This window comes from Eleutherodactylus coqui, chromosome 6, assembly GCF_035609145.1.
Source record: "Eleutherodactylus coqui strain aEleCoq1 chromosome 6, aEleCoq1.hap1, whole genome shotgun sequence".
NCBI classification, from domain to species: Eukaryota; Metazoa; Chordata; class Amphibia; order Anura; family Eleutherodactylidae; genus Eleutherodactylus; species Eleutherodactylus coqui.
In genome coordinates, this window is record NC_089842.1 from 76,292,480 (window position 1) to 76,436,310 (window position 143,831).

General features: G+C 44.6%; 6 protein-coding genes across 6 annotated transcripts in view; all 6 read right to left on the reverse strand.

Annotated features, from left to right (window-relative positions):
* ZPR1 (ZPR1 zinc finger) overlaps positions 1-2,739 on the reverse strand; it is a 21,268-nt gene extending 18,529 nt beyond the window's left edge. The window contains exons 1-3 of the mRNA XM_066606994.1: positions 2,680-2,739; positions 2,310-2,551; positions 1,730-1,891 (exon numbers count right to left, since the gene is read on the reverse strand). Coding sequence (XP_066463091.1) covers positions 1,730-1,891; positions 2,310-2,432 — 285 coding nt within the window. The 5' untranslated portion in view covers positions 2,433-2,551; positions 2,680-2,739. The remainder of the gene's footprint in view (positions 1-1,729; positions 1,892-2,309; positions 2,552-2,679) is intronic.
* A 6,816-nt stretch (positions 2,740-9,555) lies between these two features.
* APOA5 (apolipoprotein A5) lies at positions 9,556-19,363 on the reverse strand. Its single transcript, XM_066605607.1, has 4 exons — positions 19,281-19,363; positions 16,515-16,609; positions 12,505-12,610; positions 9,556-11,308 (listed from the first exon to the last, which is right to left on the reverse strand). Exons 2-4 carry the CDS (start codon positions 16,555-16,557, stop codon positions 10,441-10,443), a joined length of 1,017 nt encoding a protein of 338 aa, XP_066461704.1. The 5' UTR covers positions 16,558-16,609; positions 19,281-19,363; the 3' UTR covers positions 9,556-10,440.
* A 16,188-nt stretch (positions 19,364-35,551) lies between these two features.
* LOC136633603 (apolipoprotein A-IV-like) lies at positions 35,552-69,616 on the reverse strand. Its single transcript, XM_066609361.1, has 3 exons — positions 69,520-69,616; positions 49,565-49,694; positions 35,552-36,461 (listed from the first exon to the last, which is right to left on the reverse strand). The coding sequence occupies exons 1-3, from the start codon at positions 69,614-69,616 to the stop codon at positions 35,552-35,554; spliced, it is 1,137 nt and encodes a 378-aa protein (XP_066465458.1).
* Positions 69,617-83,581: 13,965 nt separating this feature from the next.
* On the reverse strand, positions 83,582-87,499 carry LOC136633604 (apolipoprotein A-IV-like). The gene is made up of 3 exons (XM_066609362.1): positions 87,449-87,499; positions 86,683-86,840; positions 83,582-84,503 (listed from the first exon to the last, which is right to left on the reverse strand). Exons 1-3 carry the CDS (start codon positions 87,497-87,499, stop codon positions 83,582-83,584), a joined length of 1,131 nt encoding a protein of 376 aa, XP_066465459.1.
* A 5,756-nt stretch (positions 87,500-93,255) lies between these two features.
* LOC136632250 (apolipoprotein A-IV-like) lies at positions 93,256-99,680 on the reverse strand. Its single transcript, XM_066606995.1, has 4 exons — positions 99,617-99,680; positions 99,267-99,358; positions 98,514-98,640; positions 93,256-94,831 (listed from the first exon to the last, which is right to left on the reverse strand). Exons 2-4 carry the CDS (start codon positions 99,313-99,315, stop codon positions 93,904-93,906), a joined length of 1,104 nt encoding a protein of 367 aa, XP_066463092.1. The 5' UTR covers positions 99,316-99,358; positions 99,617-99,680; the 3' UTR covers positions 93,256-93,903.
* Positions 99,681-127,516: 27,836 nt separating this feature from the next.
* On the reverse strand, positions 127,517-138,407 carry LOC136632251 (apolipoprotein A-IV-like). Its single transcript, XM_066606996.1, has 6 exons — positions 138,324-138,407; positions 135,464-135,606; positions 131,297-131,507; positions 131,087-131,174; positions 129,717-129,843; positions 127,517-128,815 (listed from the first exon to the last, which is right to left on the reverse strand). The coding sequence occupies exons 4-6, from the start codon at positions 131,133-131,135 to the stop codon at positions 127,888-127,890; spliced, it is 1,104 nt and encodes a 367-aa protein (XP_066463093.1). The 5' UTR covers positions 131,136-131,174; positions 131,297-131,507; positions 135,464-135,606; positions 138,324-138,407; the 3' UTR covers positions 127,517-127,887.
* Positions 138,408-143,831: the final 5,424 nt, after the last annotated feature.

Below are 143,831 nucleotides of genomic sequence, written 5' to 3' on the forward strand. Positions count from 1 at the left end.
CTTTTATTTTACTGTCAATTAAACGGTAGAAGGGCCTTTTTTTCTTTTTTTTTATTAATTTTTTTCAAGATGAGTTGATTGGTGCCACTTTGGCATACACAGGGTAAAGCGATTCTGGCCTAGCTGTCAGAAACCCCCAGGGACGCCAAGGCTTTAAATACAAGAGGATGGAGCAGCCACCTAGGTGTGCATGCTGTGGGTGGGGTGGGGGGATGTCGGTCGCAGCGATGCCATTCTGCAGGTCTGTTTATAGCGGGCGTCAGGTGACGGCTGTCTGCCAATCAGAGGTGCAGCCTGTTCTGGCATCGGTGCTCACATCCTGGCTACCGTGATGTCAAGAGTTTGGAATGGTGAGACTGCGCTCTCTGATTGGCAGACAGCGGCTACCTGAGTCCCTCTGTCTACAGACACGGGGAGGATCACAGGCACACCTCGCGTTGATTTCAACGAGAGCCGTGTCTGCAGTTACAAGCGCCGGCCACTACACGGAGGTCGGCCCACGACTTCCGCTCCACCCTCTGTGTATTTGCTGCGCTGACAGGATGCGCAGTCGGGGTCCCGAGCGTCCTGAGGAGAGGTCAGCAATAGTATTCTCTCTGGAAACCCCTTTCCTTTTCCCTCCAAGGCCGGCTTCACACATGCGTATTTGGTGTACATTAGTGCCACGTATTTGCGACATGAACCATGCTTTCTTCTTTTTTTACGCGCACATTGGCGTATATTTCGCTGTTTTTTCCGCATGCAGGGAGAGTTCATTTGCGAGCGCCAAAACCAAAAGCACTGATGCTCCCCGCCATTGAAATAGCTAATTTGTCTAATGAGGTGAAGGTGTTCTCCTTGTGCAATAACGCAGTATTTAACGCATCTCCAAGCGGATTGTGCGCACATTTGAGCATCCCCGTTGATTTCCATGGGGACTATTGGTGCAACCAAAATGCGCAGAAAAATACGCACACATGAAAAAGCCACTGAAGTCAATGGGTTCCATTTACTCCGTATGAAACGCGCAAGTAAGCTAGTTTGAAGCCGGCCTAAGGCTTTTTACTGCAATTTCGCGCTGCGTTTTCGAACGCATGTTACCGAAATTTTTTAAAGCACCCAATCAATGTGAAGGGTGACGAGGGGCATTAAAGATAGTGAACACAGGAGCAGATGGCGCTCAAAGATGGAGGCGTTAGAAATACCACGTTTGAGTGACGGTCTGCGAAGGCCCATTGAAATCAATGGAGGCGTTGTACCACGGTTACCATGGCACTTGAAACGCAGCGCTAATCGCAGTAAAAAGCGGGCCGTGTGTGAGCAGCCTAAGGGTCACTCCCGGTGAGCCGGATATGGCGGCGGAGGGCAGTATCTCACGCACGCCGTTGTCGTCTGCAGTGCGACTAGTATTTTGCTTTGGTCTTTTCTTCAATTCCCCGCTCTCTCCTAGCGGCGTTACGCATGCAATGTATTTCGTACGGACAGCGGTGAATACGCAACCCATGGAGAACAATAGGGCTTACGGGGAAATCGAGCAGGCTGCGTTTCCTTTTACACGCAATGTGTATGCGCTAATGCGAATAGATCAATAAAAAGCAATGTTCGTTCATCGACTCCGTTCGCCGTGCAATACGCGGTACAAACACTTTGTGGGAATGAGCCCTGGCACCATGATTACAGGGTGGGGCCGTGGCAAGATCTCATCTCCCCAGTCGGGGGACAATCTTGTAGCAGACATTCCTCTCCTCACCCGCTTGCTCCGGACGCTCAGCGAGTAGCGCACCCCCTGGTCCTGGATGCGGCCGGCGGACTGGATCTCCGTGTTGCTGCAACCGCAGGAGTCACACGTGAAGGAGCTGACGATGATCTCCTTGAAGAAAGGCACTTTGGTGAGCAGCAGCCTCGTCACGCCCTGCGGAGACACAAGTCAGCGCAAGTGAATATATACAGGGATGGAAAACACAGAGGAAGATCTTATACAAGACAGCCACGGAAAAGTATCCCGGCTCCACACTCTTATGAAAGCGGACTAAAAGAAAAGGCCTGTGTTGCCCATAGCAACCAATCACAGTGCAGCTTTCATTGTACCCAGCAGTAGAAGAAATGAAAGATGTGCTGTGATTGGTTGCTATTTGGTCCACTGCTGAGGTTAAAATGTAAGATGCGCTGTGATTGGTTGCTATGGGCAACAGACAGATGTTCCTTCTGCCAGCCTCCATAGTGTGCCGGATACTTCTCCGCGGCCTCCTTGTACTTCTCCTTGCTCAGAAGAAGCATGCACCCAGCAGCCCGTGGAGCAGCCTTCCCCTGCCGTCCCTCCGGACACTCACATCCTGGTAGCAGCTCATACACAGGGACTGGATCTCCGCCGGCTGCTGCTCCTCATCGTCGGCGCTGATCTCCCGGAACACCGGGGCGGAGGAGGGGGCCTCCGTGGCGTGGAGCAGCGACATGATCCTGTACACGCTTCACCAACTCGATCTCCGCTGGTCACGCGACCCGGAAGTAGCTGTCATCCGCACGTGTGTAGCGCACACCCGGTATTAAAGCAGCGTGGTGCTCAGCAGCGCCTCTGGTGGTAAAAGGGGGAAATGTTCATAGTAAACAGCCCAAGTTATAGGTGTTTCTCCTCCGAGTAACAGCGCCCCTCTTGTGAATAGGGTGTGTGCGGTAATTCTGGTAAAAAATAATTTCTTTTACCCTCACAATGATGCGCGTGCTCGTACTCGGCAGCAGCAGGACACAGTCAGACAGTAGCTGCGGCCGCCGAGAACATCGATCCACTCTCTAGCCCAGAGCGGCTGCTCCGCCCACAGTACAGCGTGTGCAGAGAGCTGGGGGGAGCGATGTTCTCGGCGGCCGCAGCTACTGTCTGACTGTCCTGCTGCTGCCGGGCGGTCTACAGGGGAGAACTGTGGGGGTCACTATTTCCGCTGGGTCTCCTAATGGCATCAATACTGCTACTGGGGCCGCTGTGGTGTTCACTATTACTACTGGGGAAACTATAGTGGGCATTAATACTGGGGTCACTATTACTCCTGGGGTTACTATTACTATCAGGGCCAGTAGGGGGACACTTACTCTTGGGGCCACTTCCGGGACCCTGTTACTCTTGGGAGCACTGTTCCTACTGAGGCCACTATGGTGGTCATTATTACTATTGGGGCCACAAGGAGGGTCATTAATATTGGGGCCACAGTTACTACAGGGGCCACTATTGAGGTCACTATTACTGTCTGGGCCAGAAAGGGGGACACTTACTATTGGGGCCACTGCTAGGACCCTGTTACACTTCGGGCCACTATTGGGGTCACTGGGGCTACTGTGGTGGTCACTATTACTATTGGGACCGCTATGAGGGTCAGTAATATTGGTGTCACGGATGGGAGACGGGGAGATCCCACCTCTATCACCGATTTGTCGCAGCTCAACTGTTCTGAGCCGCTAAGACCACGGCAGAGCCTCGATCGATCACTCTACAGGTGGATTTGTAACCAGCTTCCACTTCGTCCTGCCACATGCAGATCGAAAGTACAAATCATCCCCTGAGCCGGCTTAACGCACTCCAGCACGTTGCATTGCCGCATACACACACACTCTGCCACCACCGGAAGCTGGGACCCAGACTATGAATTATGAACACAATCACCCCATTACTTGTAGTATGTAAGCTCTGTGGAGCAGGACCCTCACCCCTACTGTTTACATCAGCTGATTACTATGTAACCGTGGTTCTGTAATTTTTGTATTTTTTGTCTTTCTGTATTCCCCCTGTCTATGTAAGCGCTGCAGAATATGTTGGCACTATACAAATAAAGATTATTATTATCTTCCAATTTTATGATTTGTGTTAAAACAGACAAGGTTCAACTAATAAATTGTAGATTTATTCTAGGAAGAGACTAGCAGTGCAAATATATACATACACAAAGGCTATACCAAAAGGTTGTTACACAGGAGTATAAGGGTGTAAAGGCATACACAACATGACGGTATTTTAACCCTTTCCAATCCACTGTCTGACGTCTAAAGACATTCTGATTGAAGGCTGTACAGCTCTGATGTTGGATGACGTCCGGCAGGATATTCTTACTGTATACTACTGGCTGCTCAGTTGTCCGGGGCCTCTCCAGCATGTCACCTACTGCAGTACTTTCTTTAGCCAGCAGACGGCACCATTGTATAATGGCAGAAAGAGAGAGACCCCTAGGAAACCTTGAATCCAAAATTGGATTGCAAAGGCTTAAAATAAGGAGCAAAATTAAAGATACCAGATTTGAGATGTCCGGGCCAAAATTTTGATCCGTGCAGAGCCACTGAAGGAATGGGAGCAGCCTTACGCCAAGGCGTATCTCTGAAGTCTGACAATAGGGGTCTGTGGAGTGCCGAATTATAAAACATTCCTCAGAACACACCTTCCCCCACACCGGAATATACAGGAGAAGAAGCTGGCATCACGTGAAACAATACTTTGCCTTTATTATATTGTGCCACAGTGCATCAGACTAGACAGAATGCATTTCACCTCACACGTTTCAACTCACACAGGAGTCTTGATCACCTGAAGACTCCTTTGTGAGTTGAAACGTGACATTGCGAGACTACAAAATCGCGGCATGCCCTATACAGCTGCGATTTGCAATATTTTGTAGCCCATGTTTCCCTATGGAGCCTTCCTTTGTGTCGCATCGCACGAAAAACGCGGTTTTCGCGTGGTGCAATGTAACTTTAACAGTAGGAAATCCTACTGTCAAAGCCCTAAAATAAGCCCCTAGCCGCATAAAAAACCCCACATAGATTACCTAAGAAGCGCTGCCAGCTCCGCCGCGTCTTCTCCCCGATCCCCGGCAGTTGTCTTCAAGCATGTCTTCTGGTCAAGGATTGGAAAATCCCCGCCTCCAGGAAGCGCTACCTCTGATTGGCTCTCAAGTGCCGCGGTTCAGCCAGTCAGAGCCAGTGCTCGATAAACCAATCACAGCCATTCAATGAATGGTCCCCAGCACTGTTCTTCTTCATCTCTTCTGTCCAGGAATTGAAAAATTCCCATTCTCCTGGAAGCTCTGCCTCTGATTGACTGACGCTTAGCCAGTCAGAACCAGCATTCGATGAATGGTTGTGATTGGTTCATCGAGTGCTGTCTCTGATTGTCTAAGCATAAGCCAATCAGAGGCAGCGCTTCCAGGAGGCAGGGATTTTTTAATCCTTGGCCAGAAGAGATACTGAAGACCAGGAGGAAGCTACAGCAGCGCCGGACAGCGTTTCTAGGTGATGTATCCTTTTTTTCCCCCCTGCAGCTAGAGCTTATTTTCAGGGTAGGGCTTATATTTCAAGCCCTCTTCCAAAAATCCTCGTAAGTGGTGCTACAAAACGCGCGACTTTGTAACGCTACAAAATCGTGGCTTCACCGCGAGAAACCGCAGAAATATCGCATGGACCAGTGATGCAATATCACTGCAATTTTTCTCGCAGCGATGCCGTGTCGCCCGTGTAAAGGAGACCTTAAGCTGGCCAAAGTTGTTGCAAAGGCCGATTGTGGACAGGAGGGCGTAAATCTCTCTCAGGGTTGATTCTTCAGGTGAAGCAGTCTGTACGGTGGACAATGCGTACTGATGTAACGCTGCTGCAGTGTTCGCGATGGTCGACATTACGTTACCGTGAATTAACATCTGTGTCTGCCAATCTTTTTTTTTTTATTTGAAATCTGAAGCAATCTGATTATTTTGCTCTCAAATGGGTTTCCACTCTGTTTGCTTTCTTTTCATGAAAGGGGGAAAAAAGAGCGAAGCTTGTGCACTTTTTTTACCCTATCCAAAAAATGGAAACCAAACAGAAAGCACCGTTACGGCTTTTTGGGGTTTCTTTTGCATTGAAGTACATGGCAAGTGGACATCTATCTGTTTGGTTCTGTCTGTATTTCTGTTGTGAATGGATCCCTTTATAAGCGGATATGCGCAGAGAGTAAACACGCATCAGGTGACCAGAGGGGGGGAGGGAGAAGCTCGGTCACGTCCCCCCAACAACTTTAAAAAAGGATCCATTTAAGGGCGCCCACCCACTGGCGATTTTTTTTCCTTTGCGTTTTGCGTTTTTTCTCAAGAGCAATTAGTTTTGAATGTACTCCTGTCCACTGGCGTTTTTTGTTTCAGTCCGTTGCAATTTTTAACATAGGAACTGTCAGTTGCATATGCGTCCTTATTTTTCTCTTAATGCACCCATGAATGTCAATGTAAATTAACGCAAAAGGCCGCGAAAATGCCGCGAAAACGCGCCGAAAACGCTGCGTTTTTCACGCACGAAAATCGCAAACGCCAGTGGGTGGGCGCCCTAAAACTGACAAAAAGCAGATTGCAAACTAAAGTCAAACTGATACATCTGCTCTGTTTTTTTTTAATGCATCTGTTTAGATAGAAATAAAAAGGTTATTCCTCCTCCCCTCCCCCATCTACAGGATAGGGGATGACTTCATGGTTGGTGGGGATCCAGCCACTAGGACCTCCACCAATCCCGACAACAGATGTCCAGTCGGTCCTCAAGTGAATGGAGCGAAGGTGGCACAGGTTCACCAACTCTCCATTCACTTGACCCTCTCCAATCCAGTGTCGGAACTTATACAACATTGAGATTTCCCTGCATAGTTCCCATGTTGGGCGAAGTTTGACTCCTGTTTCTAACACTGTGCAGAAGAGAGGTCCGACATCTGAGTCCTTTTCTGTATATGTATATTGCTGCTGATTGGCTGCCGCAGACGTGCCCTCCGTAGCTCCTCAGCTCCCGCTCCTGCCGGCTCCTCTCATTCACTTAGGCACCTTGTCCACGGCCGTTGTGGTATCCCACGGTATTTCCGCCGCGGGAGCAGGGAGTAGGAGCTGCAGACGGATCTCCGTTGTCAGCCTATCTGACAGATAGGCTCATCGCGGAGAATCGCAGCATGCTGCGAGCCGACAATCGCAATGATTCTCCGCTCGTGGACAGGGGGCCGGCGCTTTCCATAGCAACGCTATGGAAAGCTTCAGATGGCATGATTCGCTGACCATTTACCGCCGGCAAAATCACGCCGGTGGACAGGGGGCTTAGGGACTGACCAGACCCCCATTCTCCTGTGGATAACTTTATAACTCGGCACCACCCCTGTAATGTCTATCCTGTTGGCTCTAAGTACAACTGCTATGTGCGATGTAGCACAGTGTTTACACCCATTTGGAGGTAGCTACACAGGCGTCAAAATCACACAATATTTGCGTGTTGCGAGATGCACAAATATGAACCTCATTCTTTTGAATGGGGTCATGCAGATGAGCAATGTTTCCCTGCATGGCACCGCGATGCGATACTATGCAGGTAACAAATTGGGCATGTTCTATCTCGTGCGTGCTGTCGCATCGCAGCCCGATTGAAAGCAATGGGAGAAACTCCATGATTCTCTGCCGCGGCTGTGACAGCCGCACTAGAGGACCGCACATCCCTGAAGTGAAGTGAGGTTGTCTTCCCATGAAAACACCTTGTGTCCTTGGGGATTTCACATAGTGGGGAGCGCGATAAGGGGGCAGGATTCACAGCCCCGTATCGCGCTCGCCCATGTGAAATAGCCTTAGTGCTCTTTCACATAGGCATATACGCAATTGCGCACACCTCAGAGCAACTTATTTCCGCTATAAACAATGTTTTTTTGCATGCGTCTGCGGTTTTTCTGTGTGCAAGGCCTGTTTTTTGCACACAGGACACCCTGACCACACCCTGATTTAAATGGCTATTACTTGCCTAATGAGTTTTTGTAAAATTGCGCATCCCATTGTGGACCTTTGACTTCGAGGGGAAACATTGCATCGCATGACATGTGAGTGCCATATGATGTCTTTCAAGGTCTCATTGAAAACAATATGCGAGGCATTCTGAGGAAACGCCAAACGATAGAACGTGCTGTGAATTAATCTATGTCGTGGATTCATTTCATATTCGCGCGAGATTTGTGTGCTGCGAGACGCGCAAATCTTGCATGACTATAAACCCCATACATGAGCGATGTTTTCCCCGCATGGCACCACAATACGATGAGAGGAACAAATTGCGTCATGTTCTATCTTTCTGCGTCCTCTTGCATCGCAGTGCCCACTGTTTTCAATGGGTCCGACGGCAGCATTGTTCCATGTGCTAGGCGCACACAATGCGAGGTCTCCCATTGAAAGCAGCCGTGGCAGTGGATCGCTACTTCACCAAAATGATGCAAGGCGGTTTTGTTACATCGTCTGCAAAATCGCATGTTCACGGCCTGGTATCGCACTCTCCCGTATGAAGTTAGCCTTAGGCCTCATGTCCACTGGGAAATGTTTATTTTAAATCCGCAGCGTTTTTCCCGCCCGCGGATCCGCGCCCCATAGGGATGCATTGGACACCCGCAGGTAGTTAAATACCTGCGGATGTCATTCTTCCCGTCAGGCTCGGATTTGCGTGCGGGAAAAAAAATGGACATGCTCCATTTTCGTGCGGGTCTCCCGCGTGGACGGCTCCCGCAGGCTTCCATTGAAGCCTATGGAAGCCGTCCGGTTCCGCGGGAGACCTAAAATCAGAATAAACTCACCTGCTCCAGGCGATGCGGAACCTCCTTCCTTCCCGACCGGATCTTCTTTCTTCGGCCCGGCGGGGCCGAGCACATCTGCCGGGCCAAAGAAAGAAGATCCGGCCGCGAAGGAAGGAAGATACGCATCGTCCGGAGAAGCTAAGTTTATTCTGATTTTAGGCCTTATGTCCCCGGGAAAGGGGGGCCTGCTGCGGGATTCTGCATGGAGAATCCGCGCGGGCCCGAATGTCCTAGTGGACATGACTTCTTATGCTACAGTCACACAGGCGAGCCCCATTTCAGGCCAAATAACTCGGCTTGCCAATGTGCGTTTTTCACAGCGGCGCAAGGCAACTTCTGTAAAATAGTCATCCTCAGTTGTGTGTTTCACGCTCGTCAGAAGATTGCAAGTGTTTCCTATTGATTTCAGCAGCAAAACATCACACTCGCATACACATCACACAGCATGCGAGTGCCATGCAATGTCTTTAAAGATCCCATTGAAAACCATGGGTAAGGCGTTCCGAGGAAACGCCAAAAGATAGAACATGCTGCCGTTTGTATCCTTGCAGCATCGCGGCAAAAAAAACAAATTGCTCATATGAATAAGCCCATTCAAAAGAATGGAGTTCAGATTCATTTGAGTTTTGTGAGATTCCCCTTCGCATGAATTTAGCCGTAGATTGTATTGGGGTGTCTGAAACCCAGGCAAATGCTTCTTTTTAAAATTTTGTCAGAAAATTCATGTTAATGTTTTTCTTATTTGTTAATTAGGCAGTGGGGGGCTCAGAACACTGCTTTGTCTCAGGCCTATGTATAGACACTATGGAGGCATTTATCGAGCGAGCTGCACTAGTTTTAGAGAGTTTTTCAACTTTTCACTATTGTTGCCAATTTTTGGAAAATGACAAGAAAATGCAAGGTTTTATGTAAGGGCACTGGGCCACCATTGTATCAGCAGATTTATTAAGTTTTACACCAGGAAATAGCGAAACGAGCAGCAGAAATTTACACCTGCCAGTTTTAGATTTTGATCATTTATACAGCGGGGACTCAATTTTCTTCCGAAAGTCACAAAATAAAATGTCAGGTTGGATACCGTGAGAACAAACCAGAAAAAAATCCTTTATTAACAAGGATATTACAATTTAAAGGGCTGTCTGCTTTAAAGATGACCTGTGATTGGATAGCATCAGCAGGGTTGTCTGCGTGGCTCGGCAGCCGTGGCCATTGGCTTTATCCTCATTTATTTTGCCCATTCTCACCTCCGTTGGCCCAGATGGACTCTTCGTAGGTCCAGCTCCTGATACTCTCAATGGCAGTCCACTCTTCTCACTCTCAGTGGGTAAAGTCATACTTCAGTCACAGTCTGATGTAACCCATTGTGATTGAGCGGTAGGGGCTGTCTACTCAACGCATTCAGAGCATTGGGAGCCGAACCTAAGAGGAGCCCTTATGGGTCAATGGAAGTCAGTATGAAAAAAAGCAAGGATAGAGTTGGCAAAGCCGCGGCTGCAGAGCTATGCAGCTAGCCCCGTCAAGCCTCTTACTGACAAGTCCTCTTTAAATAACTCTGATCACTTTGCAGGTTCCGCCGCCCATGGAGGCTCACAATACAATCCAGTTCTAATGTCCCGATTACCTTCTAGGACATTTCTGAACTTTTTGGAAAAACCTCTCTGATATAATAAAGAACAAAATTGACCAAAGTTGGGCTTTTCCGAGCTGAAGATGTCCCACATATCGTATAATTATATATTTATATATAAATGGCACTATATATACAGTATATAAAAGTCCAAGTGAACATTTAAAATAAGTGCTTTCAGATATTTAGTACCATTTAAAGGCACAGTGCGCCGTTTAATTTGCAGCTTGTCATTAGTAAACCCTAAATTCATGCAGGATTATTTTAAGTTTTGGGATATCTCTGTCCACAACGACTCCAGTTTCTCTTGCATTTCCTCTATGGAAGTAACAGTGTCATGTAAGTCTGATGTAGCAGGAGACAACTTGTATTTCATCTCCTCCATTTCCATGTTAATCGTACGAGTAAAGTGTTCAATCTGCTGCTGGGTATTCCTGTGAAACTCTTCTACTTCTCTCTGCACCTGGGCGGCCATCTCTTCGACATAAGGCGCTACAGGTTTGCTGGGCTGACTGTCTGGAAACCTTTCCTTAAAATTTTGGGGATAAGTCATAAGTTGTTCTTTCAGTGCATTCAAGTTTTTATGGATCTTCTCATGCAAATTGTTTGCATTCTGAGTCAATTTACGAGAAAGTTCTTGCACCTGAGCGGTTAATTTTTCCTGGGAGGTAAGAGAGTGACCAGATAGGTTTTCATGAAGTTCTTCAACGGCATGATGGATCTCTGCCAACAGTCTCTCACCCATCGGAAGAAGTACTTTTCGTACCTTGTCTGTTTGCAGAATGATTTGGCCTTGAATGTTTTCGGCTAGCTTGTGTGGTACCACATTACTTATATGATCCTTGCTCAGGCTAAACTGTTCGACAAGCTCCTTTGCTCCTTTACTCATTCGATCCTTCAGTTCATCGGTGTAAGGCTGCAGGCGGTTTTGTACTTGTTCAAGATTTTTGCCTATCTTCTGGTGCACTTCATCTATATAAGGGTAAATATTTCTCTGGATCTCCTGCAGTTCCCTGCGTATTAGCTTGCGCAGTCCATCTGAGTCTTCATACAAGCGCTTTTGGAGTCCACTCTTCAACGGACTAAAGATATTACCTACATAGCTTAATCCATTTTGAAACCGGTCTCTAAAACCCACGTTGAGGAAAAAAAAAAAATTAATACAAATGTGATATTTTGTATATTTACATCACCATAAATTACAGATGTACAAAACATTAACTTGACACGTAATGCATTACATGTATAGTAAAAAAATTTAAATTAACACTTAAAGAATGCACTTTACAACAAACAATAGAAAATGCTTTCGATATCTCTTTACTGTTAACCCTTTCCAATCCACTGTCTGACATCTTCCTACATTCTGATTGAAGCCTGTGCAGCTCCGATGTTGGAAGATGTCCAGCAGGGTATTCTTACTATATGTTGCTGGCTGCTTTGTTGTTGGAGCCTCTCCGGCATGTCACATACTGCAGTACTGGCTCAGGCCAGCAGATGGCGCCATTGTATAATGGCAAAAAGAGAAAGCCCCCTAGAAAACTGTGAATCCGAAATTGAATTGCAAAGGGTTAAGGGAGTTTTCCCATCACAAGGAACAGTTAAAAAATATGCCCCTACACTGCATGATCCAACCACTACATCCCGAGATACCTTAAATGTCTTGTCTTTGCTCACACTGAATTCACTGCTGTGCAACAGCATTGTTTGCATTCATGACTTCTGGCCACAGCAATTTCCGGTTCTTGCCAATGTTACCTTAATTGGCCTGTCTGCCATGGCAAAAAACGCCTGCCTCCTCTCCTTCCTACTTAGATTGCCCATCCAATGCATTGCAGATCTTGTCTGTGGAATTCGGTCCTTTCCCTGTTCCCATGTAATTTACATCCTGGCTGATGTCACCACCACCATATGGATGGAACCAGGAGAGAGCTCAGGAAGCCAATGGATGGGAGGTCAGTCGAAGAAGCCAATATACAAGACAGAAGTACCATGTAACCAACTCTGAAAGTTGACAATTCATACTAATATGGTAAATACTGTACATTGCAAAATTTCTACAGGAGTCAAGTTACAAGCAATGGAAATTAATTTATACCTTTAGCTTACAATGCAGTCTTTAGTTTCTCAAGGCTCATTCTGGTGATTTCCTTAAGCCCTTCCCCCATTGGCTCCACCCTCATCCCATCCTGTCTGTTCGTTTGTTCATAAAATGACTGACTTTTCAGCGGCATGTGACCACGAACATCACTCAGCTTCATTGTATATATGCATGGGTCAATTTCTTGCCATATTCTTTACAGATTTGCTTAGATAAACCCACCTGACGTCTGTTGCTGGATTCTTATGAAGACTCCATTCAGTCTTTTCAGTAGCCAATTGGCTGAAATAATCCCAGAACCCACTTCTAGTATAAGTCGCCTGACAGCCTGCCAAGATAGAAGACATATTAAGAAGTCAACTTTTGAAATATAAGTTTAAACATTTTAAATATGTAAACCATAAGGATACCCCCCTCTTCCCCCAATAAATAGCCTACTTCAATGAAACCTGTCAGATTGTTTTATCCCTTAGACATAATGATTATCGCTCATAAGATGTCTTTTGGGTGATAATCGTTGTGTCATTTAAACGCAAGGTGATCGCTCGAACGTTGAGCGATCACCTTGCGCTCCCAGCGGAGGATGCAGAGGACAAGCGGAGGGCTGGCTGTCATACAGCCGAGTGCTCCCAGCGGAGGATGCGGAGGACAAGCGTGGGGCTGCTTGATCTCTGTATCCAGCTGTTCCCCGCTGGAAGTGCCCGGCTGTCATACAGCCGAGCGCTCCCAGCAGAGGGTGCAGAGGACAAGTGTGGGGCTGGCTGTCATATGGCCGAGCGCTCCCAGCGGAGGATGCGGAGGACAAGCGTGGGGCCGCTTGTTCTCTGCATCCAGCTGTTCCCCGCTGGGAGTGCCCGACTGTCATACAGCCGAGCGCTCCCAGCAGAGGGTGCAGAGGACAAGTGTGGGGCCGCTTATTCTCTGCATCCAGCTGGCCTCGCTTGTCTTCTGCATCCAGGTGTTTTCTGCACAGAGTGTCCGGCTGTTATACATGGAGGACACAGCTGGACAGTTCTGTTCTTCATACCCAGCCTGTCATCAGGGAGCAGGATACAGCTGAAACAATAGTAAGCTGTGCGGTATGCTAAATCCGATTAAACCAAAATAAATTTTTAATATATTGTGCACTTTATGTAATTTACTATTAAAGAGCTATATGGGCGGAGTCCAGATCAGGAAAAGTCATGTAGTCCAGACTCCAACCCCACCTCTTCTTGCTTGATTGACATCCTTCTGGCCACTAAACATTAGCATCCTCTATAAAATCTAATGCATGTGATGATGACTGTGTAATAGCTGGGCACACTCAGTGTAGCGGGGTGTAGTATGTCTGGTTTCACCACCGTACTCTTTCCTTCAGAGAGCACAGAGGGAGAATGATGCTCTGAGAATCCTCTCAGTCCCGTGTAATCCGGTGCATGTGCAGTACAGGGCTGAGGCCAGAGTAAAATACACTTTGCTGCACTGGCATACCCAGCTGATACAAGTCAATGGCACATGCATGATATTCAGTGGAGAATGCTGGTGATATACGGTAAAATGTCCTCTTGTGGCTAAACCATCTACTATGTCCAGAAAAAGAGTGATGGAGCAGTATGCCAGGAATTCTTTAAAAGGCATACAGCACCATGTGGTGCCTTCCTTACTGAATCTCCATAAAAGCACAGATGGCGACGTTTTGGCCCTGCGTGAGCCTTTATCAAGCACTTTCTAATGGGCAACATGGAGAAAACTGAACTCTTCATCTCTACCCAATCTCACTCAATACGCCACCAAACCTGTAAATCACAATCAGTAGCTCCATACTTTCACCAGTTCCGCAAATCTGCTGTCTTAGTGTAACATTTGACTCTGATTTCGCCTTTAAACAGTATGCAAGCCTTAGCCACCTCCTGCTGCTTCCAACTCCAAAACATTTCTTGGATATGATCTTTTCTCAACCTTGTATCAACAAAAATACTAATACATGCCCTCGTCATCTTGTGCCTAAACTACTGCAACATCCTTCTCTGTGGCCTCTAGTCCCAAAACTCGTGCGCCCCTCCAATCTACCCAAAAATCTGCTGCCCAACTAATTTACCTCTCCCCTGTTATTCCACTGCCTCTCCACTCTGTCATTCCCTTAAATGGCTGCCCATTGTCCAGAGCAGTGGTCCCCAACCTTTTTTGCACCAGGGACCGGCTTCAAGCAAGACCATTTTTCCATGGCCCCGCAGGGTGGGGGTGGGGCAGGCGCGGGGCTTTGGTCAGGAATGTGGCAGGATTACCTTGGAGCTCCTAATAGGGATTAGAGATGGTGCAGGTCTTCTGGTAACCGGTGCGGCTGCTGCTAGCACAGAGGCAGCCCTCCCTCCTACTTGCCCGCTGGTCGCTCTGCTTTCAGTTTAGGCCGTAGTCCTCAGCACTAGCTTGTTCAAAAGGAGGATGCCTTGTGAATGGTTGCGGCACACTGCTTCCACACCAGCAGAGAGGCGACGGCCCAAGCCTAGCAGGTTAGTGTGAGAGTGCAGAGCACTACTGAAGCGGCCACGGGATTGGTCAAGATCAAAAGTGCCTGTATGTTAGAGGGGGAAGGGCGGCGCTGTGGACCGGCAAAAAAAAAACAACGGCCCAGTCCTGGGCCGCAGACCGGTGGTTGGGGACCCATGGTAAAGAGAATCCAGTCAATGATATTATCAATGACGTACAAAGCTATCCACAGCGTATCCCCTCCATGTATCTCTGTGCTAATATTCTGATACCTCCCCACACATAATCTGTGGTGAACATCCTGTTTCCTTCATACAATTTCGGGCTAACTTCCTGATTATATCTGAGTAATTATCTCCAATTCACAACCTGTCCCGTCCATACATCTATGAACTAATTTGCCGATAGCTCCCTACACATAATCTACGATCCTCTGCTCTCCCCTAGTTTGCTCCTCACATAATCGTCTCCAAGATTTCCCTTATGCTTCACCTATACTCTGGAACTCGCTACCACAGGATTCAAAAAGAACCCGGAAACCTATCTCTTCAAAAAATCCTACAGCCTGCAGTAGTCCTACTGCCACCACCACATCAGCAACTTCTACCCTAGGCTAGTGTCTCCTTTCCTTGTAGACTGAAAGCCCTCATGAGCAGGCAGGGTCTTCTCTCCCTCTGTGCTAGTTTGTAATTAATTTAGGCTCCTTTTGCGGAGTGATTAATCATGCACACGAGCGAACCATGACAGAGTTCGCTCATGTGAAGAATTTATACAAGCAGGTAGATTGCTGAAATTTCGTTCACTGATCATTCCGTTGTTCACATGCACTGTAGCTTCCTATAGACCTCTATGAGGGCTGTTCCCCGCTTGCGATAAGATGTTCCAGCTATAAGAGAGCGAGTGAAAACGCATGATTTTAAAACCAATGATTTTCAATGGTTTCATTCTCATTTGCGATGTTTTTACTCACTGCAAGTTGCTTTAAAAAAATCTGAGATATCACCCATTGTTTGCAATGGGGCTGGCAGAAGCAGCGCCGACCCCATTGAAATCAATGGGAGAAGATCGCGAAGGAGCTGTGAAATTCCTCATTGCAGTGAGAGAGCGGGGTGGGGGGTGGAGTTACAGGGGATCTCTGTTAGATAGGGAGCAGGGCTAGAGGACTTTCCCAGGGCTTCCACTGATCAATACTTTTGACATGTCTCTACGTCTACGACTTGTTAAATGTTTTCTGAAAGTGCAGGTACTCTTTAAACCCCCATTTTCATATGTATAGCACCTTGGCAAGCACCACTCTCATGTCATTTTTACAACAAAGTCTGTTCCTTTTCTTCATTTTTATGTCCACCGTTCTTGAAAAGGATTGCTGCAAAGATACATTGTAACAAACGGTCTGAGTATCTCAAGGGCTTTCTTAGCAATAAGAGGGTACACTACCATTTGGGGAAACCAAACCACTCAGAGCGCCGTTGTTCTGAAGAGTTGCTGTTGAACCTGACTCTGCTGAACTTCAATGGTTTCGGTGAGGTATTCATCATTGACATCTCTTGTCGCAACAATGAACTTGAGCGTCTCATCCATGCTGGATATGACTCTCTGTGTGTGTCTTGATCTCTGCCGAACCCCTGAGATTGACTCACCGAACCCCTGGGGTTTGATCGAACCCAGGTTTAGAACCACTGCTCTAGTACACTTATATAGCTACATTTCGGTAAAATGGATAAGCCATATTCTTAAAATTTGCTGGTGATTTGACTACTTACCAGCTAAGATCAGGAACAGACACAAGACCTCCCCACTCCCCATTTGAGTGCTGCAGGCTGAAATCTCAGTTTTTAAGTATTCAAAATGTAGAAACCTTGAATAAAGATGATGCTTATTAGAATATATTATATGAGTATATATGTGCCAATCAATGCAAAATAATGTAACCCAAGCAATCTCAAGGTCATAAAGTCATATCTATCTGTCATATAAAAGGTAACATATATAATGTTTGGACTAGAGGGGCCCTTATATTCCATCTAAAAAGTAAAGGTTTCTGCATATTTTTCTATATGGGCATCTTTACTATAGATTTGATATTACCGTGTTTCCCCCAAAAATAAGACAGTGTCTTATATTAGTTTTTGTCCAAAATGGTTTAACTTTTTTACATGTATAGCTGCTAGAGATGAGCGAGCGTTCTCGGAAAAGCACTACTCGCTCGAGTAATGTGCTTTATCCAAATATCGCTGTGCTCGTCCCTGAAGATTCGGGTGCCGGCACGGAGCGGGGAGCTGCAGGGGAGAGCGGGGAGGAACGGAGGTAAGATCGTTCTCTCCCTCTCTCCCGCCCGCTCTCGCCCGCTCCCCGCTGCGACTCACCTGTCAGCCGCAGCGGCACCCGAATCTTCAGGGACGAGCACAGCGATACTCGGATGAAGCAAATTACTCGAGCGAGTAGTGCTTTTCCGAGTATGCTCGCTCATCTCTAATAGCTGCCTAGACACTATTTAAATTGACTTTTTAAATTAACTGTTAGCGGGGCTTAATTTTGGAGTAGGGCTTATATTTCAAGCATCCTCAAAAAGCCTGAAAAATCATTTTGCATCCTCAAAAATTCTGGAAAATCATGCTATGTCTTATTTTCAGGGTATGTCTTATTTTCAGGTAAACGGTGTAGTATGCAAGTCATATGAGTGTGTACTGTGAATGTTACTGATACTATAAAGGTACAAATGACTGTTAAACATATTATTATTCGTAAAAGAGGGATAGCCCTTAACCACCTTTTAAAAGGAATCGGTCGTCACTTTTTAGGCAAGTAAACCAAGCACAGCTCTACAATTAGGACCAGCACCTCTTCTCAAACTTAGTTTGCCATAATCACTGGTTAAAAGTTTCCCACACCGCATGTAAATTATGTCTCTGGTAGCTGCAGGTTTTGACCAGAAGTCCACCCCCCTCTTCCCCTACGACATGGATGAAGGATCAAGCGTCATCCCCTCTGCTCTGCAAAGTTTCACGTTTGCAACAGGATTTAGCTGACTAGTGTATGCGCAGATGTACACAGCAAATCTGCCCACGAATGGGACAGATGATCAGTGCATGCGCCAGTCAGCTAAATTATGGTACAAAGTATGAGATTTTGCAGCTCTCTATACGTCATGCACATCGCCTGTAGGTGAAGCAAGGGGAGGGCTCTTGGGTAAAACCTGCAGCTAGCAGAGAGGGTCCGGCCCGCCCACCAGACCGATGCGTAGTTTACTTAGGACGTTTTGTTAGCTCAATCATCTGGTTGTGTTAAACTGCACCATGATCGGCAAATGAGTTTGGGGGCGTCTTAACACCGATGTTGAGGGAGAAAAAGATTGGATTTGAAGCTTTCCCAGGTGGGGGAGAGTCTGATGTGTTAGCATAGGGAGTTCCAAAATATAGGTGACGCACAGGAAAAATCTTGGAGATGATTGAGTAAGAAATAAACGAGGGAGAGTAGAGGAGGAAGTCTTAGTAAAATTGGAAATTATATGTGGGTAGGTATTGGTAGATTAGGTCAAAGATATATGAAGGGTAGAGGTTGTGGATTGGGGATTACGTGTGGGGAGGAAGCATCAGATTAGGTAAGAGATGTATGAAGGGTAGAGTTTGTGAATTGGAGGTTACGTGTGGGGAGGAAGCATCAGATTAGGTAAGAGATGTATGAAGGGTAGAGTTTGTGAATTGGGGATTACGTGTGGGGAGGAAGCATCAGATTAGGTAAGAGATGTATGAAGGGTAGAGTTTGTGAATTGGAGATTACGTGTGGGGAGGAAGCATCAGATTAGGTAAGAGATGTATGAAGGGTAGAGGTTGTGAATTGGAGATTACGTGTGGGGAGGAAGCATCAGATTAGGTAAGAGATGTATGAAGAGAACAGGTTGTAAATTGGAGATTACGTGCAGTGAGGTATCAGGATATTAGGTCAGAGATGTATGGAGGGGATAAATTGTAGATTGGAGATTACATGTGGGGAGGTAGCATCAGATTAGGTCAGATTAGGTAAAAGATGTATGAAGAGAACAGGTTGTAGATTGGAGATTACGTGTGGGTAGGAAGCATCAGATTAGGTCAGAGATGTATGAAGAGGACAGGTTGTGGACTGGAGATTACGTGTAGAGCGCTAGCATCAGATTAGGTCAGAGATGTATGAAGAGGACAGGATGTGGACTGGAGATTATGTGTGGGGAGATTTTGGGAGATTAGGTCAGTGATGTATGACGGTTCAGCATCTCTCTAAGACTCTTCCCAATAAAGAAAATCACAGACGGATGCTGAAAGTATAAAGCAAGTCTTCGATATATGCGTTTTGGGCAGAAGAATGTTTTTAAAATTTATCCATATAATATATCCATTTAATATAAATCTATATACTCGTCTCTTCAGTAAAAAATAAGCACAAATGCCCCTAGTGGATCGTCCAAGTCATTGAATTCATGCAGCACTCTATATTAACCCTGTGTAACTACCTTCTACTGGATGATAATGTTATTAAATATTATCTTTCCTTACCTGTCGTACAGTAAAATTCTTGCCCAGTCAGTGGTTGATCTTGCAGTGGATCAGAGATCTCATTGGCGTCATGCTTTCCCACTCACTTTTTAAAGCACTTGTAAAGAGTGAGCAAATTGGTGCCGCCTCTTCAGCAGTGGTGCGAACAGAACAAGGGTTCCTTCGAAGAGGTGTCGTCAGCATGCCTGAACTTACTGGAAATACACAAACGACTGTCCTTATTGTGATAGAAGTTACAAATTGACCACAAGGAGGCAGTAGCTCCTATGCATCATAATATTCACATTACATCGCACTGTATTTTAGCTTCATCTATTGAGAAGAAATAGAAATTTCCCACCACATGTGCACCTTATGTGGTGTAAAGAATAAAAATGTGCCATAAAGAACAGGTGTTCCAAGTCTTGCGTCTCATTTAAAAAGTGTCCTGAAAAGAGGGTGGGGTTTGAGTGGATTTTAGACATTTAAGAATTGCGACATTTTAAAAAGTTACAAAATTTGTTGCACTCTCCCTCCAGCAGCTGGGTGGCGTACAAACTCACTCCACATCTCAAGAGCTATGTAAAGACGTGACAAATATATCAATATCATATGACAATTGATACATTTGTTGCATTTTAAGTTGAAAAAGGGGGGGAAAAGCTGCTGGAAAACTGACCTGAAAATTTTCTCTTCGCCTGGGTTCACACAGGGCGGATTTGCTGCGGTTCTGCCGCGGTTTGCCGTTGCATATCCGCACTGCGGCAAAACCGCTGTTCTCACGGAACGGATTTTTTCTGCACTGCCGCAGTGCGGAAATGCAACTGCGGCGCGGTTTTTCAAGATGCAGCATGTCAATTCTTTTGACTTTTCCGCAGCGCTTTTTTGTCCATTGACCTCTATGGACGCAGCAAAATCCGCCGCAAAAGTAAAAAAGCGCTGCGGAAAAAAACGCTTGCGGATTTTCCAAGCGGAAAATCCACAAGAAAATTTGCGAGACAAAAATAACCGGTTCTTCTGCGGCAAAACCGCAATGGAAAAAACGCAGCAAAACCGCAACAAATCTGCCCTGTGTGAACCCAGCCTTAAGCTGCCTGCACATGGGCGTATTTGCATTGCGGAATCCGGATTGGGCGCCCACCTCTGGATTCCGCAGCAAATTCTCCCCATAACATGCAAAAGAAAATCGCTTTTCCATGTTCACGAGCGGAAATCATTTGCAATTTTTCTGCTCGTGGAGGGAAAATCGCAGCATGTTCTATTTTAGTGCGATTTCCGTGTGGACAACTTCTATTAGAGCCAATGGAAGCCATCCAATCTGCGCCCGTCTCCACCTGTCACTTCGTCAAATACGTCTCTCTGAAGCCACACTTAGGGTAGTTTTACAATTAGTCTTTTTTGTAAAAAATGCCACGTTTTGTGGTGTTTTGATGCATTGTGTTGCATTCTTAGGCCGTCTGCACACGAACAGGTCAGATTTCGCATGTGGGATCCCGCAGCAGAATCCAACCCTGTGCCTGGCCGGCGTCCACACGTACCTATCATTTATCTTCTTTTTCTGTACAGTGGATGGTCACACCGAGCCACCGTCAGACATGTGCAGTACAGATTTGTTTGTTAAATGTTTGTTTTTCCCGTGCCATCGCTTGGTGATGACGTTGGTCCCCGCAACCTATCCACAATGTCAATTGCGGGTGGGCCACGTGTTGGATGGCTTCCACTGACTTCAATGGAAGCCGTCCGTGCAGACACCGCAAAAAATAGAGTGTGCTGCGATTTTTACTCTGCTCACGGATTCCGCAGTGCAAATCCATTCGTGTGCAGGTGGCCTTAGGGTGAATGCACATGGGCGGAAATTCCACAGCGAGCTTTCCCACAGAATTTCCGCCCGTGCACGCTGCCATAGGATTGCATTGGTTTATGTAATTCTATGCAGACAGCCAAGATTTGACTGTGTGAAAATTCACACGGTAAACAAATCGTGGCATGTCCTATTTCTGTGCGAGCCTCACAGAGACCTGCACAGATATGTCACCGCTGACTCGCCGGCTCTGCTTATGTGTGGCTGTGGGCCAGCTGGCATATCGCACAGCAGAGAGAAGACACCAGAGAAGGTGAGCCGCGGGATCTGACCCAGCCATCTGCGTTCACCCTAAGCCTGGGTTCACACGGGGCGTATTCCCGCCGGAAATCCTGCGGTTTGGCCGCAGCCGAAACCGCGAGATTTCCGCCGGGGGAACCCCGCGGAAAAACCCGCGGCGGCTTTGAAGCGGCCCGGTCGCTCGCTCTTCCGCTGCGGCCGGTGCTCCTATAGAGGAGAGCGCGGCCGCGGCGGAAAGAAAAGATAAATAGACATGCTGCATATTCTAAAACCGCGGCCGCGGTTTCAGCCGGACTTACCGCAGCGGATTGGCCGTCCCGTGTGGACGAGATTTCTGAGAAATCTCGTCCACATGGCTGGCTAATCCCGAGATTAGCGGCCGGAAGCGGATTTGCCGCGGCGAAATTCCGTGGCAAATCCACCCTGTGTGAACCCAGCCTTACTGGTGTTTTTCTCACCTTTGTTGTAGTTTTGAATCTATGGTGTTTCTTCAAATTTGCAACATGCTCGGAGTCTGGCATCTTTTCTGGTGTTTTCTAGGGGTGAGCGAGTATACTCGCTAAGGCACTACTTGCTCGAGTAATGTGCCTTAGCCGAGTTTCTCCCTGCTCGTCCCGAAAGATTCGGGGGCCGCCGCAGCTGACAGGTGAGTTGCGGCGGGGAGCGGGGCAGAGCGGGCAGGAGAGAGGGAGAGATCTCCCCTCCGTTCCTCCCTGCTCTCTCCCGCAGCTCCCCGCCCCGCGGCGGCACCCGAATCTTTCGGGACGAGCGGGGAGATACTCGACTAAGGCACATTACTCGAGCGAGTAGTGCCTTAGCGAGTATACTCGCTCATCCCTAGTGTTTTCCCATGAGTTCAACTATAAGGAAAAAAGTGGCAGAAAATAAACGCCACCCAAAAGTAGCCTGTAAAAATGAGTGTGATTTTTCAGGTGTTTTCATTTTAAAAAAGACTGTCTGAAGAAAGTCGTTATTCACAGATTTTGGTGTGGATCTGTGTCAAAATCCGCATCAAAATTTGAATTTGACACAGATTTTAGAGTGGATTTTGAAAATTCATTTCATCTCTGCATTTGAAGAGGTATAATCCATAAATTGGCATGTTGGTTCCTCCTCAGATTCTGCCAGGGATGTTTTCTGCTCTTTATTTAAATCTCATCCACATGGCTCATACTATATATTCTGCGCAGAAAATCCACAGCATTCATTCTATTTGTGAACATAAGGGTGTTTTACACATTGAGGTTCGGTTGTGGATGCACAGCAACATTCTGCAACCAAGTACAGTGTAGTGTTAGTAAATGGGACTTCAGCAAACCCAATTCATTCACAGTGGAAGGAATCTGCAGCAAATTCTAGTGAAGCTACGGATTTTCAAATTCACGGTGTGCTGTAACTGCAGCGGAGACACCGCAGATTTTCACTTCGGAGTTCATTAATCTCAATGCAATTGGTGAAATTCATGACTCAGTTCAAACCAAAATACACAACAGATTCATATATGGATTTTGATGCAGATTTACTTACGTAAAATTTCAACGATGGGTGTACATGACCTAAGGGTGTACTCACAAACTATTTTCTACAGGTTCTGTCCAATTGTGATATAGACTGAACCCACAAGAGAAAACACCCCATGTATTTCAATATTTTTATTCACATGAGTGATTTCTATTTTTTACTTAGACCAATGGTCCAAAATAGGAAGATCGCTGAATGTTCTAATGTTTCGGCAATTCTGTTCAAGAATCGCCCATTTTTCCCTACGGTTGAAAAAAGAATTACATCGCAGTCTCACATTCTTTATCCGAATGACAATGCGATTTTCTTTTTTTCCTATTGGAACAAAATGTGGTTTATACAGGAGTGAAAATCACATTAACCGCAATGTGTTTCTTTCTAGCGCAATCCACTGCACTGGTATAGAAAATCGCTGCTTTACAAGTGCAATGTAGGTCCACGTTTCTCAGACCGATCCCAAACTTGGCTAGGCGAATGCATCTTAAAGGTGTTTCCTCAAAAAGACAGCCTCTTTATAACAATAACTTGGGGTGGTTATCAGCTATTCAGAAAATTAGACACTGATGCACCTCTGGCTTAGATGGCATTCCACCTGAACAGCTAAAATGCGCAATTGAGCCGATAAGCACTGCTTTACATCAACTATTTCTGGGCGTTTGGTCTTGTGGGAAAGTCCCCATCGAATGGAAGGAGGGTATAATCCTTGCCCTGTGCAAGGAGAAGGGCCCCAAAAGAGCATGCACTAGCTACAGACCGATAACGCTCCTTTCGGTTCCTGGCAAGGTCTTTGCGCACGTTCTACTCTCAAGGGTAGAGCCTCTCCTGACCTTCAAGCGGAGACCCCAGCAGTCAGGCTTCACGGCAGGCTGTTCCACCATGGATGCCATACTCGCTCTTAGTCTCCTCTCGGAGATACACAGAGAATTTAACGGACCGCTCCTCGTCGCGTATGTTGATCTCAAGGCAGCGTTCGACTAGGTCAACAGAGAAGCCCTCTGGAAGGCCCTGCGTGGCCTTTGGCGTCCCCACATTTCTTCTAAACCTACTAAACCTAGGTTGCATCTTGACTCCCGCACTCTTCTGCAGGGCTATGGACTGGATTCTAGAGCATATTGTTCAATGTAATGGAGTCACTCTTCTGGAGTACCACTTCACCGACCTGGACTACGCTGACGATGTTGCACTCTTAGACGTCGCATCCAATAATCTGAGACACTCATTGGAATAGTTCTCCTGGCAAAAAACCAAGCTGCAGAATCTAGAAGCGGCGCAATCCCTCCAAGCCTAGACATAAACGGCCAGAGAGGCGATGTTATCAGTGAGTTCGTGTACCTCGGAAGCGTTCAGCACACAGATGGGAGGGCGCTTTCAGACATCCTCCAGAGAATAACGCTGGCAGCCTCAGCGATGAGATCCCTGGAAAAACTGTGGCGGAGGCAGAACATAACACTCAGGACTAAGATCCGATTTTACCAGACCTGTGTAATGCCAATATTATTGCACGGCTCGGAGACTTGGACCTTGCTGTTGCAAACCACTGAGCCTCTGGAGTCCTTTCACATGCCATGCCAACGCCAGATTCTCTGTATCGGTTGGTTCGACTTCATCAGACACAGTGAGATAAAAGCTTGCATGGGGCTTGAGTCAATCACAAAAACAGTAACAAGGAGACGACTCGCACCTCAACATCCACACCAGTGAAGTGGTGAGATCTGCTGTGGATCCGCAGGAGCCCTCAGCTACTTTCTGCACAGTTACTAAAGACCGCTTTAACCTGCCACAGTCCACCACTATTCCAATCTTAGCAGCACCTCCACCACAGCTCGCCCGCCTCCTTAATGGTCATTTCCTTTCAGTGCCATGGCACTGCCGCAGAATCTATACATACAATGTGCAGAGGAAAGCACTTAATTATGGGTTAAATAATAATACTTTTTTTTGAGGATTTTATGCCTGTTTATTTTTTAATGTTTTTTATCACATATAGAAATATTTTTTAAGCCACAATCAAGTGCTGGATGTTTTCCTCTGTATACTCATTCAAGCTGTGGATCAATTTTCCTTATTTAACCCTTTCCAATCCACTGTATAACCTATGAAGACATTATGATTTAAGGCTGTACAGCTCCGATGTTGAAAGACCTCCGTCAGTCTCTCTGCTGTCGAACCTATCCAATGTGTCACCTCATGCAGTACTGGCTTTAGTCAGCATATAGCGCCGTTGTATAACGGCAGAAAAAGAGTAAGCCCCCTAGGAAAACAAGCAGTCAAATTGGATTAAATAGGGTTAAAGCTGCTACATGGACTCTGGCTATTGGTGGACGTGAGCACCCTGTTAAAGTGTTTTTTTCATACAATGTACAGTAATCCTTGGTCTAACCTCCTTAGGCCCCTCTCCCGCAGTTACGGTTCTCCATATCACATAGGTATCCAGCTGCTTCTTTGTCTCAACTAGTCTTTGCTTTGTAACTACATCACAGTTTTCTGACCCAACACTAACAGGAATACTTTTCCATCCACTTGGAATGGCCAATTCGGTTTTGGCACTAAGGGCACATCTTATATCGACTTGGGGTTTGCACCCATGCAACACTTGGGTATATACACTGTACTGGGTTAACAGAGGTTTTAAAGCAACACATATTAAAATAGGCAACTAAATTGCCCAATAAGGTTCCATCATCTTACAATAACATCTAAAAGGTTATGTGAAAACCAACGGATAAGAAGCAAACCCTTGCGATTTACCCCAAAAATCAGTTCCAAATGGGGTTGTTTTTCAATGGACTGGTGGTTCTTATTATTGCATGAGAGCCTGGGTCCACAGTGTGATCTTATGATAGGAGGGCCAATTAAATCTTTTAAGTCTGTTCATGTTCATTCTTGCTAACACCATGCCAATTATAGTGTTTGTGACATATGATTAGTTGCAATAAGCTGCAGGACACTGAGGCCTCCATGAATCGCTGCAGGGCACTTCCACTCTAGTGAAGAATAAACTTTAATAACATTAACAAAGAACTTTTGAAGATTATAGGACAACTACTGTATCTGTCGTGGATATGTCCATCAGGCCATAAATAGGTTAGAAAGGTTATATTAGGAACTGGAGTAGAGTAGGGCACATTCTGTCATTGCTTATTACAAAGAGCCATAGTTAAAGCCAGTGATCCCCCAACCTTTTGGACCATTCAGCTGGTACAATGGGTATTACATGTAAATGGGATATGGAAAATGCCTCCAAGTGCCACCTAAAGACACGGCTTCCACCCCAGTACATGCATAGTCCATAGGGCCTTCAAACTACAGTCCAAGACAGGAGAACCGGCATGGATGCACACCAACAGCGACAGCCGCCACTTCAGCTCTCCTGCCTTGCTGTTTCAGCTTGCAATTACAAGACTGTATAAACTATACATGCACTGGGGTGACAGTCCTAGATGTATACTTATAGATAACATGCTAAAGTAATGATAAAATATGTTGCCTGTGATTTAGTGAAGAGGATATGTGGTGAAGTCAGGATTTACATTGTGCGACACCGCTTCCTGGGTGCTGTTCTTTGAATTTGGAATATTGTTGTTGGATGGACCTTTTGAAGGACACCCATCTACAGATTCTTGCTCATCATCAGTGTAGAGTAGGTTTCTGAAAGGCTGGGCTTTCAATGTGGGTCCGGGAGGTATTGTTACTAAGCTTTTTCTCAGGGAACATTGCATGGCCCATAAGATTTCTTACGCCATCTTGGTGCTCTATATAAGGTAAAGTTGGCTTACATGCTTAGGCATGTTGCAAGGCTTGTTAAAGGGTTGGATATTGACTTATGCAGCATAAACGATGGACGATGAGCTGAACGCTGATCGCTCAGTGTAAACAGCAGCCATTCCAGTGTCAACATCTCCTTTCCAGTGTCTGGCACCATCATAACCCCCCAGACGGCATGCCCGATGCCTTGGGGTCACACTGGACTCTGACCTCTCCTTTGCCCCCCATATCCAATCTCTGGCCCAAACATGCCACATGCACCTCAGAAATATTGCTAAAAAACGTCCGTTCCTAACCACGGACACGCTAAAGACGCAGTGATACCCGCTCCCGTGCAGCAGCTTGAGAGTGAGTATGTGTGGGGACGAGTGTCGGGCATCATTTGCCTGACATTTCTGACATCTAAATGGGCCATTAAAGAGTAGCTACTTTGTAATAGATAGTGCAGCGGACGCATTTTTTTTCATTGCATGGCTTTTAAGATTCCCTACACCATTATGGCGCTCTCCACAAGGAGGAACACCAGACCTAGATCTAAGTGCTGCATATCAAAGTAAATGAAATGATACTGTCCCAATTAAAGGCCTATTTACACAGGCCAAAGATCGCTCAAATGATAGTGACCATTTTAACACTCTGTGGGGTCTAGGATATCTCTTTAATATTGTCACTGTGCAAATACTAGTGTAGCCTATGCATATGATTATAACTACTACCATGTACTTTTTTGTGTACAAACATTCAAAATTGGGGCAAAGTTGACGGCTGGTGAGTTGTTATCTTTGGTGTCTGTTTGTTATCTGCTGTTTTCATCCTGTCTGCAAGAGTTTGTCACTTAAATCAACAGCAAAGTCCAATGTGCAGATGTAGACCTCCAACTGTACAGAGCTGGAAGATCCAGATTAAAGTCCACCTTCATTGAATCATAGTTGGTTGCATAGTGTATGATGTAGTGCTGATGTGCAGAAAGTTGATTCATTTAAAGAGTAAATCTAGTTAAAATGAGCTTCTGATATGTCTTACATATATCTAAAGATCACATATGAGACCACGACTAATTTTCAATGTGAAAGTACTCTGTAAGTGGTTTAAGCAACATTTGCAGGAGTCAGAAATTTATGTTCCTTAGAACCTAATTACTGCTTCTTGTGGATACAACAGCAAGTGATCCGACCTTTACAATAGAGATGGGATAGTTGTAGGGGACAATTTTTGTACTTTTGTTACGTTGGGTTTTACTGCTCCATACAATGGAGACTTTTAATACATTTTTGTCTCATGGTTTTAGTACAATACAGTCTTTAAAGTTTATCTATGTTTTTATATGGTGCTTTAGCATATGCTAGCGTGAATGTACATAAGGGATAATGCTGTTTCTAGCCATTCTATGACTTGTATCTGTATTTTTCCCCATTTCCTTCCTCTGTAATTGTTATCTGTGATTTCCAATTGTCTCAGTAATGATGGGAGTAGTCTGGCTGCTGTGCTGTGTTCTATAGACTGGGGAACAGATAACTGCAGATTCTGGTTTATAGATGTCTGTAACACACACACACACACAGATACATAACATCATCATGTAGGAGCGTACAGCATTAGGCCTCCTGTCCATGGGCGATTTTTCACTGCGATTCCCGCGGTGATAATCCGGCTGTGGGAAACGCAGTGCACACTTTCCATAGACTTTATAGAAAGCGCAGCCTCGCTGTCCACGAGCGGAGAATCATAGCGATTCTCCGCTTGCAGGATTTAAATAGCAGTTTTGCTACTTATTACACTGGTTATCATAAAAGAGAAATGTCTTTTAAAGGTTATTGTCTTTGTCATGAATGACAGAGGGGGGACCCCAACCGATCCCGCCTCTATCACCAATTTGCCACAGATTGACTGTTCAAAGTGCTCTCGCCGCTATGGCTGCTTGTCATGGCAGAGCCTCGATTGATCACTCTAGCAGGATTGCAAGCATGGAGTCATTAGAATAAAGGTGGATCTGTACCCAGCTTTCCCAGGCTTCTGCAAGCATGCAGACCGAAAGCTCAGATCACCCTCTTCTCCGTTCTACCTGCCCAGCACTCTGCAATACCCACACACACGCTGCCACTGCCACCAGCAGCTGGTAAGGGAAGCTGGGATCCAGAGTATGAATTATAAACATGATCTTCGGAGTTTAAGGTTCATTTTAAAATGGACAAGGCTGACTAATAAATTGCAGATTTATTTTAAAAAACTAGCAATGCAGATATATATATACATATAAAGAATATGCATAAAAAGTTTTTACATGGGAGTAAAAAGGTATACAGGTATACACAACAAGACAGTATTTTAAAGTAAAAGAGGGAGAAAAATAAATGAAAGATACCAGATTTGGGATTCTAATCCGTGCAGAGCTACTGAAGCGCTGGGAAAGTCCTTATGCAGGGCATATCTCGGTCGGACAATTTAGATAAGGAACCCACTTAGTTTTAAGCCTCCGCAGAACCACACCCCCGCCAGCCTTTTTCTGATGTCATCAAGGCAGGATGAGTATATGCGGAGAAGATATGAAGGAAACCCTGATTTAATATTTTAGCCATATTTTCCTGGGGGAGCGCTTCAATGGGGAAGATATGATCGTCATATTTAATATCCATAGATACAAAGCATGATAGGGAACAGATGGTCATATACGCCTATAGGCAATTCTGAGGGGTCGCACAGAGATGGGAGTAATTGTGCCAGGTCCACGGTATCCTCTCAGTTCTGAAAATGTACCCGACGTTCAGCTGGAGCCTCCGTGTGACTCATAATCTCCAATATTAAATTCTCCTTTGATACAGAGACTAGCAGTCATGGTGCCAGCACCTCTACGAGAAATATCTACCTGTTACAGCCTTAACTTTATTGCCATCATGATCAAAGACTTCTTGAGGAAGAATGCATATCAGAGATGTGAGGGAGGAAGGGGAGATTAAAACATTGAATTCATCTTTCCTAGTGTCCTGAGCGGCAAGTTGCTATGGATAGTTGGGGGGGCACTTTATCAATATCTCTATATCACAGTCTTATTTAAAGAGGACCTGTCAAACGATAACATGAGTGCGGCTGGTTGCATGGCTCTGCAGCAACGGTCCTGCTGACTATCTGTTTTGCATTTGTCTCCCAGCTCTGTCAGAATGTCAATTGGGCAATCCCTACTGCTCAGTCTTGATAGGTGAGGTTGAACTGTCAATCAGGTTCAACATCAGCCATTGAGAGTGAGCGGTGGGGACCATCCACTTGGTACAGTGACAGCGCTAGAAGCCAAACTTAAGACAAGCCCAAAATGGCGTAGGGAGGTAAGCATGAAAAAAGAGCAATGGGTATAGAAACAGCGGGGCCACAGCTGTAGAGCTATGTATCCAGCTAGCCAGCTCTACTGATTTTATCCTATGACAGGTCCTCTTTAAGGGGGTTATTGACCAAAACATTTGTCACTCAACTATACGATCTGACCACTGAGACCCTCAGAAATCTCAAGAATGGCACACCCCAAGTCCCCACAGTAAATGGAGCAGTGGTGCACATGCATGACCACTGTTACCCTCACTGTCTATGGAGATAACCGTGTTATGCACTCAGCTATCTTCCTCAGTCCTACAGAAGTAAATAAAGTGGAGGTCACCAATTTATTAGTAGACATTTGATGGTGAGTTAAAAATTATCCAAATTTCAGTTATATTAAAGCTTCTGTTTTGGGTTTTTTATAACCGCCTTCACTGTGCAGGATTAATATTGTGATACTTTAATAGTTCAGACATTTACATACATGATGATACCAAATATGTAGGATATTTTAATTGTTTAATTTTTTTTATGGGAAATCAGGAAAAGGGTTATTTTTTAATTGTTAAAAAACTTTATTAAATCTTTTTGGACACTTTTATTTAGTGCTTACAGGGGACTTGAATTTGTGCTAATTTGATCACTTGTACTGTATACCGCAATGCTTCAGTATTGCAGTATATAGCATTTTTTACGTAGCCTATGAAGCTTTGCCTTGGGCAGGACTTCATAGGCATCTATATGTGGCAGCCCTGAGAGACTTCAGTAGGTTCCAGGCTGCCATGCTAGCACTCCGATTTCACCTGACCGAGCTGTGACGAGAGCGGTTGAGGTGCAGGAAGGGATTCCCCCCTCGCTGACTGTTTTAGATGTATGATCAGCTTAGACCATCAAACTACTAATGACTACTTGTCAGTGAGTACGTATGTGAGTGCTTCTCATGCTCCGCCCCTGATGACATCATCAAATGTCCTACAACATATATAAAACACAGAGCCTTGTAGTGGCCCAGTACATCATCCTGGTCCCCTCCATAAATGTTATACATGTACGTATTGATGCGCTGTGCAAAGCTGTTTTGTCATTTCCAGTGGGTGTGCTGCACAGCTGCAGTACTTGCATGTAAATGTATCAGTTATGTCATGTCATGTTTATAAAAGTGAGTGTTTCAGAGCGGGAAAAGGTTCCATGTCTTCAGGAGTATTGCTGGTCAGGAGGTCCAGGTACATGAGGGGACCTTCAGTCCTCATGTGCTGAAGCATGGAAGAGGAGGAGAGATTTCCTGTGTTGCTTGAGAGCTGGATGTAATGGAATGAGCCCCAAGTGAGAGAGAGAGTATTTGTGAGTAACAACTGTTTCTCAAGGCCAGTGCAGAGGTACTAATCAATCCTCTAATTTTCCTATGCGGCCGTCTGGAGTCTGGATCACCGCGTAGAGGTACACCCTTTAATTGTCACACCCACGCATCTACAAGTCAGGGTGGAGGTACTGCAAGATAATAATGTCTCTTCACACATGCGCATCTTTGAGTTTATGAGAGCCGTGTGGCGGTACTATGTTCTGAAGTCAAGTCATGATTCATGCACTGTAAAGTCTACAATTGAACTGCCTTGTATTATCTGTTTGCAAATTTCAAGTAAAGTTTAAGCTGAGCTCTAACCATTCCTAGAGACCCGTGGTACTAAGAACTGTCTGTGGGTAAATTTATTAACTGCTGAGTATCATACTGGTGTGTGTAGGAACGGTGGCGTCACGCATGACAACTACAACCCATGTTCTCCTGTTTGGTGGGCATGCCCTATCCTAGCGATGTCCCAGGTGGCCTGCAGTGATACTCTGGCCTTGGTTGCATGTGTTCCTTCCAGGAAGGAGCATGATAAGTGCCTCCATGACAAGCCAGCACTATACCCTCCCAGCTCCCCACGTATGTCAGATGTGCGGGGTCTCCCTATGGGACACTGCTGGGTACCACAGCCTGACCAACAGAAGAACAACACAATTGGGGCTCTTGAAAAGGGCAGAAAAAAAACAAACTGAGAATACAACTAAGCCGTTATTATGTCAGACACAACTCAGCAGTCCTGACAGAACATACTGACCTACCTCCACCACAGAGATCCAGTGGGCTGAATGACCTGCGGTGACGTTACTGCTGTGGGAGAAGTCAAACTGTGTTTGTCTTGTGTGGGAATCAAGATGGATGTAGTAGAGCTGTGTGTGTGATGTGTGGGGATCATAATGCATGTAGCAGAGCTTTGTGGCGCATTACGCTACCAGAAACACTAGTGCGATAATTTCCTAATAATTACTAGTGGCATCTAAACAGTTAACTGTCACAATTAGAGTTAACTCTGATCGTGACAGTTACCAGTGGCTGTCAGCTGTCATAAACAGCTGATAGTCGCCAGGTATGCAGCGGACCCGGCTACGAAGCCCACTCCACACACATTTCAGGACTGCAGGACGTTTGTATACATTCATCAATCTTGAAGTGGTTATAATAAATTCTACAGCCAGAGCGCAGATACTTTTGATACACTCTCATAAATATTATTTCTATAGTTTTTGCTGCATAAAGCAAGCCTCCGTCCGTCACCACTGCGCCCTTAAATACCAAAATCTAATTCTCATACACAAAAAGGATACAGGCAGATAATTTGGCAAAAAGCTTTATTTAGAGGTTTGAAAGTTATTGCAGATGGCAAATGATTAAATACCATAAAAGAGAATACATAATGCTAGATATAAGATTATATATATTTATTGTCTATCAGTCTCATTCCAGTGACTTCAGCAACACATTGTCAATCAACAATCTACTGCTTTGTTTGACTAATATCTTCAAACATTTTGGATTCAGAGGTTAAATCCTGGTAGAACTGCTTTAACTGCTGGGAAAGAACAATTCTCAAGAAAAAGGTTACTGATTAAATTCTGCAACATGTTTGGTTTTAAATATCGAAGTAATGTCTCTCGTTGTGAAGAATACTACAAGAGAAAGCAACATGAGGGTGTATGGAGTCCTATGGAGTCCATGTAATGCTCCCTGGGAAATAGCTATGTAAGGGTGGTTTCACATCTGGTTCGGATCTGACTGCAAAGCGTATGCAGTACTTCTGTCCCAAAACCGGAGAGTTGGCGGACCCCATTCTAGTCAATGGGGTCTGTCCAGCGCTGTTCTGTTCCATCCAGAGACGGAACCTTTCGGCCACAGGAATTCCCCTTTCTAGCTCCCCTATAGCAGCAAAGCGGAGTCCCCAGTGCAAGTGAGAAACCGCCCTAAATGAGTAATGCAGTAATCCTCAACAGCGCCACCTATTGGACTGGTAATTACCCTATGAGTCAATATTCAAACAGACCTTGCGAAAAAACAACTGTACACTGATAATAGGCAAGAAAACCCCAAACAGCTGTATATGGGTGTTCTGTTATGGCTTAAATCCCTAGCCATGTTGCTTTCCAATAGATGGTGCTTTGGCTGATTACTCTATGACTCATTTGCATATATTGGAATAAATATTGTTGAACAGACAATGACAATTATTTCTTATGTTTGCATACCAGTAAATCTCTCCTTTGACGCCATTTGTTTAGGTCTAACATTCCGTGCTGAATAATTTCTGCAGCAATGGTCTGAGGATATAGTCCTCTCCCTTATGGGCATGCATCTTGATATTTATGAGCTGCGGCTTCTCTGGCCCACCCGCTGATTAATGGCACCTTTAGTCCAATACACAATACAGGGAAAAGCTGTTGGTCATTGAGAGAATGTGTGTTTGGCCCACCACTCATGAATACTGACCCCATGCAGATGGAGATAGCAGCTGATTTCATGAAAACTGCAGGGCCTAACAAACTAAGTGACCAATCGATGCAACCAGGGTGTCCATCACTAGTTTATGCTGGGCAGCAGAAGCCTGGTGACAGATTCCTTTTAAAGGGGTTGTACCAAGATAGGCTTTTATCACCTATCCATAGGGTAGATGATAAAACTCTGATTGGTAGGGGTCTCACCAATGCTAAGAACGGGAGTCTTGTATCCCCCCCATCACTGCGGGCTCGCTGCACTCCCTGTAGTGAGGGGGAGATTGAATGGAGACATGGCCATGCATGCCTGGTGCCGCTCCATTCCTTTTTAGTGGGACTGCTGATATACTGTAGTGGAGTATAAGGGCGCGACTATTTTCATCTGCCCCATTGAAATGCATTGTACGGCATTTGTGCATGAGCAGCCATCGCTGCTTTTAATCTGACATCACTATAGGTGGAAGAAGCATCCTTGCAGTGAAAGAAAAGAGGGACACGGGACCCCCCTCTTTCAGGATTGGTAGGGGTCTCAGCGGTGAGACCTCCACCGATCAGACTTTTATCACCTATCCAAAGTCTATCATGATACAGCCCTTTTAAATTGATAGGGTATATGGACATTGTATGAATCGATAGAGTGATGTGTAAGCAAACTTTGCCCCAGTAGTCATGGTCCCTTAGATCTGCTTATGGAAAAATCATTTCTGCACTTTATACCAGTCACGTGATCCTTTCAATTAATTATATATAATGTATAAAATATATATTTTTAAAACATGCATACATATTTAAAAGCAAAGCTGTATGTTCTGCTAGATACTTATTAAAGAAAGTTGTAGTTTTGTATCTAAATACCCTGGCCAAAGCAGAGTGGCTTGTTAACACTCCGCTGGTACCCAGCAACCCGTGGGCACATGTCCCACCAGCCCTTTCCCTATGCTAAGCTCCTATATAAACAAAGAATATCCCACACCATGAAGATTTTGTTGCATTATGCAATTTTCAGGATATGGTCACACAAGTTACCCAAATTGATGCAGTTTGGGGCCATTCGCATTAGTGGAATAAAAGGAGAAAAACGGTTTGTAAAGCTAATTTTCAAGACATTGTCATGGCCATGGAAGCTACTTTATGCCATTGTTTTAAGTGTCTAGATAAAGATGGAGTGAAGATGCCTCAAAGATACCGTCAAGCCGTTTCATGAAACAGATGAGTTTACTAAAGCTTTCATCGTAGGTCTAAGTACAGTTGGTTGGTCTTTGTGGGTCGAATTTGGAGATGGTAGTCAGCAGAATTAAATGTATATCGTTGTAGTGGGAGCGCAGTGGGATGAACATGGCAATGTTCAACGCATCTGACGCCGTGCAATAGCAGCTCAACAATACACAACTGGTGACATTCTATGGAGTGTATAGACTGATTTGGATGGTCTAATATTGACTATGACAGTTTTGCATAGATTGGCTGAGGCAGGTTTGTGGTCAAGCTGTCCATTGTGAAGACAACTCCTCACACTACACCATCATTGCAGCAATTGGGCTTACGCTCTCATCATTTTGGAGTACCACTCAGCTTGTCAACATGCAGTCATGGCTTGGGGTGTCATCAGCATCAACAGCCAATGACAGGAGGGGTTTAATTGTTTTGCAATTAAAATCAATTGCTCAGAACTTAATTATCTGTCTGGGTATTAAGTATTATCTCATTTTGAGCATTTCTTCATGGTGTGGCATTTTCATTGTGAGGCAGTGTATATTTAGTTGCTATCATTGCTGCACCAGGTACATTTATGCCTTCACTCGGTCACTGTCCCGGTCAGGAAGCTGCCATTTAAAAGATCACTGATCTTGTCAAAAATCTTCTTTTCTAAGAAATCTTTCTGGTCTTGCAGACTTATTGCTGCTGATCCATCAAGCATGTTTCTGATGCTCTCAACTCGCAGCACAACCGACTTGGCGAGAGCGTCTTTATAGGGAGTCACTACATCTTTATACACTTTGATCTTCTGGCTCATATCGTACAGGCACAGTGTTAGCGCCTTTCTTACATTGCTGAAGAACAGACTGTTTTTCTCCTTTAACAGAGTGGTACAGAGAGTAAGTTGCTTCTCCAACGTTGCAGTGGTCTCCACAATCTTACTCTCAATCACGGTGACACTTTTTTTCATCATAAAGTTCAGGTTCTCCATATGTTTCCTCAAAGTGCCTTGCAAATTGTCTGAAAAAGGAGAAAGACTTTGATACAGAGCCAGAACTTGCAGATCTATCGTCTCTTTCACCTTGCTAGTACATGTGGTTACTGCGTTCCTCAGTGCGTTAAGACACTCTGACACTTTAGCTTCTAGTTTTTGTGAGTACAAGGTTAGTGGTAGTTTCATAATACCTGCATTTACTCTCATATCACCGTCTAATCCTAAATTTATACTTTCTAACTCTTTAATAAATGCCAGCGTGATCTTTTCTAGTTGACCCTGAAGCTGCTCAGTATAGGGATTAAGTGTTAGAGCCAAGTCCTCTGTGGTTTTGCTCAGCAGTTTTGTCACCTCTTCTGAATATGGGGAGAGTTGGACCTGTAGTTGTTCCAAATCATATCGCAGTTTTTCAGGGTTGCTTGCCGCTAGTGCGTAGATATTTTTGGTAAAAAATGAGATCTTGTTCAGTAGTTCTGCAGTCACACTTTTGCCATCCTCCAATTGTAGATCACTGCTGAAATTGAAATCATGAGGAAGTTAGTAGCATGTACTAAAAGGGCGTGAACTCTTTTCCTGCACAGTTACAGATGTAGTAAAGTTTAGCTTGAGACTTAATACATTAAGAAAACGTTCTGTGTTGCAGTTTAGTTGCGGTTGCAATAGCTTTTCAATGTCTTTTGCTGTGCCCAGATAAAGCAACAATAGCTCTTCGATTGCATAAAAATAAGATAACTTGTGAGAGCAACTAATCACAGTCAAGTTAAACTTTACTGCGTCTGTACATCTAAAAATCTCAATTATTTAAACAAAAGGGTTTGATCCCCATGTATCACTCTACTGTACTTACTGGCCTAAGTAGGAACCATATATAATGACATGCTTTGTTGGTAACCAGGATTTGTATGCCTTTATTTAATGGGCAAAGCACCTCATGTTTTGCCAATCATCTCTTGAAGAAGTCAATAAAACAGAGGTTCTTTTATTTTTTCTTCCTGCACTATGGTTAATTACTAGAGATGAGCGAACGCGTTCGTCCGAGCTTGATATTCGTGCGAATATTAGGGTGTTCGGGATGTTCGTTATTCGTAACGAACACCATGCGGTGTTCTGGTTACTTTCACTTACTTCCCTGAGACGTTTGCGCGCTTTTCTGGCCAATTGAAAGACAGGGAAGGCATTACAACTTCCCCCTGTGACGTTCAAGCCCTATACCACCCCCCTGCTGTGAGTGGCTGGGAAGATCAGGTGTTCGCCTAATATAAAAGTCGGCCCCTCCCGCGGCTCGCCTCAGATGCGGTGTGAGTTAGATGAGGGACAGTGCTGTTTATACCGGAGCTGCTGTAGGGAAAGAATTGGTAGTTAGTGTAGGCTTCAAGACCCCCCAAAGGTCCTTATTAGGGCCACTGATAGCTGTGTGTTGGCTGCTGTTAGCAGTGGCATTTTTTTTTCTCTCAAAATCGCCTCTGCAGACCGTTGCACCTGGCATTAGGGACAGAAGTGCTGCATAGGCAGGGAGAGTGTTAGGAGTGAGTGTAGCCTTCAAGAACCTCAACGGTCCTTTCTAGGGCCATATTTATCCGTGTGCAGTACTGTCCAGGCTGCTGTTGGCTGTGCTGCATTTTTTTTGGGCTTCTCAAAATCGCCTCTGCAGAGCATTCCACCCTCCATTGATACTGCAGGGAAAGAATTGTATAGGCAGGGCCACAACACAGTTATTATTCATTGAATATACGCAGTGCTGCCTTTTGGTGGGAAAAAACTGAAAACAAATCTATTTGTCCAGCCTCTGTCCGTCCTTACGGGCGGTGGAGACGTGTGAGCTGCGTGAAGAACAGTGCTAAATCATATGCACCCAGCTACGCTTTACTGCTGGCTTCGCCATTTGCTTTCCTTAATTGGGAAAAAAAATACCTGCTCTGCCAGAGTTATAATAACTCTGCTACCCTCACGTTCTGTGACACATAAGCAGGGACACAGCACAGTTATTAAACTTCTCATGTTCATTGAATATACGCAGTGCTGCCTTTTGGTGGGAAAAAACTGAAAACAAATCTATTTGTCCAGCCTCTGTCCGTCCTTACGGGCGGTGGAGACGTGTGAGCTGCGTGAAGAACAGTGCTAAATCATACGCACCCAGCTACGCTTTACTGCTGGCTTCGCCATTTGCTTTCCTTAATTGGGAAAAAAAATACCTGCTCTGCCAGAGTTATAATAACTCTGCTACCCTCACGTTCTGTGACACATAAGCAGGGACACAGCACAGTTATTAAACTTCTCATGTTCATTGAATATACGCAGTGCTGCCTTTTGGTGGGAAAAAACTGAAAACAAATCTATTTGTCCAGCCTCTGTCCGTCCTTACGGGCGGTGGAGACGTGTGAGCTGCGTGAAGAACAGTGCTAAATCATACGCACCCAGCTACGCTTTACTGCTGGCTTCGCCATTTGCTTTCCTTAATTGGGAAAAAAAATACCTGCTCTGCCAGAGTTATAATAACTCTGCTACCCTCACGTTCTGTGACACATAAGCAGGGACACAGCACAGTTATTAAACTTCTCATGTTCATTGAATATACGCAGTGCTGCCTTTTGGTGGGAAAAAACTGAAAACAAATCTATTTGTCCAGCCTCTGTCCGTCCTTACGGGCGGTGGAGACGTGTGAGCTGCGTGAAGAACAGTGCTAAATCATACGCACCCAGCTACGCTTTACTGCTGGCTTCGCCATTTGCTTTCCTTAATTGGGAAAAAAAATACCTGCTCTGCCAGAGTTATAATAACTCTGCTACCCTCACGTTCTGTGACACATAAGCAGGGACACAGCACAGTTATTAAACTTCTCATGTTCATTGAATATACGCAGTGCTGCCTTTTGGTGGGAAAAAACTGAAAACAAATCTATTTGTCCAGCCTCTGTCCGTCCTTACGGGCGGTGGAGACGTGTGAGCTGCGTGAAGAACAGTGCTAAATCATACGCACCCAGCTACGCTTTACTGCTGGCTTCGCCATTTGCTTTCCTTAATTGGGAAAAAAAATACCTGCTCTGCCAGAGTTATAATAACTCTGCTACCCTCACGTTCTGTGACACATAAGCAGGGACACAGCACAGTTATTAAACTTCTCATGTTCATTGAATATACGCAGTGCTGCCTTTTGGTGGGAAAAAACTGAAAACAAATCTATTTGTCCAGCCTCTGTCCGTCCTTACGGGCGGTGGAGACGTGTGAGCTGCGTGAAGAACAGTGCTAAATCATACGCACCCAGCTACGCTTTACTGCTGGCTTCGCCATTTGCTTTCCTTAATTGGGAAAAAAAATACCTGCTCTGCCAGAGTTATAATAACTCTGCTACCCTCACGTTCTGTGACACATAAGCAGGGACACAGCACAGTTATTAAACTTCTCATGTTCATTGAATATACGCAGTGCTGCCTTTTGGTGGGAAAAAACTGAAAACAAATCTATTTGTCCAGCCTCTGTCCGTCCTTACGGGCGGTGGAGACGTGTGAGCTGCGTGAAGAACAGTGCTAAATCATACGCACCCAGCTACGCTTTACTGCTGGCTTCGCCATTTGCTTTCCTTAATTGGGAAAAAAAATACCTGCTCTGCCAGAGTTATAATAACTCTGCTACCCTCACGTTCTGTGACACATAAGCAGGGACACAGCACAGTTATTAAACTTCTCATGTTCATTGAATATACGCAGTGCTGCCTTTTGGTGGGAAAAAACTGAAAACAAATCTATTTGTCCAGCCTCTGTCCGTCCTTACGGGCGGTGGAGACGTGTGAGCTGCGTGAAGAACAGTGCTAAATCATACGCACCCAGCTACGCTTTACTGCTGGCTTCGCCATTTGCTTTCCTTAATTGGGAAAAAAAATACCTGCTCTGCCAGAGTTATAATAACTCTGCTACCCTCACGTTCTGTGACACATAAGCAGGGACACAGCACAGTTATTAAACTTCTCATGTTCATTGAATATACGCAGTGCTGCCTTTTGGTGGGAAAAAACTGAAAACAAATCTATTTGTCCAGCCTCTGTCCGTCCTTACGGGCGGTGGAGACGTGTGAGCTGCGTGAAGAACAGTGCTAAATCATACGCACCCAGCTACGCTTTACTGCTGGCTTCGCCATTTGCTTTCCTTAATTGGGAAAAAAAATACCTGCTCTGCCAGAGTTATAATAACTCTGCTACCCTCACGTTCTGTGACACATAAGCAGGGACACAGCACAGTTATTAAACTTAGATTATTCATTCACTAAAGGCAGTGGGGCCGTTCGTTTTCCAAAAAGTGCAAAAATAATATTTGGCCTGCAGTCTTGCGCCAATTTATTTCCTGCCTGTGAAATCAAATCACTGGTAATACAGCATGCTGAGGGGTAGGGGTAGGCCTAGAGGACGTGGACGCGGCCGAGGACGCGGAGGGCCAAGTCAGGGTGTGGGCACAGGCCGAGCTCCGGATCCCGGTGTGTCGCAGCTGACTGCTGCGCGATTAGGAGAGAGGCACGTTTCTGGCGTCCCCACATTCATCGCCCAATTAATGGGTCCACGCGGGAGACGGTTATTAGAAAATGAGCAGTGTGAGCAGGTCCTGTCCTGGATGGCAGAAAGTGCTTCGAGCAACCTATCGTCAACACGCAGTTCTGCGCCGTCCACTGCTGCAAATCCGAATCCTCTGTCTGCTGCTCCTCCTTCCTCCCAGCCTCCTCACTCCACTACAATGACACCTGCTCAGGAGCGGGAACACTCCCAGGAACTGTTCTCGGGCCCCTGCTCAGATTGGGCAGCAGCGGTTCCTCTCCCACCAGAGGAGTTTATAGTCACTGATGCCCAACCATTCGAAAGTTCCCGGGGTCCGGGGGATGAGGCTGGGGACTTCCGCCAACTGTCTCAACAACTTTCTGTGGGTGAGGAGGACGATGACGATCAGACACAGTTGTCTTGCAGTGAGGTAGTAGTAAGGGCAGTAAGTCCGAGGGAGCAGCGCACAGAGGATTCGGAGGAAGAGCAGCAGGACGATGAGGTGACTGACCCCACCTGGTGTGCAACGCTTACTCAGGAGGACAGGTCTTCAGAGGGGGAGTCAAGGGCATCAGCAGGGCAGGTTGCAAGAGGCAGTGCGGTGGCCAGGGGTAGAGGCAGGGCCAGACCGAATAATCCACCAAGTGTTTCCCAAAGCGCCCCCTCGCGCCATGCCACCCTGCAGAGGCCGAGGTGCTCTAAGGTCTGGCAGTTTTTCACAGAGACGCCTGACGACCGACGAACTGTGGTGTGCAACCTTTGTCGCGCAAAGCTCAGCCGGGGAGCCAACACCAACAGCCTCACCACCACCACCATGCGCAGGCATATGATGGCCAAGCACCCCACAAGGTGGGACGAAGGCCGTTCACCGCCTCCGGTTTGCACCCCTGCCTCTCCCCCTGTGCCCCAACCTGCCACTGAGATGCAACCCCCCTCTCAGGACACAGGCACGACCATCTCATGGCCTGCACCCACACCCTCACCTCCGCTGTCCTCGGCCCCATCCTCCAATGTCTCGCACCGCACAGTCCAGCCGTCGCTAGCGCAACTGTTGGAGCGCAAGCGCAAGTACGCCGCCACGCACCCACACGCTCAAACGTTAACCGTCCGCATCGCAAAATTCATCAGCCTTGAGATGCTGCCGTATAGGGTTGTGGAAACGGAGTCCTTCAAAAGTATCATGGAGGCGGCGGCCCCGCGCTACTCAGTTCCCAGTCGCCACTACTTTTCCCGATGTGCCGTCCCAGCCCTGCACGACCACGTCTCCCGCAACATTGTACGCGCCCTCACCAACGCGGTTACTGCCACGGTCCACTTAACTACGGACACGTGGACAAGCACAGGCGGGCAGGGCCACTACATCTCCCTGACGGCACATTGGGTGAATTTAGTGGAGGCTGGGACAGAGTCAGAGCCTGGGACCGCTCACGTCCTACCCACCCCCAGAATTGCGGGCCCCAGCTCGGTGCTGGTATCTGCGGAGGTGTATGCTTCCTCCACTAAAGCACCCTCCTCCTCCTCCTCCTCCTCCTCTGTCTCGCAATCAAGATGTGTTAGCAGCAGCATGTCGCCAGCAGTCGGTGTCGCGCGGTGTGGCAGCACAGCGGTGGGCAAGCGTCAGCAGGCCGTGCTGAAACTACTCAGCTTAGGCGATAAGAGGCACACGGCCCACGAACTGCTGCAGGGTCTGACACAGCAGACCGACCGCTGGCTTGCGCCGCTGAGCCTCCAACCGGGCATGGTCGTGTGTGACAACGGCCGTAACCTGGTGGCGGCTCTGCAGCTCGGCAGCCTCACGCACGTGCCATGCCTGGCCCACGTCTTTAATTTGGTGGTTCAGCGCTTTCTGAAAAGCTACCCACGCTTGTCAGACCTGCTCGTAAAGGCGCGCCGGCTCTGCGCACATTTCCGCAAGTCCCACACGGACGCTGCCACCCTGCGCACCCTGCAACATCACTTTAAGCTGCCAGTGCACCGACTGCTGTGCGACGTGCCCACACGGTGGAACTCTACGCTCCACATGTTGGCCAGGCTCTATGAACAACGGAGAGCTATAGTGGAATACCAACTCCAACATGGGCGGCGCAGTGGGAGTCAGCCTCCTCAATTCCTTTCAGAAGAGTGGGCCTGGTTGGCAGACATCTGCCATGTCCTTGGTAATTTTGAGGAGTCTACCCAGGTGGTGAGCGGCGATGCTACAATCATTAGCGTCACCATTCCTCTGCTATGCATCTTGAGAAATTCCCTGCAAACAATAAAGGCAGCTGCTTTGCGCTCGGAAACGGGGGCGGGGGAAGACAGTATGCCGCTGGATAGTCAGGGCACCCTCCTGTCTATTTCTCAGCGCGTACAGGAGGAGGAGGAGGAGCATGAGGAGGATGAGGAGGAGGGGGAAGAGACAGCTTGGCCCACTGCTGACCGTACCCATGCTGCTTGCCTGTCATCCTTTCAGCGTGTATGGCCTGAGGAGGAGGAGGAGGAGGAGGAGGATCCTGAAAGTGATCTTCCTAGTGAGGACAGCCATGTGTTGCGTACTGGTACCCTGGCACACATGGCTGACTTCATGTTAGGATGCCTTTCTCGTGACCCTCGCGTTGCACGCATTCTGGCCACGACGGATTACTGGGTGTACACACTGCTCGATCCACGGTATAAGGAGAACCTGCCCACTCTGATTCCCGAAGAGGAAAGGGGTTCGAGAGTGTTGCTATACCACAGGACCCTTGCGGACAAGCTGATGGTAAAATTCCCAGCCGACAGCGCTAGTGGCAGAAGGCGCAGTACCGAGGGCAAGGTAGCAGGGGATGTGCGTAGATCGAGCAGCATGTACATCCCAGGCAGTGCAACAGTCTTTAAGGGCCTGGCCAGCTTTATGGCTCCCCACCAAGACTGTGTCACCGCTCCCCAGTCACGGCTGAGTCGGCGGGAGCACTGTAAAAGGATGGTGAGGGAGTACGTAGCGGATCGCACGACCATCCTTGGTGACGCCTCTGCCCCCTACAACTACTGGGTGTCGAAGCTGGACACGTGGCCTGAACTAGCGCTGTATGCCCTTGAGGTGCTTGCTTGTCCTGCGGCTAGCGTCTTGTCGGAAAGGGTGTTTAGTGCGGCTGGGGGAATCATCACAGATAAGCGTAGCCGCTTGTCAACCGACAGTGCCGACAGGCTAACACTGATCAAGATGAACAAAGGCTGGATTTCCCCAGACTTCTGTTCTCCACCAGCGGACAGCAGCGATACGTAAGCAATACGTAGGCTGCACCCGCGGATGGAAGCTACGTTCTCTCTCACCATCCAAAACGGGGACATTTCTGCTTCATCAATCTGTGTCTAATATTCCTCCTCCTCCTCCTCCTGCTCCTCCTCCTGAAACCTCACGTAATCACGCTGAACGGGCAATTTTTCTTAGGGCCACAAGGCTCAGTCAAATAATTTTTCAGAACAATTTTTAAAAGTTTCAATGCGCTTAAAAGCATTGGAACTTTAACTTGAACCTATTTTTCGTTACACTGGGCTGCCTCCAGGCCTAGTTACCACTTAAGCCACATTAACCAAAGCGATTAATGGGTTTCACCTGCCCTCTTGGCTGGCCATGGCCAATTTTTGGGATGTACATTAGTACTGTTGATACAGCAATTTTTGTGGGCCCTCGCCTACAGTGTAATCAAATTAATTTTTAGCCCACCTGCATTACAGCTGACGTAACCTCAGCTGTGTTGGGCAATGCAATGGGATATTTTTATGTACCGCCGGTGGGTTCCAGGGAGCCACCCATGCTGTAGGTGCACACGGAGTTTTTAATACATCTGTACACTTCTAAAGAACCCCAGTCTGACTGGGGCATGCAGTGTGGGCCGAAGCCCACCTGTATTACGCACAACATTACTACCTCAGCTGTGTTGGGCAATGCAATGGGATATTTCTATGTACCGCCGGTGGCTTCCTGGCACCCACCCAGGCAGTGGGTCCACAGGGAGTTTAACCTACATGTGTCCACTTGTAAAGAACCCCAGTCTGACTGGGGCATGCAGTGTGGGCCGAAGCCCACCTGCATTAAGCACGACATTACTACCTCAGCTGTGTTGGGCAATGCAATGGGATATTTTTGTGTACCGCCGGTGGGTTCCAGGGAGCCACCCATGCTGTAGGTGCACACGGAGTTTTTAATACATCTGTACACTTCTAAAGAACCCCAGTCTGACTGGGGCATGCAGTGTGGGCCGAAGCCCACCTGTATTACGCACAACATTACTACCTCAGCTGTGTTGGGCAATGCAATGGGATATTTCTATGTACCGCCGTTGGCTTCCTGGCACCCACCCAGGCAGTGGGTCCACAGGGAATTATAAATGCATCTGTTTCCACTTATAAAGAACCCCAGTCTGACTGGGGCATGCAGTGTGGGCCGAAGCCCACCTGTATTACGCACAACATTACTACCTCAGCTGTGTTGGGCAATGCAATGGGATATTTCTATGTACCGCCGGTGGCTTCCTGGCACCCACCCAGGCAGTGGGTCCACAGGGAGTTTAACCTACATGTGTCCACTTGTAAAGAACCCCAGTCTGACTGGGGCATGCAGTGTGGGCCGAAGCCCACCTGCATTAAGCACGACATTACTACCTCAGCTGTGTTGGGCAATGCAATGGGATATTTTTGTGTACCGCCGGTGGGTTCCAGGGAGCCACCCATGCTGTAGGTGCACACGGAGTTTTTAATACATCTGTACACTTCTAAAGAACCCCAGTCTGACTGGGGCATGCAGTGTGGGCCGAAGCCCACCTGTATTACGCACAACATTACTACCTCAGCTGTGTTGGGCAATGCAATGGGATATTTCTATGTACCGCCGGTGGCTTCCTGGCACCCACCCAGGCAGTGGGTCCACAGGGAGTTTAACCTACATGTGTCCACTTGTAAAGAACCCCAGTCTGACTGGGGCATGCAGTGTGGGCCGAAGCCCACCTGCATTAAGCACGACATTACTACCTCAGCTGTGTTGGGCAATGCAATGGGATATTTTTGTGTACCGCCGGTGGGTTCCAGGGAGCCACCCATGCTGTGGGTCGACAGGGACTTCACAATAGGGAGTTGTACCTGCCTGTGTCTATGAATTAAAAAGCCCGGTCTGACTGGGGCATGCAGACACCTTGACAGAATGAATAGTGTGTGGCACATAGGTTCCCCATTGCTATGCCCACGTGTGCAGCTCCTGATGGCGGTGGCACAGGATTCTATTTCTCATTGCTTCTGTACAGCATTGTGGGCTATCGCTCCGCCACTTTTAAAGAGGGTCGCTGCCTAGCCGTGCCAACCTCTGCAGTGTGTGCCTGCGGTCCCTCGTCATGGCTGACGCAATTCTAAATAGACATGAGCGTGGTGTGGCATGAGGGCAGCTGAAGGCTGCCCAGGGACACTTTGGTGTGCGCTGTGGGGGGGAGGGGGGGCGGTTGGTCAGCATGTAACCCAGGAGAAGTGTCAGTGGAGTGTCATGCAGGCAGTGATTGTGCTTTGTTGGAGGTAGTGTGGTGCTTAGCAAAGGTATGCCATGCTAATGAGGGCTTTTCAGAAGTAAAAGTTGTTGGGAGGGGGGGGGGCCCACTCTTGCCGGTATTGTGGCTTAATAGTGGGACCTGTGAACTTGAGATGCAGCCCAACATGTAGCCCCTCGCCTGCCCTATCCGTCACTGTGTCATTCCCATCACTTTCCTGAATTGCCCAGATTTTCACACATGAAAACCTTAGCGAGCATCGGCGAAATACAAAAATGTTCTGGTCGCCCATTGACTTCAATGGGGTTCGTTGTTCGAAACGAACCCTCGAGCATCACGGGAAGTTCGTTACGAATAACGAACACCCGAACATTTTGGTGTTCGCTCATCTCTATTAATTACTCATGAATGACACAAATGTGTTATTAGTTAGATTGTGTAGGTCTATGAGGGCTTATTCACATGTGCATGTACGCAGTTCTGGAACCCAATTGATTTGCATTTGAGTACTCAGATCTGCATTTTTTAAACGTATATTGACACCCATGATAAAAATGCAGCATGTCCTATTACAGACCGAAACAACCCACTGAAGTCAATGGGATTGCGTATTCATTGTGTATTTAAGCAGGAATGCAGAGGAAATCTGTTGGACCTTCTCGTGGTTTTTTTTGCACATAAATACGGAGTGATTACATGTGCCGAAAAAAAAAAGAAGGTAAAAATGCTGCGTATTCAGAGACTGAAAAAGTAGTAAAGCTGAATACACCCGTATGAATAAGGCTTGTTCCACACGGGCGATCGCGACTTTGCCACGAGAAAATTGCGGCAAAATCATGTCTTTTTTGTACGTTCTTCAGCACTAGCGCTGCTTTTTCTGGCAAAATCATCGCTGCCCCTAGCGACATTCTCACACGTTTTTATCGCACTGTTTTCCCGACATTTTTAAGTGAAAGTCAATAGGACCTTTTAATGTTAAAGTCGCATTGCGTCACAATGCAAGTTTGTGCATTGCAATGCGATAAAAAGAAGGCTCCATAGGGAAACGTGGAAGATAAAAAATCTCACATCGCATAAAATTTGAGCATGTCGCAATTTTTTGCTCTCATAACATCGCATGAGTGAAAACATCGCTAATGGGAAGGAAACCATTGTAAATCATTGGCTTCATAATCTGCTTCTTTACTGATTCTCGCATCGCACAAAAATTTGCACTATCTTCTCATCCATGTGAAACCACCCTAAGGCCTTGGTCACGTGACCGGGGCCGAAAAATCGCGCGAAAAATCTGCTCCTAACCGCGTTTCATTAGAAACAGGCTGGAGCAGTGCAGCGCTGTCCAGCGCATTGAATTCAATGGAGCCGGCAATACAGCCGGCTCCATTGAAAGCAATGGGCTGCCGGCGAGCGCAGGATGAATTTTCGGGAAGGGCTTAAAAATATAAGCCCTTCCCTGAAATTCATCCAGAAATGTGTAAAAAGTTTTTAAAAAAAATATACTCACCTTGTCCCGGCAGACGGAGTTCAGACGCGGCCGGCCGGCAGTTCTCCTGAACTGCTGTGAGTAGTATTCAGCAGCCAGGGATTTAAAATCCCCGCCTGCTGAAAGAGCTGCCCCTGATTGGTCCCTGCGCTGAGCCAATCAGAGGCAGCACTTACTCACCCATTCATGAATTCATGAATGGGTGAGTGAGAGCTGCCTCTGATTGGTGAGGGCTGTGACCAATCAGAGGCAGCTCATTCAGCAGGCGGGGATTTTAAATCCCCGGCTGCTGAATACTACTCATAGCAGTTCAGGAGAACTGCCGGACGGTCGCGGCTGAACTCCGTCTGCCGGGACAAGGTGAGTATTTTTTTTTTTACTTTTTACACATTTCTGGATGAATTTCAGGGAAGGGCTTATATTTTTAAGCCCTCCCCGAAAATTCATCGTGCGATCGCCGGCAGCCCATTGCTTTCAATAGAGCCGGCTGTATTGCCGTCTCCATTGAATTCAATGGGCAAACATCATTCTTCTCTGCCACAGCTGTTACAGCTGTGGCAGAGGAGAATGATTTGTCTAGTATATGTTCTTAATGGGGTCGGCGCTGCTGCCGCCGGCCCCATTGAGCGCATATAGAGAAGAGAACAGGAATCGCAGATCGCAGATAGGTGCGATCTGCGATTTCTGTTCTATAATTTATCGGACGAGCGCATAAAAAGCACTCATGTGTCCGATACCATTGCAAAGCAATGGTTTTATAAAATCGCACATCGCATGCGCATGCGCAGATCGCACAGAGAATCGCCCGTCTGACCGAGGCCTAATTGTGACTTAGAGAACAATCAGACCACAATTTATTAGTAATCAGTGCAGACAGCCAAGCAATTCCAAGAGCAACAGCTCTTTTTTGACTGACCCCGTATTCTGTGGATAGGTGATAAGTGTCGGATCGATGGGGCTCTAACTGCACAAATCCTCCTGTCAATGGGGCAGCGGCCACAGAGAAGCAGAGTACAGCATCAAGGGATTAATGGAGAAGCAGCATGCTTGCTCACCTGCAGTTTTATTCATATAGGGTGGTATGAGACCCTATTCTCAGGATTAGTGGGGGTCCCAGCATTCAAATCCCCACCAAATGGGCACTTTTCCCTTATTCTGTGGATAGAGGCTAAGTTCATACCTTGGTACAACCAGTAAACGGTGGCTATAAAGTGCATCTCTTTCACTAGAGAACCTGTGTGTTACACAGATAGTCTACTTCAGAACAACCTGTATGATGATAACTTCCCCTGCCATAGGAGGATCTGTGAATACCCAGCATACTGTGACCAGCTTATCATCAAGGAGCGCTTCTAACAAAATGTCTCTATTAATATCTGTGCTCATAGTTTCTGCTTTCCTGCACGAAAATAGAATCCCTGTCTGAAACAAATCCATCCTATGATGGAACTGAATGGTGCCGGATGGATCTCATTGACTATAATGGGGTCTGTTTGGCTTTTTGCATGTCATCCAACATTTTCCTGGACAAAGTGGATAATTACTTTAAATGGCTTTTCCGGGACTTATAAAAAAAAGTTATAAGGGCTTAAAATGAAGAGAAATTGAATACTCCCCTATCCCAGCAGCTCACCAACCACCACTGCAGCCCTGGTGCCCACCACACAAAACCTAGAAGAAGTGGCGGGCAGTCACTAGCCATTCATTGTGCATATGACTACTAAGCCACTCACAGGCTTCAGCAGCCATAGGAGAATCACTGCTGAAGCCTGTCAGTAGCCGAGCGGTCACATGTACAGCGTAGGGCACGTGACCGCCCGTCGCTTCTTCCAGGTTCATTGTGGCAGGCAGCGTTGCAGCACTGGATGAGGAGCTGCCAGGATAGGAGAGTAAACAAATTTTCTTCCATTTCAGTCCTATTAAATTTTTTTATGTTTCATAAAACCCCTTTAATAAGAGCAGGAAACACATCCCCCTGGAAACAAGAGCAAATACTAAAATAAGCCTATAAAGAACCGCAAATGAGAAGACATTAGAAAGATACATTCATCCAGCTATACAACTGTATCAATAATTTCCTACTAATTGTAACTATTTTGCTTTAGTTACTTCCAGTTCACTTACTTTAATAGACTGCTGGTGTCAGGCAGCTGGATTAGTGAGCTGCTGCTGTCCTTGGTGCTGCTTTTCGGCTGCTCGAAGAAATACGAGCTAGCATCAGAAAGTATTTTAGAGTCAACATTGGCCAAAGCACCTAAGAAAAAAATAAGGCAATCATTATATTTATTTATTTATTTAATTGAGAAGGTTCAAGCGGGTACTAAGGAGTGCAAAAGGGGTGTCAGCTGCTTATCGTTTTCTAACATATTAGTAAATATGCATATTCGGCCAAGTGATGTCTTATAGCAGGTAGTGTACAGCTCCAAAGAAAAATGGATCTTCTTTTTGTCACCCTGTCTCCTCAAAAAATGTAATAAAAAGTTATCAAAAAGGCATATGTGCCCCTAAATGGTACCAATAAAAACTACAGCATGCACCAGAAAATACAGGCTCTCACAGAGCCCCATCAACAGGAACATTTAAAAAAAATATATTTTTTAAGGGCTTGGCACACAGGCATTTTTTGGGGGCGCCTATGTGCAAAATGCGCGTGACCGAAGCTCCATGCTTTTTTTTTACATGTGCCATGAAGGTCCCCTCAACACTGAACACTGTGACAGCACTGTCACAATGTTCAATGATGATGGGACTTCCCGCGGGGATGAAAGAATCCCCTGCCACAGCTGTCATTCATTGAATGACAGCTTAGCGCTGTCTGTGATTGGTCACAGCGCTCAGCCAATCAGAGGCAGCGCTTTCTGGAGGCAGGGATTTTTCAATCCCCGGCCACCAGAATACAGCTGAAGACTGCTGGGGACAGGGAGAAGAGCCACACAGCACTTCTAGGTGAGCTAAATTGTTTGTTTTTTTTCCAGCTAGGGATAATTTTTAGGGTAGGGCTTATATTTCAAGCCCCCCCCCTCAAAAAAAATCATTGCTCCAAGGGTTGCCTTCATCCCATTGCTTTCAATGGGGCAGCAGCAATGGGATAGCATTGCGGTCCTCTGCCACAGCTGTGACAGCTATGGCAGGGGATTCTTTCATCCCCGCGGGGAGTCCCATCATCACTGAACACTGATGTCCAGTGATGAGGGGACTCCCTGCGGGGATTAACGGACATCACGTGTCTTTACATGGAGCATAGACCTTACTAGCGCGCATTATAGGCACGCATCACCTATCTTTTGCAGGTGCGAGTATTTTGTGCCTCTAAAGGACGGACACTTGAACACTTCACAGGAAACCAATGCTTCTAATAGATGCTATTTTTTTGTGCACATAGGTGTGCAAAAAAAATTTGCTCGTCTGACCACGGCGTAAAGTAGTAAAACATAATATATATATTTATATATATAAATTTGACAACCCTGTAATCTTACTGACCCGCAATATAAAGAGAATATGTTTTATTTGTTTTTTTAAATCAGTTTTTATTGAAATTTTTAAATATTTTCCATACAAAATACATTGAAATGAAATGACATACCACATTCTCCATCAAGAAAATGGACTATGGAAAAGCAAGACCCAAAAAACAATGGCACAATTCCATTTTTCTTTTCAAACTTACCCCCAATTCTAAGTGTTTTTCAATACATTATTTGGTGCATTGCGGGTACTATTAAAAATACATACTACCCACAAAAAATGAGCCTTAATATGGCTATTAAAATTTTTAAAAGTTCTGGCTCTTGAAAGGCGGTGATGAAATAAGAAAAGTAAAAAAACTGAAAAGTGGCTGGTTTTAAGGGGTTAAAACTCTCATATCTTGCAATTGCGAGTGCCTGGGAAGATTAGGAGGGGAAAAGGTGGTGGAGGTCTTCAGACAGTTTCCCCTTTTGCTTTACTAATTAGTGATGAGTGATTAGTGGAATACTCAGCTTGTGTCGGTATTGCGCCGATTTAGCAAACATCTTTGTGAATTGGGAGGGTCAACTCCAATTTCTATTAAAATCAATGGGAGTAAAAATTGGGTTCACTAATTTGCCCTCCAGAAGATCCCCAATGCAGCCAAAGCCCCCTTCCCCTAATTTGTATGAGAATACAGGCACACATCGAGGAACACTGCGCTCCTCACAAAACTTGGTCAAAATAGGGTACAGTGTTGTAGGGGTCAATTGTAGCAAACAGGTATCATTAAAAACAAAAGAAGGCATGCATAGGGTTTCTTAGATCAAAAATTGCACCAAGGGAGACAGCAGGAGGAGAATCTAACTGACCTCTGTGTGTATATACTGAGGAGAATCTAACACTCATCTGTGTGTATATACTGAGGAGAATCTAACACTCCTCTGTGTGTATATACTGAGGAAAATCTAACACTCCTTTGTGTGTATATACTGTAGAGAATCTACCTCACCTCTATGTGTATATACTGACAATAATATAACACACATCTATGTGTATATACTGAGGAGAATGTAACTGATCTCTATGTGTATATACTGAGGAGAATCTAACACTCATCTGTGTGTATATACTGAGGAGAATCTAACACTCCTCTGTGTGTATATACTGAGGAGAATCTAACACTCCTCTGTATGTACTGTATATACTGAAGAGAATCTACCTCACCTCTATGTGTATATACTGAGAATAATATAACACTCATCTACGTGTATATACTGAGGAGCATCTACCTCACCTCTATGTGTAAATACTGAGGAGAATCTATCTCACCTCTATGTGTATATACTAAGGAGAATCTAACACTCCTGTGTGTATATATATACTGAAGAGAATCTACCTCACCTCTATGTGTATATACTGAGGAGAATGTAACACTCCTCTATGTGTATATACTGAGGATAATCTACCTCACTTATATGTGTATACACTGAGTAGAATATAAATGACCTATGTGTGTGTAGATACTAAAGAGAATCTACCTCACCTCTATGTGTATATACTGAGAAGCATGTAACCGATCTCTATGTGTATATTGAGGATAATCTACCTCACCTCTATTCATATATACTGATTGACCTCTGTGTGTATATACTGAAAGGCTGTAAAGTACATAAGGAAGTGACCAGGGACTGCAGGAATAAAGCATGCCTTTAAGGCTAAAAAGGGGCTGCAACCTCCAGTCTGGGGTTAAATTTGAATAACAAGGGTCTTTACCTTTAAGGGTAAAAGTGAGGAGAATGGGAGGTGTGGCACATTCTGCAGACATCAGTACATGTAGTCTGAGGAGAATCTAACGCTCCCTTATTTGTATATATATTTTATTCCTCGGTTCCTCTGAAGTAACCACGACTTCATAAAATTTTCCATGTGTACAACAGGTAAACATCTGTACCAAATTAACTTAGGCGAAGCCCGATATATCAGCTAGTGTTACATATCGCTAGGTCATGTGATGCAGATGTCCAGTGAAACTGCTGCCCATATGCAAGATGGAGGACACATTTGGTGACATCAGCAAGGTGCCCTGACTTCTGATTGGCTGCACACTGACCTCTGCAGCAGGCATTATGGAAAATTCGATTTTACTGCGATTTTTGCCAAAAAATCGGTTCAGACTAACCCAATTCGATTTTCTAAAAATCAGGGTGATTTTATTACTTGACCAATCAAGATGAGGAACACTATTATAATAATATAATAATCTTTATTTGTATAGCGCCAACTTATTCCGCAGTGCTTTCAGGCATGGATAAATGCAAAACAATACAACAATTGCAACAATTACAATGTGAGATACATTGGGTTAGACGCAAATGGGTTGGGGGTGGTACAGGAGGTGGGGAACACAGGCAATAGGAAATTTCATGTACAGATCATTTATTAGAAGGCAAACAGGGTGGAGCACCATAGGGAGGGGCGAGGGACTAGGTCAGGAGGTTTGGTATGCTTCCCTGAAGAGGTGCGTTTTTAAGGCACATCTGAAATTTCGTGCATCGGGAATTGTCCGGATGCCTTGGGGTAGAGCATTCCAAAGGATGGGTGCTGCTCTGGTGAAGTCCTGTAGGCGAGCATGTGAGGTTCGTATTACAGGGGTGTTTAGTCCGAGTGTGTTAGCAGATCGGAGTGAGCGGGCTGGGTGGTGTACTGACAGTAGGGAGGCGATGTATGGTGGTGCAGCGCCATGCAGAGCTTTGTGAGTGAGGTAGAGGAGTTTAAATTTAGTTCTGCAGTGGATGGGCAGCCAATGCAGCGACTGGCATAATGCAGAGGCGTCTGAATAACGACTGGATAGAAAAATGAGTCTAGCTGCTGCATTTAGTATGGATTGGAGTGGAGCGAGTCTAGTGCGGGGGAGGCCGATGAGTAGCGAGTTGCAGTAGTCAAGCCGGGAGAGATTGGATGTGGGGGGTAAAGGAGAGGTCAGAGTCCAGTGTCACCCCAAGGTATCGGGCATGCCGTCTGGGGGTTATGATGGTGCCAGACACTGGAATGGAGATGTTGAGGTGAGGTCGGTTAGAAGGTGGAAAGACAAGGAGGTCAGTTATAGAGAGGTTTAGTTTAAGAAAAAGGGAGGACATAGTGTTAGAGACAGCGGACAGACAGTCGGTGATATTTTGGAGGAATGGTTCAGAGATCTCACGAGAGGAGGTGTATAGTTGGGTGTCGTCAGCGTAGAGATGGTATTGGAGGCCAAATTTGTGGATGGTTTTTCCAATTGGGGAAGTATAGATAGAGAAGAGAAGGGGACCAAGGACCGAGCCCTGGGGTACACCAACAGCGAGAGGAAGTGGAGCAGAGATAGAACCTGCAAAGGAAACACTGAAAGAGCGGTCAGAGAGGTAGGAAGAGAACCAGGAGAGAGCAGTGTCCATCAGACCAATAGAGCGGAGCATAGTGAGAAGGAGGTTATGGTCGACAGTGTCAAATGCAGCAGACAGGTCAAGGAAGATTAGTAGGGAGTAATCACCTCTCGACTTTGCAGTCATCAGGTCATTTGTTACTTTTGTAAGGGCAGTTTCAGTCGAGTGTAGAGAGCGGAAACCAGACTGGAAGGGATCAAGGAGTGAGTTGTCAGAGAGAAAGCCAGTAAGCCGGGAGTAGACCAGGCGTTCTAGTAATTTGGAGATGAAGGGGAGGTTTGAGACGGGTCGGTAGTTGGCAGCATCAGTTGGGTCCAGGGTTGGTTTTTTAAGCAGAGGGGATATGATGGAGTGTTTAAATGAGGAGGGGAAGGTGCTAGAGGTTAGAGAGAGGTTGCAGATTGTGGTGAGGTGAGTAATGAGAGCTGGGGAAAGGGACCGGAGGAGGTGAGAGGGGAGAGGGTCGCTAGTGCAGGTGGTGGGGCGGGCAGCGGAAAGGAGACTGGAGACTTCTTCCTCTGTCGTTGGTTCTAACGTAGATAGTGAGTAGGTGCTGGATTCAATGCTGATGGAACTGGGATCGGGGCTAACAATGCAGCTTTCAGAGATTTCTTTTCGAATGTTGTCGATTTTTTTTTTTTTTTAAATAGGCAGCTAGTTCTCCCGCATTCAGGTCTGTCACAGGGGCCTGTTCTTTGGGTCTGAGGGGAGAGTGAAAGGTCTCAAAGAGTTGTTTGGGGTTGTGGGATAGTGAGGAGACAAGGGAGGTGAAATAAACTTGTTTGGCATGGTGAAGGGCTAGGTTATAAGTTTTAAGCATGAATTTGAAGTGGAGGAAGTCTGCCGGCAGCTTTGACTTTCTCCATAGTCGTTCGGCGCACCTAGAGCACCGCCGGATGAAGCACGTTTGGGACATGAGCCAAGGTTGCCGTGGTCTGCGTTTGATGGCTCGAGTCACGGGTGGTGCCGCTTCATCCAGGGCACGGCTGAGGGTGGTGTGGTAGTATTGGGCTGCCAGGTTAGGGCAGGGGAGGAGAGAGATAGGGAATAGGGAGGACTGAATAGTTTCGGCAAACTGTTTAGTGCGGACAGACTGGAGGTTCCTAGAGGTGCGATAGATAAGAGGGTCAGGGGAGATGCTAGGGTGCCTGATGGAGAAAGAGAGATGGTTGGGATCTGAGAGTGGAGGGGGGGAGTTAGTAAAGTGAGAAGCAGAGCAGAGATGGAGGAAAACTAAATCAAGAGTGTTACCATCACTATTCCTAATAATGCAGCCATAGACATCAAGTAGTGATGGAATTAAAGTACATAAAAAGCTACAAGAGCTGTATGTCAAGAGAGTATTCTGGTTGGTTTCAAGACTTCCATCAGTATTGGCTGCACAGCATACAACGCAGACATTGCATGTGAGCAACACCTCTGGGAAACACTCATGCGCATGACATCAGCAAGCCCAATGCAGATTGCAGGGCAACTCATTGTGCAGGCACCTTACCTAGAAGAATGGTGCTCGCATAGTGTTTGCAGCACACTGTGTCTCCATCTCAAGGGAGGTGAAGACCTCAATCAATTGACAATGGGCAGGATTAGTGTGGTAGGAGGGGAAGAAAGCTCAGACCAGTGCTGAGGCATAAATGGTCTATTGGACAGTTTAGTCCTAATTTACATATGGCAGAGAGATTAAAGAAAATGAGTTTGGGGACAAGAGCTGTTAATAATAAAAACAAAAGCATGGATAGGTTGGTCTTCATTTCCCCATCTAAGATAGGATTCATTGATGGGGGTAAATAGGAATGACAGACTTTCTTTAGGGAATGCAAAACAGTAGGTGCACCTCAAGTTAAGTATTCAGTTAAGGGGGTGCCCCTATCTTGGCCAAATATGGTTGCAATGGGAACACTGCTTTGTTTGAGGTGGCCAGGAGAACGGAAATGGCTGAGCGTGCCTGGTCTATGCTGTTTCTGTAACCCCCATAGAAGTCAATAGAAGTTATGAAAACGAGTTACTTTGTTTCTGCAACTCCTAAATTACAGAAACAGCATAGCTTATTATGTTACATTATTTGTGTAAACTTTCATTTACTGCTGTGGAAATTATAGAAGGAAGCCTGCTTCACTGATGACATAATTCTGACCACCCCAGGCTACCTCATACAGCCAGGCCAGGGACCATGGAGTCCACAACAAGAGAGGTGCAGGTCCTTGAGTCAGGACCTACATCTATCTGATTTTTGTGTAATATCCTGTGAACATGCCATAAAAGTGTGAGATGGGAATACCCCTTTAATTTAAAAAACATAATTTTTTCATTATGCATATGCAGCTATGTACTGACCTGTAATGGTGCACATAAGAGTGATTGTAACCACTTTAGCCAACATGTTACTTAATATCCTGTGGAATGAAATGCTGGACGTTACAATCTATTACATTCTACATAGTTTTATACTGTCAGTTAACACCTAGGCTTTAGATCTACAGTAAGTCAAAGAAACAAACACTTTCACATCAGATGTTTTTAGATTAAACTGTCTGGTGCTTATGTAGCTACATACATAATACAACTTGCTGAATCCTGATCAGTTCCCAGAATGATATATTCTGCAATAGCTGCTCATCCTCATTCTCCTTGCCACATCTTTACAGAAATAGCTATGTGTTACCACTGGCATACAAATGAGAAGTTGGCTGGCACAAACACCCTTCTAGCCCACCCATAGGAGAAGATCCCGTTGCCTCCACCTAACTTTGATGACTGGACGTAAGCTTGTAGCCAGCTGATAGGTCTGTAGGTCCGGTATCACTTCAGCTCCCTTACCTGATCACTTCTTCTTCAGGTCTGGATTTGATGTTGGTATGGTAAGCTGATATTTATATGAGAGCACTTCTTGTCTGGTTGTGTATTACAGCTTATATTACAGCGTTAAGTTTCTGATGCTTCTCTGATTTCAAGGTAACGCTGGAAGTTTGATGAACCCGAGAGTTCTGGTCATTGAATTTTAGAAATGATCCTTTGTCAGACACAGATAAACAGAATGTACACTACTGGAATATTAAAAGTGTTTCTTATATAACATTTTATCACGTTGTCTAAATATGTTTTTTAAAAGGGTTGTCCAATTGTGAGCTATTAATGGTCTGTCCTCAGGAACCTGAAGTGAAATGAATGGAAACATGACTCATCAAAATGAACAAGAACTGCAATGCCAAGTTTGGCCACTACCGTGGGACTGGAGCTGTCTGCTTCTTGCAGAAAATTAGCTCTATGCCTAAGTGCAGCAGCCTGATTAGCAGCATCTATAGTGGTGGACCACTGTAGATCTGTTATTGAAATTTTCTAATTTTCTGCCTAATGCACACTGTGCACTGATTGGCCTGTGCTGATCATATAAGCCGCCCAATCAGGAGTTAACATATGAAATATGAAGATTTTGTGACCCCTGTTGAAAATCCCAAAATGGGACCTGGAAGCCCCTAGTAGTGCAATTGCCAATAACTAACTGAACAGGATTGTCGGACTGTTGGAAAAAAAATGCTTCCACTTAAAGTTTACCTGACATGATGTTCCATATATGTTTTGGATAGAGATGAGGGAGCATACTCGCTAAGGACAATTGCTTGATCGAGCATTGTCCTTAGTGAGTATCTCCCTGCTCGGAAGAAAAGGTTCGGCTGCCGGCGCAGGGGAGCGGTGAGTTGCGGCAGTGAGCAGGGGGGAGCGGGGGGGAGAGAGGGAGAGAGAGATCTCCCCTCCGTTCCTCCCCGCTCTCCCCCGGTGCTCCCCGCCCGCCGCCGGCAGCCGAATCTTTGCTCCCGAGCGGGCAGGTACTCGCTAAGGGCAATGCTCGATCAAGCAATTGTTTATATCCAGGGAATACATTCCAGTTATTATTATTAATGATGCTGTTATGTTTCAGTTCATTTAGAAGCTTCTCTTTCCAAGCCAGCCTTCTCATATACCAGTACGCAGAGTGGTCAGTTCAGTTACTGACAATGGCCAACTTATGAGGTGATCAGATGGTTGTTACAATGACAGGAAGCCTTCGCTGCAAAGCATAAAGCAATGGTTAAGTATCCAGAACTGTAATTCATTGCAAACATGAGAACATGTGCGGAACGACTCGTTCACACCAGCATTACACTGCTGTTAGGGATTTTAGTCTCCTTGTTCCATTTTTGGAGCAGAGAAAAGCATTTAAATATTTCTGCTTTTATTTTCCATTGATTTAAATTGTTTAAAATGAAACAAATGGGGCTGCAGACTGAGCTATTTGTTCCTTTTAAGGGTGCCTTCACACTTCGCGATCGCAATATCGATTGGAAAGTCCTATTGACATTCACGTTAAAAAAACGCAGCAATATTGCAATCGCAAGTGTGAAGGCATCTTAGAGGAAAACCAAACAGAACGGAAGCAAACAGAAACCTTTAAAATCCATTGAAATCAATGACGAAAAGCGGTAAAGTTTAATTTTATTTCATTTCAATTCCATTTTTTTGCTAAAGAAGAACAGAGCAAACAGACTGAAATCTCTACTGGCAGTGGGACGCTGGTGTCAACAAGCCCTAACAAGTAAGGCCACTGTCACATATACGTTCAGAAAACACCACTTGAAATTGCAACATTTTTACTGCAATTTCGAGCAGCATTTTTGAACGCATGGTACAGTGTTTGTCAGCGCTTTTTAATGCCCTCCATCATTGTGATGGGGATGAGATGCGTCATGAAACACGAAAACACAGAAAAATAAAATAGACAGCGTATGAGAACATGAAAAGTTTATGATTATTTTGATTTCCACATTGAGCCGTATTGTAATACACAAAAATAGTGCGCACAGTAATGTGTGGAGTTATAGTTATAGTGCATGGATAATGTACTCAATCATCTAGAACAATATGGGAAGGGAAGTGAAAGGCCAGGTAAAAATATAAAGCTTAATACATTTTAGAAGCTTGCTATTAGAAGTGGAAAGAAAGAACAAAGACAAAAAATTCTGAAGGAAAGAAGAGGAGCAAGAGACATCGATCACAAACTAAAATGTTCCTACACAAAGGCACAGATAATGGGAAACAAACAAGGAGAATTGGAGCTCCTAACACAGGAAGAGAAGTAGGATGTCATAGGCATCACGGAAACTTGGTGGAGAGATACACATGATTGGAGTGCAAGGCTTGAAGGATACAACTTATTTATAAGAAACAGACCTAAGAAAGGGGGAAGAGGTATTGTGTTGTATGTTAGGAAAACATTAATCTCCCCAGAGATTCAATCTTCAGAGCATGGTAGTTCTGTAGAAACTGTTTGGGTAAGAATACAAGGAGAGAACAGAAAGGACACCATTGTAGGCATTTACTAAAGGCCACCTGGACAAGCAGAAGATATGGATGAACTCTTTCTACATCAGATGGCCAAGCTCTCAAAAAAGCATGACATATTGATTATAGGAGATTTTAACTATCCAGACATTCGTTGGAAATCTTTCTCAGGTAAAAATAATGGATCCAACAAATTCTTGGTATTATTGTATCTTGTCACCACTAGCAGAATGGGTGGAGACCTAGTGGTGGGCAGTATCCGCCCAGTGTACACCCACATGCTGCTGATTGGCTGAGTGCAAGCAGGCCCTCAAAGGTCCTAGCAGCGTGGGGATTTACTTAATGGGGAGATGAACGGTTAGGGTTAGGGGTTGTTTCAGTGTTAGGCAAATAATGTAACCCTAAGACTGAAACGAGCCCTCACCCTAACCCTCCATGGCAGCCATAACCTTTCCATCAATGTCTCGCAGCGCTGTCCCCGCAGTGTCCTCATTGTCATGCAGTGCTGTCCCCGAAGTGTTCTTGCACACCCCCCCTCCCTGACTGTCACCCACCGCTGTACCCCCTCCTGCCTTCCTCTGCAGTGTCCCCCTTCCTCACTGTGACCCAGCGATTGCCGTGTGCAGTGTTACAGCAGTGTCCCTGCTCCCCTCCAGCCTTACCCACTGCCTCCCCCTCCCTCATTCTCACCCAGCGCTCTCCAATGCGAGATATGGCGGCGCCGCTCCATCAGTGTCCGGCACCACTCTTGCAGTGGCCCTGCTCCCCTGCAGCTTTACCCACTGCCTCCCCATTCCCCTCCCTCACTCATTCACTCGCTGTCACCCTGCACTCTGCAGTCCGAGATGCCGTACAGCCGCTGCCTCACTGTCGTACGCTACTCTCTGGTCCGACGTGCTGCCATGGAAACCACTGCCACCGCTGTCTTGATCCCACATGCTGCCATGGAAGCCCTTGTCGCCGCCAGAGGAGGCGGAGAACAAGCCACTGTGCCTCCAGCAAAGCCGCTCTTAGTGAGTAGCAGGACATGAAAGCCTGAGCAGGGGGAGGCAGTGCTGCAGCCAATCAAGTATTGGGGGCATGCCCAGGTTGTTAAGCAGCCTGTATCTTGTTACCACCCACAGTTTTGGTGGTGACAAGATACAATAATACCAAAATTCTTATCTGCTCTTGCTGACAACTTTATCTTCCAAAAGGTAGAAGAGAAAAGAAGACAATTTGCTATCTTGGACCTAATTCTTACCAACAGGGAGTAAGGGTGGCTGGGACCTTAGGAGGCAGTGATCATCCTATCCTTGAATTTTGGATAACAAGAGGAGAAAAACCTGAGAAGACCTCAAGGTTAGATTTCAGAAAGACAGATTTTAATGGCAGATTTTAACTCAGAAAGAGGATAGGAAGGATCCAATGGCTGGATGTGCTTAAGGATGTGCAGAAATGTCCAAGAAGGTTTTGAAATATTGCAAAATGAGATTTTCAAAGCACAATCCCTAAAAGAAGGAAGAATCCAAAGCATTTAAAGAGACCAGGATGGATGAACACAGAACCTAAATACACACTAAAAAAGAAGAAAAGGGGGGGGGGGGAAGCTAAGGAATAATATCATGTGGTCTGCAGAAACTGTAGGGCAAGTGTCAGAATAGCTAAAGTTAATAATAAATTGAGGCTTGCAACAGAGGCCAAAAAGGATTTGGGGGGGGTATGTCAAAAGCAAAATAAAAGTCAAAGATGCTATAGGATGAAAATGGTAAATTGATTAAAAATAATGTTGAGAAGGACAAACTTTTAAATTCCGATTTTGTATCTGTTTTCTCTCAGTAAGTAGATGTAACATCAACTGATCTTCTCTGTGCTAGTGGAGGAATAAGATAATGCAGGCTATCTATAAGCAGAGAGATGGTGAGTAGAGATGAGCGAGCATACTCGTCCGAGCTTGATACTCGCTCGAGTATTAGGGTGTTCGAGATGCTCGTTACTCGTAACAAGTACCACGCGGTGTTCGGGTTACTTTCATTTTCTTCCCTGAGAAATGTGCGCGCTTTTCTGGCCAATAGAAAGACAGGGAAGGCATTACAGCTTCCCCCTGCAACGTTCAAGCCCTATACCACCCCCCTACAGTGAGTGGCTGGCGAGATCAGGTGTCACCCGAGTATTAAAATCTGCCCTTCTCTATATGCGCTCAATGGGGCCGGCGGCAGCAGCACCGACCCCATTGAGAACATATAGAAGACAAATCATTCTTCTCTGCCACAGCTGTAACAGCTGTGGCAGAGAAGAACGATGTTTGCCCATTGAATTCAATGGAGCCAGCAATACAGCAGGTTCCACTGAAAGCAATGGGCTGCCGGCGATCGCGGGATGAATTGTCGGGAAGGGCTTAAATATATAAGCCCTTCCCAGCAATTCATCCAGAAATGTGTTACAATAAAAATATATACCGGCGTATAAGGCGACGGGGCGTATAAGACGACCCCCCAACTGTCACCTTATACGCCGGTAATACAGTGGAGCAAAGAATAAATATCATTAGTCACTTCTCCTGGCGTTCTGCGGTGCTGCTGCAGGCTGTCGCTCCCTCCTGGTCCACGGCAGAGCATTGCTTTCTCTACGAAGGGCTTTAAATCCCCGCCTCCAGAAACACACGTGCCTTCAGCCAATCACAGCCAATGACAATGATGTCATTGAATGGCTGTGATTGGCTGAAGGCACGTGTGTTTCTGGAGGCGGGGATTTCAAGCCCTGCGTCCAGAAAGCAATGCTCTGCCGGGGACCAGGAGGGAGCGACAGCCTGCAGGAGCACCGCAGAACGCCAGGAGAAGTGAGTAATGATTTTTATTCTTTGCTCCACTGTATTGCCGGCGTATAAGGTGACAGTTGGAGGGTCGTCTTATACGCCCCGTCGCCTTATACGCCGGTATATATTTTTATTGTAACACATTTCTGGATGAATTGCAGGGAAGGGGTTATATATTTAACCCCTTCCCGACAATTCATCCTGCGATCGCCGGCAGCCCATTGCATTCAGTGGAACCTGCTGTATTGCTGGCTCCATTGAATTCAATGGGCAAACATCGTTCTTCTCTGCCACAGCTGTTACAGCTGTGACAGAGGAGAACGATCTTTACGCTGACAGTGCGGGGGGGGGGGCCCACTCTTGCTGCTATTGTGGCTTAATAGTGGGACCTGTGAACTTGAGATGCAGCCCAACATGTAGCCCCTCGCCTGCCCTATCTGTTGCTGTGTCGTTCCCATCACTTTCTTAAATTGCCCAGATTTTCACAAACGAAAACCTTAGCGAGCATCGGCGATATACAAAAATGCTCGGGTCGCCCATTGACTTCAATGGGGTTCGTTACTCGAAACGAACCCTCGAGCATTGCGAAAAGTTCATCCCGAGTAACGAGCACCCGAGCATTTTGGTGCTCGCTCATCTCTAATGGTGAGGGAACAGTTAGATAACTTAAATCAATTCAAGTCTCAAGGTCCAGATGAATTACATCCTAGGATACTAAAGGAAGCAGCTAAACCACTCGCCATAATCTTTTAAAAATCCTGGAGAACAGGAGAAGTCTCATAAAAAAAAAGGGAAAAGGTTGTCCCTATCTTCAAAAAAGGTAAGGAGGTGGATCCAGGAAAACTACAGGCCTGCAAGCCTTACTTCTATACCGGAAAAGATCTTTGAACAAATTATTAAACAGCATGTATGTAAGTACTTGGATGAGAATGGAGTAATTACAAGAGCCAGCATGGGTTTGTAACAAACAAGTCATGCCTGACTAATCTAATTTCCTTCTATGACAAAACCACCGACTGGGTTGATCAGGGAAATGCAGTAGATATAGTATATCTTGACTTTAGTAAAGCATTTGACAAAGTATCTCATATTATCCTTATTGAAAAAATGACCAAATGTGGGATTGATAAGGCCACCGTTAGGTGGATTCACAACTGCCTGAGTGATCGTACTCAAAGAGTGATCATAAATGGCTGCACATCCAAGTGGAAGAATGTATCAAGTGGAGTACCTCAAGGCTCTTTCCTAGGCCCAGTGTGGTTCAACATTTTTATAAATGATGTAGAGGAGGGAATTTAAGGCAAGCTGATCAAATTTGCAGACGACACAAAGCTAGGAGAGATAGCCAATACTAGGGAAGAGAGAGAGAGTATTCAAAAAGATCTAGAAAAGCTTTCACAGTGGGCAGCGACTAACAGAATGGTATTTAACAAGGAGAAATACAAAGTCCTACATCTGGGTAAGAAAAATGAAAAAAGCACATACAGAATGGAAGGAATTGGGCTAAGCAGCAGCACACGTGAAAAAGACTTGGGTATACTAATAGATCATAGACTGAACATCAGTCAACAGTGTGATGCAGCATTAAAAACGCAAACTCAATTTTGGGATGTATTAAGAGAGGCATAGAGTTTAGACCACGTGAGGTCATTATCCCCCTCTACTCTTCCTTAGTCAGACCTCATCTGGAATACTGTGTCCAGTTCTGGGCACCCCACTTTAAAAAAAGACATCGACAAACTGGAGCAAGTTCAGAGAAGAGTTACCAAGATGGTGAGTGGTCTGCAAATCATGTCCTATGAGGAACGGTTAAAGGATCTGGGAATGTTTAGCTGACAAAAAAGAAGGCTAAGAGGAGATTTAATAGCTGTCTACAAATATCTGAAGGGCTGTCAGAGTGCAGAGGGATCAGCCCTATTCTCATTTGTACAAGGAAATACTAGAAGCAATGGGATGAAACTGAAAGGGAGGAGACACAAATTAGATATTAGAAAAAACTTTCTGACAAGGAGGGTGATGAATGAGTGGAACAGGTTGCCATGGGCGGTGGTGAGTTCCCCTTCAATGGAAGTGCTCAACAGAGGCTGGACAGACATCTGTCAGGGATGATTTAGTGAATCCTGCACTGAGCCGGGGGTTGGACCCGATGACCCTGGAGGTTCCTGCGAACTCTACCATTCCTTGATTCTATGTCATAGTATAGAGCTATTGCACAGAATAATGTCATATTACAAAGGTAATCTACTGAGCAATGTTATAGTATAGAGATAACGTACATAGTGATGTCATAATGCACAAATAATCGACTCAGTGATGTTATAGAACAGGGATAGTCCCAGTGCCAGATTAATTATTGAGGCCCCTAGTCAGTTGAAATCTCGTAATACTTTTTGGTCAGCGGAACAGGCAACACACTGAGGCTAGATTCACATGCGTGTATTTGCACATAAACTTTTTACAAGTGCAATACGCAGGAAATAAAACCCATTGATTTTAATGGGTTCATTTACAAGTGGGTATGTTGCATACACAATTGCGTTGTGCAAAAAAACATCGTATGCCCTATTTTTTTGTGCATTTGTTCAGGAAAAGAACACATCTCCTACGCCTTAAAGAATTTGGCCATTTCAATGGCTGGGAGCATCGGTGTGCATTTTCTTGCACGTGCGATTGTGCATGACTTGTGCTTGCAAAAAGTACTGTAAAAAACGCAGTTGTGCGCTCTATTATGCGAAAGTGCAATGTAAAAAAATGTGCAAAAATACTTGCGCTTGTGTAAAGCAAGCCTAACTCACAGAATGTTTTGTTACTTAAGGTTTCTTTACACGCGCTCTAGTGGGATAACATTGAACTAAGTAGTGTAGTGTAGATGTCGACCACTAGATGGGGATAACCATCACTACTATATTGTACATTATACGTACATTGGCTGCACCAAAGTTTTTAACAGCTGACAGAAGATGGGCTTTCCAGGGACAAACTGTAATGTGAACCTGATGTCTATGGTTTATGTACTTTAGGGGTTGTTCACATGGGCGTAAGTGCATTTTGGTCGTGTAAATATGCAGTGTGTTTATACAACTGCAAATTGCTTATGCTATGCTTTTTGGCTGCTCTGGCATGTTCTGTGTACACAAATAGGTGCGTGTTTGCACATACAAAAAAAACCACAGAAAATCACATTGAGTGACATTTTGTGTATATACGTTGTGAATACTCTAATTTTCAGCATATGCCGGATGCATTTACACACACCCATTGACTTCAATGGGCTCTTGAAATCATTCTTTCTCCTCCTCATTGCGGGGAACAGTTGTGAAGAACTGACGGGGGGGTGCGGTGAATCCACAGTGAGGAGGATGGGGGAGTATGGGACTTCCTTTCTTGAGATCATGAGACCCCTCCGGTCTGCAAGTTATTCCCTATCCACAGGATAGGGGATAATTTGATACTCTGGTGCAACCCCTTTACCCCTTTAATAAAGAAAGAAGGGAAAAAAAGAAGACACAAAAAGAAAAAGAAGACGAAGAAGAAGAAAAAAGAAGGGAAAAGATTTTTTTTTTCTTTTTCCTTCCTTATTTTCTTTCTTCTTTTTTCTTCTCCTCCTTTTTATTTCTCTCTTTTCTTTCTTCTTTTAGCAGGTTCAGCCAAGACAAAACACCAAAGGTTCAGGTTTGCACCAAACTGAATTTTTAGCAAAGTTTGACCTGAAACAGGGTTCGATATAAGACAGCTAGAGAGATGGATCGATAATATGATACTGTAGAAACAGAAGATTGAAAAAGACCCTTGGTTGATCAGGTCTGGCCTTATATTATTTCTTTTCCATATCCCTCATAGGATAGGTTGAAGCTGATCCCAGGCAGGTTTACTTACTAATGATTTTCCAACCACGTCTGCTAGATGTTTGTTCCAAGCATCTACTACTCTATCTGTATATCTTCTGATATTGCTTCTACTCTTACCCCAACTAAACTTAGGTTGTGCCCCCTTCTTCTTGTGTTTAGTTTCTTATTAAAAAACACTTCTTTCCTGAACCTTATTTATATCTTTAAGGGCTCACATCCACTTGCGTTTTTTTAACACTGCAATATCGCTGAGTTTTTTTTAACGCGATTGTCAATGGGACTTTCTAATGTTAAAAACGCATTGCACAAAAATAGCAAAGGAAACACACTTTAACATTAGAAAGTCCCATTGACAATCGCGTTAAAAAGCAGCGATATCGCTTGAAAAAAACACGCAAGAAAAACCAAGTGGGTATTCACCCTAAGTTATTAGATAGATAGATAGACAGATATGACATAGATAGATAGATAGATAGATAGATAGATAGATAGATAGATAGATAGATAGATAGATAGATAGATAGATAGATAGATAGATAGATATCAGAGATAGATAGGAGATAGATAGATATATAGATAGGAGATAGGAGACAGATAGATGGATAGATATGAGATAGATAGATGTTTAAGATTTAGATCTTGCTCTCGTAACCCTTTCTTACAGATGACAATCGTGGGCAATAGCTGCAATCGGCCGCGTGGCCATCGTGGCTATTAACCCTTTAAATGCCACTTTCAATTCTGCCACGGCATTTAAATCCTATGAATGATGTTCAGGGGTCCTGTATGCCTCCCCCGCGGTGAGATTGGGGGGCATATTATCAATTTCTGCAACACCTCTGCCCTATTCAGCAATTCCAGTAACCTGATTGGTTGCTTGGATTGGCTGATTCAACCTGATTGGTTGTTTGGGATGGCTGATTCAACCTGATTGGTTGTTAGGGCAGAGGTGTTGCAGAAATTGATAATATGCGATCGGGAAAGCTGTACAGGTACCATGGCAGCCGGGGGCCTTCCAAAAGGCCCCAGGGCTGCCTTGGGAGAATCCCTGTAAAGCCGTCCCCGTGGGGTGGCTTGATAGGCTACCTGTCACAATGCAGTATGATGTAATGCTATAGCATTATGTCATACTGCAGGAGCAATCAAAGCATTGCTGGTTGTAGTCTCCCAGGGGGGCTTAAAAGAAAAGTTAAAAAAAAGATCAATAAAGTTTTATTAATTATAAAAAAAAAGTAATAAAAGTTTAAATCAACCCCCTTTTGCCATATCTATAATAAAAATCTAAATCATTAAAGAAAAATACATATTTGGTATCGCCGTGTTGGTAAAAGTCGTGCATTGTTTACCCCACATGGTGAACGTCGTCCAAAAAAAAAAAAAAGAATGCCAGAAATGCACTTTTTCAGTTACCCTCTCTCCGAGAAAAAACACAATAAAAAGCGATCAAAAAGCCATATGTATTCCGAATTGGCACTAACGGAAACTATAGGAAATTCCACAAAAAATGAGCCCTCGCTCAACTACGTCGATGGAAAATTAAAACAGTTATTGCGCACAGAAGATGGCGGCAGAAAATAATTGAAAAAAATCAAATGTCTTTGAAAAAAAAAACTATACAAGTTTCGGATCGTAGTAATCGTACTGACCCATAGAATAAAGTTATCATGTCGTTTTTATTGCAGTTTGTCCGCCGTAGAAACAAGACGCACTGAAGGATGGCGGAATGTCGTTTTTTGTTTTCATTTTACTCCACGTAGAATTTTTTAAAAGTTTTTCAGTACATTATGTGGTACTTTAAATAGCACCATTAAAAAATACAACTTGTCCCACAAAAAACAAGCCCTCATACAGCGACGTTGATGGATAAATAAAGGAGTTACGATTTTTTTAAAGGGGGGAGGAAAAAACAAAAATGGAAAAAAAAAAGGGGGCCGCGTCATTAAGGGGTTAAAAGCACTTTATACTCTTCTAGGACATTGCTTAGAATTGCTGACATATAAATGAATGAGTTACTATAAGAGATAAAGACATTTTCAATATATACAGATGTATAAAACAATGACACACATGATTAATTTCAATTTTACACAGTCAACGGAATATCCAAAAATGCATTGCTTTATCTTTTACAGTAGTTTTACAGTAAACATTTGTGTTTATTAACTTGTCATTAACATGATATGCGTTATTAACTATTGTCATTATTCCGTCACCCTTGTATCGTTTCATTGCATAAATTGAATAAGCTCCATGTTGACTATTTATACTTGTCTGCCACCCAGAGTCCTAAAATAATAGCACAGATCAAAAGAAAGAAAATTCTAAATATGTAACTGCATTGTATTATTAATCTGGGCAATTAACAGAGCAATGAGCATGCTGCAGCCTGGGGCACACTTCATGGAACCGATCATATACTCTCAATATTGAAGGCCTTATGAATGTGTTTATGTAGATAGTAAGTTCTAGTACAATGTCAGTGGATAGAAAGATGACGACTATTGGCAGTACTTCTCGCAGAACCCAAGAGGAAAAGGAATGCCCACAGGATAGTTGTGGGGTAAAAAGCTTCTTTATTACAAAGCTGTAGAATGCATCTCAGCCTTGGGATGTTTCCTTTTACATGGAGCAATGAGCTCCCAATGATGAAAGTCAATCAACAAGATCATTCCTCACTCATCTGCCTGGCTGTCACGGTGTGATTTGGCTGGCAGTCTGGACTTTCCATCTTTTTGGTTTTAGTCCACTAAGCCAATCACCATTCCATCTGAGTTACAGTAGATCTCAAGGATGTAGAAGAGAAGAAGTGTTGCGGCATCACTACACAGGTTCCTTGTGTTGGGGTACCCTTCTTCTCTCCCCTGTTGTATCATTCCTTATAGTGCATGGTCTGATTGGTTGTCAGGAAGGCGGAGCTCCTTGTCGGCCAATCAGCGATAACATCATGATATATAATCCAACCGGGCCCTGTCATTACGGCCGGTCTTTCTGCTTATGTCTATACATGCTTTCCAGAGCTCTATCTGTCTGGTTCTAGTTTTGTCCGTTTGGTTCAGAGCTCTGTCCGTCTGAATCCAGTTTTGTCTCATGTTTCTGCTGCTTGCAAGCTATGCTGTGCTCTGCCAGTTTGTCCGTCTGACAGTCTGTCTGTCTGCTAGTTGTCTATTTGCTTATCCATCCATTTGTTTATCTATATTTGATCCACCCGTCCTTATGGTTGTCAGATGCCCGGTTCATGTCTGTTAGTCCTACCTGTCTGTTGGTGGGCAGACGCCTGAGCTTCTTTCTGTTTATTCCCCTCTGTCCATTGGTAGGTGGATGCCAGGGCTTTGTCCTGTCTGTCTTCCATCCTTAGTGTTCTTGTATGCCTGAATCTCCTCCATCCGTAGGTGTTCGGACTCCTGAATCCCCTTCCGCCCATAGCTGTTCTGATGCCTGTTTAAGTTCTGTTTGGTGTGGCAGTGTTCCCTGTCTGATTATTTCCTGTGTTCTGTTGTTCCTAGTTGACATCTAGAGATAGACTAGGTCCTGTAGATACAAGACGTAGGACCATCCCTATCAGGCAGGGGCGAACCAAGTCCTGGTTCGGTTAGAGAAAAAATTCCTAGTCCTGTGTCTGTTCAGTCCATCGTTGTCCTGTGTGGTGACACCCATACAGGGCACTGTGGTTTTACCCTGCACAGATGTGACACATAGGCCTTCGCATTCAGACTCTATGAGGGGACGAACAATCATTCTTACAAGTGATCTTCCCCATAGAGCATCATTGTAGTGGGTAGCACTATGCTGGCAACAACGATGGGTTTTTTTTTGTGCAGGTAAGAACTCTCATATGATTGTTCATTTGGCCAATTCTCAGGCTAGGTAGAAGGAAAAACTATTAGCTGATGACCAAGCAAATGCTTGCTCATCAGCTAATCATATCTTTTTTGCAAGCATTAAAATGCTGGCTTGTCAGCCATACATCGCCCATGTAAACTGAAAGATGTGCAGCTGACCAATGTTGGCTTCATGGGGGCAAAGGATTGTATTTAGAATCATTCATCCACTAATAAGAGTCTGGATTGGTCCGCGTAAAAGACCAGTAGACGAGTACTGATCTCGTTGATCAGCGCTCGTATACTGGAGTAAATTATGTGTTTATGATCCATTATGACATATGATCATGTCGAAGGCTTTAGACATCAGATTAGTGGGGTTAGCTAAGACAATGTCCAGGCTGCTCTGCTGCACTTAATTTTATTGAGACAGCTATGCCCAAATTCTACAAGTACTAACTCCACCTATTCAGACGGACATGCAAGTTCAGTTCAACAAGAACACCAACCTCAGGGTGCGTTCCCACGAACGTATATCGGCTCGGTTTTCACGCCGAGCCGATATACGTTGTCCTCGTGTGCAGAGGGGGGAGGCTGGAAGAGCCCAGGAGCAGGAACTGAGCTCCCGCCCCCTCTCTGCCTCCTCTCCGCCCCTCTGCACTATTTGCAATGGGGAGAGGCGGAACGGGGCGGGGCTAATTCCCGTAACTTAGCCCCACCCCCGTTCCGCCTCCTCTCATTGCAAATAGTGCAGAGGGGCGGAGAGGAGGCAGAGAGGGGGCGGGAGCTCAGTTCCTGCTCCTGGGCTCTTCCAGCCTCCCCCCTCTGCACACGAGGACAACGTATATCGGCTCGGCGTGAAAACCGAGCCGATATACGTTCGTGGGAACGCACCCTCAGGCTGTTCATCTCAGCCCAATCAGCTGAAAGAAAAAGAACTAAATAGAAGCGAAAAGGTGAAGAACAGAGTTGAGCGAACATACTCTGCCAAGCATACTCTAAGGTGCTCTTTACTCGAACAAGCATCATGCCATTTTCAACCCCGCCCCAGTTTTTGGCTCCTCCCTGCTGTGACGTGCCTGTTTTGGCCCCTCCCCGCACGTCAACGGCAAATTTTTTGGCTGGCAGGCAGGGGAGAGAGAGAGAGAGAGAGACCCCCCCCAAAAAAAGCTCGGGACCCGGCGGCCCACATACAAAAATGCACGAGTCTCTCGTTGTAGTCAATGGGGTTCGTTACTCGAGTAGAGCTCTCAAATTTTGCGAAAAGCTCGACTCGAATAACGAGGACCCAAAAATTTGGGTACTCGCTCATCTCTAAGGAAGGAGGGAAGAGAAGAAAAAGAAGGAAAAAGAATGAGGGAAGAAGGAGGAAAAAGAGAATCTTTTTCCTTCTTTTTCATTTTCATTTTTTTTCTTCCTTTTGCTTTTCGCTTTATGGACAGCTTCACATGAATCTATGTGCTGGATCGCCACATATTTGTGGAATGAACGATGCCACAAAGCACCATTGCTCGCAGCCATTAAAATGGCTAATTAGTCTAATGAGTTCTTTTCCTGGCCCATTAGGCGGTGTTTCAAGCATCTCCTAACATATTGTGAACGCATTTGCGCATCCCCATTGACTACTATGGGAACATTTGGTGAGGAAAATAGATAATGTGAACCCACCCATTGAAATCAATGGGTTCTGTTTTCAGCATATTTCGCACACAAATATGCCTCTGTGAAGCAGTCCTTTTTTTCCCTACTTTTTCTTCCTTAACTTTGCCCTAAAGGGGCAATAAGTTTTCAGACCACCTCCGCTAGCTTGTATTAGTCTTCTCATTTGTGTAATATACTTTCATTAAACATTTGGGGTAAAGGGGAAGGGACTTGTTATTTGTATAGCGCCAACTTATTCAGTGAGAGCTTAGGACTACATTCTGCTGCCTTAACACTCTGAGCGACACCACTGTAAATCATGCTTGAAGTGGCCACTGTGAGTTTCCCTTCCAGATTCTCTGCAATCCACTCTCTGTTGTTAGGTACAAAGCTTCTGTAGTGACAAGGTCACATAGATGTTTCCATAACAACAGAGGGGGAGGGTTATCTTCACAGGCAGCTACTGTGTAATCAGAGGATGCAGGCTGACAGAACTGCAGTTTCTGTGATAATGATCTCCACAATGATTTTTTTTGTCTGTTTATATTTTCCTTTTTTGTGATTTTGATAAAGTGTCATGTAACGCAAAACAGCTCTTGCCTATTTTTTGTGCACCGTGTCCTGGTTTTGCACCTGCTATTTTTTTATATGAAATAAAGTGCTACTTTTAATTCTGAATACCAAGGAGTGCCGCATTTTCATCTTTCCTTTCTGGATATTTGATATTCAGGCTGAAGCAACCTTGAGTTACCATACAGAGTCGTGGTCAGTGGTGGTCGTCCATTAGTGAGTGCCATTTGCCTCTTTTTAAAGTCTAATTCGGACCAAACCAAACTTTTTGCAGAAATTTGGTGAATCAGACAAACCAAAAATTTCAAAAATTCACTCAGCACTAGTGATGTTATATTGTATTTACAGCTTTCAGTTTATGGGGCTTATTTATATAGAATGCACTGAATATAAATCAATAGTGTAATGTACATACAATATGCAGGTGATTATGTATCATTCTGACTGGTTCCAATAGCAGCCAGTAGGATTCCAAATGCAACACTGAGGTGTAACACAAGCTACAAATCAGCAGCAGTGCAGCATATTATGTATCATATTTATATCCATGTAATTGTCAAAATTATGTTTACTGGTGTACATCCCCTTTAACCCCTTAGTGACTGGTCTATTTTATTCGGTAATGACTAGAGATGAGCGAACGTACTCGTCCGAGCTTGATATTCGTGCGAATATTAGGGTGTTCGGGATGCTCGTTACTCGTAACGAGTACCACGCGGTGTTCCGGTTACTTTCAGTTTCCTCTCTGAGACGTTAGCGCGCTTTTCTAGCCAATTGAAAGACAGGGAAGGCATTACAACTTCCCCCTGTGACGTTCAAGCCCTATACCACCCCCCTGCTGTGAGTGGCTGGGGCGATCAGATGTCACCCGAGTATAAAAGTCGGCCCCTCCCGCGGCTCGCCTCAGATGCCGTGTGAGTTAGCTGAGGGAAAGTGCTGTTCTATTGGAGTTGCTGTAGGGAGAGTGTTTGTAGTGAGTGTAGGCTTCAAGAACCCCAGCGGTCCTTCTTAGGGCCACATCTACGTGTGTGCAGGCTGCTGTTAGCAGTGGAGAATTTTTTTTTTTTTCTCAAAATCGGCAGTGCAGAGCATTGCACCCGGTATTAGGGACAGAAGTGGTGCTTAGGCAGGGAGAGTGTTAGGAGTGAGTGTAGCCTTCAAGAACCTCAACGGTCCTTTCTAGGGCCACATTTAACTGTGTGGAGTACTGGCTGCTGTTAGCTGTGTTGCTTTTTTTTTTTTCTTCTCAAAATCGGCGGTGCAGAGCATTGCACCCTGCATTGATACTACAGGCACAGAATTGTGTAGGCAGGGCCACAACACAGTTATTAGTCATTGAATAGACGCAGTGGGCCTTTTCTTTTTTAACAAAAGGGAAAAAAGTATATTTGCCCTGCCTCTGTCAGTCCTAAGGGCTCTGGGTACGTGTGTGCTGCGTGGAGAACGTAAAAAAATCAGACGCAACCAGCTACGGTTGAGTGCAGCCTTGCGCCAATTTCTTTCCTGCCTGGGAAATACCTGCTCTGCCACAGTTAATAACTCTGCAACAGTAAAGTTCTGTGACACTTTTGCAGGGCCGCAACACAGTTATATTAGTCATTGAATAGACGCAGTGGGCCTTTTCTTTTTTAACAAAAGTGAAAAAAGTATATTTGCCCTGCCTCTGTCAGTCCTAAGGGCTCTGGGTACGTGTGTGCTGCGTGGAGAACGTAAAAAAATCAGACGCAACCAGCTACGGTTGAGTGCAGCCTTGCGCCAATTTCTTTCCTGCCTGGGAAATACCTGCTCTGCCACAGTTAATAACTCTGCAACAGTAAAGTTCTGTGACACTTTTGCAGGGCCGCAACACAGTTATATTAGTCATTGAATAGACGCAGTGGGCCTTTTCTTTTTTAACAAAAGGGAAAAAAGTATATTTGCCCTGCCTCTGTCAGTCCTAAGGGCTCTGGGTACGTGTGTGCTGCGTGGAGAACGTAAAAAAATCAGACGCAACCAGCTACGGTTGAGTGCAGCCTTGCGCCAATTTCTTTCCTGCCTGGGAAATACCTGCTCTGCCACAGTTAATAACTCTGCAACAGTAAAGTTCTGTGACACTTTTGCAGGGCCGCAACACAGTTATTAAACTTATTATTCATTCACTAGAGGCAGTGGGGCCTTTCCTTTTTAAAAAAAGTTAAAAAATTATATTTGGCCTGCAGGCTTGCGCCAATTTCTTTCCTGCCTGTGAAATCAAATCACTGCTAATACAGCATGCTGAGGGGTAGGGGTAGGCCTAGAGGACGTGGACGCGGCCGAGGACGCGGAGGGCCAAGTGAGGGTGTGGGCACAGGCCGAGCCAGTGCGGTGGCCAGGGGTAGAGGCAGGGCCAGACCGAATAATCCACCAACTGTTTCCCAAAGCGCCCCCTCGCGCCATGCCACCCTGCACAGGTCAAGGTGCTCTACGGTGTGGCAGTTTTTCACAGAGACGCCTGACGACCGACGAACAGTGGTGTGCAACCTTTGTCGCGCCAAGATCAGCTGGGGAGGCACCACCAACAGCTTGCGCAGGCATATGATGGCCAAGCACCCCACAAGGTGGGACGATGCCCGTTCACCGCCTCCGGTTTGCACCACTGCCTCTCCCCCTGTGCCCCAACCTGCCACTGAGATCCAACCCCCCTCTGAGGACACAGGCACTACCGTCTCCTGGCCTGCACCCACACCCTCACCTCCGCTGTCCTCGGCCCCATCCAGCAATGTCTCTCAGCGTAGCGTCCAGACGTCGCTAGTGCCACAGTTTGAGCGCAAGCGCAAGTACGACGCCACGCACCCGCACGCTCAAGCGTTAAACGTGCACATTGCAAAATTGATCAGCCTAGAGATGCTGCCGTATAGTCTTGTGGAAACGGAGGCTTTCAAAAGCATGATGGCGGCGGCTGCCCCGCGCTACTTGGTTCCCAGTCGCCACTACTGTTCCCGATGTGCCGTCCCAGCCCTGCACGACCACGTCTCCCGCAACATTGTACGCGCCCTCACCAACGCGGTTACTGCCAAGGTCCACTTAACAACGGACACGTGGACAAGCACAGGCGGGCAGGGCCACTATATCTTCCTGACGGCACATTGGGTGAATTTAGTGGAGGCTGGGACAGAGTCAGAGCCTGGGACCGCTCACGTCCTACCCACCCCCAGAATTGCGGGCCACAGCTCGGTGGTGGTATCTGCGGCGGTGTATGCTTCCTCCACTAAAGCACCTTCCTCCTCCTCCTCCAACGCAACCTCTGTCTCGCAATCAAGATGTGTCAGCAGCACGTCGCCAGCAGTCGGTGTCACGCGGCGTGGCAGCACAGCGGTGGGCAAGCGTCAGCAGGCCGTGCTGAAATTACTCAGCTTAGGAGAGAAGAGGCACACGGCCCACGAACTGCTGCAGGGTCTGACAGAGCAGACCGACCACTGGCTTGCGCCGCTGAGCCTCCAACCGGGCATGGTCGTGTGTGACAACGGCCGTAAGCTGGTGGCGGCTCTGCAGCTCGGCAGCCTCACGCACGTGCCATGCCTGGCCCATGTCTTTAATTTGGTGGTTCAGCGCTTTCTGAAAAGCTACCCCCACTTGTCATACCTGCTCGGAAAGGTGCGCCAGCTCTGCGCACATTTCCGCAAATCCCACACGGACGCTGCCATCCTGCGGACACTGCAACATAGGTTTAATCTGCCAGTGCACCGACTGCTGTGCGACGTGCCCACACAGTGGAACTCTACGCTCCACATGTTGGCCAGACTCTATGAGCAGCGTAGAGCTATAGTGGAATACCAACTCCAACTTGCGCGGCGCAGTGGGAGTTAGCCTCCTCAATTATTTACAGAAGAGTGGCCCTGGTTGGCAGCCATCTGCCAGGTCCTTGGAAAATTTGAGGAGTCTACCCAGGTGGTGAGCGGCGATGCTGCAATCATTAGCGTCACCATTCCTCTGCTATGCATCTTGAGAAGTTCCCTGCAAAGCATAAAGGCAGACGCTTTGCGCTCGGAAACAGAGCCGGGGGAAGACAGTATGTCGCTGGATAGTCAGAGCACCCTCCTGTCTATATCTCAGCGCGTTCAGGAGGAGGAGGAGGAGCATGAGGAGGATGAGGAGGAGGGGGAAGAATCAGCTTGGCCCACTGCTGACGGTACCCATGCTGCTTGCCTGTCATCCTTTCAGCGTGTATGGCCTGAGGAGGAGGAAGAGGAGGAGGAGGAGGATCCTGAAAGTGATCTTCCTAGTGAAGACAGCCATGTGTTGCGTACAGGTACCCTGGCACACATGGCTGACTTCATGTTAGGATGCCTTTCTCGTGACCCTCGCGTTACACGCATTCTGGCCACTACGGATTACTAGGTGTACACACTGCTCGACCCACGCTATAAGGAGAGCCTTTGCACTCTCATTCCCGAAGAGGAAAGGGGTTCGAGAATGATGCTATACCACAGGGCGCTGGTGGACAAACTGATGGTAAACTTCCCATCCGACAGCGCTAGTGGCAGAAGGCGCAGTTCCGAGGGCCAGGTAGCAGGGGAGGCGCAGAGATCAGGCAGCATGCACAGCGCAGGCAGGGGAACATTCTCCAAGGCCTTTGCCAGCTTTATGGCTCCCCAGCAAGACTGTGTCACTGCTCCCCAGTCAAGGCTGAGTCGGCGGGAGCACTGTAAAAGGATGGTGAGGGAGTACGTAGCCGATCGCACGACCGTCCTCCGTGACGCCTCTGCCCCCTACAACTACTGGGTGTCGAAGCTGGACACGTGGCCTGAACTCGCGCTGTATGCCCTGGAGGTGCTTGCTTGTCCTGCGGCTAGCGTCTTGTCAGAGAGTGTGTTTAGTGTGGCTGGGGGAATCATCACGGATAAGCGTACCCACCTGTCAACCGACAGTGCCGACAGGCTTACACTCATCAAGATGAACAAAGCCTGGATTTCCCCAGACTTCTCTTCTCCACCAGCGGACAGCAGCGATACCTAAGCAATACGTAGGCTGCACCCGCGGATGGAAGCATCGTTCTCTCTCACCATCCAAAACGGGGACATTTCTGCTTCATCAATCTGTGTATAATATTCCTCCTCCTCCTCCTCCTGCTCCTCCTCCTGAAACCTCACGTAATCACGCCGAACGGGCAATTTTTCTTAGGGCCACAAGGCTCACTCATCTAATTTTTCTAAACAATTTTTATATGTTTCAATGCTCTTAAAAGCGTTGAAACTTTAACTTGAACCAATTTTTCGTTAAACTGGGCTGCCTCCAGGCCTAGTTACCACTTAAGCCACATTAACCAAAGCGATTAATGGGTTTCACCTGCCCTCTTGGTTGGCCATGGCCAATTTTTTCTGAGGTACATTAGTACTGTTGGTACACCAATGTTTTGGGGCCCTCACCTACAGTGTAAACATAGCAATTTCTATGTTCTTCGCCTGCACTCATGGTACAGAAGTGTGTGTGGGGTTGGCCTACACTTTAGCTACATAAATGTAACTTGGGCCTTGGCTATACTGCAGCTACTGAAATGGAACTAAGACTGCGCTCCCACTATACTGCTGCTTCGAAATTGTTACTGGAGCCTGTGTAGGCTGCTACTATTACTGAAATGGAACTAAGACTGTGCTCCCCCTATAATGCTGCTAGTGATATGTTAGTGGGGCCTGTCGCTAATGCTACGGCTGAAATGTTACTAATTCTGGGCTCTGCCTATACCGCTGCTAATGGTATGTCTCTGGGGTGTGGAAACAGAGGCTTCCCAAAGACATGATGGCGGCGAGGCCATTTCCCACCAACGCTGTTACTGTTAAGGTGCATATAACCACGGACACGTGGAGAGGACACGTAGTGCCTCCAAAACATCCCCCGCCACGGCCCACTTAATCCTGGCCACATTCCGAAAACCAACAAAATAAAACCGCGCTACTAGGTCCGCAGTCACCACCACATTACCACCAACGCGGTTACTGTTAAGGTACATATTACCAGTCTGACTGGGGCATGCAGTGTTGGCCGGAGCCCACCTGCATTAAGCACGACATTACTACCTCAGCTGTGTTGGGCAATGCAATGGGATATTTTTGTGTATCGCCGGTGGGTTCCAGGGAGCCACCCATGCTGTAGGTGCACACGGAGTTTAACCTACATGTGTCCACTTGTAAAGAACCCCAGTCTGACTGGGGCATGCAGTGTGGGCCGAAGCCCACCTGCATTAAGCACGACATTACTACCTCATCTGTGTTGGGCAATGCAATGGGATATTTCTATGTACCGCCGGTGGCTTCCTGGCACCCACCCATGCTGTGGGTCCACAGGGAATTATAAATGCATCTGTTTCCACTTGTAAAGAACCCCAGTCTGACTGGGGCATGCAGTGTGGGCCGAAGCCCACCTCTATTACGCACGACATTACTACCTCAGCTGTGTTGGGCACTGCAATGGGATATTTTTGTGTATCGCCGGTGGGTTCCAGGGAGCCACCCATGCTGTCGGTCGACAGGGACTTCACAATAGGGAGTTGTACCTGCCTGTGTCTATGAATTAAAAAGCCCGGTCTGACTGGGGCATGCAGAGACACCTTGACAGAATGAATAGTGTGTGGCACATAGGTTCCCCATTGCTATGCCCACGTGTGCAGCTCCTGATGGCGGTGGCACAGGATTCTATTTCTCATTGCTTCTGTACAGCATTGTGGGCTATCGCCCCGCCCCTTTTAAAGAGGGTCGCTGCCTAGCCGTGCCAACCCTCTGCAGTGTGTGCCTGCGGTTCCTCCTCATGGCAGACGCACTTCTAAATAGACATGAGGGTGGTGTGGCATTAGGGCAGCTGAAGGCTCCGGAGGGACACTTTGGTGTGCGCTGTGGGGGGGAGGGGGGGCGGTTGGGCAGCATGTAAGCCAGGAGAAGTGGCAGTGGAGTGTCATGCAGGCAGTGATTGTGCTTTGTTGGAGGTAGTGTGGTTCTTAGCTAAGGTATGCATTGCTAATGAGGGCTTTTCAGAAGTAAAAGTTTTTGGGAGGGGGGGGGGGGGCCCACTCTTGCCGCTATTGTGGCTTAATAGTGGGACCTGTGAACTTGAGATGCAGCCCAACATGTAGCCCCTCGCCTGCCCTATCCGTTGCTGTGTCGTTCCCATCACTTTCTTGAATTGCCCAGATTTTCACACCACAAGGAAACCTTAGCGAGCATCGGCGAAATACAAAAATGCTCGGGTCGCCCATTGACTTCAATGGGGTTCGTTACTCGAAACGAACCCTCGAGCATCGCGAAAAGTTCGTCCCGAGTAACGAGCACCCGAGCATTTTGGTGCTCGCTCATCTCTAGTAATGACCAAGCAATTTTCTTTCATTCTTTTCATCATCCTGTTCCAGGAACCTTAACATTTTTATTTTTTTGGTCGGCATAGAAGTATGAGGGCTTGCTTTTTGCTGGACAAGCTGTATTTTTTAATGTCATCATTTTGAGGTACATATAATGTATTCCTAAGATTACATTAGTGTGTCAGTGTTTTCTAATCATGAAATCAGTCAACTTTTAAAATACACATTTAATTTTTAGAAATGCACCATTGCTGATATTTTACTCCCCAAAGGACCCCATCCCATAATTGTGTTTACTTGCTGTTGCTACTAGAGCCGATCTCCAGTAGTTCTTCATCGGATGGTTGAGTATACGTGTTTCATCCTTGTCTTCTTTCAGGAGTAATGTGAAGTTTGCCTGCCTACGGCATCAGCAGGCATGTGCAGACAGAACCTCCGACTCTGCTTCTCCTGGCTCATCTGCTTCCACTATGTGCCCTTCGGCTCCCCCGCCTCTACTGAGACCTCCCTACAGTAAAAAGGGTACTGGGGGCACCACTAGCAGAAAGTAACATACGCCCGATGCCTCCAAAAATCATCTCTGCCCTTTAGATAAGAAACTTCTGCGCCTAGATACCTGCGCTATTAGCTCTCCATATATTACATAGTAGTCGCAGCAGAAACTGTCACAGATGACTATATAATTGGGTCTGTGTATACTTGCATTATAATACTATACCAGTTACAATACTCTAAGCCCACTTTCACGCTGCAGAGACGCAAACATCTTGCATGAATATGAATTCCATTTTTTTGGAGGGGGTCATATACATAAGTGATTTTTTTCTTACATCGTAACACGGTGCGGTAAACAATCCCGGCATGTCCTATCTTTGGGTATTCCCATGGAACACTTCCCCCATTGTCTTCAATGGGGCCAGAAAACACATCAGACGGCGTGTAATGTGCATGCAAGTGTGATGCAAGGTTTCCCATTGAAAATAGTTGCTGAAAGCTGCATCAGAGGATTGCAATTGTACTGAAGTGCTGGGACATTGCATGTTGTTGAATGCGATATCGGGTCGAGTTTCACGGCCTGATATCGCACTCAGCCGTGTGAAACTAACCTAATGCAGGCATGCACAACAAGTGGCCCAGCAGAGGATTTCTGGCGGCCCACGGACTGTGACATGACGATGATGTAAAGTGGCCCTTTTTTATGCACAGTGAAATAAAAACCTACATATACTTACCTTTCTCTTATTGCTCCCGGCCATGTCCCATGCTGACTTCTGGGTTGAGCGATTGCTTGAGTGCATCGGCTGGTGTCAGACTCAACATTAGTGTTGCCCATCAACCCAGAGGTGGAATGCTGGCCGCAGGGGTCACTGATCACTCACTATAGACGAGAAGAGAGCAGAGCAGCACAGATCACAGAGGCCAGGGTCTGGGAGGAGTGAAAGAGGTGATTATAGGATTTTTTTTTTTACTGCAATTCTGGTCCGCTCCCCATTTTCTTGTGCCCTGGGCAGTTGTACCCTCCATCTGATGATAGAAACAGGCATCTTAATACAGCTGTAGTCCATCAAAGTGGGTATGATACCATATTACTGTCTCCTGTGCACGGCTCCTGTTGAAATATTACAAGCAGATGGACTTTTCGAAGCATGACCACAATTCAGCAGTGCGCAGGAGAAGCATCAGGAGATGTCTGCTTATATTTAAAGCCCTTCCTCGAAAATCCCAGCAGCCCACAGCTTTCAAAGGGACTGCAGTAGTGCTGGTCCCATCGAAAGCAATGGAGGAACATCGCGATCCTCTGCCACAGCTGTCACAGGGGATTCTTTACTCCCCGCAGGGATGAAGAAATACTTTGCCATAGCTGTGACAGCTGTGGCAGGCAATTCTTTACTCCTCGCGAGGAGTCCTCTTGGCACTGATCACTGTGATAGTGCTGTCACACCACGGACATATGGTGCACGCATGTCCAATGTTTTGCAGGTACGTGCGTTTGCACGCCTGTAAAACACGGACATGTGAACACACCATGGGGAACCAATGTTTCTATTAGGAGCGTGTTTTTGTGCACGCAGCTATACACACATAAACACACTCCTGTGAATCCACCCTCAGTGTGCTGCTGGAAAATATAGTCCCCCAGTGGTCCTATAGTAACAGGAGAGGACCACCCATTTTTATATCTGAAGGAGACTGCACATACTAAGTCCATTTTTGCATGGGGCTACCTATTTATACAAATTGTGAGGGCACTCTACTTTTGGGAAAAATGCCTAAGTGTGGGATAACCCCCTTAACATTTATCATTTTTTAAATTATATAGTTAACTTTATTCTGCTGGTCATAACGATAATGGCGATACCAAATAGGAAATACTGTATGTATTCTTTTTGTGTCACTACTTTTGCACACTGAAGCCGGTAAAAAAAATTGTACTTGCATTACCGTATTCCAATACCCATAATATTTTTATTTTTTTATCAACTGAGCTTTGTGAGATCTAGTTTTTTAGGAGGCAGATGAGTGAGAAGTAGCAATTTAGCATTTTCATTGTTTTTATGTTGTTCACTGTATAGTATAAATAATACTTTTATAGTTAGGGTCATTATGAACATAGTGATACCCATTTTGTGTAATTTTGTATTTTTCCATAAAAAATTTGTGGTGAAAAATGTTTGTTTTTTTAAATTCTAGATTTTGTTCAAACTAAACTTTTATACTATTAATAACTATTTTTTGTCCCTTAAGGGGACTTAAAGATGGGATTGTTCAATCGCTGTTATACAATAGTGAAACTCTTATGTAGCGCAGCATATTATACTTTTGACAGCTCTCTAGAGATGAGTGAGCGTACTCGCTAAGGCAAACTTCTCGAGCTAGTAGTGCCTTATTCTAGTACCTGCCCGCTCGTCTCAAAAGATTCGGGTGCCGGCGAGGGAGAGCGGTAAGTTGCGGGATTGAGCAGGGGGCAGCGGGGGGAGGAGATAGCGAGAGAGAGATCTCCCCCCCCCCATTCCTTCCCGCTCTCCCCCGCCGCTTCCCGCCCCCGTTGGCACCCGAATCTTTTGAAACGAGCGGGTAGGTACTCGAATAAGGCACTACTCGCTCGAGTAGTTTGCCTTAGCGAGTATGCTTGCTCATCTCTACAGCTCTCCCTTCCTCCTAATTTGCTGTCTATTGCATGTTGTCAAATAAAGTCCCTCTCTAGTTACAGAGATATCAAGACAGACAACAGGACATGGAGAAGGGAGATGACTTAGGCTGCCCAAAAAAGTCTGTGGAGCAGGTAGAGCAGAGGAGGAGGGAAAGGGGCAGGGAGGCTCACACAAACATGGTACAGCAGCTAACTGCTAAGTAATTTACTGTACAACAGCTACTGAAATCACATTCATACTGCTCATGACTGCTGTATAATGTCCTCCATGTTTCTTGTGTTAAGAGGGTGGGCTACAGAGAGAGAAGAAGATGTTCTGCCCTTCTCTGTGCACAGTGTATGGGAGACATCATAACAGTTAAACATCACCCACCCACCAGATCAGGGACAACTGAAAATTAGATATACAACCTGCTGAGGGGAAACTGGTGATAAATATAGGGTACAAGTCATATAATGATTGGCAATAGTTTTATTCCTTATGTACAAACACATGGCAGCTTATTCTAAAAAGTCATATGAAACGCCAAGTACGCTTTCAGACATTTGACTCCAGCAGGTGTTCTGGAAAACTTTTGTTCCGAACAGTGTAGACAAGTATATTTCCTGATTAATTTTATCATTCATTTCTAGGTTTATTGTTCCTCCAACCTTTCCTTGCTTGGGCCTACTCAGCCCAGTATGTCGAAATACTAAATGCAGCATGCAGTAGCTTGGATGTCAATGTTTATTTGCTACTATTTGTATATATGTTACATTATATTAAAATACATTTCTAGAAATGATACCGGTTTGTGTTACACTAACTGTTTTTGTTCTTCTACCACAAGTCTAAGCATCAATACCCCGGGTGATGAAGTCTCGGATCTTGTCTCGGATTTCTTTCTCCAAGTACTCCATTTGATCCTGCACACTCACAGTGTATTCGCCCAACTTCTTCTTCATGTCTTTCACTCTCCTTACAAGAGCCTTGTTGAGGGAATCTGCAAAGGGGGTTATTGTCTCTCTAAACTCTTCAATCCTCTGGTCCATCTGCTGGTTCATCTCAGTAAGGTGCAGTTCCGTTGTTTGCTTGACATGTGTCATATCACTATTCAACATGTTTCTCAGCTCAATAGCATAAGGGTAGAGTTGCTCTCGCAGTTTTTCTGTGAATTCCAGTATTTTGCTCTCCATCTGCTCAGTATTCTTTTTCATCTGAAAGTCCATGTTCTGGATTTGTTTGTGCAGCTCATCTTGCATGTCTTCTGCATAGGGTATCAGACTTTTATATAACTCTTCCATTTGCTGATCAATATTACCTTTTATTTCACTGTTGATAGTTTTGAGCTGCTTCTTTAGTTGCTCCATATAGTCGTCTATTGTACCCTTCAGTTCCTGGGAATATGGGGCCATAGATGCCTCCCCAAGGTCAACATTTTCTTTGATCTTGGTCACTAGGTTGTTTCCTATAGATTTCAGCTGCTCGCTGAGAACTTTTGTGCTTCTGTTCAGCTGGGCTTGAAACTCCGTCGCATACGGAGCCAGTTTGTCCTGAAGCTCTTCTGCATTCCTATTCAGCTGCTTTTGCACCTCATCTGTATATGGAGCTAACTTGACCCTCAACTTCTCCAACTCTTGTCTCATTTGTTCTCTTAGTGTTTGAGAGTCTTGGGTCAGTTGGTCATGGATTTGCTTTGTCAAAGGAATGAGCTGGCCCACTAATTCCCCATCAAAATTATTTACGCCTTTCAGGTTTTCTTCAATGAGAGCACTGTTGAGGAAGAGATTAAATTAGGAGAAACACTGGAAGCAATGTAGATTGGTAGAGGCTCAATGCCAAGTAATTGTTAGGCACTGTAAATATTTCAAGGTCTGGAAATGGTAATTCTGTTTCATAAGAAATCAACTAATAGCTAAGCTGTGACATATCTTCTGATATATCATAGATGTATATATTCTAATATACTGCAGCATGAGTACATCTTCTAATATGTCATATAGGCATGTAGGGTTACCACAATGTTGACATTTGTGAAAGCTCTAAGGAGTTTGTAAACTCCTCTAGCACTTCTCAGATCAGGAGTGGATATAATATATGTGCAACTCATGCAGGTAAACAGTGAGTCTGCAGACAAGGAGACCCATTACTACCCACAGTAAGGCTCTGTTCATATCCGCATCAGAGGCTCCACTTGGTACATCCAGCACAGATCCATCCTAAAACCCCTGATGAAATAGCATAGCATGCTGTATTATTTCATTCAGGAAAATGTCAGAATGCATAACAGAAGCCGGACGGACCCCCACTATGGTCAAAGGGATCATCTGGCATTGTTTTGTTTTACCATAGGATGGATCCATTCCCAGTATGGATTCCATTTCCCTGCTGTCATGACATCAGGGGGAAATGAAATCCATGAATGCAGATGTTGCAGATATTGCACATAAGGAACTATGCAAATAATTTCCATCCATTGCTCACAATTTCTGATAGCATTCCAATCTTATGAAATTAATATTTGGAAAGTAAATGGTCAGTGTACTGCCTTTGCACACGGAAAGTTTGCCATTTGTATTAGCCACTGACTTAGATATTACTATTAATGGAAATTTGATACATCTTAAACTCATGTCCATTGATGTGAATGATCATTTCTTTAAAATGTTGTATCGAGACCAGGACCAGTTGCCCAACACTCTCTTTTAAATTGGATGACAGTAAAACTGGGTTCACACCAACATTAAAGGGCTTGTTCCATGAAAAATATTGTTTAGTTAAATCCAGCCTATAATTAAACATTTTTTGTATTTAGACTTATTAAGAAATACTTCTGTCCCCTGATATTCCAGGACTAATGTTAGAATAGCGCCACCAGCTAGTATTGAGTCCACCTCAGTAAATGTTCTAAGGTGGTCATACCTATTCAGTCTTCCTTCTCTGCAGTAACAATGTCTCACTCTCAACACTTGCACAATATCTCTGATGACATCAGAGAAGACACAGCAATTTCAGCAGTAGCCGCTCATCACACCAGGAACCTCTCCACATACCGAGTGGAGCAGTGAGGGAAGCAAGACTGAGCAGGTGGAACAATTACTGAGGTGGACACAGAATTGATTCAGCAGGTGGTGCTATTCTAACATTAGTCCTAAAAGATCTGGGAAAGAAACATAGTTAATAAATGTAAACAGAATTATGGGTTTGATTTAATTGGATAGAATATATTTCATAAGACAAGCCCTCTAAGAGCTTGGTTTAGATTTCGATTTTCTTGCTAGAACAAATCCATCCTACGACAGAAATGAATGGCATTAAACCAAACCCAATGACTGTAACTGGGTCCATCTGACTTATGTTATGTTGTCTGACATTTACCCAGGAGAAGTACTACGGCATGCTGTTCTATTTTGTCTGAGACTTTTAGACTGTTCAGTGCTAGAAGCCATAAATTTAGCTATCACATAGATGTGAACAGAACCTTACTGCTTTTGCTAGGGGTTTGAAAGACAGTGGCTGGGAAGATCTGGGATCGGTACCCCCTTGCAAGGAGCATCCATGACTATAGCACTATTTTGCAGGCATTTATGGCACATTTTTATGAGGAGTATTGTTGCGTGATCCAAAACAGTCAAACCCTGATTCTGGTTGAACTTTGCCAAAATTTTGAGTAGTTCATGTCAGCCAAACCCATTAAAATTTTTGTTCTTCTTTTTCTGTTTCCTTATATTAAAAAGAAGGAGGAAAAGAATGTCTTTCGTCTTTTTCCTTCTTCAAAAGTACTTTGATACACTCCTAGGTGACCTAAAAGGGTTATACAGGTTTTTTTATGGTTCTTAGACAAACTGAGGGTCCATAAAAAGCAGTTTGCATAGTACAAAAGTATCTATTCCTGTTCTATGATACTTTAATTCTTTAAGTTGGGAGGTTGTGTCTATGACTGCCCACTTACTTCAGCTGTTTACTGATGTCTGATTGCTGAGAGTTGTCTGCTTTGTCCTTAGTACCACTGGTCAGCTGTGTGAGGTAATTCCAGAAGACGTTGCTTATCTGGTCATTGTTGGCATCAGCGTGATATCCTAACAGAGTACAGGACACATCACAGCTTGTCTAATCTAAAGTTACAAACCTGCCAACTGGTTATGTAATCAAATGCAATTTCTATGTAATCAAAAGTTTATTGAAGTATGAAGCATTTATCACCCATCCACTAGATAGATAATAGCTGCTAGATTGGTGCGGGTTCAACTACTGCTAGCCCCACCGATTGCCAGAATGGGGGCCCCTACCCCATTTTCATAATTGCAAGATATGTTTGAATTTAATAGTGGTCAAGCATTCAAAGTTCGTGGCACTGATGGATAACAGTCTGGTACAGCGCTTCATTCATATTTCTCTTATTCGTCATCTTGCTTCTGGGGTGAATGAGGGAGAAGTCCTCCAGTCTGACAGTCGGTGGGCAGCCCAGCATCTGACCCCTAACAATATTGCTTTTATCTACCACTTTAAATTTGGACAATCTTATATCAGTTTGACAGTACCACTGCCAGAACATAATTGGCTACTAGAAGACTTCCGATTAGTTGGAGTACCCATAAACATGTATAAACGTATGGGTTAACACTGTATTTTTCTGATGTCCTTTAGTATTTAAAGGGGTTTCGTCATTGGAAAAAAAAATCAATACTTATCTATTCCTCCTCAGGCAGCCTTCTTACCGAACTTCCACTCAACGATCTTTTCTTGGCTCCTGCAGTCCCTCGAATCATGTCACCTCCAGCAGTCCGGATCCTCTTCTTCCTGTGACGTTATGTACATTCTCGGCAGTCTCCTTCCTGCAGGTCAGTCTACCCAGTCACTAGTGATGTAGCGTTCACTGCCTGACAAGGGATGCCGGATCCTTTGTCGGGCTATTACCGAGACTGCACATGCACGCTGTCTTGCTTCAATAGTATATGAACACTCATGGCGAGACAGCACACATGCGCAGTCTCAGCAATAACCTGGCATACAATTCAGCATTCCCTGCTAGTCAGTGAACGCTGCGTCACTAGTGACGTAGCGTACACTGTCCTGCAGGAAGAAGAATGCTGACAATGTACGAAACGTCACAAGAAGATAAGGATCCAGCCAGCTGGAGGTGATGTGACCTGGGGGATTGGAGGAGTGATGAAAAGATCGGTGAGGAGAAGATGCAGTAAGAACACTGCCTGAGGAGGAATAGGTAAGCATTGAGTTTTTTTTCTTAATGACAGAACTCCTGTAAGCAATTCTGAAGGAACCTGACTACATGACCATTTCTGTTAGCTAAGTATGCCATAATAGAACATTTGTAAAGACGTTATCGAAATGCAAATAGCCCATTTGCCAGATATAGAACTGTTAAAGATATTTAAAATGGTATTCTGGAGACGGACTGTTTTTTTCAAGATTTCACCCATCTCCTGATCCCCACAAATCCAAGAATAGGGATTTGGTTTGGTATACAAGGGAACGCAGTGGAGTCATATGTTGATACAGGCTCAAATATGGCACCCCTTACAGACATCACCAATACATATGACCAAGACGTTACTACTGTCGTCTGGGGACAAATCTAGATATATTTTAACATCAAAATGCGGGAAATACTAATGAAATAATGCTAACAAAAATATAGGGATGGCAACACTGTTCATTGCTAACTTTGGAGTGGCGGACGCTACCTAAAAGCGGAGCATTTGCCTCAATAGGGGCTGCACCACATCAGGAACCTATGGCAGCTAATCTGTCCTTAGATGGAGAATAGAGAAAGTATATAGCAGATGGAAAGAACTATATGTAGCAAAACTAGGCAATGGTGAGTAAGCCCCACAGTACATCAGAATAAACCACTGGTATTTCTCCGACAGGAGTCCGCTGCATCAGCAGACCTCTCAGGCAGGACAATAACTGGCGCACAAGAAGAGGTGGGGCTAGAATATATATACTTCCACCATGGTTGTTTAGTCAACTAGAGAAAACACCCTGCCTGCCACTCAATCAGTCCATACACTATATAAGGAGATATATACAGGTAAATGTCCAGCACCAAATGATAGGGCGCATGCACAGAAGCCATTATCATATTGGCTAGGGATGATGTCATAATGTTACCCTGGACCCACTTCCTTGTTGCAATCAGTGAGCTACAACATGGAGGTTGTGCAGATGCACTGCTGCTCAATTGATTTCTATGACAGTGCCAGAGATTTCCAAACAGCTTTAATTCAGCAGTCTCAGGCGTTCTCATTGACATAAATCGAGCAGCGATATGCCTGCACCACCTCCGCTCCATTCTGTTGGAGACCAACCAGACCCCCATGCTCTGGATTGGTGGGAGTCCCAGTGTTGGACCCCCACCAACCTATCAATTTTGACCTATCCAGTGGATAAGGTAAAACTTTAAAAAACATTCAGTGTCTGGAATACCCCTTTAAATATTGATAGCCTGTCCTTAGGAAAACCCCCACTGTTCAATCTTTGATGGCCTGTTCTAAGAATTGACCATCAATGCTCATGAACTTCCAAAAAATCCTTTGAAGACAGTTTGCAATTTCTCAAAAAGCATCTTTAAGGCTTTATGCTTATTTTGTATTCTTTAACCCTTGTCATAGACCTGTGATTGGTTTAATGTAGAAGTAAATATACTGACCTGTTATGCACACGGCTACAACAAACATTAACACTTTTGCCAACATTTTGAGTTACAGGATGGGTCAATGGAAATCCGAAAAATTCTCAATGACTTAATATCTGTACAAAAAAAAAGACTTGTGTTAGATATTTCTGCTAAAAGGCATCACATCACTGGGAAATAAAAAAAAATCTAAAAATGATGTTTATATTTATTAAGTATTGTTCTCTGTTCCATTTTATCTTTCATACCTGGCACCTTCTTAAAGATACTACAACTAGAGATGAGATTGCTTCCTTACCTGATCCTTTGGTGTTTGGGTCAGCATTGAAGCGGATGTAAGCTAGTCCTTTATATGAGTTCATTTCTGGTTCTGGCTATGCTCCAGGGCAATTTTGTAGGCTTTAGGTTGCTTTTACAATGTGGAATCAGTGACGCGTCCTTCTTTTCAAAGTGATGTTGGACATTTGAAGAGCTTTGTGAGTTCTTGAGTCATAATCGTGAAGGAGGAGAAGACTGCTGAGTGGTTTTATTCAGTAACTGCAGCTGACATTCAAAGAATAAGCCCCATCACAAATGCTTGTGGTGTTTGAGTAACTGGTTATAAGAGCTCGTTTCTGGGCTTGTACACAATAGTAGGCTTAAAGGATACAATTTAGGCCAAGTAATTGTGAGTCCAATGAGCTGTTATTTTATTTGGCTGCTTATTTGCATATGTTAGCCATGGGAAAGTGCTTAGTGGGTCAAGATTACTAGAATGTTGTTTTCCTTTTGGTAAAATCATTGTGGAAACTAGAACAAGGAGTATCAAACCATTTAGCCGGCTGATTGTAGGTGTTACCTTATCACTGGATTCTCTGTTGTTAAGTCCAATTTCTTTCCTGTAGCAACTCCCGCTGTTCTTGAGGCTTTAGAATACCTATATATAAAGTTCTCCTAGCCTTTTTAAAACAAATATTTGTTATAGCGTCCCAATATTTCTTTTTTTACAGGGGCAAGTTAAGTTGTCGTGAAGTTGAGTAGTGGTCAGAGGTTCAGCAGTTGCCCTCCTTGCATTTGATGTATAAGATCTAACTACACAAACATGTCATTAGAGCTGTTTACTCCCATCTTCACTGAGTTTTGACATTCAGCTAGTTGGTCATCTAAGCACCTCACATTAATCAGATACCTGTGGCAGCTGTGGCAGAGGATAGCTGTGACAGCTCAGGCACGTCCTGCAGCTTGTCCTCCTGAATTGCTCTTAAGTTCTTTCAGCAGGTGGGAATTTAAAATCCCCGCCTGCTGAAAGGGCTGCCTCTGATTGGCTGAGCACTGTGACCAATCAGAGGCAGCGGTCAGTCATTGAATGACAGCTGAGCGCTGCCTATGATTGGTCCCTGCTCTCAGCCAATCAGAGGCAGCATTTTCAGCAGGCGGGAATTTTAAATCCCCACCTGCTGAAAGCACTTTAGAGCAGTTCCGGAGGACAAGTGGCTGGACGCGCCTGAGCCCTGGCAGCGGCGGAGAGATGAATATATATTTTTTAATTTCTTTACACATTCTAGGGATGATTTTCAGGGAAGAGCTTATAGAAAGCCCTTCTTCGAAGATCACTGCAGGAGTTTCCGGCTGCCCATTGCTTTCATTGGGGCTGCAGAAGCGCCGGCCCCATTAAAAGCAATGGAAGAACATCGTGCTCCTGTGCCTCAGCTGGGACAGCTGTGGCAGGGGAATTCTTCATCCCCGTGGTAGCCCCCTTTCACCGCCGGTCCATTGACCACAAGGTGAAACCCCTGGATGTGACAGCATCCAGGGGTTTCACATCCAAGGAATCCTGTGCTGCAGCTGCCACAGCAGGGAATAACGGGCAGCGCACTTTATGTGCAAATTTTAAACACAGCCAACTGCGTTTTTTCAGCGTGACATCTTCTTCGGTCATGCAAATTTCTGTGTGCATGCGTTTTGTGCAAAAAAAACGCAGCAAACAAATGCCTGTCTGATTGAGCCCTTAATAAAAAATAGGTTAAAAATACTGTAATTATTAAAAATAAGTCACATTCACATTATATCGCCTGCTGCTTCTGGACACATGTCTGCTTCAGGAGGAACCAGGAAACCAGCAGGGAATTCAGCATTGTAATTGGAGCGGTAAGGAATCATTAATGTGAGAAGGACTTGTTTTAATATCTCACAACATTTTGAACCTTTTTTTAAATTCAGTTCACCCGACAACCATTATAAAAGTGTTATCACAATATTGAGGGTACTTTCTGTCCTCTTATGTCTTACCATGTTAAGGGTCCTTTATTTTCCAGGGCCACTTTGATTTCCCAGTCTAGCCCCGTTTATGTTTATATGTGATTAAGCTTGCACATACTGAGTACATATTATATTATCCCCCTATTTTGTACAGATTTTAGTTCAACTTAGTTACTAATTAAGGGCTTATTCCAACATGCGTATATCGGCTGGGTTTATATGCTGTCTCTCTCGCCAGTGGGAGGAGGCAGGCCAGGCCGAGAGCAGAACATTGAGCTCCCGCCCCCTCTCCGCCCTCTCTCTGCCCCTCACCACTATTTGCAATGGGAGGCAGAGGGGCGGGCGGCACTTAGCACTGCCCCACCCCTCCCATTGCAAACAGTGGCGAGGGGCGGAGAGGGGGCGGGAGCTTAGTGCACTGATCCCTGCCCGCCTCCTCCCCCTGCAAAGAGGGACAGCGTATATCGGCTGGGCGTGAAAACCCGGCCGTTATACGCACGTCGGAATAAGCCCAATATAATGTGTATAATAATAGGTCTATGGGGGAAGACAAACCTTAATTATTTCAATGCTAACAATGCTAGTGGAGCATCTGGTAGGACTGGGAAATCACATATGAATGATAAGAGTCTTCCTTTCTTTTTCCACTAAGAGAATTGGTGCACAATCCTACCAAATGTGTCTTAAAGTACCTTTATCCATGCATCTCCAGCAAGTGTTAGAAGTACTTTATTATCAAATCTAGTTAACCTTGTGGGAATTAGTTAGCAGCCGTGTCAATTTGCATATGATTTGGCTAGCTTGAAACTGATGCGGTTGCTGAGTGCGCCTAGCAATACTGCTGTACTGAGAATTGTTTGTTGAAGTGGGTTTCCCATTTGGACGTATATACATATTTAAATTATTTGGGTAAATGCTGAGCAGTAATTTGTAACGATAAGTTATCACTCATCTAGATGCCAAATTCAATGATAACCCTTTTTGTAAGCGAGAATTAGCAGATGGGAGATGGGGTGGCTTAAAGGTAGCTTAAAGGGAACCTGTTTGATGTCAAGGGACCCTGCAAGTTATGGCTAAGAAAACAGATAGAAAAATAATACGCTGTCCATCAAGACTGGGGAGCGTGACTGGTGCGACTGTGCAGAGAAAATCTAACTCTTTTTGCCTAATTTTAATACCTTGTGTGAAAACTTCAAAGAAGGATTGTAAAAGCACTGAGGCATGTATACCAGTAGACAGTGATATGGCAATCTCACTATCAACACTATTACATGCATAGCTACGACTGCACAGGAAAACCCTGATGGCAGATGCCCTTTAAATAATGGTGTGACAGATCCTCCAAAGAGACAAGTTAGTTGTTGGCCTATAGATCAGTTTTTGAGCCAAAGTCAGAAAGGGATTCAAAAGGACTGGAAAATATAAATGAGGGACGTAAATGTCTTCCTGCCAGATCCACTTCTGGTTTTGACTCAAAAGTGCATTAAAATCTTCAGTAGAGTTTTTCCAAAAACTGCACTTTATGAACCCTCCCTAAAGACGGTTTGCAAGCAAAATCCTGAAACTCCCGGATTTCCAATATGACTATTACTAAAATTGTATCTCTAAAACAAACCAGGACATGAAATGTATTGCTGAGTTTTCTTTTATTGAACAGAATGCAAATAGTGCGGTCGGATATTTAAGGCTTATAAATGATGGAACGATGACATAAAAAATGCAATATTGTATTAATGCAAGGTGAAATATGTTAAAACTTACCACAGACAGGATTGTAAACAACCAAGTAGAGTTAAAGAATATTCTAAAGGCCCCTTCACACAAGTGCAAGTATATTTGTGCACGTTTTTGTACAATTAAATTGCGTATTTGTGCACGCAACTGCTTTTTGTATTGTACTTTTTGATTGCGCTAGTCATGTGCAATTACACAGGCAAAAAATACCCATCAATGTTCCCAACCATTGAAATGACCAAATTCTTTAATGAGTGTAAGATGTGATCTTTTTCTAGGTAAATGCGCAGGAAAATAGAGCATGCTGCGTTTTTTTTTTGGGCAACGCAATTGCGCATACGAAATATGCAATCGGGAACAAACCCAATGAAATACGCCTATGTGAAGGGTTGCTAATACTCAGCTCGTAACTGTAAACTTATTTGAGGATGGTATAAGCTCTAGATAGGAGTTATTAGATAAGCACCACCGACATTAACATAGTATCACTCCCATGTAATGTTCAGTAGTATCATAGCATTGTTCTGCCGGAAAGAAGAGAATTCAGTTTTCAGTGGAAACTCCCTTGTTGATGAACTCTTGGATCTTGTCTCGGACTTCTTTCTCCAATAACTGGACTTGATCCTGTGCACTTACGGTGTATTCTCCAAACTTCTTCTTCATGTCTTCCACTTTCTGAGCAATGTCTTTGTTGAGGGTATCAACATAGGGGATCATTGTGTCTTTGAACTCTGCAATCTTCTGGGCTATCTTCTGGCTCATCTCGGTAAGGTATGGCTCTAAGGTCTGCTTGGCATTTGTCATATCTCCACCCAACTTGCTTTTTAGCTCATTGATAAAGGGGGGCAGTTGCTCTTTCAGATCCTTTGTGAACTCCTGGATTTTGCTGTCCATCTGCTCAATGTTCTTCGATATCTGAAATTTAATGTTGTTGATCTGGTTACTCAGTTCTTCCTTCGTATTGCCTGCGAATGGTTGAAGGTTTTTGTTTAGCTCCTGCAGTTGTTGATCAACGTTCTCTTTGACTTTTTCAGTGATGGGTTTCAGTTGATTTCTCAATTTTTCCACATTGTCGTCTATTGTAGTCTTGAGTTGCTGGGTATATGGGGTCAGTGATTCCTGCAGATTTTCTGTATTTTCTTTGAGCTTGGCTCCTAGGTCACTTGTTACAGATTTCAGCTGCTCAGTGACTTTCTTGGTGTTTTCGTCGAATTGGGTTCGCAGCTGCTCTGCATAGGGAGCAAGTTTGGTCTTAAGCTCCTCTGCATTCTGACTCAGCAGCTTTTGTACTTCTTCTATACGTGGGGACAGCTGGACCTTCAACTTCTCCAGCTCCTGTTTTATGGTTTCCTTCATTTTTTCTGGGTCTTGTGTTAGTTCGTCTTGTATCTGCTTGACAAAGGGAGTAAGTTTTTCTTCTAGTTGTCCTGCATAAAGATTCATGTTCTTCAGGTTTTGCTCAATTAGAGAACTGTGGAGCAAAAGAAAAATATTAGGAATGGCAATTAATAGTAATAAATTTTATATAGCATCAACATATTGTTCAGCACTTTACAAATCAAAAGGTACATGAACAGACAAAATCAGACATTTCATACAGTATTAACCCTTTGCAATCCAATTTTGGATTCAGGGTTTCCTAGGGGGCTTTCTCTTTCTGCCATTATACAATGGCGCCATCTGCTGGCTAGAACCAGTACTGCAGTATGTGACATGCCGGAGAGGCCCCGACAACAAAGTGGCCAGCAATATATAGTAAGAATAACCTGCTGGACATCTTCCATCATCGGAGCTGCACAGGTTTCAATCAGAATGTAGGAAAACGTCAGACAGTGGATTGGAAAGGGTTAAAGTAACAATAGAAGTGAGGGCCCTGCTCACAAGAGCTTACAATCTATGAGGAACTAGGTGTGACACAAAAGGGTAGGAATGCTTGTTCTGAACACTGGCCCAGCCCTCTATTAGATAAGTAGGGTAATAGACATGAACCTGTATGAGCCGGTCACCAGCCAATATCTGTGTATGTACGGATATACAGTGCCTTAGGGTATATAGGGTGTGGAGGACACTGCCCATTTTCTGGGAGAGAGTGCAGAGGAAGGGTAAACAGAGAAAAGATAGATTAGGAGATGTGATAGGCCACCCTAAAGAGATGTGTTTTAAGGAACACCTAAAACTGTGGGCGTTGGTGATTAACCTGATTGTCTGGGGTAGCACATACAAATAATTTGTGCAGCTTGAGAAAAAATCTTGGGAGTAGGAGGTTTAGACTACGGAGGAACTAAAGGTACCTTTACATAGCCAAGCACAGCAGTCTCTTCATTGTTTGCCAGCACAACTTTGTATATTTTGTAGCAGCTGTGCTAGTCGTGAAGTTCAGTCCCAGTCACTTGAATGGGACTGAGGAGCAGCAAGAAGGAATACAAGCCACAGCCTCTGCAAGTGTATAGAGCTGTGCTTGATAGACAGTAACGCTGGACCCGTAGGGATGCTAAGAGTCAAACACATACCAATCTAATATTGATGGCGTATCTTGAAGATAGGTCTTCTTTTTTAAAGTTCTGGAAAACCACTAAACCCCCTTTAACCCTTTCCAATCCACTGTCTGACGTTTAAAGACATTCTGATTGAAGGCTGTACAGCTCCGATGTCGGAAGATGTGTAGCAGAGTATTCTTACTGTATATTACTAGCCACTCTGTTGTCAGGGGGCCTCTCCAGCATGTCTCATACAGCAGTACTGGCTCTAGCCAGCAGATGGCGCCATTGTATAATGGCAGAAAGAGAGAGACCCCTAGGAAACCCTAAATCTAAAATTGGATTGGAAAGGGTTAATACCAAAAGTATAAATATTTAAAAAAAGGAAAAGATGAAAAGAAGCCAAGTAAGGAGAAATAAAAAAAAAATAAAAATTTTATGAACATGTATAAAGTTAAGATGAAGAATGCAGAAAAAAAATATAACTGATACAACACTTAACAGCTTTGGCATCCCTGCCCAGCCAATACACCAGCTAATACAGCAATATAATCGTGCGCACGTGCTCTGCCCCCTCTTGCCAATGCAAAAATCCCCAACTGTACAAAGTTTCCCCATTTATCCACAGGTAGTAGCAACTTTGCTAAGTCTTAATCATTGTTTTTTCCTCCACTCCTGCATTAAAGGATAAATATAGAAATGGCTGTTAGAAACTGCCAGTGATCATAATCACGACTGAGCTGGATACAAACTATATAAAGGTTCTTTTATGAATTGAGTCAAAGTTATGAACTGATGTAAGTTGGTAAAATGAGTACCCAGCTTGCTCGGGGGTAATAAACAAAATTACCTGGAAGTGCTGAGGAATAAGTTGAAAGAGAGAGAGAGAGAGAGAGAGAGAGAGAGAAAGCTCGAGACCCGGCGTCCCCCATACAAAAATGCTCGAGTCTCCCATTGTAATCAATGGGGTTCGTTACTCGAGTAGAGCTCTCGAATTTTACGAAAAGCTCGACTCGAATAACACAGACCCGAGCTTTTTCCATATAATCACTTTAATGACTTTTATTCTAAATTTATCATCAATGATTTCTATTCCGAAACTCTCATGATTTATTCTGCTTATCTAGTCATTCATTTTCCCATTTGTTTATCTATCTATTGGAATAGAGCTCTTGTAGAAAACATTATGTTCTACTTCTATTCATACAAACAAACAAACAAATAAGACATTACTGGAGTTGTTTCCTATTGGGAAAACGTGTTCCTCATTTAGAAAACAACTAACAAACTTATACTCGCCTCTCCGGCTCCCCACGTGTCCCCCCTGTATCTCCGGTCTCCCCTACAACATAGAGCCTACAGGCTGCAGCAGACAGTTTGTGGGACTTTACAGGCTGCTACAGGCAATCAGGACCTAGCAATCGATCACTGAGTTCATGATTGGCTGCAGCAGCTTATAGAATCCCGTACAACGTGCGGTAGCAGTCTGTAAACACAATGGAGTGCGATGGTACATTAGGGGGAAGGGAGAGGTAAGTATAAACTTGTTTGTTATTTTCTAGCATGGGGAACCTGTTTTTCCAATAAAAGTTTCTCGGACTACGCCTTCAACTATGATTTTATCCTATGTAATTATATACAACAAGTTTTATCTAGCTATACTTTACGAGACGAGTATTCTACATGACCATTATCTACATATATATCTTTACAGATGTATTTGCTTCATATTTTTTATATATTTTTACATATTAGCATATTTACATTGATAACTCAAACTTTATATACAGATCTAGCAGCACTAACACATGTTGCATCAGCCATTTCGATAGCACTACTGCTATTCCCTATAAATGACAGTGGCCACACTACACAATTGGCATGGTCAAAAGGCGCCAGGTGGTCTGCGCTACAGTTGTAGAGCGCCGATGCTACATCTGTACTTTATACTACATAATTATATTGACATTTTACTTTTATGTTCTTATTTCCTCTTCCCTCTTTCATTTACTTCACACTTTTCTATATTTTATATCTTTATATTTAATATGTTTTTGTATGTAAATGTAATATCCAACTATCTAATGAAGAGGTCTAACGCCTCGAAATTTGTTATCCTGCTGGTTCTCCATAAAAATTTTTCTTACACCACTAGTGTGATGAAATGGTGCAAGTAGAGACTTGTACTATTTCATCATCTATAGGTCACACTGGATTCCTTGCCTATTAACTTTTGGTTCACCCTTTAAGTGATTGATGGGTACCTGGTTAGAGTCAAGGCGAAAAGCTAAGTTTACTGGGAACATGATGAAACAGAGAAGATGAAAGATAATAAAATATGTCAGTATCAATGTACAAATAAGCAACTCTATGTATAGAAGAAATGGAGAAAGGGCAAAAAAAGAGGACATGAATGGGAAGTAGGCAACTAAAAGTAAATATATATAGCTATATCTCTTATAGACTGGCTCTCCATTCTGACTTATGAGGGTGCCCCCTCTACGATATCTGTATGCCATAATAATGCACATGGACAAGGGTTGTCTTCATATAGGGTCTATATAACTGTTCATGATATATGGCAACCCAAGAGGAATATACAACATGCTATATCAGTGGTCACAGCAATACATTCAGCATATAGCATTAAACATTCATGGATATTTGAACACTTACCTTAACTGCTTGCTAATATCAGACTGTTGTATCTCCTCCACTTTGTCTTTGGTATTGCTGGTCAGCTGGGTGAAGTAATTCCAGAAAGCATCACTTATCTGGTCGGTGTTGACCTCGCCTTGAGATCCTAAAACAGAAGAAGAAATATTAGGAAGTTGAAGTTTACTCATCATACTGATGCCCTTTATTCAGTTCAGTGGTGTACATATAATTTGTATTGGGGCTGTGTAGTTGGAGTCATGGAATCGGAGTCAGTTTTGAATGATTTCGGCTTCAGTAGAAATGTACCAAATTCCAACTACAACAGATGATTAAGTTGTGTTATATGTAGCTTATTAAAGGTAATTAAACCAGTAAGCAAAAGCAGAACTTTGTAGAATGATCACAGAAAGGTTATGTCAGGACACCTAATATATACAGTAATTTAGGAAAATACATGAGTAAGCCATGAGTGCATTATATTACTAGACATATTCTATGGTTCTGAGCGTATTGTTTGCAATCATATGTACCCATCTATCTTCATCTATAAGGGTGAAGCTTATAGGGGTGCAGAGTTACCAGTCCCACTTATTGTAGGCTCTGCTGCCTATGGGCTAAAACGCCCCGCTGACACATAGGAAAACATCAGTATTATACATTTTATTAGTATTATATGGTAACTGGGAATGCTTATTACAGTGTTAGTATTGGGGTCCTGGATCATCAGGTTGCACTTCTGTTCAGCTAAGTTTCATTTAGGTATTTACTGACCTGTGATTGCACACACAACTAGTGCCAGAGCTACGGCTTTCAAAAACATGTTGACTCTTTGGATAGGTCAGCCTTGTCCCAACGGTGAAAATCTGTATCAACAAATGAATTACATTTCAGAAATTAGACTAGTAAATATAGGCCTGTAGAAGAAGGTACTTAGATGCTGTAATGTAGCGGTCTCCACTTTTTGTGAAACTACCAAGGTTTTCTTGGAATCCCAAGAGTTATAGTTTTCCAATAGCTGAAGAGCCAGATAGCAATACATGTGGTATCGCTCTATGGTGGTCTTAAATATGAATATATGTGAAAGATCTTCAACAAAAAGCATGAATGAGATTGCTCCTTACCTGATCCTTTGGTGTTTGGATCTGAGGATGAATTTGATGTCGCAGCCTCTCCTTTATATTAGAGCCACCCTACTTTGGCTGCACTCCAAGTCTGCTTTATGAACTTTAGATCAGCTTTACAATGTGGAGTTTGTGACATGTCTCTGTTTTCAAAGTTGCTGAAAGTTTAGAAAGTCCTGTGAGTAATGATCTCTGAGTCACCATCTTAATAAAAGAGTACTGAGCTGGTGTTCCTAATCCACAAGTGCTGCTGACAGCAACATTTTTGGTACATGCCACCACTAAAGGTTGTGATCTTTGCATTTCATGGTTATTGAGGGTCATATCTGAGCTCGAGCACAATCCCAGCCTTAGGCTTTATTCACACAACCGAATTGTCACCGCACATTATGCACGCGTATATCCCGTGCGTAACACACGGTAAATGGAGTGAAAGAACGTTTGCGTGTGGACATGATGTATCGATATGCAGGAGAAATAAACCGCAGCATGCTCTATTTCTATTTCAGTATGTTATGCTGTCCATACGCAATGCATTGCATATGGGCAGTGTTTGCATACACATCCCTGCTCTGAACAGAGCCAGGAATTTAAAAAAAAAATAGCACAGCACATGTCCGTGACTGTATCATTTGTGGGCATATGCAGTGCCATACACAGTCCATATACGGTCTATGCTGGCTCTCTGCCAGCAGAGCGTGTGGGCTGTAATGTGTACAACAGTGTGGCATACACCCATGTAAATGAACCCTTATATTCTTAGTGATTGCTGATACGCCTTCTGATAGCCTATATTGGCGTTCTATGTATTAAGAGAGATCTCTCTTTATACAACACAGTTTCCGGCTGTTTCTTGTTAAACCTTTAAATACTAATGTCAATTGTGACAGCGGCATTTAAATCCCCTGAACGATCGCAGGGGGCCGTGCGGGTGTCATGTCAGCCAGGGGTCTTCTAAAAGCAGTACGATCAAGGCATCGCAAGAAAAAGTAAGAACAAGATCAATAAAGTTTTATTAATTATTTTTTTTTTTTTTAAGTTATAAAAGTTTAAAAAAAAAAACCTTTTGCCATATTTATGATAAGAATCTAAATAATAAAACAAAAATGCATCTTTGGTATCACTACGTCCGTAAAAGTCTGATCTATCAAGGTAATGCATTATTTACGCGGTATGATGAGTGTGGTCAGAAAAAAAAAGTTCATACTCGCAAAGAACTACTTTCTCTTTGTGGGTGTGTACTACGGGCAGCAACAGGGCACAGCCATGGGGTCTACTGTAGCCCCAGCTTATGCCAACATCTTTATGCGGCGGTTCGAGGAAGTACATGTTTTTTACTTCTCCTTTTTGGCCCTATGTGAGACAGTGGTTAAGATACATTGATTACATCTTCCTTGTCTGGGATGGCGGTGCTGCCTGGCTCGTTGAGTTTCATGATTTTTTGAATTCGATCTATCCAAAATTACAGTTTACAGTCGTGTCCTCTACCGAAAAAATACTGTTCCTTGACGTGCTGGTTTATAAGGATTCCAACAGACTTTCTACTGATCTCTTTACTAAGGAGACCGATAGAAATAGTGTTCTACATTTTAATAGTTTCCACCCCACTAAAATGTTGGAATCCTTGCCATTTAGCCAGATGCTACGTGTGTGTTGTGTGATGGATGACTCCCACTTTAATTTATGGTTCAAAAAGAGTTTTATTGTTCTGCCATGCATGTGCAACAAAAACAGTGTTGCATTGACAAAATTAGCAAATAAACAACAAATCCGTGTACAAGCATTATTTGTCTTTGTTATTCTTGGTTTAGTTTCTTGTAGTAAGGCAGTTTATTGTACCTAATGAAACAATCCTAAACTTCTAAGCATCTTTGAAATGTCTAGCTCTAGCATTTCTGTTAATTATAAGCTTTTAATAGTCTGGTTATCTCCTGCAAACATATGGAGACGTTAGGAGTCTAGTGAAATGGGGGAAAAAGGAGTAGAAGAGAAGAAAGATCGTTGAAAGGTGGGCTAGACAGGGGGGGGGGGATGGTCTGGGTATGGGTGTTGGATGGGGAGGGAGATCCGGTCTATACCTCTGAAAAATGGGTATGAGTGATTGATAAGTTTTTGATTCAAGCAACATGGTGGCCTTAGCTATGGTGTATTCCCATTCCTGTTCGGGAGGGCCCCAGATTCTACCCATGTGGGTAAGTCCGAAGAGAGTCGGCGGAATTGGATCCATACCCACCAGGTCGCAGTGTATTTTTCATATCTTAATTTGTCCCTGGCAATGAGCTCTTCCATTTGTTTCATTTGGTCTAGGGCTTCCAGCCACATCAGTCTGGGGAGGGGGACGGGTGTTGTGGACTTCCACTTTTTGGGAATTATCTGTCGCATGGCCATTATAAAAAATCTAAGTAAGGAGCTTTTGGAGTGTGGCACTGATCCCGGAAGCATAGACAGTAGTGCTATTTCTGGTGTGAACTGTATCTGGTTTCTGCTGACCGTGGAGTAAAGAGCATTAACCTCTTGCCAAAGGGGGTAGATCCGAGGACAGGACCACCAGACATGGACAAATGTCCCTCTGTCCGACTGGCATCTCCAGCAGGTATCCGGATACTGGGGGAAGATCCTGGCTAGAGTCACTGGGGTCCGGTACCATCTTATTAATATTTTATAATTTAATTCTTGTAATTTACTGGAGATCGACATTTTGTGTGACAAGATGTATGATTTTTTCCAGGACTCCTCCGGGGGTGGACCACCCATATCTTGTTCCCACAGCTTCTCTATATCTTTCCCGCAATTGCGCGTTTCTCCTCCAACTAGCATCTGGTATAGTGTTGATATTGTGTATTGTACTGAAAGGGGTGAAATGCATGTTTTCTCAAAGGTGGTAATGGGATGGTTCAGTTGTTGGGTAGTTCCCAGAGACCTAATATAGTGGCCAAGCTGTAGATACTGGAACCATGCTCCAGGTGGTGGCCTCCTATCTCCAAGTAGTTCGCTTAGCGGTTTAAGTCCTTCCGTTGAGACCACGTCCTGGACCCTTAGGATAGTGTTTGGAGAGCTGTCTGCTATCAGTGAACCTTTAAAGAAAGTGGGGAATTGAGGATTTCCTGTCAGGGGGGTGAGAGGGCCAGGTTTGTTGATCATTCCTTTTTTAGTTGCGTATTCTAACCATGCTGATAATATGTTTTCTGCGAAGGGTGATAGCCCAAGTTCTTTGTGTTTGTCTCTACCCGGTAGCCATATGAGGCCCAGACCCTTGAAGGGAACCAATTCCTGTTCAGCTTCTACCCAGGTTCTCTGTGTTCCTATGTGGAGCATATCCAACACACGTTTAGTTAATGAAGCTTTATGATATAAGGCCAGGTTTGGGATGCCCATACCTCCTGACTCTCTAGGTGCTGTAAGAGCTTTCCAGTTGCGCCTTACTCCCCCATATGAAGTTCATTATGGATCTCTTGGCTCTGAGTAAAAATGAGCCCAGCAGCTTAACCCCTTAACGACCAGCCCATAGTGTTTTTACGTCCTCCCGAAGTGGGCTCTATTCTCTGAGGACGTAAAAACATGCTTCCTGCAGAGAATAGTGCCCCTCGGGCTGTGGACGTGACAGCTCCATGCTGTCGGTGTCCGCAGGTAGCTGACAGCATGGAGCTGTCATCCCGGGCTGTTCGGAGCCCCCCCCGGCATTGCGATCGGCGCTATGCAATGGATAGCGCCGATCGCAAAAAAAGTAAATAAATGTACATAAAAGTTAAAGATTCAGCTGCTCCGATGGATCGGATCCATCGGAGCAGCTGAAATTACTCACCGAGGTCTGGCACGCTGCTCCCCGCTCTCCTGCCGCTCCGGGGCCCGAAGCCGGTCTTCTGCGCATGCGCGCCAGGCGGCATTACGTCAGCCGCATGCGCAGAAGGCTCGGCGGCGCGGGAGATTTAAAATCTCCTGGCTCCCGGCTCCTGTAGGTAGCCGGGAGGCAGGAGATGTCAGCGGGGACTGCGGTGAGCGGTCCCCGGTACCGCGATCGCCGTTATCCAATGGTTAGCGGCGATCGCGAAAAAGTTAAAAAAAAGTTTTAAAAAAGTCAGTTTCACCTCCCCTCATGGATCGGATCCATGAGGGGAGGTGAAAATACTCACCCCCAGTCCTCAGCGGTGTCCCGATGTCCCGGGACCCGAATCCCCGTCTGCGCATGCGCGCCCGATGATTGACATCGGGCGCGTGCACAGACGGGCTCGAGCCCCGGGGAATTTAAAATCCCTCTGCTTCTGGCTGCCATGTGTAGCTAGGAGCAGAGAGATTATACCGGGGACATGATCACTGTCATCCAATGGATGACAGTGATCATGTAAAGTGAAAAAAAAGTGTAAAAAAGTTAAAAAAAAAAAAGTTAAAAAAAGTTTAAAAAGCGTACGTTTCATCTCCCCTCATGGATCATATCCGTGAGGGAGGATGAAAGTACGTACCTAAGGCCCCCAGATTTATCCGCGGACCTTACCACAGCTTCTGCACACGCGCCCGTCGCCAAAATGGCGGGCGCATGCGCAAAAGCTGTGGATTGCCAGGATAATTTAAATTCTCCCTGCTCCTGGCTACAAAACGTAGCCAAGAGCTTGGAGATTTAATGGGGGTCCGCGGTGAGCGGTTCCTGGTCACGTGTTCGCCATTATCCAATAATGGCGATCACGTAAAAGTAAAAAAAAAAATTTGAAGTTTCATCTCCCCTCACTGATGCGATCGGTGAGAGGAGATGAATCTTTTTACCGGAGGCCTGCGTATTTGAATCCCGACGCAATCTTCCTCCGTGGACCTTCCAAGATTCTGCACATGCGATTGCCGGCAAAAAGCCGGACACATGCGCAGGAGTCGGGGAGCCCAGGAAACTTAAAATCTCCTTGCTCCCAGCGACCAACGGTCACAGAGAGCCTGGAGCAGTGACGGGTGGCCTCGTTGAGCGGTCCCCGGTCACGTGATAAAAAGGTAGCGATCTACCTTAGGCCGGTCTCACATGACCGGATAGGAATGACGGATTCCGCATGCGTCTGATCCGTGGTAATACGCAGATCAATCGCATTGGATTACACAATTCCGCTCACATTAGCGGGTCAGAATTGCGTTATCCACTCACAGAAAAGAGAACGCAGCAAGTTCTATTTTACTGCGGATATCGGCAACATAGAGCCCATTGTGCTCCATGGTTGCGAATATACCCGCAGTCCATACGCAACTACATTGTATACGGGCTGCGGGTACCCGCGTCATCGCTAAGCGATGGTGCGGGAAATACAAACAAAGGTGTACTGTGCATGACCGCCTGTGTGAGTAGGCAGTTATGCGCAGTACATTACGCAGCCGTACGCAGGGTCACAGCCGGGCTCACAGATGGGATCCGCTGTGGGCCTCCGCAAGCGGATTCCGCCTGCACCCGCGTGAGCCCGGCGTTATTCAGACCGCTACCTGTGATACGTATTTTACAAGAAGCCCCGGGAACGCTCGCTTTCCTGCAGTTCCAGGAGCACCTTGTTGAGCGCCTTCTGTGTGAGACCGCCGCACCTCATCAAGCTTACGGAGACTCACGGAACGCCACTTTTTACACCCCATCCCCGCCGCTGAGGTCATGAAATACCCCCAAAAAGCATGAGAGGAGGGGGGGGGGGGATACCCGGTTTTATTGCCCCATGGGCCCATTCCAACCAGCCTCCGTAATTACCCCTGTCTTCGGAAATACTACACAGTTCACATTTTTACTTTTATCTAAGATTTGCGAACGCCAAAAAGGGCGCGGAGGGGGGGGGGATTTTTAGGGAGTCAATCTTTATTCTTTACAAATAAGCAATGGGGCCTGGAATTTATTCAGTTGTGCCCTAAAATCCAACAGGTGTTCCGTCCTTTATAGGCCTTGCCATGCGTCCTGTAAGTAGATTAGGGCCACAATGGGTATGTTTCTGAACTCGGGACAAACGGGGGTATCCATTTTGGGGTGAACGTCTTCATTCCTATGTACACTGTACAAAAAAACTGTTTTTAAATTGAAAAAATTGCCAAAAAAATTGAAAATCGTAACTTTTTCCTTCTGCTTTGCTTAGATTCATTCAAATACTGTGGGGTCAAAATACGCAGTACACCCCTAGATGAATTCGTTAAGGGGTCTAGTTTTCAAAATGGGGTCATTTGAGGGGGTTCTTTATAGTTTTGGCCGCTCAATGGCTCTATAAGTGGGCAATGGGGCCTGAAATTTATTCAGTGGTACCCTGAAATCCAACGGGTATTCCTTTCATTGTAGGCCTAGCCATGGGTCCTGTAAGTCTATTAGGGCCACAATGGGTATGTTTCTGAACACGGGACAAACAGGGGTATCCATTTTGGGGTGAAAGCCTTCATTTATATGTGTGCTGTACAAAAAAAACTGTTTTTAAATTGACACAATAGCCCAAAAAATGAAAATCCTATTTTTTTCCTTTTGCTTTGCTTGAATTTATTCAAAAACTGTGGGGTCAAAATATGCAGTACATCCCTAGATAAATTCGTTAAGGGGTCTAGTTTTCAAAATGGGGTCATTTGTGGGGGTTCTATATGGTTTTGGGCGCTCAAGAACTCTACAAGTGGGCAATGGGGCCTAAAAGGACTTCAAGCAAAATCTATGTTCTGAAAGCCACCGATTACTCCTTTTATTTTGGGCCCCGTTGTGCATGCGGACATAAGATTAGGGCCACAATGGGTATATTTCTGAAAACAGCACAAACAGGGGTATCCATTTTGGGGTGTAAGTCTTCCTTCATATGTGTGCTGTACAAAAAAAGCTGTTTTTAAAATGACAGAATTGCCAAAAAAACAAAAATCCAAATTTTTTCCTTTTGCTTTGCTTGAATTTATTCAAAAACTGTGGGGTCAAAATGCGCAGTACACCGCTAGATAAATTCGTTAAGGAGTCTAGTTTTCAAAATGGGGTCATTTGTGGGGGTTCTCTATGGTTTTGGGCGCTCAAGAACTCTACAAGTGGGCAATGGGGCCTAAAAGGACTTCAAGCAAAATTTGTGTTCCGAAAGCCACCGGTCGCTCCTTTCATTTTGGGCTCCGTTGTGTATCCAGACATAAGATTAGGGCCACAATGGGTATGTCTCTGAACACGGGACAAACAGGGGTATCCATTTTTGGGTGCAAGTCTTCCTTCATATGTGTGCTGTACAAAAAAAGCTGTTTTTAAAATGACAGAATTGCCGAAAAAACGAAAATCACAATTTTTTCCTTTTGCTTGGTTTGAATTCATTCAAAAACTGTGGGGTCAAAATATGCAGTACACCCCTAGATAAATTCCTTAAGGGATCTAGTTTTCAAAATGGGGTCATTTGTGGGGGGTTTCTATGGTTTTGGTCGCTCAAGAACTCTACATGTGTGCTATGGGGCCTAAAAGGACTTCAAGCAAAATTTCTGTTTTGAAAGACACTGACTACTCCTTTCATTTTGGGCCCCGTTGTGGACTCAGATATAACAATAGGGCCACAATGGGTATATTTCTGAACACGGGAGAAATAGGGGTATCCATTTTGGGGTGTAAATCCTGATTTTCATGTAAACTATAGGAAAAAAATATGTCTTTAAAATGACAGATTTGCAAAAATATGAAATTTTACTTTTTCTCCTCTAAATTGAATTAATTCCTGAAAAAAAACTGTGGGGTCAAAATACTCATGACACCCCTCAGTGAATACATTAAGGGGTGTAGTTTTTAAAATGAGGTCATTTGGGGGGGTATCTATTATTCTGACACTCATGAGCCTTTCCAATCTCGGCTTGGTATAGGAAAACAAAGTGTTCCTCAAAATGCTAAAAAGTAATGTTAAATTTGTACGTCTCCTAAATAGTTAAAAAAAAACGAATGTGCGCCCAAAATAAAGTAAACGGGTGGAAATATAAATCTTAGCAAAAATTTCTATATTATGTTTGCACATATTTAAGATATTGCAGTTGGAAATGTGAAAAAATGACGATTTTTTCAAAATTTTCCCAATTTTGGCGCTTTTAATAAATAAACACAATTTCTATCGGTCTATTTTTTTCGCCTAAATGAAGCACAACATGTGGCGAAAAAACAATGTCAGAATCGCTTGGATATGCAAAACCTTTCTGGTGTTTTTCCATGTTAAAGTGACACATGTCAGATTTGCAAAATTTGGCCTGGTCATTAAGGCGCAAACAGGCTTGGTCACTAAGGGGTTAATGGGTACTGTTTGGAAGGCATACAGAAGTCTCGGGAGGGCGTTCATTTTGATAGTGCTTATCCTTCTGAACCAAGACAGAGAGACTGTTTTCCATCTGTCAAAGTCCGCCTCCATTTTGGTCAGTAGGGGTTTATAGTTTTTAAGGAAAAGTTGGTCTAAGTCTGATGTGATTGTAACTCCTAGGTATTTGATCTCATCTGTTTTCCAAGTGAAGGGAAGGGCTGGTTTCAGGGCAGCAACCTCTGAGCCTGTTAAGGTGACATTTAAGATGACTGATTTGCTTAAGTTTACTTTAAAGTTGGAAAGCCGCCCGAACCTTTTAAATTCCTCCAGTACCATGGGTAGAGCTATACTAGGGTTGGAATGTATAGTAATAAGTCGTCCACGTACAGGGCTGTTTTGTGTTCGGTATTTCCAATTTTAATCCCGCGAATGTTAGTGTTCGCTCGGGGAGCGTTCGCCAAGGTCTTCATGACCAGTATGTATAGGGAGGGAGACAGGGGGCACCCTTGTCATGTGCCGTTGCGAATCTGGATTGGGTTTGATAGCTGACCATTGACTCTGACACATGCTGAGGGATGTTGATATAAGGCCATTATCCGGTCTTTGATTTTAGGACCAAAGCCTATTTTCCCTAGGACTGCTTCTAGGAACCCCCAGTTTACCCTGTCAAAAGCTTTTTCTGCATCAACAGAGAGAAGACAGAGGGGCTCCCCCGATTTACGTGCTTTACACATTATGGCCAGCGTCCTTATTGTGTTGTCCCCTGCCTCCCTCCCCGGGACAAATCCAACCTGATCTTTATGGACATGGGATGGTATGTGTGTCTGCAGACACGTGGCTATGATTTTAGAGTAAATTTTAGTGTCAATATTTAGGAGGGATATTGGTCTGTAGCTGCCACATGTTGACAGATCTTTACCCGTTTTTGGAATTACTGTGATCACTGCTTGCAGCGCTTGGGTTGGCAAGGGGCAAGAGCCAGAGATGGAGTTGAAGATATGGAGTAGTATGGGAGCTAGGTGTTCCTCCAAAAGTTTATAAAATCGGGGTGTGTACCCATCTGGTCCCGGACTCTTCCCTATCTTGAGAGACTTGATTGCCTCTTTCACCTCCTGGAGAGTGAAATCCTCCTCCATTGCGGCTTGATCTGAGTCCGAGATCCGGGTGGGCACATAGTCGTTCAAGTAGGTTTCCCTCTCTCTTGCTATTTTTGCCCATTGCTTCTCGTATCTATCTGGTAGGTTGTACAGGTCGTGATAATACTGTTGGAAACTGTGTATTATTTTTGAGTTGGTGTGAACTAGTCCTTCTTTTTGTGTCTGGATGGCGAAGACGTACGATTGCGACGGTTTTGAGTTTAACACTCTGGCTAATCCCCTTCCACTTTTGTTCCCGTGTTCGTAGAACCAACCCCTGGCTCTATCTCTCAGGCACAGTGTGTTCTGATCTAGTATGCTTAGGATTTTGTTGCGGATTGTCGAAAGGTTTTGTTGGCTCGTTCAAGTTGATCTAGTCGGGCTATTAATTCCTCTAAGGTTCTGGTTCTTTCTTTTTTTTAGGCGTGCCCCGTGGGAAATAAAAATCCCCCTAAGAACACACTTGAGGGCTTCCCATTTCGTGGGCGTGGGGGTTGGGTCCAGTGCGTGGTCTGCACCAAAGTTTTCAATTGATTGTAGACACAGGGCGTCGTTCAATAGGTTATCGTTTAACCGCCAACTAATATTTGTTCGTTCACCCTGGGTCCCTCTCAGTGACCCCCATACTGGGGCATGGTCCGACCAGATAAGGGAGCCTATTAAACTCGAGGGTCTCGGTCAAGGAGCTTGTGTGAGATGAATAGATAATCCAGGCGATGGTAGCATTTATGTGATGGGGAGTAAAAACTATAGTCCCTCTTGCCTGGGTGCAGCATCCGCCAGAAGTCAATCAGGCAGAGGTCTGCTAGTTCCCTACGGAGTTTACGGATGCAATGTGAGACTTACCCCCGGAGGAGTCGAGTTTGGGCTCCAGGGTGAGGTTGAAATCGCCACCCAGTATGATGTTGGAACCGTCCGCGAAGGTTCTCAGGTTCTCAGGGCCCCCAGTATCCGGATCCCAAATCGTACCTGCGCTTGATTTGGAAAATAAACATTAGCTATGGTTATGACTTCGTTGCTGACTTGAATTTTTAGAAACATAACGGCCCTCTGTGTCCGTTAATGATGAGATTAGTTTGTAAGGGAAGTTTTTGTGCATGGCTATTGATGTGCCCCCTGCCTTTTTGGCTGTGATACCAGGTGGTGTAATTGCGGTTTTTGCAGCTCGGAATTTTGTTCACTTGGAAGTGCGTTTCTTGGAGGAGTGCAATCATTATCCTATGTCTGTGTAGGTGGTCCAAGATCTGTCCCCTCTTGGCGGGTTTGTTCAGTCCCCTAACATTATAGGTACTGAACGTGATTTTGGCCATCATGTTGCTTTGGAGTGGTAGTCATCTTTATGACTGGAGTGTAGGGGGAGGGGGCAAGGGGTGAGAGGGGGATGGGGGAAGAAAGTAGAGTAGATGAAGTTAAATTTGTAGAGAGAATTCTTGCGCAGCATTAATCTGCTGCAACAGCAGTGGTGGGGAGTTTAAAACTCGTTGTAGGTCACACTGTTGTGTGACTGTTCACCCTGGTGGAGAGGGGTGAGGTGTCCGCTGAAAACATGGTCGAACCCCGCATGACCCTTCCCCCCCAGGGTAAGTATAATTCGGCTGAGGTCCCTGGTGGGATCCTTACGCATGTAACCTCCGGTTTCGGCATTACATAATTATAAACATAAACAGGTTGGAATACGGCAGCTTCTTGAACAAAATTAACAGGATTGAGCATCGCGTATCAAAGCTTGGTTTGGTGTGAACGTTAAGGTCACAGACTGGCCTTGGTGTGAGGGCCTTAGGAAGGGGCTACTGGTGCGGCCCTGAAAAACAAAGCAGGGAAGTCTGTATCTCTATGTGTCGGGGTCCGGGTTTCTACGACGCTCCCGTCGTTGTTTAGGAGGCGCCATTTGCCACTGCTCTTGTGCTGTGTAGGCGATCGGTATTGGGGATGTTGGCCAGTCAGGCAGCTTGATCAGTGGTAGTTGGAATGTTCCTAGGAAGTTAGGTAAGTCCCCCAATGTGCGGAAAGTAGCTGATTTCCCATCTTTTTTGGCTATTAAGGCAAAGGGGAAGCCCCAGCGGTATACAATTTCGTTTTCTTTTAGTAAAGCCAGTAATGGCTTCAGGGCCCCCTTGAGGCGCAGTGTGTTATGCGCTAGATCTTGTAGTAGTATAAGCGGTCGGCCGTTGTGTGTAAGGTCCCCTTTCTCTCTGGCTTTACGTAATATACAGTCCTTGTCTTTAAAAAAGTGGATTCTGCATATTATGTCCCTTGGGCGGTTAGGGTCGTTTATCCTCGGTCCTAACGCCCTGTGGATCCTGTCTATTAGAATCGTTTTTTCTCGTGTGCGCCCCAGCAACTGCGAAAAGAGATCCTGAGCCCATTCCTCTAGCTGGTGTCCCTCTACTTCTTCCGTGACGCCTCGTATATGCAGGTTGTTTTTCCTGTTTCTGTTCTCAAGGTCGTCTAAGTGTGATATAATGTTGGCAATTTGGTCAGATTGGTGCAGTATGACCTGTCTGTGAGATTCCAAGATGGACACCATTCCCTCCTGCGTCTCCTAAACTTGGATTAGCCTGTGGCCCATGTGTTGTATATCAGCATGTATCTGGTCTAGAGCCTGTCTGTTAGACTCCTCAAATCTTGTAAATAATGCGTTCAGTTCGTCTTTCATGGGGATCGACATGATACATGATTTCCATGAGCTGTTATCAACTGCGGGGTTGGCCTCCTCCTTGAAGTCATGTATCAGGCTGCTGGATGTACTGTTGTTTGGAGAGTTAGACCAGCGATAAGGACCGTTGCTCCCTTCAGGGCTGAGGGGTTGCTGTATTGCAGGATTGTGCACCACAGTACTAGATGTTGCAGGGCTGTGTGCTGCGGAGCTGTAATCTGCAGGGCTATGTACTGCAGAGCTGTTTGCTGTAGGGCTGATTGCTGTAGGGCTGCATGCTGCAGGGCTATATGCTGCAGAGCTGTGTGCTGCAGAACTATGTGCTGCAGGGCTGTGTGCTGCAAGAATCTGTTCTCATTGTGTAGTGGGGGGGGCTTTCTCCCCCTCTACTCACAGTTCTGCCTGTTCATTCTCCTGGGTCTCTGTCCCTGAGCAGCTTCTCTCCGTCGCTGCTTTCTTCAGGAAGCTCAGTGTTTCGGCTCCTGCCGGCGCTGTGGCTTTCCTCTGTGCAGCTTGTGCAGGTGGAGTAGATCGTGCCGCGGCTGCTGCTGAGGGAGAGAGCGCGGTAACATGCGCTCTGGTGGGATCCGGCGGCGCCATCTTCGACTTCTTCTCTCCTGCGAGCGGGGCGCCGATAAAGCGCTCCAATGTCCCCTTCTTGTGGGTAAGTGCTGTCGGTTTTGCTTCTGCTGGTGTCTTCTTCCCCATCCCGACCTGGGAGAATGTTTTCTGCCGGTTCCGGAGGTTTTTAGGCTGAGGGAAGGGTTGACAAAGCGGGAGCCAGTCTTACATGTGTCCTAGCAGGTCATATGCAGGCCACGCCCCTCCCACTTTAATTTAAGATTATGCGAGATGGGTCACAGATTTAAGAAAAGGGGTTATCCCCCTCCACTAGTAAACAAAACTCTACAGAAGGTACAAACCATGAAACGTGATGATCTGTTGATACCCAAAGCGAAATCTAGCTCGGGGAGAATCCCTTTTGTTTCCACCTATGGGGTCTTAAGTAGAAAAATTACTGGTATTATAAACAAACACTGGCCATTATTGATGACAGGGTGTGATAAGATAGTTGAATTTAAGGAACGTCCGATGATGGCTTATAGGCGAACTCCTAATTTAAGAGACAAATTGATTAAACCTTTTTTTGATCTTTCCTCAACCAATCCACAAAGAGTTCCAGCACCTTTGAGGAATGGCAACTATCCGTGCCATAATTGCTCTTGTTGTGGCAATATGGTGCGAGGTTCTACCTTTTGCCATCCATATACAGGACGTAAATTTAAGATCAAACATCATTTCTCCTGTACCACTAATTTTGCTGTTTACCTCATAACCTGCCCATGTGGCTTTGGCTACGTTGGGGAAACAATACAGGAGGTGAGAAGTCGGATTACAAGTCATAAAAGCACTATCCGTAATAAGTATGTCAATCTCCCTGTCCCAAAACACTTCATTGATAGAAATCACACCGTAAGCCAGTTACGCTTCCAAATAATTGACCATGTCCCACCCCTGGCTAGGGGTGGTGATCGTCAATTACTCCTAAAGAAAAAAGAATTAAAGTGGATTCATGACCTCGATACGCTAGCCTCAAAAGGCCTGAATGTTGAATACCATTTTATGCCATTTATCTGATTTCATCTCCGTTGTATTGGTTTTTATTTACATGATATGTTTGTAATACCACTTTTTTGTGCTTTTTCTTAGGTTACACGTATCCTCCATGTTCCGGTTCTACCCACTGACGACACGTCCCCATGTTGCTTTGTTGCTACTTTTCCAATCACTAAGTTTTTTTGGTTGTTATAAGTTTTTCACTTACTTAGGGCTAACACTTACCTTCCTGATTCTATTCCCTCTTCTCGTTTTTCGTTGCTCTGTTCTTCTTCTTTTCTTTTTTGGTTTCTTCTGTTATATTTTTTTTCTCTATTTATCTTTTTTTCAGTTTTTTTCTTTTTGTCCACTTTTTTATTCTTTTCTTTTTTTTTTTATTTTTTAAATTTTTTATATATTTTTTTATTTTTTCTCTTTTCTTTTTGCAGGATTGGTCACTTTATTTTTACCATAATATTTATCTTTTCTGCTCACATTGGACAATAAATATGTTTTTTATCACCAGTTGATTCTTTTGACCTTATTTTTTTGTTTGACACAATTTTGATATGCTTTACTAGTTACACTATAGTTCATTACACTTCGAATTATATTTGCTATTGAGATCATATTGGTCTTTTGCTCTAGTATATTATGGTATCCATCCATTCAGGCATATTACCTATGACATGATACCATACATTTCCTATATTGGTAGCCTCTTTTATTTACTCTATGTCTGACATTTCTTACCGTTAGGCGATATTACGTTCTCCATATGGTCATTGCCTTTATTCAATTATGCTGGAGCTTTGACTCCGCCCCAGCACGCTCACGTGGGCCATTACGCGATCATGTGAGTCACTGTGTGATCAGATGAGCCCTTGCGCAACTATGGATATCATTGCGTGTTGACGTGGCCGCGATATACACGTGGCCACGCCGGACAGCGCGTCATCACGTCATATGCGCTGGCACGTCAATCACTGCTTGATGACGTTGCCGCGCTGTACGTTGGATCACATGACCGGTGCTATAGTCACGTTACCCACGTGACCTTTCACTGCTCTGACCGACACAGGAAATTACACAATTAAGGGTGTAACCTGGCTCACTTGAGTTATAGCCTGCTGCTATTTAAGGGAGTGTTGTTTTACAGAGTGGGTATGCGGAACATGGACAGCACACCTTGTTTCTTTTGTTATGTGGTATGTAATATGCATTTGTTTAAGTGCTTTTTATTCTGATTTTATTTTATCATATTTGTTTTGTGTATTTTTGTTTCACATGTCTTTTATGTTTTTTGTATACATTTCCATAGGCTTGATAAAGACCTCGTGGAGGTTGAAACGTTGCCTTTTTAACTTTAAAAACAATAACATGTTCCTTTAATTAAAGACTTTTTTTTGCCTCATCTTATGCTGCCACTTCTCTGCTACTTTTCTCCATAGAAAAAAAAAAAAAGAAACGCCAGAAATGCGCTTTTTGGACACCCTGTGTTCAAGAACAGATGTAATAAAAAGCAATCAAAATATTGTATGTACTCCAGAATGGTACCAACGGAAACTACAGGACGTCCTGAGCTCTCACATAACTATGTCGATGAAAAAATTAAAAAGTTATTGCGCACAGAAGATGGCGGCAGAAAATAATTTTAAGAAATAAAACATCTTTGAAAAAAAGTAAGAGTAATACAGCAAGAAAAAAAACCTATATAAGTTTGGTATCATAGTAATCGCACACACCCATAGAATAAAGTTATCATGTCATTTTTGTTGCAGTTTGTGCGCTGTAGAAACAAGACGCACCGAAAGATGACAGAATGTCTTTTTTTTTCTTCATTTTACTCCACTTTGAATTTTTAAAAAGTTTATCAGTACTTTATATCATACATTAAATAGCACCATTGAAAAATACAACTCGTCCCACAAAAAAAACAAGCCCTCATGCAGCGACGTCGATGGATAACCGTGACTTAAAAGAAGACTCATTCTAGATCTACTGGGTTGTACTTGGTGCCACTGTGGATGTCCTTTGCTTTCAAAAGTTTTGTATAACAAGGCTAGACGACCATCGCCCCAGATGGCTGGGGGCATGGTAGGAGTCGCTGGGTGAGCCGGTCCCCGGAGAGCTCTGGACCAGGGCGTTTCAGCATACTCACAAAATGTCCATCGCAAGCAAGCTCCAGGAGCTAAACTTCAAAATTCTAGCAAGATGGTATATGACCCCGGAGAGGCTCCACGCCTTCTTCCCCTCGACATCGAACATATGCTGGCGATGCCAGATCGGGATTGGTTTGATGCTGGATGTCTGGTGGGAGTGCCCTATGGTCGTGCCCATTTGGCTCGATATGAAGAACTTATACAAGCACACCTGCAGGAACCCCATGACTCTGACACCAGAGTTGGCGCTCCTGTCCATCTCCCCCAACAACCCATCACTCAAAAAAGGCCTCCTAAAATTCTTCATCATGGCAACCCGCCTTACAATCCCTAGGTTCTGGAAACAGAACATAGAGGTCCCCAGACACGCATGGGTGGGGGCGATGGACGAAATTGCATGGATGGAGAGATTGAGGCTGACCGACGACCCACAGGGTTTCGACAATTACTACAAGACCTGGGCAACGTGGATTGACATACGTGATACACCCACGTTCTCTAGATGGCTACAAACTGGATCATGTGCATAAGCCGTACTGACCTCAATCAATACAAATACATTCAAACCGCATACCTGGTTCCCTCCCCCCGCTCTCTCCTTTCCCCCTCACTCCACACCCCCTTACTTACCTTTCTTTTTAGTTTTCATTTTTCCCCATGTTAGTGTATGTTACAAAGTAAGACCTAGCAAGACTTCCTTTATTATAAGCCAGAAGAGCTCACTATTAATACTCACAAGGTGTTGCTGCTGTCTAATTGCTAGAAAGCACAGACTTTTTCTTTTTGTAAATGTTTGATATTAATGTTAAAACCCAATAAAAATTATTGAAAGAAAAAGTTTTGTATAACAGCTGTTTTGAGCAATCAAAAAGCTAACTTTGTAAAAAACAAAATTAGATAGGTCTGGTTGCTATCATGGCCTTGATTGGTGTGAGAACCATAGATATATGTTTTATAAGTTTTAGCACTGAAAGGGCAACTTGGAGGTGGGCACATGTATTAATTAGTATTTTAATTAATACATTTTCAAAGGTCAAAGCAGAGGCGTAGCTAGGCTTTCCTCCACCTGGGGCAAAGATTCAGTGTGCTGTCATAGCCGTGTATCTACTACACACATTGCATTAAGAAAGTCTTCAGACCCTTTCCCTTTTTTACATTTTGTTATGTTGTGGCCTTGTCCAAATGTTAAAAAAAATCAAGTGAAACCAGAATGTTAGAAATCTTTATAAATTTGTTTTTTAATGAAAAACTAACACTTCGAATTGACGTAAGTATTCAGACCTGAGTACCTAGTTGAAGCATCTTTGGCAGCCTCCAGTCTTCTTGGATATGATTCCACAAGGTTTGCACACATTGATTTGGGGATTTTTGCCATTCTTCTCTGCAGATCTGCTCAAGCTCTGACAGGTTAGATAGGGACAGTCTGTGGACGGACACTTTGAGGTCTCTTCAAAGATGTTTCATTGGGTTCAAGTCAAGGCTCTGGCTGGGCGACACAAGGAACTTTAACCCCTTAATGACACGGCCTATTTTGGCGTTGAGGACCAAGCGATTTTTTGGTATTTTTCCATCTCCATTTTTCAAAAGCCATAACTTTTTTATTTTTCCGTGGACGCGGCCGTATAAGGGCTTGTTTTTTGCGTGGCAATCTGTAGTTTTTATCGGTGCCACTTTTGGGTATATAGACAATATCGTAAAATTTTTTTTTTTTTTTTAATGATAACAGGGAGAGAAAACGCATCAATTCTGCCATAGATTTTTTTTTTTTTTTTACAGCGTTAATCATGCAGCATAAATGACACACTAAATTTTTTCTGCGGGTCGGTATGGTAACAGTGATACCAAAATTGTTATATTTTTTTTAGGTTTTTACAGTTTTTTGCAATAAAACCCCCATTTTTTGGAAATCTTTTTCTTTTCTCTATAGCTGCATTCAAAGTCATGTAACTTTTTTATTTTTCTATGTACGGAGCTCTTTAAGGGCTTATTTTTTGCGAGACGAGCTGTAGTTTTTATTGGTATCATTTTGGGAAATGTGCGGCTTTTTTGATCATTTTTATTGCATTTTATGTGAGGCAAAATGCTAAAAATTAGCATTTTGCCTCTGTTTTTAGCGTTTTTTTTTACGCTTTTTGTCGTACAAAATAAAAAGCGTGTTCAACTTTTTGTACACGTCGTTACGGACGCGTCAATATCCAATATGTGGGGTTTTAGTTTGTTTTCCCTTTTTTTATGCTAATATTAGAAAAAGCATAAAAAAGGGGTTTTTTACATTTTTTTTTTAACATTTTTCTTTTTTTTACACTTTTCTTTTCTTTTTTTTATACTATTTGAGTCCCTCTGAGGGACTTGCAGCACTGTGCCTATGATCGCTGTCATAAGGCATGGCAAAGCTACTGCTCTGCCATGCCTTATCGCTTGTACAGCGATTATAGGCACAGGCAATACAGGACGCCAGTGTCTGGCATCCTGTTGCCATGGTGACAGGCCTGGCTCTCGTGATAACATCGCGAGTTCTGGCCGGAGACACACAGGGATCGCGATCCCTCTGTGAACTCTTTCCCTGCCGTGATCTACTTAGATCGCGGCAGGGAAGGGGTTAACAGCGGCGGGCGCATCTCCGATGTCCCCCCGCTGTTGGAGCGGGACGCCGGCTGTGACTGACAGCCGGCTCCCGCTGCGGGATAGCGCGGGATCTTATGTGATCCCGTGCTATCTCCAGGACGTACCAGGTACGTCATGTTGCGGGAAGTATCCCGCTACCATGACGTACCAGGTACGTCCAGGAGCGGGAAGGGGTTAACAGAGTTGTCCCTTAACCACTTCTGTGTTATCTTAGCTGTGTGCTTAGGGTCATTTTCTTGTTGGAAGGGGAACCTTCTGCCCTGTCTGAGGTCCCTCGTGCTCTGGATCAGGTTTTCATCAAGCATCTCTCTGTACTTTGCTCTATTTTGCTCTCCATCAACCCTAAGCAGTTTCCCTGTCCCAGGTGCTGAAAAAGAACACCCCCACACCATAATGCTGCCACCATCATGCTTCACTGTAGGGATTGTATGGGGCAGGTGATGAACAGTGCCTGGTTTCTGCCACACATAAAGCGAAAATCTTGGTTTCATCAGAACAGAGAATCTTGTTTTTCACAGTCTAAGAGTCCTTTAGGTGCTTTTTGGAAAAACCCCAGATGAGCTTTCATGTGTCTTTAACTGAGGAAAGGCTCCTTTTTGGCCACTGTGCCATAAACACTAAATTGGTGGAGTGCTGCAGTGATGGTTAACCTTCTAGAAGATCCTCCCATCTGCACACAGGCTCTTTTTATATAAGCCAGAGTGACTATTGCTTCTTGGTCACGTCTCCTACCAAGGACCTTCTCCTTCTTTCTTAGTTTGGTGGGTTGGCCAGCTGTAGGAAGAGTCCTGGTTGTTCCAAACTTCTTCCATTTAAGAATTATGGAGGCAACTGTACAGTAGAAAGGTTTTTTAGCCTACTCCAGATCTGTGTCACCACACAATCCTGTCGCTGAGCCCTTCAGGCTGTTCTTTTCTCCTCATGGCTTGGTTTGGGCTCTGATATGAATTGTAAGCTGTGAGACCTTATATTGACAGGGGTGTGTCTTTTAAAATTATGTCCAATTAATTGAATTTACCACAGGTGGTCTCCAAAAAAGGTGTAGAAACATCTCAAAGATGATGAAGAGCAATGGGAGCCCCCCAGAGCTAAATTTCAAGTATCATACCAAAGGGTCTGAATACTTATGTCAATGCAAAATGTTAGTTTTTATTTTTAAATAGAAAGATTAGTAATACTCTGTTTTCACTTGTTATTATCGGGTATTGAGTGCAAAATGCTGAGGAATTTTTTTTTTATGTGCACAAAGCCACAAAGTAACAAAATGTAAAAAAGTGAACGTGTTTGAATAATTACTGAATGTATTGTACTTGCAAAGGCAAAGTGAGTTGTTTCCTTGTGGAACGCCGGACCCATGGTATATAGTCCACCAGTTGAATCCCTAGCTATGCCCTGGATGAAAGTAGCAGTTTCCTGTCCTGAAATATTCTCATGATAATATATTACTATTAGTTAGTTTACTTTACTAACATATAATATTTGAAATTACAAGTATTAGATATTGCCAGTCTTTAAAAATAAAGATAGTTTGAGTGATTTGTGCCAAACGTATTAAAATGCGCACACCTCCTAATAAATTTGGCCCATTTTCTAGTAAACAGAAAATTAAATCCATAAATTTTGTGAATAGGTATAAATTTGCACCAACATTTCCCTCATCATTGGGCTTTCTTAGTGATAAATCTGTCTACAAGTTGGTGAGCACTCCCATTGTGTCTAAACCACACCCACTTTACTTTTTAAATCTGGTGGGTGCCATGAAAAGTTGCATATTTTTGCACAGTCATTTGCGGTTCTTTTTTAGGCTTGGTTTACACCAAAAAATAGCATAAATTACAATGTCCACATTTGACAATTTTCCTTATGCATTAGAGGAAATGAAAACTATATAACTATATTGTCCTGGCAGCTGATCACTGCCAATGGCTTCCTCTACCCCGCCTGCCATCACATACAGCCAGTGCTGTGTCCCCTGTGTCCTCTGCAGCAGACACCACACATCCTGTCAGCTTCCTGGACCCCACAGGGTGTGCACGCACAACCAGCCCGCTTTTTTAAGGCTCAGCTCACATACCCAGCTTTTCCCTTCCTGTACCCCCATCCAGTCTGTACAAGGTTCTGATTATTTAAGGCACCCTCTCCCCACTAGCAGGTGCCTGAGCAATTACTTTAGTCTAATATATAGGTGTTTACTTGTTCTGGCTAACTTCTGGCTTGCCCTCTGCCTGTTGGCTGTTCCCCCAACTTCCCCATCTTCTCCATTCCTGAACACAGCTAGTTGAACCATGTTGAATCTATCTGCTGCTTCTCCTGAGTCAGTTTTTTTTGGAAAGCTATTTTTTTATGTTATATGGTTTGAATACCATGTCATAGATATATTATTTATCCTTGGAAAAGAACATATCCTACACATTTTTTTTTTCAATTTTTCCAAAAAAATGGCTTAGAAAATAACTGTTTTTTTCCCCAATTTTTGTGGTTTTTTTTCCAGGCCTTCCCATCTCTACCCTGACCCTTGACCTGTTCTATCAGTATTGTAGAATTTTACCAGCTTTGATCTTGGTTTTGTATCAGGACTATGTATCTACCTGTTCCTCCAGTACCACACTGCTATTATTCCTCCCAACATGATTCGCCAAAAGGCTTTATCAAGGGGGCTCAAGTAGGCTATGGATCTCTCTGATATTTCCAGCCTATGTCACAACTGTGATTAAGACATAATTAGCATAGCAATGGACTGAATCTTATATTTTGTCTGCTTCTTATAGCATCTCTATCAATTAGCAGTGTACTGGAGGCTTATATTTGGCTGTTTCTTATAGCACCTATATCGACTAATACCCTGTGCGTCCCAGTATTGGCTACCTGCAGTTATGTTGTTTCCCTAAGGACAGCATGCTGTGTGAATATGATAGTGGCTATAAATGACTGCCCTTTCAGCTTACCTCGGAAACTTATAATCAGGCTGCTTCCATAGCACCTCTATTAACTCACACTTTTGTATCATACCCTCTCAGCTTGCCTAGCTAACATACACTTAGTTCCTCTATGGACCTACTCCAGATCTAGTTCAGCCACCTACTCCTTTATTTTAAAGTGTCTTTGTCCTTTTTTGAGTGCATATATGTTAATAAAGTATACAATTTATTATTTTGTGTTTGGGAGGGTATAACCATTAGGCTATTCTTTTGCCACTGGCAATTTTTTTGGTAATTATTTTCATCTATTGTCTTATCCTTAAAATGCTGTGAAAAAGTATTTGCCCCCTTTCCAGTTCCTTCTATCTTTGTATATTTGTCCCACTTAAATGTTTCAGGTCATCAAAGCGCTCTTCATATGAGGCATGGAAAACCCAAGTAATCACAAAATGCCATTTTTAAATGATGATTATAACTGATCCTAGGTGAAAAAGTAATTGCCCCCTTAGCTATAAAATCAACCAGTAAACCAAACTCAATTGACAGTTGGGTTCATTTTCACTAGCCATGTGAGGCGAGATTACTGCCAGACCTGTTGGATCCAAACATCAATCACTTACATAAAACCTCTATGGCAATGTGAGGCCAGCTTAGAAGGCCCTAAAACGTAGCACATGATGATTCACATACACATGTAAAACAAAGTCATTGAGGTCTACCAGGCTAGCTCGGGTTACAAATAGAGATGAGCGAGTATGCTCGTGGTGAGAGAGAGGAAGAGAGGGAGAGAGAGAGAGAGAGAGAGAGAGAGAGAGAGAGAGAGAGAGAGAACCACACAACCTCCACTTTGCAGAGCAAGGGTCATCTTGAAAAATGCTCGAGTCTCCCATTCCCTTTAATGGGGTTCGCTACTCGAACCGAGCTCTCGAGCATTACGCCTAGCTCAGCTCGAGTAACGAGCACCCGAGGATTTTGGTGCTCGCTCATCTCTAGTTACAAAGCCACTGCTAGGACAGCGCACCACGACTAATGGGAAGCAACCCAATACGGGCCTATGAAACGTGATGACGTCATTACGCTATGACAAATATACTGTTTAGACATATGAGAAAGGAGGCAGGGAGAATTCTCTTCCTATGCGTTCCACCGGCCGAAATGGAACGCCGCGAGCGTAATGACGTCATTGCGCGACGTCAACACACGTGACAATCATCACGTGAGCGACCCGGATCAGGACGCCGGCACAAGAGCGGACTGACCTGCATGTTAGGAGGAAGGAGGAGCAATAAGGTAATTGACACAAGGAGATATGATTACATGTGTGTATATATATGTCAAATGTGTGTGTGATTTTAATACTGTGCTTGAGAAAGTCGCTATATGCGATGAAACGCGTTGCACTTGGATATGGAATAAAGGAGGATTTTTAAATCTATCTATGCATTGGTAACTCCATTCCCTGGTGAAATTGGATCCAAAAGGAGCGCAGGAACTTTTTTATTTTACTATTCAAAATTTCAGCAAAAGCGTACTGATGACTCAATATTCCCTCTTCCCCTTCCTGTCGTGGGATAGAATTTTTTCCTCAAACTCAAAATTTTTTCACCAAAACTTTAAAATTAGTTAGGTGAACTGAAACATTTAAATGTGACAAATTGGCAAAAATAAAAGAAATCCAGTGAGGGGCAATTATTTTTCACCACACTATATGAAGGGGTATTATAATAGGTTTCGTTGGTAGAAAATACATATTCAGCTTAGATCCCTGTACAAATGGCTTGAAAAGAAATCTCCACTATTCTAGATAGAGCTCAGTAAGGGCTCAGTCATACGGGCGCCTATCCGCCCATGTTTTTGCACGATAAGCCCGCTGCACTGCAGGTGCGGACAACTCTCCGCACCGGCCGTGAGAAAGAACAAATGGCCAGCAATGGAGCATGAAGAGAGTCGTCCGCACGTGGAGCGGCCGTCTTATCGTGCAGAAACACGGGCGGATCGGCGCCCATGTGACTGAGCTCTCAGGTTGTGCTCTCTTCTCTATCCCTAATCTTCTTAAAAGAATATAACTACTGCCTTACTTAGATGGGGACAACAATCCCCAATTAGCAACTTCCCAGAGTCCTGAGCAACGACAAGATTAAAATTTAGTCATAGCAAGATCCATATTTAATAATTGTCCACCTACCGCTTATCTTAGGAATGCTTACCGCAAAACTGATGTCGTAGCCAATTGTGACGGGAAATGCTCTTTAACCTGCTTGTGTACACTTCTTCCAAGCAACTGTACTTTAACCTTTAGAGTGTTATCTACAGTGCTGCATCATGTTGTATCCAACGTCACATGTTTTAGATTTTGCAAATTCATAGCAATCGTCAATATATACAAATCATCAAGTAACACTTTGTCATAGTAATACTTCTTATTAAGTGACCTTCGTGCATAGTTCCACAGCAGATCACAATCCCTAAGGCCCCCTGCACTCAGGCAGAAATTCCGCGGCGGGATTTCCTGAAGAATGTCCACCCGTGGAAGCTGCCATAGGATTGCGTTAGGAAACCAAATCCTATGCAGATGGCCGCTATTTGTCCGCGCAAAATCTCACGCAGAAAACAAATCGCAGCATGCTCTATTTCTGTGCGGGACTCTGCGAACCCCGCACAGAAATGTCACTCCCAGGCCGCTGGCTCCGCTCTGCAGATGCGCTGGCAGGCGGCAGCCGGCACATAACAGAGTCGGAGCCACGGGAGCAGGTGAGTGCCACGCTGGTACCTGCAGGGGCTCAGGCCGGCTCCCGCTGCGAGTATTCTCACAGTGGGATCCGACCCGGCCGTCTGCAGGTGGCCTTAAACTGGCTTTATATATTTGATCCTGTTGTTATTCTTAATTATGTTTATTTCCAGATATTGACTCCCTGAGTTGAATTCTTGCCTTTAAAAAATAACCCAAAATTAAACATTTTTTAGTTGGATAGTTATACACTTAATTAGCTGAAAAAAGTTTAACTCCTTAATGCTACAAGACATAAGTTTACCTTCAGGGCACATAGTATTTAACCCTTTCCAATCCATTTTGTATCCTGGTTTTCCTAGGGGCTTACTCTTTTTTTGCTGTTATACAACGGCGCTATCTGCTGGCTAAAGCCAGTACTGCATGAGGTGACATGTTGGATAGGCTTCAACAGCAGAGAGGCTGGCAATATACAGTAAGAGAACCCCGGCAGATGTCTTCCAACATCGGAGCTGTACATCCTTAAATCATAATGTTTTTAGACGTCAGACAGTGGATAGGAAAGGGTTAATGCAACAGGGTGTGCACTTATGTCCTGTGGATAGCACGGATTTCAAAGTGAGCCCACACCATCCCGCAGCAGGAGCCGGCTGTGACTGATAGACGGCCCCCTGCTGCAACAGCGGGGATTGATTAGAACAGTGATCCCTGCTGTTAACCCCCCATATGTGCCACTATTAATGTACATTGTGGCTTGTATAGGGTTCACAGAGGGAGCACACTTCCTCTTTGATGCCATCAGCCCAGACACTTGTATCCTGGCCTGCCATTTACTATGATCACCATTGCGAGCAATAATGCATTGCAGTCCAGAAGTATTGCCATGCATTATCATAGTGATCAGAGCTTTTATAATTCAAGTCCCCTACAGGGAATTAAAAAGAAAAAAAGTAAAGGAAACAAGTGTAAAAAAAACACACACAAAAAATGCCTATTTTGTGCACTTTCTCCTGTTTGTTTAACAAGAAAAAAAAGTTGAAATCCCATATATTTGGTATTATTGTATCCGTAATGACTTGTACAATAAATCGAATACTGTTTATCTTGCATGGCAAGAACTGTAAAAAAAAACAAAACAAGGCAAAATGCTTATTTTGTTCCTTTTGCCTCCCAATAATGCAATAAAAGGGATCAAAAGAGCCATATATACCTCAACAGGATACCAATAAAAACTACAGCTTGTCGCACCAAAATCAAACCCTCACAGAGCTTCCACCATGGGAAAATAAAAAAGTTATGGGACTTTGAATGCAACGATGTAAAAAAAAAAATAATTAAAAAAAAAATAATAATAATGTTGGTATTGTCGTAACCACACCAGCCCAAAGAAAAAAAAATTGGCATGTCATTTATGTTGCATGATTAATGCTGTAAAAAACACACACACACAATGGCAGAATTGACAAGTTTTCTCTCCCTGCTCTCCAAAAAAAAAAGTTTTACAATAAATTATATATAGTATAACACCTATAATTAAGCCAACAATAAATAATAGCTGAGAAACAAAAGTCATACTACACCTAAACAAGAATCACAGCACAGCCAATCATTACAAAATAACAAGACAATCTTTATTAAAAAGAATTAAAATAACCAGCAAGGTATACCGCCATAATAAAAACCAGGCTAGATTTAAGCTTATATTGACTAAGTGCAGCTAGCAAATAAATGGCTGCCAAAAGACACATAGTAATCAGTAGAAAGCACTCTCATACTAATAACAATAATAAAGTGCAAGTGCAGCAGTACGTAGAGAGAAACCAGTGTGTCATAAAGTTTAGCACAAATGGTCAAAGAAAGTATTGAATTATATCAAATAGCCCCCAAAAAATACCATAGCAGCATATATGATAGCAAACCTGACGTCTGGTAAGGACAGGAAAATATCTAGCCCTTTATTAAATTTAGGGCTCATGTATTGGTAAAACGCTTATGGCTGCGTTTTGCACTACGCATACCAGCGTATCACACTCACACAGTGGGACTCTTTTTTTTTTCTTTTAATTCCCCGCTCAGTTTTGGAGTGGGGTTGCGCATGAAAACAAGATGTATTGCGTATGGACAGCATTTTATACGCCGCCTATTCCGGTGTCCAGGGCTCACGCTGTGTGCTACACAGAGAAGTAGAGCATGCTGCGATCTATTTCTCGTGCATATCAATATGCAGTGCCTACATGCACATGTGCATTCGCTACTGGTGTATCTTGTCTCCAATACAAGTGTGGGTGGAGACCTAGTGATGGCCTGTATCCGTCCAGTGTACGCCCACAGGCTGCCTGCAGCAAGGTCTGTCCGGTAAGTTTTCTGCTGCTCTGCCTTTTACCCTGGCAGCTCCCTGCTACTGTCACTTGTGTGCCACTCTGCCTTCTCCCCTGCTCGCTGTGCATCTCCCCTGCCACCTACTGTGACTCTTCTGCCGCTCTGCTGTCTGTCCTGTCTTCTGCCGGCAGTGGAGATGCATGACAGCATGGCGTTAACTGTGAGAGCGAGACCACCAGCAGAGAAGGGAGGACGCGGGGCACTGTAAATTCAGGGCCAGGTGCTGAGATGGGAGAGGACTATAGTCACAGGGAAGCTGTGAGTGCAGCAGCGGCAGATACAGTAGCTGCGGGACCGGTAGCACAGCCGGCGCTGAGGCCACACTGAGACTGGCTACACTGAGCCATCAATGAATGGCTTAGGGCTGCCTGTGATTGGCTGAGTGCTGTGACCAATCACAGGCAGCGCTCAGCTGTCAATAAATACCTGAGCGCTGCCTGTGATTGTCTGAGCACTCAGCCTATGACACTAGCGCTTTCTGGAGACGGGGATTTTTCAATCCCTGGCCTCCAGAACACAGAAGACAAATGCCGTGACGGAGAGTAGAGCCGGACAGCTCTTCCAAGTGAGTATATTTTTTATTTTTTACTTTTTTTTACAGCTAGCCATGATTATCAGAAAAGGGCTTATATTTCAAGCCCTTCCCCAAAAATCATCACTGCAAACCCACTGCTTTCAATGGGGTCGCAGCAGTGCTGCGGTCCCCGTGGGGATGAAGGGTTCCTCTGCCAGAGCTGTCACAGCTGTAGCAGAAGTCTGCGATGTATTCCCTATGTTTTCAATGGGGCTGGCGCTGCGATATCACTGTGCTATCGCTCATTGTTTTCAATGGGAACGGCGGCAGCAGCGCCAGCCCCATTGAAAACAATGAGCGATATCACAGTGATGTATGCAGCGTTTTCTCTGCGCTGCGAGGCACTCTATCTCGCATTGCTAGAGAAAAAAGCGCAAGTGGGTAGAAGCCCTTATACAGGGCTTTTATGACTCTTTTACAGTGTTATACACCAGTGTTCAATTCAGTGTTTGGATGGGGCACAAGTGTGCCCCATCCATACCAGCTTCATTTAGCCTGATGAAAGGTCAATAGAAGTCCCGAAAGCTCGCAATATCATCATGTATTTCTGTTAGCCATTAAAAAGTATCATATCTACAAGAAGACTTGGTTTCTCTTACTGAGAACAATCACAACAATTGTTCAGGATTAGTGTTGAGTGAACTGAACTGGTAGAACCTTGTTTTGGGTAGAGCTCAAGATAGATTCAGGTTTGTGCAAATACAATGGACCTATTGACCATAATGTACTATTAAAGCATGGAAAGGAGTAAAGGCACAATATATAACCAATCGGAGACAAACCCCAAAACCCATGTGTATTTTTCTTTTGTGAATTTACACTGTGCGTGTCTGCGGATACTGTGACATGTTTAACACCACTAAATGAAACCGTTGCTTAAGAGTCATTCATATAAAAGACATTGTGCATTGCTCAGTTGCATTTTATTTAATAGAAGTAAAAGTAAAAAAATGCTGAGATTGAATGAGAAAAAAACAGACAAAATGATCTAATACTGTCAGAGAAGAGAGCAAACTCCAAGTATAGGAAACATAAGAGTTGTTGTACTTCAGAAAGCCCTACATACAATCCATGCACATTGAAACAAGGAAATATGACATGAACGAAGGGCTATGCCAACTAATCGCCACTAAAGTCTTGTTCAAGTATGAGGACAGTAAAAGCAGAATATAATAACTTGAAGTAGCATTGTGAGGTTACTTTAGAAGCCTATATCCTATTAGTTGGTGTTATTTTGAGTGACATCATTCAATGACGTCATTCAGTCAATGCTAAAAAAAACATCTAGTTTTCGGTGGAAACACCCTTGTTGATGAACTCTTGGATCTTGTCTCGGACATCTTTCTCCAAATACTCCACTTGATCCTGTGCACTTACAGTGTATTCTCCAAGTTTTGTCTTCATGTCTTCCACTCTCTGCACAAGGGCTTTGTTTAGGGCATCAACATAAGGGGTCATTGTGTTCTTAAACTCTATCACTTTCTGGTCCATCTTCTGGTTCATCTCAGTTAGGTATGGCTCCAATCTCTGTTTGACATCTGTCATATCTCCATCCAGCTTGCTTCTAAGTTCATTGGCATAGGGGTAGAGTTGCTCTCTCAGCTCCCCTGTGAACTCCAAGATTTTGCTTTCCATCTGCTCAACGTTTTTCCTCATCTGATAGTCCATAGCCTTAATTTGCTTGTGCAGCTCATCTTGAACATCTTCTGCATAAGGAGTCAGGCTTTTATATAGCTCTTTCAGTTGTTGATCAATATTCTCTTTCACTTTTTCAGTGACTGGCTTCATTTGCTCTCTCAGCTGTTCCACATTGTTGTCTATCGTAGCCTTGAGTTCCTGGGAATATGGGGTCAATGATTCCTGGAACTGGTGGACATTTGCTCTGATCTTGGCTTCCAAGTCTTTAGTTACAGATTTTAGTTGCTCACTTACTATCTGGGTGTTTTCATCCAGCTGGGTTCGTAGCTGCTCTGTATACGGAGCCAGTTTTATCTGAAGCTCCTCTACATTCCTGTTCAGTTGCTTGTGCACCTCATCAGCATACGGAGACAACTTCACCTTCAGGGTTTCCAGTTCCTGTTTTATTTGCTCCCTCAACTTTTCTGAATCCTGAGTCAGTTGGTCATGTATCTGCTTTGCAAAAGGAATGAGCTGTTGCTGTAATTCTCCTGCATAAAGATTTACACTCTGCAGGTTACTTTCAATTAGAACACTGCGAAGAAAGAAAAAGACATACTTAGTACAAAAAATATAAGTAACAGTCATGTTCCCATTAGTGAGCTAACATGGTATCATAAGACTATATAACATCCTAAAAGTGTTTGCTTTTGCAGAATGGTTGCCCTTCTCTAAATTTTAAAAGTGAACAAGAAAAAAAGGAAACTACACAGATATATTAAGGGGTTTTCCTATTATTAGCTACTAATGCCTTATCCTCAGGATAGGCCCTTCATTTGCAGATTTGCAGGGGTCCACTACTGGGGACACAGCTGCTTGATGGGACGCTGCTCTCAGGCATGGAGCTGATTTTTGCAAGAAGCAGACTGCTCTATTCCCATTGCTGTGGTCGAACTTGGTATTGCACACCATCAATAGCTAATAATTGGAAAACCCCTTTAAATGCATTGTCTGGGACTTTTCCAATTGATGATCTATCCTCAGGGTAGGTCATCAGAAGTTGATCGTGGGGGTTCACTGCTCAGGACTTCTGTCAATCAACTGATCTCTGGGTACAACACCATGCAAGCTCAGCATGAACCTGGGACAGGGAAGCCTGTGGCCCCATGGGTGTTTCAGAATAAATACACTTTGAAGTTCTAAGCTCAGCTCTGAGTCATGGAGGTTGGCCATGCCATGCCATGCCATGCCCGCTGCATGCAAAAGCAGGGACAGGAGCTGTCAGTCATCATGCAGTGGGTTAGCGTAGACTGCCTCTATGACTTACTCAACTCCTAGTCAAACTTCAAGGTGTATTCATGCTGAAACACCCACAGGGGCAATAGGCTTCCCTGACCCAGGTTCATGCTGCTTGATCCTGATTATAATAGAATATCTTTAATTACTCCAGTACTTTTCATTCATACCCACTAGGCCATTTCCCCCTTCCTACTTACTTTAGCTGTTTGCTGATGTCAGACTGCTGTATCTGCTCCACTTTGTCCTTGGCATTACTGGTCAGCCGGGTGAAGTAATTCCAGAAAGCATCGGTTATCTGGTCAGTGCTGACATCAGCCTGAGATCCTAAAAAATGAAGATAGCCAGACTTAGAAAGAGTCCTGAACACAGAATGATCCTATTTTTTATTTCAATGTATTGACTCTGTGGGACCATAACTATAGAATCACAACTGATAGAATGAAAGCGCATTATTAGGTTAGTCAGTACTACACATCAGTTCATCTTTGCGATGGAGCCCCGTCTTTTCTATGTACACCAGTAAAAAAGGGATCTATGGTTCGGCTGGTATGAAAACAGTTTTCTTTTTTTTGGAGGAAAACTAATTTACATATTTTTTTCCCATGGAGCATTGCCTGAAAATAGGTTTTCATAGACCTACTGGGTCTCTTTAAGAGAAGTACTTCTCTGCCTGAGCTGATAAGCTGCACAGCATAAACAACAAAAAAGCCTTGAAGACTTTTGCTGTCTTGCATCGTAATTCTTGTCTGGTAGAAATGATATAGGAAATGACTGGAGGATTATTTGTTAATCAAAGTATTAAAAACACAGAAAAGAAATAATTACATAAAATTCTTATAATGGTTTAGAGATGAAGTAGAGTATGAGGCGAGCAGAAGATTCTGATGGTGAATGAAACTTCTATTTTATGGGGCTCTCAATGGGCAGCATTAAGTGACATTACCTTCATCCCCTACCTGTACAGATGTAGCAAATATTAACTTAATATTTAATGGGTTATGATAACTTAAATCGACCCTCTAGATTTGGGACCAACTTTTGTCCCAGGAAGGGAGGGAGCATACTACCTGTAGTGTTTCCTGCTGCCCCTCCAATCCACCAGTTTTGGGCCCTGTTTTCAGCTGTCCAATATGGCTGTAGCAATTTTGTAACAACCTAATGCACACTGTGCACTGCTCTCTGATTGGCCAGTGCTGATCACATGAATAGCTTTGTCCAATCAGAGAGCAGATATGGTCCATTGGTAGTCTAATACTACTAAACCAATATAGAGATTAGGTAGTCTGAAAATAGTCAGCCATCTTGGAAAGCCAAAAACAGGACCTGAAACCAATGGATCAGAAGGACAACAAAGAACAACAATTGAAGGAAATATACCTTCTCCCCCTCTGATCCTGGAACAGAATTTTGTCCCGAAACTGGGTTACGTTAACTACAATGTATAGCAATGCTGTAAATTAAGTTATCATGATGCGCTGGTCATGTTAATGATTGCTATTTCTGGATATATCAGTCTCAGATTAGATAACAACTACAGATATTCTAGAACCATCTAACTAATACTGACCTGTAATTGTGCACAAAACCAGTGCGAGTACTGCTATTCTCGCCAACATATTGAATCACTCAGTTGATAGATCCCCAGTAATGTAAATCTGTAAAAAGAAAGAGTCGTCATAAGGAAAACTGAGCTGGTCTTAAGATCTACCAGTAGTAGCACCAAGTCTATTTCTATATTTGCTGTCTTTGTTCCCTTCTGCTGCCCGAATCTTCTTACCTGATCCTCTGCTGTTTGATGATGATGATGAGGAGTTGACACCACAAGCTGCCCTTTATATTAGGCTATCCCTGTGTTGCAGCAGTGCTTCAAGGTAGCGTTCTGGACTTTAGATCAGGTTTACAACGTGGAATTCATGACGTGTCCCTGTTTTCCTTGTGATGCTGGAAGTTCGATTAGTTCAGTAAACCCTGGACACTGAGTCATGATGCTGGAGGGTGGCAGGAAAGGGGGGGGGGGGGAGCGAATATTTGTTTTTGTTCAAAAACTGCTCAGTTGCTAGCACAAAAATAACAAGTGACCATCATTACACCATCCTCACAAAGACTCCTTGTTCAAGAGCTAGAGGCTACTTCAGGTCACATCTAGGGACATTCACAACAACAGCGGGTACAATCCAGGCCAAGATTCTGTGACCAAAATGTGATGTCCATTACTAATATTTATTTGTCTAGTTTATATAGCACACTAGTAATATAGCCTGTGGTGCACCAAAAATTAAACAGGCTCTAGAAAACATTTGTCTGTCATTTCTTTGACTTTTCATGAAACATTAAAATACAACATTTTGATGAGAAGTGATTACAGGATGATAATGCTCCCGAGGCAGGAGGCCCATTCTGTGTGTTGTCATACAGTTTTCAGATTTTTTTTTAGTTTTTTTTTAATGGTTTCATAGCTTTTTTTTATTTTTAAAGGTGCTCAAGTTCGACACATAGCGGATCGGGTTGACAGATTACTGGGAGAGGCTGGTGAGGATCCAGCGGCCATAGTACACATTGGCACCAATGACAAAGTTAGAGGTAGGTAGAGGGTCCTTAAAAACGTTTTCAGGGAACTAGGACGTAACCTTAGGGCAAGGACTGCCAAAGCACTATTTTCTGAAATACTACCTGTACCACATGCCACACCAGAAAAACAGCGGAAGATTAGAGGGGTAAACAAGTGGCTTAACCCCTTAGTGACAACCCCATTGCCTTTTTATGTCCCAGCTAAGTGGGCTTTAATCCTAGAGGACATAAAAATAAGCATCCTCTTTGGATTAAAGCCCTGTTGGCTGAGGACATGGCAGCTCCATTCTGTTGGTGCCTGCAGGTAGCCGATAGCCTGGAGCTGTCATCTCGGGTTGCGGGCAGCCCCCCCCCTGCAATGCTTCACTTTATTCTTCAATTTATTGCTATCGGCGCTATCCACTGAATAGCGCCGATAGCAATAAAGTGAAGAAAAAGTTTTTAAAAAAGTTAAATATTCAGCTGCCCTGATGGATCGAATCCATCAGGGCAGCTGAGCATACTTACCCACCTTGTCCATGGTGTCCCACAGTGAATTGGTCCTCTGGGACCTGTCGCCACTCTTCTGAGCATGCGCACCAGACGTAGTACGTCACGCGCATGCTCAGAAGGTCGGCAGCCCCGGCAAATTTAAAATCTCCTGGCTCCCGACTCCTGAAGGTAGCCGGGAACCAGGAGATGGCACCAGGGACCACGGTAACTGGTCCCCAGGCCCGTGATCGCTGCTATCCATTGGATAGCGGCGATCATGAAAAAGTTTTTACAAGTTCCAGTTTCACCTTCTCTCATGGATCGGATCCATGGGGAAGGTGAAAATACTCACCCCGGGTCCTCCGTAATGTCCCGGTCTTCAGGGACCTAAAGTCTCCTTCTGCGTATGCGCGCCTGACATCATTCATCGGCCGAGTGCTCAGGGAGGCTCGGACCCGAGCCCATACATAGCTACGTTGTGCACGGGCTGCGGGTACCCGTGTCATCACTAAGCGATGGTGCTGGAAATACAAGCAAAAAAAGGTGCACTGCACATACCGCCTATGGGAGTATGCAGTTATGCGCAGTACATTACGTGGCCGTACACAGGGCCGCAGCCAGGCTCACAGCTGGGATCCGCTGCGGGCCTCCACAAGTGGATCCCTCATACGGCTGTGGGAGCCTGGTGTTATTCAAATTGCTACCTGTAATACGTAATTTACAAGAAGCCCCGGGAACGCTTGCCTTCCTGCTGTTCCAGGAGCAGCTTGTTGAGCGCCTTTTGTGTGAGACCAACGCACCTCAGCAAGATTATGAAGTCTCACAGAGCGCCACTTTTTACATCCGAGGTCACGAAATACCCCCCAAAAAGCATGAGAGGAGGGGCATAACCGGTTTTATTGCCCCATGTACCCATCCCAACCAGGCTCCCGTAATTACCCCTGTCTTCGTAAATACCACACAGTTAACATTACTACTTTTATCTAAGATGTGGGGAACACTGGGAAGGGCGCGGATGGGGGTATTATTTTTAGGGAGTCTATTTTTTTCGCGCACAAGTCAGCAATGGGGTCTGAAATTTATTCAATCGTGCCCTGCAATCCAATGGGTGTTCCCTCCATTATAAGCCTTGCGATGTGTCCTGTAAGTACATTAGGGCCACAATAGGTATGTTTCTGAACACAGGAAAAATGGGGGTATCCATTTTGGGGTAAAAGACTTCATTTATATGTGTGCTGTACAAAAAAACCTATTTTTAATTTGACACAATTACCAAAAAAATAAGAATTGTAATTTTTTCCTACTGCTTTGCTTAGATTTATTCAAAAATTGTAGGGTAAAAATACACAGTTCGCCCCTAGATGAATTCGTTAAGGGGTCTAGTTTCCAAAATGGGATCATTTGTGGGGGTTCTCTGTCGCTTTAGCCGCTCAAGGGCTCTACAAGTGGGCAATGGGGCCTAAATCACCTTCATGCAAAATTTCTGTTCTGAAAGCTACTGACTACTCCTTTCATTTTGGGCCCCGTTGTGCATACAGACATAAGATTAGGGCCACAATGGGTATATTTCTGAAAACAGGACAAACAGGGGTATCCATTTTGGGGTGCAAGTCTTTATTCATATGTGTGTTGTACAAAAAAAAGCTGTTTTTAAAATGACAGAATTGCCAAAAAAACGAAAATTACTATTTTCTTCCTTTTGCTTTGCTTGAATGCATTCAAAAACTGTGGGGTCAAAATGGGCAGTACCCTTCCCCCTAAATAAATTCGATAAGGGGTTTCTTTTTCAAAATGGGGTCATTTGTGGGGGTTTTCTATGGTTTTGGCGGCTCAAGAGCTCTACAAGAGTGCTATGGGGCCTAAAAGGCCTTCAAGCTATTTTTTGTTCTGAAAGCCACTGACTACTCCTTTCATTTTGGGCCCCGTTGTGCATCCAGACATAAGATTAGGGCCACAATGGGTATGTTTCTGAACACAGGACAAACAGGGGTATCCATTTCGGGGTGTCAATCCTCATCTTCATGTGCATTGTAGAAAAAAAATATGTCTTTAAAATGACAAATTTGCAAAAATATAACAGCTGGTGTGACATTTCGGCTAAGCATAGTCTTTATGGAATAAAAAGATCTATTTTTGACACCACACTTTTGAAGCTGCCTTCTACTTCTGATGATCTATATGGTTGGGTAATCAGGATAATTCCCACAGAGGAAGTGTGCATCCACGCTAATTACATGTTTAGAGTGCTGTCCAACTTTGTTTATTCATAGCTCAAGCGAATAATCCTAGGTAAGCCAGTTTGCTCTGGGGGATGGACGCTGTGTGGGACAAGGCATTGTCTTGCAAAAACACAACACAGTGGATCAACTTTCCACATCCTCTTGACTTCAATGCCTCCTTCAATGTATCCAGTTGTGTAATGTACAGCTGTGATAGTAGACGCCTTTGGAAGATAGCTCACAAGCAGTATCCCATCTTTCTGTACTGGGGCTTGTATCCCATCTTTCTGCAGAAGGGTGTCAACTTCTGCACACTTTTTTGGATGAGGGGAACCACTGTGTCTACATTCTTCTCACTGCTCCTTTGACTGAGGATCATACATAAAAATCTACATCTCATTCATCATCACCAGCCGAGACAGGAGGCATCAGCATCCTGCAGAAAATGTTGCAAAATTGTCCATGAGGCGTTCACTCGGGCATTCTTTTTATCTGCTGACAAACATTCCGGGACCAACTTGGCAAGCACCTTACTCATGTCCACATGATCATGAATTATGGACCCAACTCTTTCTCTGGAAATATTCAGAGCCTTATGTACTGTCTTAGCAGAAATTTGACGGTCTTCCAGAATCATATCATGGTTGGCATTTATGGTTTTTGGAGCAATCACCACTGGAGGTCACCTGGAATGCTCTTCATCATCAGTGTTGCAGTAGCCGTTGTATATTTAGCAACCCAATTTTTCACTACGGAGTATATAGGGCACTTGACACCTACACCACATCTGTGAAAACCTGCTGCAGACTCCGACATGTTGTTTTCAAACCTTCATAATAAAAGAAAATCACACATGAGATTATAGTAAAATTTGCTCACAAAGTATTACGAAGATTGAACTTTCAAATTATATAACTTTCACTGATTTAAAAGCAAATGAAGATCTTAAAGCCAAGGACTTCTCAGTACCCCCTCAAGAGACCTATCTCACACTACTAAAAGGGGTAATAGTTCTCAATAATAATATTAAAGGGATAACCTAGTTGGCTGGTCAGACCAGGGTATATTATGGAGAACGAGACCCCTGACGATGTTGTGACACCACAGAAACACGTGGAGTCATTTATTTTAGGGTTTTTCTTTAACCATTAGGTGAATGACTTTGGTCCTGTTAGACTTGGCACATGGTGTTGTGGTGCCATCCTGAGGTACAGTATATTACTACTTATATGAGTACAAGATAGGTCTATAATCATTACTTCTTTCTATGTTTTTGCCATTCTATTTATAAATAATAAAGGTCAAGTTTTAGTTGCACTTTTTTCAGTGACTTTGTTCATGGAATTTGAAACAACCTAATACGTATTATTTTCAGTGACAATGTATTAAAAGGTGCGAGCCTCTTAATTAGAGATGAGCGAGCATACTCGGTAAGGTCAGTTACTCAAGTGAGCCTCGCTCATCTTGAGTAACTGCCTTCTCCTCTGAGCGTGCTGGGGGGGGGGTGGCGGGGGAGAGCAGGGGGGGGGGGGGAGAGTGAGAGAGATCTCTCTCCCCCCGGCCGCTCACCCCCGCAGCCCCCCTGATCACGCGGGGAGAAGAGGGCAGTTACTCGAGATGAGCGAGGCTCGCTTGAGAAACTGACCTTACCGAGCGTGCTTGCTCATCTCTACTCTTAGGCCTCATGTCCACGGGGAAAATCAGGCCCGCTACGGATTCTACATGGAGAATCTGCAGCGGGTCCCTCCTGCCCCACGGACATGAGCGCTGAAAATAGGAATAAATGAGAATAAACTCACCTCCCATCCGCTCCGTTTCTTCTCTTCGCGCGGCGTCATCTTCTCTGCGTCGCGGCCGGATCTTCTTTCTTTGGCTCGGCGGATGCGCATGATGACGTCGGTGATGTGCCCCGCGCATGCGCCGTCCCGAAGAAAAAAGATCCGGCCGCGACGGAGAGAAGATGGCGCCGCGCGAAGAGAAGAAACGGAGCGTGTGAGTAAATCCCGATTTTTGTCTCCCGCGGATCCGGACGGCTTCCATAGGCTTCAATAGAAGCCCGCGGGAGCCGTCCCCGCAGGAGACCCGCATGAAAATGGAGCATGGTCCAGATTTTTTCATGCTCCATTTTTAAAAAAATCCTTTTTATTGACCATCCGCGGGTATTTATCTACCCCGCGGGTGGTCAATGCATCCCTATGGGTGCAGTTTCAGTTTCAGGCATAGATTATGGTAAAAGTGATGAAAAGTTTATGGCCACACCCCCTATATTGCCTGTGCCTATGATCGCTGTATAAGCGATAAGGCATGGCAGAGCAGTAGCTCTGCCATGCCTTATGACAGCGATCATCAGGGCAGTGGTTAAAGTCCCTCAAGGGACACAAACAGTGTAAAAAAAACAAAGATTAAAAAAAGAATTTAAAAAATGTAAAAAAAGAGTAAAAAAAAAAATTTTTTTATGCTTTTTCTCAGATTAGCATAAAAAAAAAATAAAGCCCCACATATTTGGTATTGTCACGTCCGTAACGACGCGTACAATAAGTTGCACATGCTTTTTTTTAGCATTTTGCCTCACTAAAAACGCAATAAAAGTGATCAAAAAAGCCGTATGTACCCCAAAATGGTACCAGTAAAAACTACAGCTCGTCTCGCAAAAAATAAGCCCTCATAGAGCTCTGTACATCGAAAAATAAAAAAGTTACAAGACTTTGAATGCAGCAATTTAGAATAGAAAAAGATTTCCAAAAAAAGGGTTTTTAATGCAGAAAAGTGGGAAAACCTAAAAAAAATGTAAGAATTTTGGTATCGTTGTAACCGTACCGGTCCGCAGAAAAAATGGAATGTCTCATTTATGCTGCATGATTAACACTGTAAAAAAGAAATAAAAAAATCTATGGCAGAATTGATGCGTTTTCTCTCCCTGCTATCATAAAAAAAATTAAATTAAATTTTACAATATAGTCTATGTACCCAAAAGTGGCACCGATAAAAACTACAGTTCGCCACGCAAAAAACAAGCCCTCATACGGCCGCGTCGACGGAAAAATAAAAAAGTTATGACTTTTGATAAACGGAGAAGAAAATCCGCCAAAAATTGTTGCGTCCTTAAGCCCAAAATAGGCCATGTCATGAAGGGGTTAAAGTGGATTGAACACACAATTAATCATGAAAACCATCAGAACAAGCATTCGGCCATGATTTTCACTTATGCAGTTTGCTTCATATACTATACCTGTCACAGCTTTTTTTTTAAGGTGTGTGAACTTTCTGCATTTATCAGAAACTTTGCCCTCAGCTGGTGGAAGAGGAGTAGACTTTGGTACAGGCAACACATCACAGCTTATTCTGACTGCATGGAGATAAGACTCAGTGCCAGCAATGTATTGATCACTAGCATGACACCGATCACCTCCACGTGTACAGCGCTAGCAGCCCCTCACTCCCCCAATCTGAAATACTGCAAATCATCTCATCTACTCTAACTTGGTTATACTTAATTTTAGCAAATAATCTAGAAGTAATAATTATCATATTCACAGTAAATCTTACCCTGAGAAGCGTTCATACCAGGCTACAGCAGCATGTAGGTAAAATCTACGAAAGAATATCACATCAATTACCTTCAAAAGGTTCTCCGGTCTGAAAGAAGATTTACTACAGAATCAGGCAAATAAGCCTGCAGGGTTTACAGGTGTGTGGGGGCAATAAGTGTGTCCACCTCCCCTTTCTGCCCAGCCAACATTGCTAACATTCCGAACATTATTTCACCGCTGGTGGCCCGCCACGCTCAGTCACCTTACCCTGCTGACTGACAGCCCAACTCCTCTTCCATGTCTGTAGCACGGTCTGAGCATTGGGGACACCAAGGAGAAGTCAGGCCATGATGCTTTCAGATTAAGTGACTGAGTGCAGTGATTTAAAGTTTGCACTCATAGCAACACTGGGTGGCCAGAGGCCCTTGTAAGGTAGGGGCCACATGTGGAGAACAATTACTAAGGGGACCACATTTTGGGGCACTGTTACTTAAGGGTCTGTATTTGGGGCACTGTTATTATTATTGTTAGTACGTTAAGATATAGCGCAATTGATATGGTTTTTGATGCGGATCACAGTAGAATTCACCCCTTTAATTGAAAATGTGAAATCTGCTGTGGATCTGTACCAAAAACCATGTCAAAATCCACACCAAATGATGCGGATTTTGATGCGGTTTTTGGTGTGGATCAGTACCAAAATCAACAGTGTGTGAATGCACCAATGTGTGAGCAGGACAGCGCCTCATAAATCTGCTTTAAAAATTAAGGAAATGAAGGTTTACATGGCGCAAGCGGGGAAGCCAACCGAAAGGGGCCTGCCCGCTAGCACCTGTAGTCCTGGTGCGCAGTAAGATGACCAAGAGTTCTTATGCCCCATAGGGCATCCAATGTGGATGGAGAGCAGCAAAGGACCCAAAAATCAAAGAGAGATTCGGTATAGAATAATGCACAAGAAATAAAAGTAACTGCGCTCATAAGTGTTGGTGTAGAGGGATAAAAGTTCATATAACTTACATGAAAAAGGAGGGGATGGCACACAAAAGAAGTGAAGAAATAACTTCCCACCCCCCACCCCTTATTGGAGTTCAACAAGTCAGGAAAGAATCCAGGGTTTATAAAGCAGTCCTTTATTCCAAGATGGGTACAGTTACTTTTACTTCTTGGGAATCTTAACCCCTTAAGGACCAGGGGGTTTCGGTTCCAAAGGGCAAGACACTTTTTAAAGATTTTTCCCATATGATGGTTTTACTATCCTTCTTATTTTTCTCCAGCTACCAAAATAATTTTTGCTGCATTTTTTCTTAGTGGCATATAGGGCTATTTTTAATATCTCCTTTCTCTGATTTTTGTTTCTATTTTTTTGTTCTATTATGGGTAACAAGCGGAAAAAAAAAATATTTTTTACATTTATTGTTGCACATTTTAAAAATTTGCACATTTAAGCTAAAAGAATGTACTGGAATGTGTCCCCCATTTTGTTTCAGGCAACTGACTCCCCTCTTCCTGTCGTTTTCCCGCACTTTTTCTCCCCCTGCTGACTCACTTCCTTCTCCATCCTGCTCATTTTCCCAGGCCTGACTCGTCTCCTCCCACTCACTAATCAGGGAATTTAACAGCAACCAGCCGATTAGAAGTGAGCAGTTGCCGGGCAGACTAGCTTTAGCCTGATGTTCAGGGAAAGACAATGTCTTCCTCCTACAGGATGCCTCCTGTGTTTCACGAGGAGCTCATAGCGAGGTGTCTGGGACTTATTAACTGCTTGACTACCCTGTAGGACCCTCCGAGTCACTACAGTGTCTTGATGTTACTTCTTCCTTTTTGGGTTAAAGGTATGGTCAGAGTTACCATTTTTAAATTTGACCTGATGCCCTTCATGCCAGAAGATAATAAAATATGTTATACTTCCCTCAGCTCTGATCCCACTAGTGACATCATGGTAACAGGGTAAAGCCAGCATGTGTAATAATTTGTTCCTTTTTGAGGTTGGACTTTTTTGGACTCAGCTATGTGAAATATTCTTATAAGTGTTTTGTTTTGTTTTTTTATAATTATTGGAAAAGAGTTTTAACTTTTAATGTCTTTAATTTTTTTCTCTAAATTTATGCTTTTTTTTACTTATTTTTACGATTTTTTTTTAGACCCCATAGGGGACATTATATTGCATTCTATCAAACCAAGTCAAATTAACAGCACCCTGCAATCTCCTTGCAGGAAAGAGGGGAGCGTTTAGGACCCTCAAACACAGATAGAGACATTTAAATGCCTAACAGGCCCGATCAGCATTAACACAGATAGCGGCTGTTGCACATGGGCACCTGTCGTGTATGGAGCTTGGTTGGCTGCCGATCCTGCCCTATACAAATCCTGTGTCTCCATGACATAAATGTCATTTGTAGAGATGAGTGAGCACCAAAATGCTCGGGTGCTCGTTGCTCGAGTTGAACTTTCCGCAATGCTCGAAGGCTCGTTTCAAGTAACGAACCCCATTGAAGTCAACTGACTCGAGCATTTTTGTATGGGACCGATGCTCCGCATAGGTCATGACTTGTGGAACTCTGGCAAACCTCAGAAAGTCATGGAAACACCACAGAACCGGATAGGGAAGGGCAGGGGCAGCATGCATGGCTGCATCTCAGGCTCCCAGGTCCCACTATTAAGCCAAAATGGGGGCAAGAGTCTAGCCCCCCACCCTAACAATTTTTACTTCGGACAAACCCTCATTAGTAAGCCACACCTTAGCTAAGCACCACACTACCTCCAACCAAGGACAATCACTGCCTGCGGGTCACACTGCTGCCTCTTCTCCTGCGTTACATGCTGCCCAACCCCCCGCACAACCCTGTGTCCATAGCGCACACAAAAGTGTCCCTGCGCAGCATTCAGCTGCCCTCATGCCACATGCTCGCTTCATAGCCACACCACCCTCATGTCTATTTCCCAGTGCGTCTGCGATGAGGAGGAACTGAAGGCACACACTGCAGAGGGTTGGCAGGGCCAGGCAGCGACCCTCTTCGAAAGGGAAGACTTAGTGCACCCATAGTATACACAGACCCCTGTAATATTCCTGTAGCAAAAGTATAAGTAGACCCCAGTAACATTTCTGTTGCAGAAGTATAGGCAGACCCTTGTAGCATTTATGTAGCAGCAGTATAGGCAGACCCCAGTAACATTTTCTGTAGCAGAAGTATACGCAGCCCCCTGTAACATTTATGTAGCAGCAGTATAGGCAGACCCCTGTAACATTTACGTAGCAAAAGTATAGGCAGACCCGTGTAACATGTCTGTAGCAGAAGTATAGGCAGACCCCTGTAACATTTCTGAAGCAGTAGTATAGGCAGACCCCTGTAACATTTACGTGGCAGAAGTATAGGCAGACCCCAGTAACATTTTTGTAGCAGAAGTATACGCAGACCCCAGTAACATTTCTGTAGCAGAAGTATAAGCAGACCCCTGTAACATTTATGTAGCAAGAGTATAGGCCAACCCCTGAAACATTGGGGTACCATGAGTGTAGGCGAAGGCCGGAAAAATTATTTTGATAAGAGTATAGGCGAGGGCCAGAAAAATTAGTGTACCAACAGTACAAATGTCCCCCTGAAAAATTGCTCAACCGAGAGGGCAGGTGAAACCCATAAATATTTTTTGAAAGATACAACTCGCTGTTGCTTAATTTGTAACAGAGCCTGGAGGCAGCCCTGTTAAAAAAAATTGGTTCATGTTAAAGTATCAATACTTTTGAAACTTTGAAAAATTGTTAGATGAGACTTTTGGGCCGCAGAAAAATTGGCAGTTCAGCGTGATGACATGATGTTTCAGGAGGAGGAGTAGCAGGAGGAGGAGGACTAATATCAGAGACAGATTGACAAAGCAAAATGCCCTGTTTTTCCGGTGATAGAGAAGAATGCTTTTATCTGCGGTTGCAGCGAAAATAATCTTTAGGTTCCGCTGCTCTCCGCTGGTGGAGAAGAGAAGTCTGGGGAAGTCCAGGCTTTGTTCATCTTTATGAGTGTAAGCATGTTGGCACTGGCAGTTGACAGGCGGGTACGCTTATCCATGATGATTCCCCCAGCTGCACTAAACACCCTCTCTGACAAGACACTAGCGGCAGGGCAATCCAGCGCCTCCAGGGCATACAGCGCAAGTTCATGCCACATGTCCAGCTTTGACACCCAATAGCTGTAGTGAGCAGAAGCATCACGGAGGACGGTGGTATGATCGGCTACGTACTCCCTCACCATCTTTTTACAGTGCTCCCTCCGACTCAGCCTTGACTGGGGGGTGATGACACAGTCTTGCTGGGGAGCCATAAAGCTGGCAAAGGCCTTGGAGAGTGCTCCCCTGCCTGTGCTGAACATGCTGCCTGATCTCCATGCCTCCCCTGCTACTTGGCCCTCGGAACTGCGCCTTCTGCCACTAGCGCTGTCAGATGGGAAGTTTAGCATCACTTTGTCCACCAGGGCCCTGTGTTATTGCATCACTCTTGTACTTCTTTCCTCTTCAAGAATGAGAGTGAAAAGTTTCTCCTTGTACCAAGGGTCAAGAAGGGTGTACACCCAGTAATCCATGTTGGCCAGAATGCGTGTAATGCGAGGGTCACGAGAAAGGCAGCCTAACATGAAGTCAGCCATGTGTGCCAGGGTGCTAGTATGCAAGACATGGCTGTCCTCGCTAGGAAGATGACTTTCAGGATCCTCCTCCTCCACAGCCCATACATGCTGAACAGATGGGAGGCAAGCAGCATGGGTACCCTCTGCAGTGTGCCCAGCTGTCTCTTCCCCCTTCTCCTGCTCCTCTTTCTGCTCCTCCCCCTCCTCCTCCAAAACGCGCTGAGATATAGACATGAGGGTGGTCTGGCTATCAAGCGACATACTGTCATCCCCCGTCTCCTGTTCCAACGCGTTGACCTTTATGCCTTGCAGTGAACTTCGCAGCAGACATAGCAGCGGGATGGTAATGCTAATGATTGCAGCATCGCCGCTCACCATCTGGGAAGACTCCTCAAAGTTTCCGTGGACCTGGCAGATGTCTGCCATCCAGGCCCACTCCTCGGTAAAGAATTGGGGAGGCTGACTACCACTATGCCGCCCATGTTGGAGTTGGTATTCCACTATTGCTCTACGCTGCTCATAGAGCCTGGCCCACATGTGCAGCGTAGAATTCCACCGTGTGGGCACGTCGCACAGCAGTCGGTGCTCTGGCAGATTAAACCGATGTTGCAGGGTCCTCAGGGTGGCAGCGTCCGTGGTGTACTTGCGGAAATGTACGCAGACGCGGCGCACCTTGCCGAGCAGGTCTGACAAGTGCGGGTAGTTTTTCAGAAACCGCTGAACCACCAGATTGAAGACGTGGGCCAGGCATGGCACGTGCGTGAGGCTGCCAAGCTGCAGAGCCGCCACCAGGTTACGGCCGTTGTCACACACGACCATGCCCAGTTGGAGGCTCAGCGGCGAAAGCCAGAGGTCGGTCTGCTCTGTCAGAGTCAGCAACAGTTCGGGGGCCATGTGTCTCTTGTCACCTAAGC

What these genes read in the sequence shown, in the direction of transcription:
- APOA5 (XM_066605607.1), bottom strand. Translation starts at nt 16,557, where the DNA reads ATGGGGAGTGGGGAGGTCTTGTGTCTGTTCCTGATCTTAGCTG. An exon ending in TCTGTTCCTGATCTTAGCTG is followed by an intron (nt 12,611 to 16,514) that starts GTAAGTAGTCAA and finishes CTATCTTGGCAG; the next exon opens with GCTGTCAGGCGACTTATACT. An exon ending in AATCCAGCAACAGACGTCAG is followed by an intron (nt 11,309 to 12,504) that starts GTGGGTTTATCT and finishes CGTGGGTTTTAG; the next exon opens with AGACCGGTTTCAAAATGGAT.
- LOC136633603 (XM_066609361.1), bottom strand. Translation starts at nt 69,616, where the DNA reads ATGGAAGACAGACAGGACAAAGCCCTGGCATCCACCTACCAATGGACA. An exon ending in GTCTGCCCACCAACAGACAG is followed by an intron (nt 49,695 to 69,519) that starts GTAGGACTAACA and finishes TTTTTTTCTTAG; the next exon opens with GTGCTTTGGCCAATGTTGAC. An exon ending in GACACCAGCAGTCTATTAAA is followed by an intron (nt 36,462 to 49,564) that starts GTAAGTGAACTG and finishes TTTCAATTTCAG; the next exon opens with CAGTGATCTACAATTGGAGG.
- LOC136633604 (XM_066609362.1), bottom strand. Translation starts at nt 87,499, where the DNA reads ATGATTCGAGGGACTGCAGGAGCCAAGAAAAGATCGTTGAGTGGAAGT. An exon ending in GATCGTTGAGTGGAAGTTCG is followed by an intron (nt 86,841 to 87,448) that starts GTAAGAAGGCTG and finishes ACTTTAGATTAG; the next exon opens with ACAAGCTGTGATGTGTCCTG. An exon ending in GACATCAGTAAACAGCTGAA is followed by an intron (nt 84,504 to 86,682) that starts GTAAGTGGGCAG and finishes CTTCCTCAACAG; the next exon opens with TGCTCTCATTGAAGAAAACC.
- LOC136632250 (XM_066606995.1), bottom strand. Translation starts at nt 99,315, where the DNA reads ATGTTTTTGAAAGCCGTAGCTCTGGCACTAGTTGTGTGTGCAATCACA. An exon ending in AGTTGTGTGTGCAATCACAG is followed by an intron (nt 98,641 to 99,266) that starts GTCAGTAAATAC and finishes CTTCTGTTTTAG; the next exon opens with GATCTCAAGGCGAGGTCAAC. An exon ending in GATATTAGCAAGCAGTTAAG is followed by an intron (nt 94,832 to 98,513) that starts GTAAGTGTTCAA and finishes TTTGCTCCACAG; the next exon opens with TTCTCTAATTGAGCAAAACC.
- LOC136632251 (XM_066606996.1), bottom strand. Translation starts at nt 131,135, where the DNA reads ATGTTGGCGAGAATAGCAGTACTCGCACTGGTTTTGTGCACAATTACA. An exon ending in GGTTTTGTGCACAATTACAG is followed by an intron (nt 129,844 to 131,086) that starts GTCAGTATTAGT and finishes TTCATTTTTTAG; the next exon opens with GATCTCAGGCTGATGTCAGC. An exon ending in GACATCAGCAAACAGCTAAA is followed by an intron (nt 128,816 to 129,716) that starts GTAAGTAGGAAG and finishes CTTTCTTCGCAG; the next exon opens with TGTTCTAATTGAAAGTAACC.